Source organism: Leptopilina heterotoma, unplaced genomic scaffold (genome assembly GCF_015476425.1).
Source record: "Leptopilina heterotoma isolate Lh14 unplaced genomic scaffold, ASM1547642v1 Lhet_114, whole genome shotgun sequence".
NCBI classification, from domain to species: domain Eukaryota; kingdom Metazoa; phylum Arthropoda; class Insecta; order Hymenoptera; family Figitidae; genus Leptopilina; species Leptopilina heterotoma.
Window position 1 is genome coordinate 7460731 of NW_025110833.1, and position 121562 is coordinate 7582292.

The 121562-nt window shown below is 26.7% G+C and overlaps 7 protein-coding genes and 1 long non-coding RNA gene across 17 annotated transcripts; 3 read left to right on the forward strand and 5 right to left on the reverse strand.

Moving 5' to 3' along the window:
• Positions 1-3227: 3227 nt before the first annotated feature.
• On the reverse strand, positions 3228-9401 carry LOC122506329 (nardilysin-like). The gene is made up of 14 exons (XM_043618446.1): positions 9010-9401; positions 8795-8883; positions 8530-8720; positions 8055-8168; positions 7751-7946; positions 7120-7325; positions 6871-7041; positions 6431-6774; positions 5676-6176; positions 5281-5431; positions 5008-5141; positions 4448-4826; positions 3773-4319; positions 3228-3543 (listed from the first exon to the last, which is right to left on the reverse strand). The coding sequence occupies exons 1-14, from the start codon at positions 9282-9284 to the stop codon at positions 3407-3409; spliced, it is 3435 nt and encodes a 1144-aa protein (XP_043474381.1). The 5' UTR covers positions 9285-9401; the 3' UTR covers positions 3228-3406.
• Positions 9402-12726: 3325 nt separating this feature from the next.
• Positions 12727-37822, reverse strand: LOC122506338 (forkhead box protein P1). The gene is made up of 4 exons (XM_043618455.1): positions 36975-37822; positions 20632-20935; positions 18142-18870; positions 12727-13591 (listed from the first exon to the last, which is right to left on the reverse strand). The coding sequence occupies exons 2-4, from the start codon at positions 20925-20927 to the stop codon at positions 12925-12927; spliced, it is 1692 nt and encodes a 563-aa protein (XP_043474390.1). The 5' UTR covers positions 20928-20935; positions 36975-37822; the 3' UTR covers positions 12727-12924.
• Positions 37823-37954: 132 nt separating this feature from the next.
• On the reverse strand, positions 37955-45725 carry LOC122506344 (aminoacylase-1-like). The gene is made up of 5 exons (XM_043618459.1): positions 45568-45725; positions 42521-42690; positions 41817-42320; positions 40169-40459; positions 37955-38807 (listed from the first exon to the last, which is right to left on the reverse strand). The coding sequence occupies exons 1-5, from the start codon at positions 45671-45673 to the stop codon at positions 38664-38666; spliced, it is 1215 nt and encodes a 404-aa protein (XP_043474394.1). The 5' UTR covers positions 45674-45725; the 3' UTR covers positions 37955-38663.
• Positions 45726-50989: 5264 nt separating this feature from the next.
• LOC122508395 lies at positions 50990-87153 on the reverse strand. 5 transcript variants are annotated; one of them, XM_043621708.1, is made up of 13 exons: positions 86905-87153; positions 79654-79918; positions 68421-71089; positions 67025-67115; positions 66046-66199; positions 65556-65700; positions 64054-65259; positions 60456-62127; positions 56601-57509; positions 54975-55802; positions 54316-54550; positions 52795-52932; positions 50990-52604 (listed from the first exon to the last, which is right to left on the reverse strand). In XM_043621708.1, the coding sequence occupies exons 3-13, from the start codon at positions 70754-70756 to the stop codon at positions 51997-51999; spliced, it is 8322 nt and encodes a 2773-aa protein (XP_043477643.1). In that variant the 5' UTR covers positions 70757-71089; positions 79654-79918; positions 86905-87153; the 3' UTR covers positions 50990-51996. The 5 variants fall into 5 exon arrangements, with proteins under 5 accessions (XP_043477643.1, XP_043477652.1, XP_043477633.1 ...); XM_043621717.1 differs by lacking the exon at positions 79654-79918 and having other exon boundaries at positions 67028-67115; XM_043621698.1 differs by lacking the exon at positions 79654-79918.
• A 400-nt stretch (positions 87154-87553) lies between these two features.
• On the forward strand, positions 87554-89122 carry LOC122508424 (protein anon-73B1). 6 transcript variants are annotated; one of them, XM_043621771.1, is made up of 4 exons: positions 87554-87678; positions 88141-88313; positions 88495-88632; positions 88990-89122. In XM_043621771.1, exons 1-3 carry the CDS (start codon positions 87645-87647, stop codon positions 88591-88593), a joined length of 306 nt encoding a protein of 101 aa, XP_043477706.1. In that variant the 5' UTR covers positions 87554-87644; the 3' UTR covers positions 88594-88632; positions 88990-89122. The 6 variants fall into 6 exon arrangements, with proteins under 6 accessions (XP_043477706.1, XP_043477697.1, XP_043477741.1 ...); XM_043621762.1 differs by lacking the exon at positions 88990-89122 and having other exon boundaries at positions 87556-87678; positions 88495-88755; XM_043621806.1 differs by lacking the exon at positions 88990-89122 and having other exon boundaries at positions 87620-87741; positions 88495-88755.
• A 2-nt stretch (positions 89123-89124) lies between these two features.
• Positions 89125-96586, forward strand: LOC122508417 (integrator complex subunit 5). Its single transcript, XM_043621748.1, has 11 exons — positions 89125-89353; positions 89725-89854; positions 90397-90794; positions 92316-92451; positions 92658-93327; positions 93532-93779; positions 93865-94070; positions 94277-94423; positions 94572-94718; positions 95727-95987; positions 96220-96586. The coding sequence occupies exons 1-11, from the start codon at positions 89129-89131 to the stop codon at positions 96439-96441; spliced, it is 2790 nt and encodes a 929-aa protein (XP_043477683.1). The 5' UTR covers positions 89125-89128; the 3' UTR covers positions 96442-96586.
• A 223-nt stretch (positions 96587-96809) lies between these two features.
• LOC122508458 lies at positions 96810-97193 on the forward strand. Its single transcript, XR_006302234.1, has 2 exons — positions 96810-97035; positions 97128-97193. It is a non-coding gene; the product is annotated as an uncharacterized LOC122508458 (long non-coding RNA).
• Positions 97194-97915: 722 nt separating this feature from the next.
• Positions 97916-104093, reverse strand: LOC122508451 (protein transport protein Sec61 subunit alpha). The gene is made up of 8 exons (XM_043621815.1): positions 103896-104093; positions 103585-103652; positions 103275-103340; positions 102874-103084; positions 102505-102762; positions 101930-102096; positions 99280-99669; positions 97916-99000 (listed from the first exon to the last, which is right to left on the reverse strand). The coding sequence occupies exons 1-8, from the start codon at positions 103900-103902 to the stop codon at positions 98737-98739; spliced, it is 1431 nt and encodes a 476-aa protein (XP_043477750.1). The 5' UTR covers positions 103903-104093; the 3' UTR covers positions 97916-98736.
• Between the last annotated feature and the right edge of the window lie 17469 nt (positions 104094-121562).

Here is a 121562-nt window from a genome sequence, read left to right on the forward strand (position 1 = left end):
AAATAAATAAAGGACAAAGAAATTAATTATCGACGTAGAAAAATACGTGGGTCCCTTGATTATATATTCTTAAAATATTAACATATACTCTGATATTATTTTTCATAGATACAAGAAAAAAAAAGAAATGTATACGCAATTTTGTAATTTTTTTTTCTTCCATTTAACAAATTAATTTTTATTTATTCTTCGTATTCGAAAGAAAGAGAAAAAAAACAATTTAATAATTTACCTAAAGCGCGAATTTGAAAAAATCTCCCATGTATTTTGTTTTTTCGTCTGGCAAAATTTGTAATTTGTAATTTGTAAATAATAATTTTCAATCTTTTTTGTTTTTATTTTGACAAAAAAAAAAAATGTTATAATTTGACGATGAAATGCATGTTAACTTGAAGAAATGCGAAAAATATTATTTTATATCTAGATCAAATTTTTTTTTCAAAAAAAAGAAAAAAATTTAAAAAAAAATATACTGCACTTATAATAAATAAATAATTGTCTGATGACAAACATTTAATGCATTTATATTTAATGAATCAAATCAATGTATTGGATTATTCTCCATCGTTGTTGTAATATTGTATATCAAATTGTCTTCTGTGATTCAAACATACTGATTCTTGTGTGATTTCAAATTTTTTGCAAAAAAAAAAACAAGAAAAAATGTCAATTTATGAAGAAAAGTTCGAATTTAAAAATACGATCTTGATTAATTAGAGAGAAAAATTGTTAAAGAATCAGTGCGAGCGAAGACACGAGACAGGCAAAATTATCATTAATCTTAAAAAAAAATAATAAAATTAAAGGCGCATTTAAACTACCCAAAAAAAATATATATTTAACAAAAAAAAAAAAAAAACAGGTACATATTTGGAAAGTAGAACTATCAAACTGTATAATCTGCAAAAAAAAATAATTATTCAGACTAAGCGAAAACTGCACTTCAATGAATGTTGTAAACGATTTAGAATATTTCGAATTCAATGTAAATCTGTCCATTGAAATTAACTACTCGGTTATTAAATTACAATTCAAATAAATTAAATTTAAAATATTTTAATACGTGATTAATTTATTTTTTTTCTTCAGGCAATAAAGTCGAATTTATTTGTAAACATGAAAAAATTTAACAATAAGTGATAATAATTATTAAAATCAATAAATTATTAATAATATTCGTAATAGTAATATAAATTATTTATTATTATTAATATTATCAGTAAATTATTAATATTTGTAAAAGTGACCGTAATAAGAATAATTATTTATTATTATTAATTATAATTATCAATGATAATTATTGATAATAATTATTAATTATAATTCTTAGTAAAAGTTATTTATTATAATTATTATTAATGCTAATTATTAATTACAATTCTTATTAATAGTTATTGATTTTAATTATTAATGTTAATTATTAATTGTAATTCTTAATAATAGTTATTTATTATAATTATTAATGATAATTATTAATTACAATTCTTAACAATAGTTATTAATTAAATTTAATTACGAAAATGATTAATTATGTAAAAATTTGACGAAAAATTTCGAGTAATAATTAATCAATGGCAGATGTATCTGGAGTTCTCTTCTTTTCTCTTTTATTAAAAAATATTAATTTTTAATTTTCTTTCTTATTATAATTATATCGCGTCTTATGTAGAATTATTATGTAACACATACGCGCAAAGAGATCATTTTCGGAAGTTAATAGTTTATTGAAACGTGTTGTCATGTCTTGAATAAAATTAAAAAAACTTTTAAAAATTAATATTCTTTGTTTATTTATTTTTTAGAAGAGAAGTTTGAACTATTAACCTCAAAAACCGGATGTGAATAATTTATTTACTTCTATTCGGTAAGTAAATAATAAGAAATTTAATTTATTTTAAATCTGAAAGATTACTTTTTGAATAATAAATAAAGCCAATAAAAAAAATTAATTAATTAATTTGTAAATTCTTAATGATTAATTATTTTACCATTATTTCTAATTATATTGTATTTATATTATATTTATATTAATTAAGTTATTGGTTAAAAAAAATCTATATAAATTATTAATATTTTATTATTATTTATTTATTATTATTATTATCTGAATTTTATTTTAATCGAATTTAAATTTCGCGCCTTCTATTTTTCGGCTAGGACCTGCCCAGCCCTGAGAAAGTGAGTGCAAGTATTTCCGAACTCTGCGCAGAGACAGCGCTATTACGGATAGAGTGTAAACTACGCGAAGTATTTTAACAATGTGACGGAGGTGGCGGCTCATATGCCGGTGTGTGTGTTTATTTAGTGTTAATTTATGTTTAAAAAAAGTGTTTGTGTCGAAAGTGCCTGCAGTGTACCGAAATAAGGATCTACAATTCAGGGAGTTGTCTGCAGTTGGTGTCAGGAATTCTTTCAAGTTCACTTTCACTGCAAGCAAACATAACCTCAACATCAAGTGCTACTCCGATATGTAAGTTTTGCACAAAATATTTGCACGTAAGTTACAAAAAAACAAGGTATATTTGTGTGAAAATACACAAAATACATATTTCGTGCCATTGGATAGAAATAATAGAAATATAATAATAGCGGATTCTAATATTTATAAAGAAGATAATTGACTCACGAATCAAAATACCGAGATTGTTAAGTCACGTGACAGACGCCAAGTTATTTTCGTATTTCTGATAAAGTAGTGCTGGAAATTGCAATTTTGCAGAAGAAAGGTGTAAAATATGACGAGAAATAGTCAATTTTATATAAAATGTGTTTAAATTATTTTTAGGTGTAGAAAAAAATTGTTTTTGAAAAGTCCCGTGGTACCGAAAGACCGAAATTCGTAACTACGAACTTTTACGAACAAGAACGATTTTATCCGAATGAGTCTTTACTTCTTACAAATCAGGTTCTTTTTTTTAGAAATTTTTATTAATTTTTCAATATAGTTTACAGGGTTTAAAATTGAATTCTTGTAAAGTATTTATAAAAAAAAATTTGAAATAAATTAAATTTTATGAAGAATTCAATTATTTTCAATAATTGTAATAAAATTATATAGTCAATTTATAAATAATAAAAATCTTCGTAAAAAATTCAATTATTTTTATATAAATAATAAAATTCTTATCAGGATTTCACTCTTATTTTGAATACAATTTTAATTAATAAATAAGTTATTATTGAATAACAAATAAATAGTAAATATTAAATAATAAGTAAATAGTAAATAATAAATGAATAATAAATATATTTAATCGATTTTTTACATTTTTTTTCACAATAAAAAACTGCCATTTATCTTTTTTTTGTCAATATAAATGAATTTATTTTTACAACATTCTATCGAGACAAATGCACAAATGGTCTTCTTTTCATAAATTTACCCGATTAATTCCAAAAAATATCATTATAAAGCTGTTTTCTTAATTGGAAAAACTTGTAGTTCCTTTTGAAATTCTTCAATATCTAAAATACAACATTCATCCGCATTCTCGTTCGAACTTGTCACATACTGCAGAGGAAATTTCATTTTTCCTCGTTCGCCTGCAACAAAAAAGAAAAACAATTTTCTATAAAATAAACAAATAATAATTCCTAAAAGAAAAAAAAAGTACTTACATAGATAATAAAAAGAATTCAAAAAAAGTTGATTCATTAAAATCGTATTCGACAAAAAAATAAATAAACTTTGCACGAGAGACAAAAAGAAATATTTGTCAAATTAAATAATTTAAGATATAATTTTTTTCGGGAAATTCTGATGATGACTCACAAGGTATTTCCTGATTGTGAGTAGTAGTTGTTGTTGTCACATTTGTTGGTGATTCGTGTTCGCCATTAATTGTATTAGTAATTTTTTTCTCCGACGATCCTTGTATTTGAATACTTAATTTACGGAAATTACTGCCATTTTTTGTATGTGCTTCAATCCATTTTTTCAATTCGTCCATTGTTATTGTTTCAAGTGTTTCAACTTCACGATCGACACGATCGAATAAATATTCACCTGTTGTTATTTCAGCCCAATTTTTAACAATTTCTTCCGTTAAATCGATATCGACGGTTTGTTTTAATTTTATTAGGGCCTCCTTTACATTGTTGAATTCATCGTCGCTCATTTTTGATAATAAATCATTGAATAATTTCATAAATTCCTCTATTCGTTCGTCAATATATTCGGTGGTGAATTTTGTCGCTTGTGTATAGACTGTTATGCTGTAGCCTAAAATTCCAAATGTGTCTCTTATTAGGCAATTAATATTGTAGCCAAGTTGTTCCAATGTTCGTAGTTGATTGAATAGAGGTTCTTCCATTATCATCTGCGAAGGGAATTTTTTTTTTAGCAAAAATTATTTATTGTTCGAACTAATTTTTTCTCGTTCAGAATAATTTTTTTGATTGCAAAAAATAAATGATTCAAAAGGAAAGAAACTGAAAATTCACTTACCATTAGTAATTCGATGATGACAGTGACTTTTATACTCGACGTGTCCGATTGATAGTAATTTGTAACAACTGAATTCGCGTCGGAATTGTTGAAATTTTTTACACGACAACATTGAATTCCGATTGGTATTTGCGTTACTCTAAATTGTGGCATTGTATTCGGCAATAGTGATCCACATTTTAGTATTTTCCTGCAATTTGTCACATTTTCTATAACGTCCTCCATTGTCACGTTTCCTTGCACCAGACATTGAATAAACAAATGATCCGTAAAGTGTTTGATGAAATTTAAAAATTGATCATAATCGATACTACTAATTGCGGCGTATTTATCAGTCGATGAACAGTGTCGCAAAATAAGAATGCACATTCGAATGTCTCTGTAAAAGAAAAAGAAAATTTTTATTTTCAATCAGTAATTAATAAAAAAAATCGAAATTAAATTAAATTTTGATTAAATTCAATTATTTAATTTTGATCGAATTTAATTACTTAATTTAGATATAAATTCTGTTTAAAGTGAATTAATTATTGAATTTCTAAATATTCAAAATTTCATACTTGACGAGTTTACTTGGCTTGAGGAATTTATTGTAATACGACTTTAATTGCTCCTGTTTCATAATATCAAATAAATCCTTTGATATTAAATTCGGACTTTCGGCCATACACTCAATTATTGTGTTCAATAAAAGCTGAAAATTGCAAAAATAAAATTATTCTCTAAATTTAATTCGTTTTATTTTGAGATATATTTTTCATTTTCTTACTACTCAATAATTCTACAAAAAAAAAAATTATTTGAACTTAGAGATGAAATAAATTAATTTCTACCGGTAATTTTTGATTGTATCCATCAACTTTAAGAACAACTCCCTTATCACAGGTGTAAATAGAATGATGAAGTTCTGCGGCCGTTGCCGCGTAGGTTTTTTCCACCAATAGTTGCTTTAGTGTCGCAATAAATAAATCCATCATTACGCATCTGAAAAGAAAATAGGAAAATAATTTTAAAAGAATCAAAAAGCAAATAGGAAATTAGGAAAATAAATAAAGGATCTTTTTCTCAAAAAGTCCGTTTTTTGAAAAAAAGTTGTTTTAAGTTTTAAGTAAATTGTTCTCTTATTTGATTCGGACTGATTCGATTTTTGTCAGTTGGTCCGTAAATGGTCCGTAATTTTTAATTTTTGGTCCGTAAAGTCCGTATTTTTAAATACTTTCATACATACCCCTCAGGTGTGGCAATTGAGCTCGGCGATATTAAATAAAAGTACATTAACGCTTCCGGTAATCGAAATTTAGGATCAGGCCTGTACCAAACTTCCATTATTTCATCGCTGTGAATTTTAGTTGGATATTTAGGCACATTCTCTGGCAATGTCATTAATTTGAAATCAGTTGTAATGTAAATATTTGGCTCGGGTAAATGAAATTCAGGCAGTGGTTCAATTATTTTCCAAGTCTCTGTCCATTCATTTGGAATTGAATTTCTCGAGTATTTTGTATTAAACCAAGGTTCAGTGTTTATTAATTCCTCCTCGTTGAATTTCTTATCGAAAATTATAATATTTACATTATCGGCTCTCAATGTATTCAAGCAATCTTGAATTCCACTGGGATTATATTCGAAATATAAATCATTGCCATTTATATAATCCTCAGGCGCGTAGAAATGCATATTTTCGCAGAGACTCTCGACATACTCCACTGGATCCTCCTCGTCCATGAATCTAAATGTTGTAAAATTCAGAGTTAGGTTTTTTCAAAATTGAAAATTAAAATTTTTAATTTAAACGAAATTGAAGCGAAAAAAAACGAATTCAATTTATTTAAATAAATAAATTTAATGTGTTGAAATAAATAAATTTAATTTGTTGAAATGGATGAAATTAATTTATTAAAATAGACAAATTTAATTTAATTGATGAATTTAGTTTTTGGAAATGATTGAAATAGAGAAATTGAAAATTTGAAGCAGACGTACTTGAAATTGGTTTTTTCAATGAGGGAAATCTCATTGTAAATCCGTTGATCGGGACCATTTTTTCGTACCATGTTGATGTAGGAAAACACGGCTTCGAGAACTTCTTTTAAATGCTTGTGACCCTCGTCGGTGAGGGTTAGACATAAACTAAATAGAGCGTACATGGAACTGTGCTCGAAACCTCCTTCAGCATTTCCGGTGAAAATATCTAAACACCACATTTTCTTTCGCAGATAATTGATTAAAGATCCTTTCCCCTCATGTCCGATTATCCACGAGACATATTGATGAGGTTTGCTTTTGTATAAATGATGTAAAGGCGGCATTGACCATGTCAGTTCGATCTGATTTAAGAAGGAAAATAGATTTTTGTTCATTAATAAGGAAAAAATTAAATTTGTCAAACAAATCAGAAAATGAAATTAAAAAGAAAAAATTACCTGACAAATGTCTTTGACTGGTTTCATTTTATACATATTTCGAAAATCTGACGTATCGAATGAATCGGCTCCTTTAAATTTACTAAAATCGTCGGAGGGCAAGCCATTGCTTGGCACATCTGAAAAGCAATCTTTCACCAATTGTTCCAGTGCATCTAATGAAAGTCGAGCCTGTAGAAATTAAAAAATTCCAAATTTTATTTTCAATCAAGTCTAGAGAAATTGCAAAAAAAAAAAATTTGCACCCACTTGAACCGCTAATGTCATTCTATGCGCGCTATAATGTCTTTCGCGGAATTTATGAAGTTCCTCATACAATTTATCATCTTCTATTGAATCTCGTAGTGTCGTTAAATTTCCCCATGCGAATTTCGTCGCCGGATGATTGGGTTTTGCGAAACTGCAAAATAATTGCTCCTTTCGATATAAATCCGATGGTAACGCCATTTGAAATTCTGTGGGAATTTAGTTTTTACAATTAAAAATTTAAGTTTGGAAAGAATATAGAAATTAAAATTCAGAAAGAAAATAGAAATTAGGATATTCCTAAACTTCCCACGTTCAAATGAACGAAATTAAATTAAGAAAGAAAATATAAATTAAAGAAGAAAATGGAAATTAAAGTTAAAAAGAAAGTGGAAATTAAATTTAAAAATAAAATGGAAATTAAATTATAGAAAATAATAGAGATTAAATTGTAAAAGAAAAGGGAAATTAAATTTAAAAAGAAAATAGAAATTAAATTAAAAAAGAAATAAGAAATTAAATTTAAAAAAGAAAATGGAAATTAAATTTTAAAACAGAAAATGAAATTAAATTTGAAAAGAAAATAGTAAAAAAAGTATTGTTTAAATTGTAAATCTGAAAAAAAACTACTAACCACTTTCAACGACTTCACGTTCGCGAGTAATAGCATCTCGTCTCATGAGTGGACTAATAAAAAATTGTGCGAAACGATCGAGTGCCTGCGGTAAATGCTTTTCTTGTATTTCAAAATGAAACGTTGTTTGTTCACATTCCGTCGACGCATTATCGGAGCCTCCACGTTTTTTTATAAACGAATCAAAATCATTTTCCTGAAAAAAAGAACTTTGAGAAAACAGAAAATGAAAATAACAAACAAAAATAGTTAGTTATTGAAAGTAGATAGAAAAATTTTAATACATATTTGGAATTAAACATACCTCGGGATATTTTTTTGAACCCATAAAAACCATGTGCTCTAAAAAATGTGCCAAACCGGGAATTTCGGCAGGATCACTGAAACTTCCAACTCCAACGCATAAAGCACACGCAGCCTATAAAAAATTAATTTTTAACAAAATGTCCATTTAAATATTTGCAATATTTAATTTATTTATACATAAATTTATTAAATTACCAGAGAAATTATTAAAGAAACTCCATTAATTTAAAAAAAAATTCAAAGAAATTCTTCAAAAGAATTTAATTAGGATTTTTAAAAATTTTAATAAAATTCTTCGCAAGAATTCAGTTATTTTCACAAATTACTGATTGCAACAAAAATTGAAAACTTAAATTATTAAAAACTTTGTAGTAATAAATTTTTTTGACAGTAACAGCAAAAATATGGAATTTTTGGATTATAAATATAAAATTAATTTGAAATTTAATTAATACGATAAAAATGACAAAAACCTTTTTCTCTTCTTTAGTGGAACGTTTAGCAGAGTTTGAAAATTCGATATCATCGTCGCATTCATTGTCGTCAGACACATCATCATCACTTTCATCCTCGTCACTTTCGTCATTTTCATCACTTACTTCATTATCATCTTCATTCTCACTTTCCTCTGAATCATCACTTTCCGATGATAATTTTTCAGCACCTGAGTTAAAATTAGTGTTCAATTATAATTTTATTATCATAAAAAAATAACACGTGATTCCTAAAAATTCTTACCAATCTCACTGATACCATTTTTCAATTCTTCTGATGAATGTGTATCAGCAATGAGTAAAGCCGTTAATCCATTTTCCAATCGAATTACTCTGAATAAGGTAGAAAAAATATAAATTCAATGGAAAAAAATAGTTAAATGCGACCTCGAAATTGACACTGATTCGAAAAGCTCGAAATAATATTGAAAAAGGATGAGGGAAAGGAGAAATACTAACCTGTACAATTTCTTATCATTCTCCGATTTAACGGGAGTATTGAGATATTCGACTTTAACATCTCTTGTGCAATTACCATTAGATGAATTGATTTCTAAAGTATTAACCATTTTATTATTACGTTCATTTACTTGAAAATTGTGATTTGATTTTAACTTTTTAACAACAGGAGTATTTTGTAAATGCCTTTTTGGCATTATCAGTAAATTTGACACTTTCTTATCATATCTAGATAAGGATAATACTTTCGAAATGCAGACGAGCGATAAACGCATAAAATTTTTAAGACTAATAAAAAATGAATTGGAAAATTTAGCGAAAAATGCGAAAATGGAATAAACGAAATATAAATTGAATTATTTAGAGGTTAGAAAGAAGAAGACATTTTTTTTAAGTTAGTTAGTAGTATATTAATTATAGATAGCGCAATGAGCAACTTCCGGTGAGAAAATTTTCATGTTTCCCATTGGTTTCTCCAGCCCGGGTTTATTTAAATCAGCCAAAGAGCGTAATTCTTTTGACGCATGCGCAGTAGGTAGATTAGGTAGATTTTGGAAGTACTCGAACTCTGTAGTATTTAATCAAATTTGCGGAAGTTAACAACTGTGCCATCTACAATTTGATTCGACCAAGAAGGTTAGATGTATTATTATTATTATACAAATTTTGCAAAGTTTTGCTCAAAAATTTGCAAAATATTTAATAATTCAAATATTTGTAAAACGTCCGGAAAATATAAGCCAAAAATTTTAGGTTTTTTTATTTTTGAAAATTGAAGATTTACAAAGGGGGTCGAGTCGATTCTCAATATTATTGTTTAAATCTTCGTTAAATATTGATTTTACGATTTTATTGTTAAAGAAATTAAGAAAAAAAACGTGTATCAATTTAAAACTGATGAAACTGAAACAAACATAACCTTAAAATTAAAATGATTTGCTTCGAGTCCCACATTTAAAATACTTTGTATGTAGTTTAAATTTCAATTAATTTATTATAAATCGTGAATATACATAAAATTTAAATACAAAAGAGTTTTAAGTTTACGAACTTTCATGAAAAATATAAAAATATCTTTATAGAAATATAAAAAAAAGGAAAAATTTTATACAAAATTTTTTTAATAATGATGAAGACAAAAACAACTAAATTTTACACTTACTGACATTTTTATTGTTGAATTTCATTGCACATGTAGTGTAATAATTGAAATTTGTTACTTGTTCTAAAGTAATATGTATAAGTATAGAAATGTGTACAAAAACTATTCTACTTTTTATATTTTATTTCGGTATTATTACTGGTATCATTTCTAATACATTGCGCATATTTACTTTTTTTTTATTATAACTCGTAAACCTCGTAATTTTTGTCGCTGTTATTCCAGTTTATTTATGTAAAAAAAAATTAAGAAAACTTATTGAAAAATTGCATTTTGTATCTCGATTGTCATCGATAGAACATTTTTTTTAAATACATATTTTTATATCGAACATTTGTAACACAAAACTGTGGAAAATTTCTTTCTTTTACGCATTTATTGAAAGAGGCATAAATTAAAAGCTATCGGTATTTTTTATTCTAAAAACGAAAAGAAACATATTTACAAGACTGCCTATACAAAAAACTTATTGACTAAAGCTCAGATCTAGCTTAAAATGAAAAACGGAAATAAACTTATCGAACTTAAGATCTTATTAATATGACATTGGTCCCATTTTTTCTGATCCTACAAACGTGACTTCTTTTTTTTTTTGTTAGGTTTTTGGGAATTTTTTTTCTACCTGAGAGAAAAATCTGAGTTTTGAATGAAAAAAACACAAAAATGCGACGAAATGCAAAAATATAAACGACGAAAGAAAATACTTGTGTTTCTTGTTGTTTTTTTTTGGGACAAATGTTTAGACTTATTTAGTCGGAAAAAATTAATTGGCCTGTAATACGAATTCTAAAATTGTGAAGAATGGGCCTTTTTTATATACAATTATACAGTTCCCTAATTTACTAATACGTAGCAGCACTCTTTTTTTTAATAATCATATTCTGACAAGAACTTCCAATACTGCGTTTGGACTGAAAAAAATGAAAAAAAAAAAAATAGTCTGTCAATTTTTAATTTGACAGATACGCACATTCCTATATCCTGACAGTCATAACTCGTAATGCGGTTAAATAGTCGAGGTAATTCACACTAGTATACGATTAATAAAAAAGTTAAGTAGTTTCGTAGGCGGAAGGACTTATTTTTTGTCTTTAAAAAAAGAATTCTTCTTTTCTAGATAGAAATCTTCTTTTTTTCTTTACAAAAAGATTATGTTCTTTTCTTTACAAAAAGATTTCTTTCTTTCTTTCTTCTTTTCTTTTTATCAAAAAATTTCACTGGCCTAAAAATGTTTTTTTCGAACTACTAATTATTATATAAACTAGAAGCACAAATTTTTTGTTTTCTTGATTATACTACAAAATTTTACAATTCAGATTCCTCTATATTTGTATCCTTTTGTACTTAATTTTTTTTTTTTTTTTTTTTTTTTTTAATGTGGATCTAAGTTTTTCCTATTTATTATTCGGTCAGGCATACAAATTGTTAGAGACATTTACATTTAATTACTTAGTCCAGCAGCGTGTAAAAAAGTATAATTATCAGTCTGGCCATCAAAAATGACCAAATACTTATTTAAATTAGGTTTTTTTTAATATTATATATATAAAGATCATCTCGGTTCGCTCGAGAATTTATCAGTACAAATACAGAAATACCATTTACAAAGGTAATAATATTATAATATAAATTCTGTAAAAAAATTAGGAGAATCATCTAATTCTTTACATTATTAAATTGCGACTATACATTTCGCGAAATTATATAGTTTTTTTTTTTAAAGAAAGTCGTTGCTCAACGAAAATTCACACATACAGTTTTTTTTTTTTGCTTTTTTTTTGTTTTTGTATTTATATACTTATATATATATTTTTTCCAAAAGATACAAAACTCTCAGGAATCTCACTAAAAAAAAAAAGATTTTCTTTTTTTTTATCTCTAGCATTATTTTTTCTTTCACTTTTATTTTCTCAGTTTTATATAACTTCCGGTAAATTCCGGGGCAATAATAATTTGAGAGCGATTGTTTTAAAATTTCAAAAAAATCACTTTTGAACTAAAAAATAATGTAGTTTTCATGGTAAAAAATAGTCTATCTATTTTAGGTGTATCGGTTTTTTTTTGTTTTTTGTTTTATCACATATCGAACTACCATCTCTCTCTTTTCTTATTTTTTCTAATCGTTTTCTCACTTTGCGATGTGAAAAATGAATTAAATTCTAAGTCGTAAAAAATGGTATTAAAAATCATGCGCCTTTTTTTGAATTATTGATTAAAGAAATAATTAATAATTATTGATAATAGAAAATAATGTTTGAATCACATATTTCGTTTCTTTTTTTTTTACAAAAATTATTTAATTAAAATAATATTTACTTTTTTACAAAATATTTTTCGTTTATTCACAATCACCCGAATTTTACTTCTTTTTAAATATAATAATTCTAAACGAAAAATTGACTTAATGAAAAAATGTCGCTTTTCAATTTATGTTCTCGAAAAATTTATCTTTTTCGAGTAAAAATTTTTGACAAGATTTTTCGATTTTTGAAATTTCATAATTGTATTTTTAACTGTACATTTCGAAAATGTAGAAAATACTTTTTAAATATTCGAAAAATGTTTTTGAATTCGAAAATTTCATAATTTAGGCCAAAGAAACAAAAAAAAAAAAAAAAAGAAAAAAAAATTCTGAAACTGCCTTTTAATGTTCGAAAAAGGCAAAGGAGTTTTTTATGGTTTCAGAGATTACTTTTGTAATTATTTTATATTTATGTAAAAAAAAATAAAATAAAAACGCGATACCTAGGGACTTATTCGAGTTTAAGAAAAGAACCTGTGGTGGCACCAGGTCGCAACAATAAAGGCGTTTTTCTTCGCGATGATGACACTGGTTGATAAACGTAATTTCCCTGCAATGTTCCCGTGATTGTTTTTTGTCGCTTTGCACTTGGACTTAATTCATAATCAAATGATTCTTGTTTTGTGATATTCAATTGCATGTGAAGTGCTTCTTTATTATCCTCAATATCAATTTCATCGTAGAGATGTTCAGTGATATCGATATCCTGACTGCTCTCGTCATAGCTGTCAGTGACGGAATTTGCAGCGATATGATTATGCACCGGTTCATCGTACGATGGACTCTCCTCGGCAGTTTCATCGCCCGAACTTTCCGATTCTTCTGCCGATAAATCGCCATTACTCGCGTACTTCATTTCACCACGTTCAAGTAATTCCAAATGATCGGGATAAATCATTGCCTTTTTAATTGCCAATGGATCCTTTCGACTCCATTTTTGCACTTCCTCATCCATTTTCGCCACTTTATCGGGATTTATTGCCCATAAACAGCCCTTCCTTTGGTTTCCATTACCCGCTGGTTTTTCAATTTTCTCAAAACATTTGTTTAATGATAAATTATGCCTCACCGAATTCTTCCATCCGTTTGGCGCTGTCTTGAAATACGGGAAGTGCTCGCTGAAAAATAAAAGAAATTTCTATAAGTAAATAAATAAATAAGCAATTAAATAAGTAAAAAAATAAGTAAATAAGTAAATAAAAATAAGTAAATTTGAAAATTGGGTAGAATTTTATATTTTAAGTAATATTTGATAATATTTTTAGCTTTTTTCGAATTCTTGAAAACTGAAAGAGGCGAAAATAAATTTCAATTTAACATTTCTTTAATTTTGTAATTTTTTCCGAATTCTTAGAATTTATTTGGAAATTAATTTTGAATTTTTTTTAAATCTTATATATTGAAAGAAGAATAAAACGATTGAATTTTTAAAATTTTGTAATTTGTTACGAATTCTTAGAATTTATTTGGAAAATTTCCAATTTTTAAGTAAAAATTTAAGAAATTTGGCTTTTTTTAACCAAATCTTAGAAGATATTTGGAAATTAATTTTTAATTCTATTTGATTCATACAAATTTAAAGAAGAATAATCGTAATTAAATTTTTTAGTTTTCAATTTTTAGGTAGAAATGTTTGGCAATTTTGCATTTTATTAAAGAATAATTTCAATCGAACTTTTTAATTTTAATTATTTTAATTTCATTAAATTTAATTAAAAACTTTGAAAATTTTGAATTTTTGTCAAATTTATTTGCATAATTAATTTTGAATTATTTTTATTACTTACAAATTTAAAGAAATTCCAATTGAACTTTGTAATTTTTAATTAAATTTTATTAAAAAATTTTGAAAATTTGCATTTTTCTCGAATTATTAGAATTTAATGGCAAATTAATTTTGAATTTTTTTTTATTCCTTACAAATGAAAAGAAAATTTTTATTAAATTCTTTAGATTTCAATTAAATCTAAGTAGACATTTTTGAAATTTTATAATTTTTACGAATAATATTAATAGACTTTAGTATTTTTTTTTTTAATTTTCAATTAAATTTAAATAAAAATTTGTGAAATTTTGCATTTTTCTCGAATTTTTATAACTTATTTGAAAAATAATTTGGAGTTTTTCTTTATTTCTTACAAATTTAAAGAAGAATAATTTCAATTGAATTTTTTTATTTTCAATTAAATTTCAATTTAAAATTTTGGAAAGTTTGAATTTTTCTCGAATTCTTAGAATTTATTTGAAAATTAATTTCGAATTTTGTTTTATTTCTGCCAAAAATTGAAAAAAGAATAATTTTAAATATATTTTATAGTTTTCAATTAAATTTAAGTAGAAATTTTAAAAATTTTGTGTTTTTTCGAATTTTTAGAATTTATTTGGAAATTAATATTTTTATTTCTTTCAAATTGCAAGAAGAATAATTTAAAATTAATTTTTTAAATTTCAATTAATTTATACTTAAAATTTTTTGGAAATTTGCATTCTTCTCGAATTTTTAGAATTTATTCGCAGATTAATTTTGAATTTTTTTTATTTCTTACGAACAGAAAGAAGAATATTTTTTATTAAATTTTGTAGTTTTCAATTAAATTTAAGTAAAACTTTTTGTAAATTTTGCATTTTTTACGAATAATTCCAATTAAATTTTTTAATTTTCAATTAAGTTTAAGTAAAAATTTTGGAAATTTTGCATTTTTTCAAAATTCTTAAAATTTATTTGAAAATTAATTTCGATTTTTTTGTATTTCTTACAAATTGAAAGAAGTAGAATTACATTTTTTAGTTTTCAATTAAATTTTTAAGTAGAAATTTTGCATTTTTTCCGAATTCTTAGAATTTATTTGGATATTCATTTCGAATTTTTTTTATTTCTTACAATTTGAAAAAAGTATAATTTCAATTGAATTTTTTAATTTTGATTTAAATTGTAAGTAAAATTTACTTTAAGTAAAAATTTTGTCAATTCTGCATTTTTCGATTTCTTAGAATTCATTTCAAAAATAATTTCGAATTTTTTCTTCTTTTGAATTCTTGCAAATTTTTAAAGTACAAATAAATAATTAAATAAATTTCAATTAAAAAATTTCGAAATTTTGAATATTTTCCCTAAAAAGTCTTAGAATTTATTTCTAAATCTTACAGATGGAAATTTCCTTTTTCAAACAATTTGGATAATTTTCGAAAGTGAATAAAATCGACTAAAAAGATAGTAAAGTCGTTAAATAATGAATAAATAATCGGAATTGGTTTAACATTTTTGGTAACACTGTACAAAGTCTGGTCCGTGGAATAAACAAAGAGAGGGGTCTCGAATTTCTAGGGGGACTGTACCCCTGCATGCACCTGGTGCTCCAAGGGCCCTATACAAAATGGCAGCTCCCCCCTTCACAACTTGGAAATAAAGATGGAAGGACAATACTTTCCCTCCATGCTCCTTTTAAGCGTATATACGAGGGCTTCATCGCACTTTTACCCTATACCCATTTGAATAGTCAAAAAAAAGCGCCAAATCCTTTAATTTACTTGATGAAATTTTTTTCGCAATAATTCCCCTCTACTTTATTCGAATTCGATTTTTTTTTTTTTTTGATAAATTATATTATCTGTATAAATATAAACAAGTTTGTTTAAATTTGAAAAAAAAGTTGGAAAAGTCGTAAAATTCTTTAAAAATTAAAATTAATTCCAATAAAACTAGACGAAATTTCCAATAGACAAAATTTTCAATTAACTATTTTTGGGAATTAAATTATCTTTAAAATAAACAATTTTAATTAACATTTTTGAAAATTTTTTGAATTTTCGATTTCTGAAAGAATAATTACGCATAATTTAATTATTTACATATTTAAAAATTGCTATTGAAACTTTTCCAAAATTCAATTGTTTTCCAGGATTTTTCACTAAAGTTTCTTTTCTAAATATCAATTATTTTTTATAAACATGAATTAAGTTCTTTTCCATTTGAATTTTACTAAATTTTGATTACTCGAAAACTTTTCAATTAAATTATTATAATTTTTCAATTAATTATTCGAAACTAAAAACTATTTTCAAAAATTTCAATTAAAACGCTTTTGAAATTTAATTATTTCTTTAATTTCTATTAACACTTGTAATATTTAATTATTTTTTAGAAAATTTTCTACAATTTTTAGTTAAAATTCTTCACTGTATCAATTATTTGACATAAAAAATTCAATTATTGGGAAAAATGTCTCTGGAACTTTTTTCGTATTTTTAAATATAAATTCAAAAATAGAAACTATTTTCAAAATTTCCAATTTGAAAGCATTTGAAATTTAATTGTTTCTTAAAATTTCTACTAATAACTTTTCCAATATTGAATTATTTTCTAGAATTTTCAATTAAAATTCTTCGCTAGATGAATTATTTAAATAAAGTAATTCAATTATTTTTGAAAAGTGCTAAACTTTTTGTAATTTAATTATTTTTGAAAATTTCTACTGTAACTCTTCCAATATTCAATATTATTTTCTCGAATTGTGATCTAAAATTCCTCTCTAACTCAATTATTTAAAGTAAAAATATACAATTATTTCTGAAGATTGCTCAACTTTTTGAAATTTGATTATTTCTGAAAATTTGTTTTATAACAAATTCAAATATAACAAATTCTTTTCCAATTTTCAATTATTTTCTAGAATTTAAACAAAAAATTATTGTTTTATTTTACTTTAAAATTGTAAAAAGAAATTTTGTAATTAAAATTCTGCGCTAAATCAATTATTTGAATAAAAAAATTTAATTATTTCCGAAAATTTCTGAATTTTTTGAACTTTAATTATTTTTGAAAGTCTCTACTACAACTCTTTCAATTTTCAATTATTTTTCAGAATTTTCAATTAATATTCAGCGCTTAATAAATTATTTGAATACAAAAATTCAATTATTTCCGAACATTCCTGAACTTTTTGAAATTTAATTATTTCTGAAAATTTGTTTTATAAATTTTCCAATTTTTCAAGTATTTTCTAGAATTTAAAAAAAAATTTCTAATTTTATTCTACTTCAAAATTTAAACAGAAATTTCCAATTAAAATTCTGCGCTAAATCAAATATTTGAATAAAAAGTGCAATTATTTCCGAAAGTTCATGAACTTTTTGAACTTTAACTATTGTTAATAATTTCTACTACAACTCTTTCAATTTTCAATTATTTTCCAGAATTTTCAATTATATAATTCTGCTCTGAATCAATTACTTGAATACAATAATTCAATCTTTTTTGAAAATTTGCAAAACTTTTTGTAATTTAATTATTTTCTAGAATTTTGAACTGAATTTATTATTGAAATAAAAAAATTGAATTTGTTCTAAAAAATGCAAGTTTAACTTTTTTTTGTGTATTTAAAGTTTTTAAGGTAAAAAAGAAGAAAAATAAGGAAAATTTAATTTTTTTTCAATATTTTATAATAAAAAAATGGTAAATTGTTGCAACATATGGAAGAAAATTCGAAAAAGTTGTATATTAATAAAAAAAAAGTCGGAAACAGTCGCATTTTAATAAAAATGAAAAGAAGGACGAAAACTATCGCATTTTTGTAAAAGTAATCGAAAAAGTCGTACTATCCGGGGGCTGTCTTAATAATTCTATATATTGATTTCGAATAAAAATGGTAGTTATTAAAAGAATACTCACCACATGAAATTGTAAATTTCCGAAACAGGAAGTGATCCCGTTTGACTATTTTTTAAGGCCATTGCTATTAAACACGAATATGAATACGCTGGTTTTGGATATGGTTTATCGTCATAATCAGAAAGATCAAAGTCCTTATCCCTTTTGGTTTGGACGGCAGTTGAATTTGAATTGACATGAACGTTGTTATTGTAAATTTGCTTTCTCACGTGCGATTGTGTTTGACTTTGATTTTGTATGACCTTATAATTTTGAACTCTTATACTGCCAACATTCATTTTTGGCATTGTGTGTGATTTTGAAATTTGTGGCGACATTGTTTTTATTGTCGTTGTTGGCAACATTAGGGATTTTGATTTTATCGTTGGCGTTGTTGTTGGTGCTGTTGTTATTGTTGGCTTAACATCATCCTCATCATCGTCATCATAATCATCCTCCGTCTCTGTAATATCATCGACATATTGTTCCGTTTCAGTGTCATTATCATCATTATCATTCTCCTGATCATTATCATTGTCATTCTCATAATCGGGATCATTTTCAAATTCTAATAATTCATTATCATCATCGTCGACATCGACTTTTTCTTCTTTTATTTCCTGTGACGATGGCGAAAAGGCAAAATGCCTTCGCGGTGATGGACTTCGCACTGCCATGTGTGGCATTACGGAATTTGGATTTACCATTATTGTTGTCGCATCACCACCGCTGAGATCGAGATTAAAATTACTGCAAAATGAAAAAGATATTTATTTTATTATTTATTGAAATTATTTTGTGAGAAAATTTCCTCGCCGGGGAAAATTTATTTGACAGGGTTGCCACAAAAATTTGAATTTGTTTTTTTCTGAATTTTATAAAAAGAATTCAAAGGGACTTCAATTATAAAAAAAAATATTTTAAAAAATATATTTGGAAGCAAATATTTAAAATTAAAATTTCAAGGGTTTAAATTTTAATATTTAAAACTTTAAGTGTGTCAACTTTAAGTTTCAAATTACTGTCAAACTTCTTTCAAGTTTAAGAAATTTCAATAAGTCTCAGAAAATTCAATTTTTAATAAAATTTCAAGAAATTTCAATTATTTTACATAATTTCAATTACTTGTTTACTATTCAATTATTTAAAAGTTATTAAACTAAAATTCTTTGAAAATTCGACTATTTTAAACCCCAATGAAATTCTTTAAATAAATTTAATTATTCTCAATTCAATTTTACAAAATTTAAAATATATTTTGATAATTTTTTAATAAAATTTGAATATATAAATTCAGATATTAAAAAATTGAATTAAAATTTTTCAAAAGTAACTCTTCCTAAATTCAATTGATTTCAAGAATTTTTAATTCAAATTCTTCTCTACATCAATTATTTCTAATAATTCTGATAAAGTTCCTGCGAAGAATTCTATTATTTATAAAAATAATTGAATTGTTTCCAGGAAATTAAATTAATATTGTATAGATAATAATTGAATTTTCCTAAAGAATGTTATTAAAAATTTTTGTAGAAAATTGAATTGTTCACCAGAATTTTATTAAAATTGTATTCTCGTCCAGAATTTGTTCCCCAGAATTTTATTAAAATTGAATTCTTGACAAGTTTTTTTATTAAAATTGAATTTTTGTCCAGAATTTAATTAAAATTGTTAAAAAAAAAATTTTTAATCTTTGGAATAAAATTTTATTATTTATGAAAATAAAAATTTTTGATGAATCTAGTAGTAAATTTGAAAATTCAATTCTATCAAGAAATCTGATTTAAATTGAATTAAAAATAATAGAATTTCTGCAACGAAAATGATTGTTTTTGAAAATTATTGAAATTTTTCTGGAAATTTCTAGAATTATATTATTCGAAGAGTTTTATGGAAATATTTGAAATTAATTAAATTCTTTCAAGAAATTTTATTAAAATTGTTGAATTTGTGCGAAGAATTTTATTAAAATTTTTGAAAACAATTGAATTGCTTCGAAAAAATGGTATTAAAATTATTGAAAATAATAAATAATTAGTAAAAATAATAATAATTAGTTAATTAGTTAGAAAGTGTGGTTTTAAAATTTTTTTAAAAATTAATTATAAATAATAACTTTAAGAAAATTATTCTAGAATTTAATTACTTAAAATAAATTTAATAATTTACTGAAATAATAAATCGAAGTGAAAAAAAAATTCAAAAAGAATTCAAGTTCTTTAAGCTTGCAAAAAAATTTTTCAACATCAAGAAGAAGAATTTTTGTAGTAATTCTATAGAAATTTTGTAATTTTTCCAGTAATTTTTGAACAAAAATTCCTTGAAATTTCCATGAATTCCCTGACCTGTGGCAACCCTGTTCGAATAAATGAAATTAAATTCAATATTAAATATGCACAGAAATAAAATAAAATCAAGGAAGTTAAATAAATGATAAAGAAATGAAATATAAATGAAATTGAATCGAATAAATGAAATGAATTTAATAATATTGAAAGTAAATTTTCTTACCTATTGGAACTATTGCTGTTTCCGTTTAATAAACATGTGTGACCGCCGAACCATCCATTGAGCTCGCCGTGACATCCAACGGGATCGTCATCCATTTCTAAGGGTGACAAATCCGTGAAACTAAAACCAAGTTCCGTGTGACCGCCAATAACTCCCTCGATTTCTGATTTAATGTCAACGTCGAGCATCTCCTGTAGTGATAAACTATCGCTTCCTAAATAATAATCCATCGTGAGCCAGGGGTCCCTCGTCGGTCCCTGATCTAGCCCAGTGCCTCTACTCTCTGTATCCAACATTCACGCAACTAGAAATAGAAAACAAAAAGAAGAAATCAGTGTCAAAATTAAAATTATATTCTCGCAAAAAAAAAAAAAAATTACAATTCTTTTCTTTCTCTCTCTCTCTCTTTCTCAATTTCTATAACCTTCAACTTAATCTTTAAAAAGCAGAATGGAAACCTTGAGAGAGCACGAGACCATCAAGGTGAAGCGCGAAAGTAGTCAAAAAATAACTCGCCAACTTTTTTCTCTGACCTTCCCAATAATGTCGAAAATAATAATAATAAAATCGAATTCTTCATTCATGATAGTAGAACCTTTTTTTTATGGCTTCGAGTCAGGCAAATAGTAAAAAGCTTAAAGTAATAGTGTCAATAGTGTCGCAAATTTCCCACTCGCAACATAAACTCATTCGCAATCATAAATAATAGGAAGGACAATCTTTTGGAAATAGTAAAGAAAGAAAATTTGTTTTTTTTTCGACAAAAAGAGTAAGGAATAAAATTTCGCCTCCCGAAATTTTTTTTTGGCTCATCTCGAAAAGAGCGATTAGAGATGAGAATGAGAGAAGCGTCTGCGGATGAAGTGCTATCGCTTTTCTTATTTAGATATAGTCGGACAATCTTTGCCGGCTATGTGTCTTGAAGCAAGGGCAATAGTTTCTCAAGCAGGCAATTTCTGCTTGTGTGACCTCGCGTGAGGAGCTCAGTGAATGTGAGCGTACAACGAGGGTCTTGAACCCACAACCAGCTTGTGGGTGTGACTGACTCACAGCCGATTTACTATAGAACGTGAGGAGTAGTAGTACTCTCTGGCATACTCTCTTGTCGAGTGACTTGCGGCTCGAACAGAGACCAATACCAATCACCAATCTATGTTAAATAGTTCGCTATATATGTATTGCTTAAATTGTGTGTGCATTTGTCTGCTAAAAGTGTCTCTTTTAGTAGACTAAAACACTAATAAAAACTCTACTAAAAATAGACTAAAAGACTAATAAAAATACTATTAAAAATAGACTAAAACAATAATAAAAATACTACTAAAAATAGACTGAAGAAACTAATTAAAAGCTTCCTGATCGAGGAAGCAAAACATTAATTAAAAAAACTTTCTGATCGAGGAAGCAAAACATTAATAGAAAGCTTCCTGATCGAGGGACCAAAACACTAACAAAAACGCTACAAAAAATTTAAAATAGACTAAAACACTAATAAAAATACTACTAAAAAACTAATTAAAAGCTTTCTGCCCGAGGAAGCAAAAAAATAAATAAAAAACTTACTGATCGAGGAAGCAAAACATTAATAAAAAGCTTCCTGATCGAGGAAGTAAAACACTAATAAAAACGCTACTAAAAATAGGCTAAAACACTAATAAAAACGCTACTAAAATAGACTAAAACACTAAATAAAAATACTACTAAAAATAAATTAAAAGCTTCCTGATCGAGGAAGCAAAACACTATAAACTAAAAATAGAATAAGACACTACTAAAAATAGACTAAGACACTACTAAAAATAGACTAAAAACACTACTAAAAATAGACTAAAACGAAAACAGTAAACATATTTTTAAATAATACTATAATAAAGACTATTTAACATATTTTTGAACGAACCTTGTTGCAAGAACCAGACGCGTTCCATTTAATTTCAATGGGCCCATGTCGGGTTCTTGCATCAAGGGGTTCATTTGCCTTGGTGTGCACATTGATAGAAAAAAAAGAACCGGTGTGTGGAAACGATGGCCTACTACGCATACTAAATTATCAGCTGCAGAACTGACCCTGCTTGAGTTTCTTTTGTTAATGTGTTGCATGTTGTGAACTATATTAACTATTGCTCTGCACGTATTGCGTTTCTCGATCACATTCTTCTATGGGTTTTCTACTTTTTTTTCCCCCTTCTGCTCCTTTGCCTATATAGGAAGCTTCGAACTAATGAAATTTATCAAATTTATAGTCCTAATGGAAACGAAAATTTTGTCAGTTTTGAGAAACAAAAAATGTCCCTGAATTTAGCGTCGATGCTTAGCGTCAAAAAATTATCATTTGAAGATTTTAGAGATGAAAATGTCTCTGATTTGACTTCTTTTATTTTCCTAGGAAATTAAAAAAATGTTCATAAAAATTTAATTTTGTTTTTCCCTCACTTTTCACTTATTTTTAAAGACAAAATTTTGACTTTTTCCCTGATCCTAAAAAATATTCTGCGATTCACGTACTAAAAATTATTAGATACTCAAAAAAAAAAATGTTCTATTACATTAATTTACGAATATCTTTTATTGGAAAATTTAACTTGGAAATTGTTCAATTAAATCCTTGTTAGAAAATAAAAACTACAAATAATTTCAAAAAAAAAAAAATTAAATTAAACATTTTCGAAAAAATTAATTTGACAGAATTGTTTGTTAAAAGTATGAAAAATTTATATTTTTAAAGATTTTAATTTAAAACATTCAAAATTCAATTATTTCTATAAAAAAAATTCACGCTTATGCTTTTAATATTCAATTATTATTTAAAATTTTAACTTTTTAACTGAAATTCACTTTTTGTAAATCAAATTTTATTAGAAAATTCTATAAAAGAATTCAGTTAACAAATTTTTAAATAATTGAATTCTTTCGACGAATTTTAATAAAATCTTTTAAAGTAATTCCATTTTTCGACAAATTTGATTGAAATTTTATTAAAAATAATTGAAATTCTGCGATGAGTTTTATTATAAATTTATGAAAATAATTGAATTAGAAAAAAGAATTTTATTTTTTATGAAAATAATTGAAATCTTAAAAAGAATTTTATTTTTTATGCAAATAATTGAATATCTGTGAAAATTTAATTACTTATGAAAATAATTGATTTATTGCGAAGAAAATTTATAAAAAAATTTGTAAATAATTGAATTCCTGAGAAATTTTTTATTATTTATGAAAATTATAATGAAATGATTGCGTACAGAATTTAATTAAATTTTTTTTTTAAATAATTGAATTCTTTTGGAAAATTTTATTAAAATCTTGGTAGATATTGAAAATCATTGAATTGAGGAAATTGTTTGGAAAATAATCGAAATTTTACCAAGAACTTTTTTAAAATTTTCGAAAATAATAATTGAATTTCGGAGAAGAATTTTATTATTTATACAAAGATAATTGAAATTTTGACGAGAATTATTTTTAATTTTTGAACATAATTGAAATTTTGCAAAGAATTTTATTACTTTTGAAAACAATTGAATTTTCGCGAAGAATTTTATCACTTTTGAAAATACTTGAATTTTTCCAAATAGTAACTTCTCCAAAATTGAATTTTTTTAGTGTTTTTTACTAAAATTCTTCTATAAATCCATTATTTTTAATAATTAATTAAATATTTTCGACGAAATTGACATAATAATTATGAATTTTTTTTTATGTTAATATTTAAATATTACATTCGCATAATAATGCGTCGTGTTCTGGTCGTAAAGTTTTCATTTCCCCATCTCTAAAAGTTCTGACAGTCGGCTTAGCTAAAAGTCATTTTTTAAGAAGGAAAAAAGAAGGAAGATATTTTGAAAACAATTTTTTTTTCTTCTTTCAGAAGAAAATTATGAAACAAATTTATGAACCGAATTTTTCCGGGTTGTAAAGAAAGGTGTGGAGTAGTCCTTGCGAAGTAAATTACAACGAAGATAAAAGGGGCGAGAAAAAAAAGAGGAGGAAAAAGAAAATGAGACCAAACTCCGGTAAATTACAATGGCAGTTTATAATTTATGATTTGAATAGCAAATCGCCGCCTACTTTGTAATTCAACATATACACATTGTCTGCTTTGTAATTTACGCTCAACAAATTATCATCACAATCTCTTATCCGAGTGAAAAATATAAACCAAATCTCATAAATATCATTTTTCAACATTCAAACTAAATTGTTCTCGTTAAAAAAATTAATAATTATTTCGGTCATTGGAAATTTATTATTTTCGTCTTTTCTCCTTTTTTCTCAACTATTTCCCTCTATTTCTTAAATTTGATAAGAAAATAATTTCCCCTCGCGCGCAGTATAAATATATTTTCGCTGTGGCAATTTTAAATAAAAAAAATTTTTTTTCCTCTTATCTGAATAAGAAAAAGATTTATTTAAAATTACGACGATTTCCGATATTTCGCCACAAATATAGAAGAAGAAAAAAGAAAGAAAAAAAAATAGTGGGGAGATCGAACAACGACCTAGAGAATCGCAAAAGATTAAATTAAGGCGACTTTAACACGCCACATGCGAGTATGATAAGCTAATCTCAGTCAATGAGAATTTCTCGACACCAAAACAAGGAAAAAAAATTATATAGATATATATGAATGAGTGATATACTTTTAGATATAGAGAAAGAGTGAGAGAGAGGGGGGAAAGAGTGTGTTTTCTGAACGAGACCAAACATCCCGTAAATGCATATGTATATATATACACACATATATGCAATTTTTCGAGAGAGAGAGAAAAAAAGAGTGAGAGACAAACAAACAAGCAGACTGACAGACTCCACGTTCTTCACTAATCGAAACAGATGCGCGCGCGAGAAGAAAAATAAAAACTGAAATTTAAGACGAGTTAAAAAATTTTTCTTTCACTGTATTATGAAGTATTTTTTTCTATATATATATATACATATACGTATCTGAATGAAGCCGCAGATTTAAATTGAAGGCAATGTGGCCGCGATTATGTACTTGATGAACGTCATCCCTTGTTATAATATCATTTATATTTAGTTTTATTAAACTTTTCGAGACGCAAGAAATTGCAATAAGTAAATTTTTTTGTTTCTCTTTATTTCGATTTTATTTTTTCTTTCGATTTTTTGTCAGTTTTGTTTCATTAAATTTTTTGTTTTCTTTGAATTTTTTTTTATTTTCTTTCATTTTGTTTTCTTTGAATTTTTCTTTTTCTTATTTTCTTTCATTGAATTTTTATTTTCTTTGAATATTTCTTTTTTTTATTTTTTTAATTACGAAAATTTTTTATTTAATTTATTTTTCTTTTACTGAATTTTTTAATTTTTCTTTCTCATTGCTTCATACTTTTTTTGGCTCAATTACTGTGCAAATATTTATACATGTGATTCATTTTGTAATTTTCGACGAAAAGTTCAAATCGTTTAAAGAGTTTAATTGTTAATAAATTCAATTCTGTTGGAGAGTCAATTTCCTTGAATCATCTCGACAGGAAATGAATTTTTTTTCTATTATTAAAATTTGGAATTCTAATTTATCAAATTACTGCTCGATGATGTGTATTAAATGACTGACGACTTCAATTCGGTGAATTAGAAATTTACTGAACTAATAATAAATTTTTAGCAAAATATTTCTCGATTTTAATTTTTTTTTATTTTTACTCTAAATTCTTTATTGTAATTTTTTTATTTCAGTATGTTTTAAATTCGTTATTAATTTGTTTTTATTATTATTATTATTATTATTATTATTATTATTATTATTATTATTATTATTATTACTTTTATTATTATTATTGTTATCATTTTATTATTATTATTCTTATTAGAATTTTTTTCCTTTTCCTCCATGAAGAATATTTTTTTAAAAACTGTCGAAAAAAAATTAAAAGTTACCTTCCCTACTTTATTAAATATTATGAATATACATTAAGGCAACAAACCGGAAAACCAGTTTCCCTAAATACACCCTCTTTTTTTTGAGCCCATCAGATTCACATCTGCCCGAAATTCCATCTACTATTCCTAAGTCAACAAAACAAAAAGGGAGTTTAAAAAAAAGACAATTTTCTACAAAACTTTTTCCCTTTTTTTTATTTTCTTTCCGAATCTATAATTATGGCCGAGAGATAAAATCAAAAATAGAGAAAAAAAACCCCTAATTACACAGATAAAAAAAAGAGAAAGTAAAAATTGAAAAAAAAATTCTTAAGGAAACATTTTTCTTTGATTTCTTTCTTCGATATAATAAATAATAATAATAATAATAACGAAAATAAAAAATACGAAGAGTAAATGAAAATAAAAATAAAAAATACGAAAAGTGAATAGAAATTCACGTTGTAGAAACAAAAATGGACAAGGGACCAATATATTTTTTTTTTTTTTTGCTATTAATTTCCGCGCGGAAATATTCATTGGGGAATTATTGGGCGAAAGAGAGAATAGAAATGAATAGAAGAGATTGAATGGGGGAATAGATGAAGCTGAGCACGTTCCTGAGAAGCTCTTCAGTCTTCAATGTCTTTAGCGAAAACTTGACCGAGAGGCACGACGAAGAAACAGCCTTGAAAAAGTATATAGTATAACCGCGCTCTCGCCCCTACTAATATCGCACGGTATCAAACGGTCGTTCCACTTGGCGCGCTGGAACAAAAGGCAACGAATTTACAGCAAAAAAAAAAAACTCACTGATATTCTTCGGTTTGAGAAATTTTTTTTTCCAACAATTGTTTTTTTTACTACTTTTCAGTTGGTACACTCTTTTACTGTTTACTTCCTCCTATCCTTATATTTATTCTTCTCCTTTTCTTTCTCAAATTCCGTAAATTTTTTACAAATATTTTTCTATCAAAACATCTCAATTTTTTTAAAATTCAGAAAAAAATTCTATTATTTTAAATTTTACATTTTTTCATAGTTTTTTTATTTTAATTCTATTTTTCTTGGTTTGGAACTAATTTTCCTTCTGTACTTTTTTCGGAGAAAAAATAATGCAAGGAAAAATATTACAAACAATAGGAATATTACAAGCGTAAGATAAAAATTGTTTTTGCAAAAAGACCTTTTATTGACACAGAGGGAGTCGGAAACTATTGTGCGATAACAAAAGAATAGAAGAGGCAATAAAAATAGAAAACAAAAATTTGTTAGTAAAAATTCCTTTATAAATAGATTTCTATAGAAGAAATTGATGATTTGCAAATTTTTGGTCCATTAAAATAAGAAACCGCGACCATAATTCTAGGAAGAACCCGAAAATCAAAAGACTAGACCCTCAAGCTATATTTAAGGCCTAAAATCCTTCGCAGGTCATAAAGAGGTAGTCCAATGAGCTAAATAGTTACCGAGAGGGAGAGAGAGAGAGAGAAAGAGAAACTATATATATAGAGAATTTTTAAACATCTTTGGTCTCTTCGACCCTGAACCAACAAAATTTTTTCGAATATTTTAACAAGACTCTGGAATTTCACACACTTTTACAATTCAAAACTAGAACAAATCAAATTCCACAAAACTGTTAACACTTAAAATTTTTTTTTTTTAATATTTATTTTTTAAATTTTTACTATATAATAAAAATATTATTATCCGAAAAAAGACAATTTCGCGAAATGAAAAAATTATTTTATACAGGAAAAGGAATTAAACTATCAAAATAAAATTTAGGAAAATAATTCGAAATTAAAAGAAATAAATTGAAAAAAAATTTTGTTCTACAATATATAAAAGGAAAAAATAAATTTTTCAAAAATTCGAAATTTTAAAGGCAAAAGAAAATTCAAAATTTAATACAAAAAATTAAATTTGACAAATAGATAAAAAATAGAAAATTAAAAAATTAAAATAGAAAAAGACAATAAATATTTATTTTAAAAATTAATATTAATACAAAAAATAAATTAAATTTAAAACGTTATTTTCCTTAAAATAAAAAAACCAAAAATGAAATTTTTTTTAATAATATTATTGAAATTCTCTTGTAATATTATTTAAAAAAAATGTTAAACATAACAAAATTCTTTCTCTGAATTAAAAATACAAAATAAATTCACTTTCGTAAATTTTTCCTTCAAAACAATTTTCAACAATACCTACATTGTATCGAAAATTATTTTCGAGAAAAACGCCAAAGTAGTAATATTGCAATAAATAATAATTCGAATAGAAGAAATAAAATAAAAAAGAACGGATATAGCAAAAACAAAATTCCGAGATGCTGTTTCGTTTCCCCGCAAATGACCCTGGGCAGAAAAATAGTCTCTTTGAAATTATCAACACTGTTATTAAATAACCCAGAGGTAATCACAATATCAGAACAATAATCGGCAGGATTTCCCTTTCACTCGGTACTTTCGAAAGTCGATCTTGTGCAGGCCTGTCGAAACAATCGGTACTTTACTCAGTGCTGTATCGAAAAAAAAATAAAAATAAAATAACTCAAAAATCCGAAAAAAATTTTTCACTTTTATGCAACAAAAAATTTGGCAAAATTTGTATGAAACGTGTGGTAAAAATAGAAAAAATTGGTAAAAGTAAAAAATGGGAGAAAGAGAAAAAAGGAGATAGAAAAAAGAGAGAGAGAGAAGGGGGTGAGGGAAAAACAAGGGTGGGGGGGAGGAAAAATAGTAACATTTCAAATATAACAGATGCCAGTGACGAATAAACATTTTTCTTTTTTTTTTTCTTTTTTTTTTTTGTAAAATACTCGAGAGTCAGCGAACGTCAGGATTGGACGGCCATGCCGAGTATAAAGCGGGTTTCTTTGTGATCTCGAAAACCGGTTTCCATTCGGGATCTGGCTTATGAAGTGAATTGAATCTGAACTGGGGTTTCTGGCTGTATTCTCAACCCAGAGCCAGAGATACACATCAATCTCCAAAATTTCAATGTACCTGATTAAAGTAAATCTAATTAATCATTTTTTTTTCTCTCTCTCTCTTTTCCTCGCCCACGAATTTATTATAATTCACAAAGCTCAGGAATTTCAGGTGTATTCGATGTTTTTCTGCTTTTATGAAATTAGTTTCGAAAAAAGTACTTTCTTAAAAAAAACATTAAGGACAAAACTATTAATTAAAAATAAAATTTATATTTTTAACATTTTTTAATAAAACTTACGATTATTATATAATGTATTATTTTCGTGATATTATTCGTTATTTTTCAAACGCGAATTGAAATATTGAAATAATTTTTTTTATTTTAAATGAAAAATAAAATAATTTTTTTTCTATTATTATTTTGTGATTTCTTCTCATTGATGGTAGTTTTAGCAAATTAGTTTTTGAAACCGGAAAAAATTCCTGTACAAGAACGTTTAGAATTTGAAAGTATTATACACATTTGGGAAGTTATTATAATTATAAAGTGAGGGAACTCCGGCAGAAGAAATTAAAATATTTAACGATCGTCACTTCCTCGGCAAAATGTTCAAGCGTTCGGCTGAAAAACTAATATAGCCCTTCTTAGAAAATGGAAAGACGATTCTCACGATTCTTGTTCAACAATATAATTATAAATTATATATATATATACAAAATTCAGCATACCTCCAGTTTAAATAACTTTTCTCAACTTCCAAAGACATCTTATTTCACAAAAGTAAAACAATATTTTTTCCCATCAATTTTAATATGAAAAAAAAAATAATAATTATAACGATAATAATAATAATAATAATAATAATAATAATAATAATAATAATAATAATAATAATAATAATTGCAATATAAATTTATAAACAATAAATGAACAATATTTACTAAATTTGTCTGTCATTTAAATAGAGAAATAAATTTTTGGCAAAAATACGATTTTTAAAATTCACAGGTCATGAATTAAAATACCAGACGGCTTTAAAATTCGGCAAAACCCGAGGAAAATAGAGACAAGAAGTCTATACCTGTAGAAAAATAAATTTCCTACCTGACTAATTGTTATTGTACCTACGTTTGCAACCAGAGGGGAAAATAAAAATTTTTCACCAAAACTCATTTAACGAAAATGGTATTGAAGATCTTTAAGAAAGATGATGGTCATTGTGCGAAGAAAAAAATAGCAGGGGTTCCAAAATATCCATTCTCAAATGTACAGGTATGGTCCGAGAAGAGATATCGTGCACAGGAATATTACCCTCCCCTAAAAAGAAACCCAAATCCTAAGAATTTTTCTCTAATATCTAATACGGGTACCTGTCTTTAGAAAAATTTACAGAAAAACCCAAGATTCTTTCACTCCCTCTCTCTCTCTTTTTTTTTCTTGATAATAAATCAAGATTTCCTGACAAATTTGTTTTTCAAATTTTAAAAGAATATAAATTGCATCATCATTTTTCCCTTTTAAAAGGATTATTACGGGAAATTTTTCTTTTCTTTTCTTGCAAATTGTCTATTTTTGAAAAATTGAAAAATATTTTAGAGAAAATGAAGTAAATTTTTTTTTTTGTGTTTGATGAAGAATTATATTCTGTCTCGCCTTAAGGGCTATTGACCTCATTAACGAAGTCTCTGACTATGTCGCAAATAATTGCATTTCTTTCATTAAGCATCACTGCGGCAATGTCGTTCTTGTGTTTTTATTGCAATTGAAACAGTCTAATAAAACTGCCTAAGCGATCGTGGAACACAAAACAACGTCCAATGATCGATGATGACACAAAACGTTAAATTATCGATGATAATAATAAAAATATACAAAGAAAAGTTTTGCACAAAAATATTGTAAAAACCCAGTGAGAGAAGAAAATAAATGTCGGAATAAATTTACCCGATTCTAAAAATAATTCCGATCAATATTAATTATTTTAATAATTAATATTTACTGTGGCGAGTATTTATTGTAATTAATATTTACTATTATTTATTTATTATAGTTAATATTTATTATTATAAATATAAATTTTGGTTCATAATGACAATAGTAAATATTTTTGGTAAATATTATTGTAAATATTTATTACAAATATTATAGTTATAATTATTCACTACTGTAAATATTTTTTAAAAATATTAATTATTGTAAATAGTAAATTTAGAAATTTATTTTCCAACGAAAAATTTATTTCTCTTCATCAAAAATTATAAAAGAGAAAAAAAAATGCGAGACACGCGGTTTATTATCATAATCATTATTGTCATCAAATACGCGCATCAATTTATCTTATTTTCTACATAATCAAATAATGTCGGCAAATAATCAATTATTCCTCTGGATTTCTTTAATCGATTAGCAAGAAGCTGTCTTGCGTTAGGTCTTTTTGTCCTTCAATTATCCCATATAAGTCTGACATCACTGCCAATGCTAATGGAGAAAGTGATGAGACTCCGCTTGACAGGTTCTCTATTTAGCAATGTGTTCTCTCAAAAAGAATAGATACTTTTTAATCGGTGAAAAAAAGGAAAAAATTTTGCCGAATAAAGAAACAAATCCCGTGCGACAATCTTTTTTTTTTTTTTTTTTGAAGAAACAAAGAGAAAAAAAATCTTTATTCTACTCACGCTCATCAGTCTTTCGTCATTCTACGAATCGACACTTTTTTGTTTTTTTTGTCAAGGAGAAAGAAAGAAAGAGAGAGAGAGAAAAAGATGAAAATCTAATGACAAATCGAGGTAATTTTTTGTTTTTTTATTTGCGGAAAATAATTTTTATTCGGATGCTATTTTTATTTGGAAAAAAAATTTTCAATGGAAACATAACCTCAAAAACGGAAACGAAAGGGGGAGAGAAAAAACTAACCTATAAAGTGTCATTTTTTTTGGCTGAGAAGCAAAATAGGGTTGTAAAGTTTCATGAAACTTTGGAAAATGAAATGTTTCATGAAAGTTTCAATGCTTCATGAAACATTTCAAAGTTTCAAGTTTTAAGCGGGAAATTTCAAATTCAATGCAAGAAAGTATAATAATTAACGCATATTATTATCGACAAAAACATGAAGTATTATTATTTACTTTAATATCTTTCTTTAATTTTTATAAATAAAATAAATAATTAAAAAATATATTAATAATTTAATTTTAAGTCACTCGTTAGAGGTAATATTTTAGGTAATTTTTAGTTAATATTAACATAACTACTCTCGTGTTTTCGGATGTAAACAAAAAATTTTCATTAAATTGTTTCGAGCTAACCTAAAATTTCTAGAGATTATCTAACCTGAACTGACAACTGCGCATGTGCAAATAAAGCTTAATTATTGGTTCTTCAATGTTTTATGAAATTAATGAAACTTTCGCTTATGAAACATTGAAACTTTCAAATGAAAGTTTCATTGTTTCAATGAAACGTTTCATCACTCACAACCCTAAAGCAAAATAGGAAAATCGGAAAAATTCATAATATTGAATATTTCGTCTAAAATATCGCAATAATAATAATAATAATAATAATAAAGCGAAATAATAATAATAGCAATATGAAAATAAATAATAATGATGATAATAGTATGAAAAATAATATAATTATTTATTCGCCCGACCAACCAGAGTCAATAGTACAAAAATAAATAACAAAATAATACAAATATTTTCCTAGCGCAAAAATTGATAATAATTTTCATTTAGACAATATTTAAATAACGGGGAATTTTTCAATTTTCCCTGCAAATCAAAGAGAGCAAAAAAAAAATCATCAAGAAAACAATTATTTGAAAAAAATATAATATTTTTTTTCGCTCGCTTCGTCTGGGCGTTTCCATTGGCGTCAGAATCATCCTGTATTGGACCAACTGTACCTCTCAACATCTCTCTGAGTTTGCGAGGGTATCGATCTGATATCCCCACCAGTGCGGGGCCAACTTGCGCGAGACAGTCTGTTGCACCCTCTTGCAATGAAAAAAGGGGGAAGAGATTCAGAGAGGGTGAGACAGAAAGAAACACACGCATATACATATATCTATGTACATATATATATAGAGGGGTGGGTTAAAACTCGTTTGAAAAATTTAGAGGGGTTACTTTTTGATGTGGCACATAGCGTATATAAAACCATCTATATATGACATTAATTATTATCGATCGACTAATTACATTTCCTCAATTCCAATCTTTGAAAAAGGAATAAAAAAAAAAATACCCTCTCCGTACCATTTCTCTCCCCTCTTTTAATATATAGAGAATTTGGATTTATTCTTAGTTCATTGATCGTCTTTTTCTCCACCCTCTCTCAACCCCCGAAGGTTCTCTCTCTCTCTCTCACTCTCTCTCGATCGGTAAAGTTACTTTTTCCTCAACCGCGGCTCAAGGTCATTTAGGGTCATTTACTTCTCGACCATTTTTGCTTTTCCTATCGCCACGTTGACAATTTTTTTTTCCCCCACTTTTCGAATCTCAAGGTCAAAAATTTAAAAAATTTCTCTACTATTTAAAAATGACATTTTTGATAAATTATTTTGTAAATTTAATTGAAAAATATTAAAATTTTCTAAACTTAACAATTTTTTTGAACTCGAAAAGCAGTTTCGACTTTTTTTCTTGCTTTTTCTCATATTCCAAATACCAGAGCAAAAAAGGGAGGGGGAGAAAAAAAAATGCGCGTATTGCTTTGGTGTTTGGAGTGAAAAAAAAAGTCTTAAATTGCTGACCATAGCACGAGACTTTGTCTGCGACATACTATCAAAGTCTCGTGAAAGTGGCTAGAATGTGTGCGGGAGCAGCTTCCTAAAAAAAAGAGAGATAGAATGCATTACATGGACATCGACTCATACAAGACAAATCCCGCGACTGTTTTAAAGAAAACGATGAACAAAAAAAAGAGAAGAAAAAAAGTGTGTAAAAGGTAAACGTTTGTGTACATGTGGTTTTAACGTGCACGAGACCGGGTTTAACAACACTAAGAGCACATGGTTCAACAGACTCTCTTTCATTGTTGCTTTTCATTTTACACATTTTTTTTTTCACTATTATTATCATTATTATTTCTTATATATATTTCCACATTCACGGGAGTGAGAATCTTTTCAAATATTTTCTCATTATTAGTTAATTTCTAAAAATAATTCAAGTGGCGAAAAAAAAATAAACAGTGACATTTTTTCCTGTGGAAAATAAAGGAGTAAATAAAAACTGTCGAATTTTTTTCTGGTGAGAAATTAATATTTGACAATTTTTTCTGTGGAACTCAATTTACTTTTTGTGGAAAAAAATGAATAACGAAAAACTGACAATTATTTCTCTGTGGAAAAATTTACAATTTTCTCTATGAAAAATAAATTAATGAAAAGAAAACTCAATTTCCCTTATGGAAAATAATAAATAAGGAAAAAGTAATAATTTTCTCTGTGGACAAAATAAATAAACAATACTGTCAATTTTCTTTATAGAAAAAAAAGTTAATAATGAAAAATTGACAATTTCCTGAATGTCAAGAAAATAAATAAATATAGAAATTGATTTCCATTATGGAAGAAAATAAAAAGAAAAAACTGAATTTGCTGAAAATTGCAAAATATTGATAATTTTCTCAGTAGAAAAAAAATAAAAATTGATAATTTTCCCCTGTGGGGAGAAAATAAATAGGAAATAAAATTTTGAAACTCGCGAATATTCTCCATTTCCCGCGACTGTTTATGTAAAAGGTGTACGTGTATATAAATCGTAGGCGTATATTATAAAACTTCTCGCTTTCGCTCAATTGTGCGAATGAAATTAAAAATTTAAATTAAAAAAATAATAATCAAACACCCACGCGCCCCTATCAAAACAAATCAAAATACATTTGTATTATATATACAAGACAGGAGAAAAATTGTTCGCAAAAAAAATTACACTGAGAATTTAATTTCTTTTTTTTCCACCCGAATTAAAATATTTTTTGGTCTGGTCATTATCAACCGCCCTTGAAAATTAATGAAGGCCAGCCCTCTTTTCACATCTTGAAACTCGCTGAACCAAATTATTTTACAAGCCGGAAGCGGTTTCTTGGGTAATTTTAAAAAGAGCGTCAACCTGAACGAAAAGACGGAATAACAATAAAAGAAGAGAGGGGAAAAAAGATTAATAACGTGAAAAATTGCGCGAAATTTAGGTCGCTTTACAGAATAAAAAAAAAATAATGCAAGGACACGAACGAATAAGCAAAGGCGAAAAAAATGCATCGGGGTATATTTCGGTTAGGGCCTGTGTGTTGGATATTTCCTGCGGTGGGCATATGGCGAGGGGTAGAGTTCCCAGAAGGTTCCCACGGTCAAAACTTTTCCTGCCTACGGCCTCTCTCATTGCTTTTGCCAAGAAAGAAAAGAGAGAACATTCTCATGATCTTATTTTTCCAATATGAAAAGTCAAATTTGCAAATCAGTTCAAATCACTTGTAATCATCAAAAATTCAGAAAACTATTTTTACCCCTAGAGAAATTCTTAAAAATTTCTTATCGAAAAAGTAATTCAATAATTCCAAAACTATTTCGAAATTAAATTGATAAAATTTCTTGTTGAAAATGATAAAAAAAGAGGAAAATATATTTGAGACAGCAAATATCGATGAGGTATTAAATATCACATAACAGTGAGTATTGTTGAAAAAATAATATCGACTTGTAAACGTTATCACACCTCTAACCGATTGCATGAATAAACAAAGAAAGGGGGCAATAGTACTACGGATTATCTAACCGATTAAAGACACTTCACTTTTTTTCATCTGAAAAAAATTTCCCCACCAAAAAAAAAAAATCTCACCTGTCACACGAAGACGAAAAAAAAATTTTCCCTAAAAAAATCAATTTTTGTAAATCTTTTTTTCCAATTGAACCAAATAAATAATAAAGAATATATGTGAAATTCAACATGACCGGAAGTCGCGCCATAAAAAACGGCCGGTCCTTACTTTTTCACATAGCCATAAGTGCCTTCCCGCCGAAAATTTCACGGAACGAGACAATGGAATTTTTTACGCCCCACCGAATTCACTGTACGAATGAGAAAATACAAACGTGGAAAATACCCGAAAAAAAGAACGCGAAAACAAAAAAATTGTTCTAAAAATACCGGCACGCCGGTAAAAATGGATAATATGTAAATTCACTCAACACACATTAAAAGGGTGTACGATCAATGTCAACACGACATTCTCTCTCTCTCTTCGAACTTATATGACAATAACATCAACAATAACACTCTTCACATATATATATATATATATATAGAAGAAATGAAATTTTTTTTTCTTAAAATCAACATTTTATAATACACACGATGAAAAATACGTATTCCCCCCTATTCGCAATATACAGAAAGAACACTTCGGAAAGCCAACAGGCCGGCGATGGATGATTATTTTTGCCGCCGGTTTTATGATAAAATTAATCACACGAATGAAATAATTCAACAAAAACAGAACCTACCTTGATAATGACGAGCCTAATTGTTTGTCGTCTATGAGATCAGATATCACTTTCACACATATATTTACAGGAAAATTATGCGACTTTCGGCAGCGACCATGTATAAACGGACATGTATAAACGGCCCTCTTTACGGAACTGACGGGCAGACTCGTAGACAAAGACCACGCACGATTTCAAATCCCGTCATGTTGATTGGCTCAGCGAGGTCACGTGACTCTCTCCGATTGGACGACAGTCACAGGGTGTGCGACTGCACATGGCCGACAAAATATTTTTATTGTTGTATACTCGTCACTTTTATCAAAACACCAATGAATTTAACATTAAAAAAATGGGGAATTAATTTTTAAAAAATGGAAAAAATTCCCACTTTCATTAATTTTTGTTTAGATGAGAATTTTCAACATTGAGGATATAAAGCACCTGTCATTACCCCGGCACTCCCCGAAACAAAAATGGCCGATTCCAACACGAACTTTTCATAAACACTGAAATTCTCAACTTTGGAATTATTATTTTATTTTTTCACTTAGTGGAAAATTTGTGAATTATTATTAGTAATGATTGGTGAGTGATTTTCAGGTTAAGTTCAATTTTGTTTGTAAATTTTAATTATGACAGGATTTATCGCGGTGAAAGAAGATGGACGAGTCCATTTTCACATTGGAGGGGTGGGGGGAGGATTAAATAAGAATGGACCACACTGTCTCGAACGGATAATGGCGGGAAGGCACTAACACAATTTCATGGACACGCGCGCGCGGGAAACGCACACATTTTCATCGTTGTAAAGGCCGGAAAAAATACACGCGGTCACTGTCACGTTTATTCTCGCCGCTTTTATATATATTCCCCGACACACTGGTTATCATCGAATCAAACAAATTTCGCGGAATTCAAACTATGAATCCAGAGATTTTTCTCTCTCTCACTCTCTTTCGCTCTTTGGGTGTCTTGTGGTAGAGATTTTTCTTGTGTTCAATTATATATATATGTATATTTTAACTCTGGTAAAAATTATATTTTTCAACAATTGATAACAAATTTAACGTACTTATTTATATGCATTCTTTTGATATGTAATTCATTAAAATCAAGCGACGATTTTTCCAAATAAATTCCAAACTGTTTTTGTTTTCATCTTTGGTAAACTGTTAAGATTATTTTCTTCTTCTTCTTCGTAAAAATTGTCCATTCATCGTAGTGTCAATAAATTTCTTCTAAATTCATTGATTTAAACGATATTCAATAATTTAATAACGTGCGTAAAATTCTTTAAATAATTAACAGAAAACTTCCAATTAATATAAAACTTTTTCGGCTTTTTCCTCTCTTTTCAAAATCTTTTAATGCTTGTTTGTAAATTAATTCTCTTGTAAAGTATTTTGATTTTTTTAGTCTTCTGGGTGCAGTCTTTGTTAATATTCGATTAAAATATTTATCAGTAATGATTTTTTTTTCCTTTCGAGTTTTTTTTTGTGTATTTTTTCTTTTTGTTATAAGAGTAATTAGGACGTAATCTTTGGACTTTAAAGTCTATTTAAAGCTTACTATCATAGCACTTTGTTGAATTAATATTAATTTCTGGTTATATTTTGTATTTCTTTTTGGTAATGAGATTAATATTTGTTTTGTATTCTTCTTGTTGATTATATAAAAAATACTCGTTGGGCTTCATAATTTTCTTTATACATTGGCAATGGCTGGGATAAGTTTCTCGTAAATTTGTATTCCACGTAAAAAGACATCCTTGTTTAGAAATTCATTATTGTCGTGTAAAAGCACTGGTGTATTGTTTATTGGCGAAAATCCGATTGCAGGAACTCCACACTGTAAATTGAAAAATGGAAAAAAATTAGTTTATTAATTTACTACATTAATTGTATTATTTGTACTTGTATTTATTTATTTACTGTTATAATATTACAAGTACAAGTATTGTATTTTTACTTTTCAATTATTTTTACATAAATTCAATTCAACGATTTCCAGATTGGAATTCAATAATTTTAAAGCAAAAAAAATTCAATTCGAAATATTTACAATCACTACTTTATAATTATCAATAATTTAAAAATTTGAATACTTCAATATTTCAATATTTTAGTATTTCAGTATTTGAATATTTATTTTGGCCAGTAAGTAATTATAGTATTTTGACTATTTATCCTTTTATTTTTAGGGAGATGAAGTACGAAAAATATTTGAATTTTGATTAAACTAAGAAAAGAATTTCTTTTTTTATTCTCGAGAAAAGAATTTGTTTACAGTAGTAAATGAAGCCTTTAAATTATTGTTCCAAATAATTTTGTTACAAGAAATAGTCGAATATGTATTCGAAAAAAATTATTCTTAAGTTTCGAACGTTCAAAGGAACGAAATATTTTTTATTTACAATATTTTCATTAATTACTGATTGCGAAAAATTCATAAATTTAAATTTTACATTTAAAAACTTTATAATTAATTTTTCTGAAAGTGTAACCCAAAATTATTGTAATAAAAATTGAAAACTTAATTTTTAGATTTAAAAACTTTATAATTAGTTTTTTTGATAGTGTGACGCAAAATTATTGCAATAAAGATTGAAAAATCAAACTTTACACTTAAAAACTTTATAATTAGCTTTTTTGATAATGTGACGCAAAATTATTGCAATAAAGATTGAAAAATCAAACTTTACACTTAAAAACTTTATAATTACTTTTTTTAATAATGTGACGCAAAATTATTGCAATAAAAATTTAATTTGAAGAAGAAATAAATAAATTTCGTTTATTTGAACGTTCGGAACTTTAGAATTGCGGAAAAAATTAATTTTATTTAACTAAAATAATAATAATAATAAATGAAATAATAACAAAATAATGATAATAATAATAAAAACAACAGTAACAAAAATAAATAAGAACAAAATTAATAATAATAGATTAAGATAATAATCATAAAGGCAGATTTTTAATTAATGATTGAAATTTTCGATACTGATTGAAATTGTTATTGAATGTAAATTATTTCAATATTTTAATGTTTTAATATTTCAAGACTTTAATGTTTTAATATTTTAATAGTTTAATATTTTAATATCTAACATTAAAAATTGTTAGATGCTGAATTTATTTATATCTTATCTAAATTAAAATTGGTTAATCGAATTGAAATTAGAAAAATGATGTTAAAAATAAACTTACAGATCGAATGTAACGACTATCAGTTCCACCGGTGAAAATTCCAGATTCCAATGTTAATTTATTAGTATCGCAAACATTTTTAAAAGCCAGCCAAAATGGATTTGTTTCATCTAATTTTGTATTTTCCACAAATGGATTTCTTTCCTCAAAACTATAGCTAATCCCCTCGCCAGCTTCATGAATCCAATTTTGAATCATTTTTTCAAATTCCTCATGATTAACGTCAGTTGCAATGCGAATATCAAAACCAACTCTCAATTCACTTGGTATCACATTCATTTGGACTCCACCCTGAAAAAAGATTATCAATTAATTTTTTCTGTCGATGAAAAGAGAAAAGAAAACGTTAAAAAATTGTTTTATTTAGTTTTTTTTTTGGTTTTTACTTTAGAGAAAATTGCAAAATATTGTGCTTTTTATTTTGTTAGAGGAAAAATAGCAAAAAGATTATATTTTCTGATTTTTATTTTTTAGGGAAAATTGCAGAATATTGTGCTTTTTATTTATTAGAGAAAAGTGTAAAAAGACTATTTTCTGATTTTTATTTTTTAGAGTAAAAATTGCAAAATATTGATTTTTATTTTTTAGAGAAAAAATTGCAAAAATATTGTATTTTCTGATTTTTATTTTTTAGAGGAAAAATTTGCAAAAATATTGTATTTTCTGTTTTTTATTTTTAGATAAAATTTCAGAAAGATTGTTATTTTTTTAATGAGTTTCGCAAGAAGAGGGAAAATTATTGCTTACCAATTTATATTAATTAATCCTAATGAGAAACAGACATGGAAATAGAAAGAGCAATACTATTTAGTTGGATGATAAAAGTTGTAAACTTAAAAAAAATTCAAAGTGTGGATAAGAAGAATGTTTATAGAAACAAATTTTTCAAAAAAAGAAAGAAAATATTTATCTTACTTTAAAAAAATTATAGTTCACCCGGGTATTAAAGAAAAGAAAGAAAAGGGACAATTTACAGGAAATTCGAACATAATTTTACTCAGGTTTTTAAATTGAAAAAGAATATTATCTGAATAAAATAAAATAAATAATAATAATTATAATAACAATATAATAAACGTAACAAAAATAAAAGCTTAAGATTCAAATTAAGTTCTTATTAAATTATAAAACTTTTTACGGAAGAATCGGATGGACAATAAAAATTTAACATTTATTTTTGGTTAGAATCAAAAAAGTGTAACTTTTACACTTGACATTGTTTAGTAATTAAAATTTGCATTCGAATGAAGATTTAATAATTTCTAATTTGCAATAATTGTGAAAATTCGTTTTCTTTGATACGAAAATTAAAACATTTTATTCAACAGACTTTTTTATTAAAGAAAATAAAAAGTTATTTAAATAACTGAAATTTGCATTCGGATGAAGATTTATCAATTTTTATTTTACGATATTTGGAAAAATGTGTTTCTTCTGTTACAAAAATTAATAATTTTTATTCAAAAACCCTATTTACTTGAATAAAGAAAATGTTATTTATTTTTAATGTATAAAATAAAAGAAAACATAAATATAAATAAAATAAAAATATAAAATATAAGAAAGAAATTATTTATAACGTCTCGATTCTTCCTTAAAAAATTCTGCGGTTTTTAAAAATTAAAGAACTTATTTTCTTTCAACTCACTTGGACTTGCGTCAAATTGATAGAAGTAACATCTCCAATTTTCAATTTTGAATCACGCAATTTAGCCTTTTCACTTGCTCTGAATTCCATGAATTTATCAATAACTTTCATGAATTTTTCACCAACAGTATTGTCGGGCATTAACGAGCCATGTCCAGGTTTTCCCGTGCATTCAATCCAAACGTGCCAAATACTTCTCTCGCCGTAGAATATAAGAAAATTATCATTTGGACTCGCCATTCCCTCGTCGAGGGCAAAGCCGACATTTAAATTTTTGAAATCCTGAGTTTTAATGAAATCCTTCATTCCAAGTCTACCGCCCCTCTCCTCATCGGGCACAAAAGAAATATGAACAGTTCTCTTGAGACGAATGCCGTTCAACTTTAAACGTCGTATGGCTTCCAAGTATTGAATATTAATGCATTTCATGTCTTGAGATCCGCGAGCATAAATATTCCCCTTCTCGTCCACGTGGGCGGAAAATGGAGGGTACGTCCACAATTCCTAATTTAAATGGGGAGAGAGAGAGAAAGAAAAGGAATTAATAACATGAAAATAAATTTATCGACTATTTTTAGACTATTTTATTTACTAATAAAATAAAAATACTTTTAGTATTTTTTTTTACATTGAAAAAAAAATTTAAAAAAATAAATTTGAATTTTTCTTTATTCTCGTTAATAACAAAAGATTTGTAAACTTACAGGAAAAACAGGAACAACATCCATGTGACCATTCAAGAGTATGGAGGGTTTCTCCGGTTCCGTTCCTTCCCACGTGAGCACCAAAATTGGATTCTTTGGAAAGACTTCATATTTTCGGACTGGTAAGTCAAGAGACTTTGCTTGTCTTTCAACAAAGGCGACACATTCATCTGTGGAAAATATTTTAACGTTAAATTCGAAACAAGAAAATTCTATTCAAAAGAAATAAATTTTTTTTTTGATAAAAACGTAATCTAAACAAGAAAATAAATTAAGAAATCAAAATAAGACAATAAAATAAATAAAGAGAAGCTGAACAAATTGAACAATAAAAAATAAAGCATAAAAACAATAAAATATAAAAATGGTAAATAAAAATAATAAAATAAAAATAGTAAATTTAATAAAAATAACAAAGAATAAAAATAGTAAAAAGTAAACAATAAAAATAATAAACAGTGAAAATAATAAACAAAAAAATGAAGAATAATAAAATAAAAATAGTAAATAAATAAATAATAAACAGTAAAAATATGCAATAAAGAAAATTAACAGTAAAAATTTAGTAAACAATAAAAATAGTAAAAAAATAATAAACAATAAAAATTTGGAGTAAAAAAAATATTTAACAGTAAAAATAATAAAGAATAAAAATAATATATCAGTAAAAATAGTTAATAATAAAAATAATAAAGAAAATGAGCAGTAAAAATTTAGTAAACAATAAAAATAGTAAAAAATAATAAAAAATAAAAATTTTGAGTAGAAAAATATTTAACAATAAAAATAAACAGTAGAATAGTAAACAATAAAAATAATAAAACAGTAAAAATAGTAAATAATAAAAATAGTACAAAATAATAAATAGTAAAAAAGTAAATAATAAATATCGTAAAAAATAATAAAAGAGTAAAAATAGTAAATAATAAAAATAATACAGAAAATGAAGAGTAAAAATTTAGTAAACAATAGAAACAGTAAAAAATTATAAACAGTAAAAATAATTAAATAGAATAAAAATATTTAAAAAGTAATAAACAGTAAAAATAGTAAATAATATAAATGGTAAAAATCAATATACAGTAAAAATAATAAAAATCGTAAACAGTAAAAATTATAAAAAATAAAAAACAATAAAAATGTTGAACGGGAAAAAATTAAACATTACAAAAACTTAAAACAATAAAAAAAAATACAGTGGAAATAAACAAAAATATAAACAAATGAAAATAGAAAAAAAAAAAAAATTATAATAAACATGAGAAAAAATAATAAAAGGCAGTGAAAAATAAAATAACTTTGGATAAAAATACAGTAAAAACAATGATAAATTAATATTGAAAATTTATTACAGAATAGACAAAAGAATTAGTAGAAAAAAATATAGAAAAACGACGAAAATTCGAACAAAGAGGAATAATTCTAAAATAGCAAAGAGGAAAAAAAGTAAACATTTACTTTGAAAATTTAGATATTTTAAGACTAAAAATTATTGCTAAAATTAAAATGTATAAATTTGCAATCGCAATTAATTTCATATCAATTTCTAACAATTTCTTAACGAAAATTTGAACCATTTTTTTTTAAATTCTCTGATAAAAGGTAATTCCCAATTTTCCATTAAATTGTAGAGAGTGATAAATTCAGTGCGTTTAAAATCTTACATAATTCCCAGCACGATAATGACTGTTCAATTTCCATTAAAGTACACTGAATGACAATGTAATTTCAACACAAATCACATATGTGTCATTTAATCCTTTAAAGCAATCAAATTGTAAAGCAGTCATAAAATTTTCCATTCCGGAGCAAAAAAAAAGAATTTACAGAGAAGAAAAAAAGAGCCATGTAATCTAGGAGTTTTTACGCAGGTACACGACAAATGAGTCATAATTATTTGTCAATAACTCTATTATTATATTTTAAATGAGGTAATTATTATTGAGGTGTGATAATCTCCCTTCTAATATAATATACACTGTAAAACATTGCAGTAAATGTTGAAAAATTTTGAAATATTTCTTCAATGATAAAAAAAAAGAAATCTTATCATTATAAATATTCCGAAAACAAATGCAATCTATTTACTTAAAAAAAAAAAATAAAAAGCCAAAGACATTTCGAAATCCTCACCAAGAAATCATGTCTGACATATTGATCAGATTCTAAGTGTATGACGAAATTTGTTTGATGATGATTTTATTCCAAAGACAAAATGAAAAACGATAAGATGAAATTGAAAATTTATAATTATATTAATTCTTTATTCAAAAAAAGGGGGGAAAAAATTACCTCACGATTCACGTTGGTAACAAGCGTCATTTGATTTCTCTGGTATTTCCAGAGAAACGCCCATCACAAAACGCAGCGAAAGTACTTTCCGTAAAAATATCGTCTCTCGTGCAAGATGTTGCAGGCAATGATAGGGCTCACTTTATCGTAAGAAAGAAAAAAAAAGTCCCGATAAGAGAGAGGTAGACACGTAAGAAAATGCGACGACAAGCGATCGACAGGTTTCATGTGCAAGCACACGAACAAAACTTGTTGTTTAAAGGGCTCTAAAATCGAGGTCAAACAATGAAATTAAAAGACAATTCTTTAACAACTTCCATTAAAAGTCATTCACCACTAATCTATGAATTTGACACGATACGAAATTTTGTAAAAATAAATTTTTCACTCTGGGTGGGGCAAGACAATGGCTATGGATAGCGTCTCTGACGCTTTGATTTTTCACTAAATTTTTTACAATTAATAATATACACTTAAATGTCAATTTTAAAATATTATTTACAAGAGCAGCCCCCTTTTCTTTAAATTAAACTCGATTTAAAATCCCCAATGTATAATGTCAATAAAAAATAATTTCAACTAACAAGGAAGCGCGTCGTTGAGAAACGACCCCATTCACGTACGCGAACACTGCAAGTATGTTTTTCCATCGCACGATTTATCAATTTAAATTTTCACATTACACTGCCTTTAAATAATTTGAAATTCTCAAGAATAATGGAAATTTTATAAATCTTTTGATAATAATGACTTACCATAATTGATGTTGGGATGCACTGAGGGAATTCGCAAATATTCGCGAAAATTCTCTACAGCTGTAGAATCCAGCTGAAACAGCTGCGTCTGGTTAGGTGAAGTCATGATCCTCGCGTCAGACGCCGTGCTCGAACTGACAGCAGACGATTTTCTACTGTCCAATAAAAATCGTTCATACCGCGTGACGTATTATAATTTCCGCCAATCAAATACAAATTTCTTACCGCGGGGTCACGTGTGCCACGTTAAATAAACTGCAATCATGGTTTTTAAAATTAAAAAAGAAGTGAACAAATAAACTGTCAGATGTGTTAATCTTCTTTTTTTTGTGGTATATTTTAGAATTTTTTGTTAGATAAATCATTACATGAGGATTTAAAACCACAATAAATAACAAATAATATTCTTTATTCATTTTTATTGATTTTTTTTTCAACTTGAAAAACAACATGATTTTTTTGAGGTTATAATTATCATATGGTGATTAAAATGTCACAATAACACTTTATAAAATACAGTGAAATAGAAATAGTTTTTATTTTTATACTTATATGGTAGAAATTTACAGATTCTTAAATTGTTACAAAATATTTTTTGAGGTTATAATCATCATATAATCGGAGACAAAATCTAGTGATTATTGTGAAAATGGAAAAATTATCGAAAACGTTTATAATAACAGGTAATATTGAAAAGAAATTAGAAATCTAGTAGAAATTTACTCCACGTTGGCTAGATATAATTTTCACGTATATTTTAATTCCTTGGTGGAAAATGTCCTTATTTAGAAATTCATTGTTGCGGTGAAAAATCAAGAATATAAATTCCAATCTGCAAAATTGAATGAAAGATTAATTTTACTGAATTGGAAAATTAATTACTGAATTGAAAAATTATTTACTGAATTGAAAAAGTAGTTACTAAATTAAAAAATTAGTTACAAAATTAATTGCATAAAAAATGAAAATTTGACAATGGGATTATTTTGAAAATCAGTGATAAAATTTTTATACAGAACAGAGATAACGAGCATCTGTTGCGCCAGAAAAAGTAATCAATTCTAAATTTAGATCACAATCATTACAAGCATTTTTAAACGTATGCCAATAAATTATTGTCGTCGAAATTAATTTTTTCGATTGGTGAATCTTTCTGAATAATTTTTTAATAAACACCATCGCCTGCTTCCTGGCACAATTTATTGACAATTGACAGTATTTTCTTCAGGTATCACGTTCACTTGCACTCCTCCCTAAAAAGAAATTTTTACTTAATTAATTTCAACAAAATAAAAAAATTACTTTAACACATAAATAAATTTAATATAAATAAAGAAATGTAATAAATTTTAACTATTAAACTTAATTGAATAATAATTTTAATTCTTTGGCATTTTAATTTTTTTTGTATTTTTTTTATTAATTGTTCTTATCTTTTTTACAATAAGGAAAAATTCAAAAATAAATTTTCTCACTTTTATTATTGTTCTTAAAGAAATAAATCATTTTCATTATAAAATTAATTAATTTTTTGTTATCCTTTTTATAAAATAAGAAAAATTTGAAAAATAGATTTTTTTATTTTTATTACTGTTTAATAATTAATTAACTAATTTAACAATAATTTTAATTAATTCCTTTTGTTAATAAGGAAAAATTCAAAAATAGATTTTTTTTATTGTTATTAAATAAATATTTAATTTAACTGGATGAAAATAATTAATTCTTTTAACTATAAATTTCAGTAATATTCTAAAAATGAATTAATTAGAAACTGAATAGTAAATAAATAAAAACTGAATTTTATTTATAAATAAATAAATAAAAGTTTATCAATAAGAAAAAATTCGAAAATCGACTTTTCTTATAATTTTATTATTGTTAAATAATTATTTAATTGAATTTGATGAAAATAATTCATTGTTTTAATAATAAATTTCATTAATTACTATAAATTAATTATTAAGCAAATAAACAAAGAGTGGATTTTTTTTATTAATAAATTTACTAATAAATAAAAATTCATCAAATAACAAAAAAAACGAAAATCAATTTTTCTTATTTTTATTAATGTTAAATAATTATTTAATTTAATGTGATGAAAACAATTAATTATTTTAATAGTAAGTTTTATTAATTTTATATAAGGAAATTAAAGAAATAAAATAATAAATTTGTTAATAAATAAAAATTTTATCAATAAAAAAAAATTCGAAAATAGATTTTTTTTACTTTTATCATAGTTTAATAATTTTTCAACTTTATTCTATTGAATGAATTAATTAATTGAATTATTATTGAATTAATTAAAAATCGTAATTATTAAAATTATTAGAAATAATGAAAAAACCGTAATAAGTAAAATTAGAAATAATTGAAAACCGTAATAATTAAAATTAGAAATAATTGAAAATCGTAATAATTAAAACTAGAAATAATTAAACACTGTAATTAATAAAATTAGAAATAATAAAAAATCGTAATAATTAAAATTAGAAATAATAAAAAATCGTAATAATTAAAATGAGAAATAAATTAAAAATAGAAATAATTGAAATTGTAATAATGAAAAAATTAATTTTTGTTACAGAAAAAAACATTTGGCTGTTACGAAGGAATTTTCAGGTACGTGCGAAAATTTTCCACTGCAATTTCGTATAAATTTTGATCGGTCGACATTTTTTTTTTTTTTTTGCTTATTATAATTCACGAACAGTGAATAAAGCAAATAAATTAGAAATTGACACTATTTAACTACAATTTCACCGCAACGAATTTCAATTCGTTGAACTAAATTTAACGGAAAAATTATTACTATTAAATTAATACGGAAAAATTCCGTATATTCAACAAAAAAGGAAAATTTACTGAAATCATTGGCGATCTTTTATTTAAAGGCAAATTCAAAAAAATAATTTTTTAATACGAAAAATATTTTTTAATTCAAAAAATATTTTCTATTTTATGTTGGAAAATATTTTCGGTAATTCAAAAACTTGCCGCAGCAGAAAAATACATTTCTTTGAAAATTCAAAAAGGAATTCGAAAATTACAGAAAAAAAAAAAAAAAATTTGTGAATATAAAAGAATTAAAATTGAAAAATTAAATTTGAATGAAGAAAATAACGAATCTGATTGAAAACTCTAATAATTCAAAATAATTTTTCTATTTTATGTTGGAAAATATTTTTCAGGGAAAAAATCTGACAGTTATAATTGAAAAAATTTTCGCAGAAAAATATTCTTAAAATTCAAAAAAGAATTCGAAAGAGAATTTAAATTAAAAAATTAGATTTTAGAAAAAAAAAACGAATCTCGATAAATAAATAATTAATTAATTATAAATAAATAGAAATAGCGAAAAAAATAAAAGAACCTAATAGATAAAAATAAACGTGGCTCAGGTTCGGAAGTGAAAAGAATAGTTTTCTTTTAAATTCGTAAAATGTATTCCGTTTATTAAATTTGTATGCCTAAATATATTCATAATTATATATCAGTGTTTGATATCAGAGAACTCACTTATTATTTAGTACGAATTAAATTATAGTACAATGTGTAATATTAAGTAATAAGTATATATCTAGGCACGTACATATAACAGAAAAATTACAAATAAAAAAATTATGGTGCTATTTTTTTAAAATTGAATATTTATATATATATTTTTATTTATATATATACGTTTATTTATAGCAATCTATATATATATATAATAATTATTATTATAATAATCATCATAGCTAGTATTTTGTTTCTTGTATTTACAACACAGAAAAAACGATTAATTTGAACCAGTTCAGTTTTATGAAACCTTATAACAAATATTTGCTCATTTTTCTTAATTAGCATTTTCGTTCTTTTTTTTTTTTGCTAAAGGGATGACAATCGTACAAATGGCAACCTGGTTGATACGAGCATATATTTTTTCATAGTCTGATTATTATATTTCGAGAAGATATAAATTGCAAGCGAGACATTTTTTTTTTATTTTAAATTTATTCACTAAATATATATTTACATAGAAACTTTGAGGACAGAGGGATAATGATTTAAAAAAAGCTGTACAAAATTTATATTTTATAGCAATTATAGCAACAATGAAACTGTCCTCAAAGTGCGCACTGCGCGACTCGCAAGTTAATTATAAAGTATCGAAATAACACTTAAGAGGCTCGTGAGTTTCTTTTTCCATCTTTTCTCAACGAGAAAATATTTTTTTTCTTTAAAAGAAAAATAACAGGCTAGATAATAATAGTAGTAGTAATAAAAAAATAGAAAAATACTGTCAAGAATAAAATAAACAATGCTTGCAAAATAAAATATTCATTCATTTTTTTTCTCAATTTTATTCGCTTTTTAAATATAACAAAATTTAATTTTTTCTCCGATTTTCGTTTTCTTTTCTTTTTTTGTATAATAAATTAATTTTTCCGATTTTTTTTAAATAGAAGTTTTTCTTCTATCAGAATTTTCTCCTTTAATAGCAAATTTGAAAGTATAAAAAATACCTACGCAATTTTGATAAAATTAATTTTCTTTTAGTGAAATAGATTCACGTGTTTACTCCGTATTTTTTTTTGGTTTTCTTTTCTTATTTAATTTTTCGTATTTTACGAAATAAATCAGTATAAAAAATATTTCTTTCCACTCGCATTTTTCCCATATAAAACAATAATCCCTTTTTGCAATTTTTGTTTATGAAAACATTTTTAAAAAAAATTATAGAGTGACGTGATTTCTATTTTACCAATCAGATTAATAGGGACTGAAGTATATTTTCGATTCTTTGACAAAATTGTCAATTAAAATGTGTTTAATGAGATTGGCCAATACTGCAATAGTTTCATTTTCGTGTTTTTCTCGAGCCGAATAATTAATTAAATAACTAACTTAATTATATACACATGTACAAACGTTTATTTATATTATAATTATGTATAAATATTTATAGACTTTTTTATGTATATACACAATTTTCGTATGTAAATTCATATTTTTTTTGTGTGTATACATTTTTTTTCCATGTTTATATTTATTCATAATTATTTTTTTGAAACATTTTCTTAATTTACTAAGTTTTGCTTAGGCGATATAATTCATGATGCACTGGGTTAAAAAGACGCTTAAATTTAATTTTCTTTTTGTACAGATTTAATAAAAAATATAATATTTCTCCCTAAATTTCTCACAAAAAAAAAGAAAATAAGGAGAAGATAAATCCAGTGTATGTTTGTGGAAAAGTAAAAAAATATGAAAAAATTGCAGCAGTCCATGACCCCGCAAATCTTGTTTTTCACCCTAAAACCAAATATTCTTGTACTTTGTCACGAGAAAATATTTAAAATACTTTTTTTTATTTCTAAAATCGGTGTTTAAAAGAAAAGAGAAAGAGAGAGAGAAACTTTTAATTGAAACTCAATTTGAAATATGAACATATTACGTTTATTACAATAGCGGGGCGCATCTTACAATTGAAAAATATAAAATTTTTTAAAGAATCGGGGGGAGAGAGAGGGACGGCACAGTGCTGCGAACATTTAAAAAAAAACAGTGAAAAGCAGCAGAGCGCCTATTATTTACCTACTTGTTTATAGATCTATATTCTGTTATCTTGTCGAAACTATGATTACATATATAACTTTATATTTATCAATTATCAATTAATATTATCAATTAATATTATTAATATTATTATTATTATTATTATTATTATATCATATTATGCATTATGCAAAGAAATATTTACAGATAAAGATGGACAGTGCAGTTCTCAGGTGTGCACATTATTTTTATATAGTTATTTAATTAACACTTCTGTGTTTTATTTCTTCTATAATAGAAGATAATCATGATTCTACAAATTCATGCTATTAATTTCTTTATCAAAAAATGGAATTAACACTATATTTTATAATAGGGCACCATATATTTATTATATATGTGTATAAACAATAGTGCAATAGTAAAATTCAATTTTTATACACGATACCCGAGGAACGCACGATTTTTTTTTGTCCGTGATAATTACGGACCTCGATCACAACACACTCTTCACTGGAATGAGAAATATATCTTTTTTTTTGTTTTTTCTTGCCTTCTATTTCTTTAGGCCGCAGATTTAAAATCAACCTTTTTTTTATGAAAAATTATATTAGAACGATTCTCTCGATGGAAGCTTGAGATCTTTGTTTTTTTTCGATAAAATATACAATATTGTACTTTCTTTGATCGTACATTTTGGAATCTAGTACAGAATTTCAGAAAGAGAGATTTGACTGTACTAGAAAATATATATATAGTTTTTTTTTGAAAAGTCTAGGACTTTTGTAAATGGTATGGATTTCGTATAACACAATAATAATATATTATAATAATAAAAGAAGGGAATTAAAATAATTTAGATAAAGCTATAAATTGAATTAAAAGTTACGATCTCGGTGCTGGTTGATTGAAAAATGTTTTTTGGGTCGTTGATTGTTGTGATGAAGAAGGTGGTAAAGGTGGTGGAGGTGGCGGCGGTGGTGGCGTATTGAAAACCGGTGGTACGGGTAATGGAACAACGGGTATCGCGACTGGCATTGGAACGGGCATTGGAACTGGCGCTGGTACTGGCGTTGGTGTTCCCAATGGATAATTTTGTTGTGTCGCGACTGCTGTTATTATTTGCGGCACATATTGCGGTGGATATGGATTTGATCCCGGTGGTGCTTGTGGAATTAGAAATTGTTGTTGAGGTTGTTGTTGTTGTTGAGTTGTTGGTAATTGATTTGCATCAACTGGGAGACTCGTTGTTGGGACAACAATTGTTTGAGGTGGTGCGGTGAAATTTTGATATTGTATTGTCGACGGTTTCGTCGGAAATTGAGAATAGTGAATTGATGCCGAACCTGGTGGTGGAATATAGGGTTGAGGTGGTAATTGTTGAATTGGATATGAAGTCACATTTGTTGATACTGTCGTTGGATAGGGTTGCGTTGGCGGTGGCGGCGGTGGTTGTTCCTTTCTTGCCTTCAATATCGCTTCTGCATTCAAACCTGTTGGGAAAATTATCCGTTATTTTCTTATTTTTCTCTTTCTTTAATTGTTTTCTTTAATTATTGTTGAAATTAGTTATTATTTATTCATAGTCTATACCTTTCGGTTTTGGACGAATATTATTGAAATTAGTTTTTTAAATTAGTTTTAAAGGTTTTACTTGTATTGACAAAATTTAATTTTCCGTACCTTGCTTTCGTGCTCTTTCCTCCTCGTCGTCACTGAGAAAGAGACCAAATTCTCTTTTTAGCCTTTCGGTGAGATTTTCACGTTGTCGCTCGACCAAAGTGGGCGCAGCCGACCAACCAATCTTCCCCTCTTCAGTACCTGTCAATTCACTTTATATTCAATAGTCTAATTCGAATTTCGTTGAAATTTGTTAATGACGTTAAGATTCAATTACTAGACCCCTTTAAATATAAATAAACATACTACCAGGGCTCGAACTAGGTCCGTAAATCCTGTAAAGCTCAGTAAATTTACTTGATGTTCGTAAAAGTCAGTTTTTTTTTTAAAAAAAGGTCTGGTAAAGTCCGTAATTTGATTGAGAAAAGACGAAAAGTTGATAAATTTTACGATATAATTTGGAGAATTTTAGAGAAATTACAAACGATTGCAGAAATTCAATTATTTTCAAAAGTTAATAAAATTCTTCGCTGAAATTCAATTATGTTCCAAAATTTTTTTAAATTCTCGTCGAAATTTCAATTATCTTTAGAAATAAATAAATTCTTCTCCGAAATTCAATTATTTTCAAAAAATTTGATAAAATTTATTACTAAAATTTTTTAGGACAATTCAATTTTAAGAATTTTGCATTTATTTTATTAATTTGTTTTTCTATATTTAAATAATTAAATTCAAGTAGAATTTTCTAATAAAAATTGATATAGAAATGGATCTAAGTTAAAATTTTAGATTATAATCATTGAAAATCTGAATTTTTCATATTTTTAATTAACAATTCTGTGGAATTAATTTTTGTGAAAAAGTTTAATTGCGGACTTTTTTTGAAATTATTTCCAATTTTAAGTTTCTAATATATATTTAATTGAAAAATTTACGAATAATTGAAATTTTGTAAAACTGAATTGTAAACAAATGTATTAGAAAATTCTCGAAGAACTTTTTCAAGAATTATTAAAATTAATTGCATTTGTAGAATAATTTTAATAAAAACACGACAAAAAATTTAATTATGGAAAAGTTACAAATTATTGCACGATTTCAATTATTTTCATGAATTTTACATATTCTTCGCAAAAATTAAATATTGTTTAAAAATAATAAAATTCTTCTTAGGGATTCAATTATTTTTACAAATAATAAAAAACTCATTATTTTTACAAATAATAAAAAACTCATCGCAGAATTTCAATTATTTTTAATACAATTTTAATCGAATTTTTCGAAAAATGTAATTATTCTTAAAAATTCGTCGAAAGAAATTCAAATATTTAAAAATTTGTTGATAAAATCTTTATGGGAATTGAATTTTAAAAAACATTCAATTATTCAATAAACTATTTATTTTTGTATTTCAATAATTGAATTTCAGTAGAATTCTTCTAATAAATAAAAATGGATTTAAGTTAAAATTGTAGATAATAATTGAATATTAAAAGCAATTTAAATGAAAATAAAATCTGAATTAGTGAAAAGAAGAAAATGGTGTTAAATTATAATCGGAGAATTAAGTGATGAACGCACCTTTCTTCTCATCGCCGTCGGGATTCGTGAAGAGTGGCAGTGTAGATAAGCCGGGTAAATCAAGAGGTACCTTCGAACTTTCTTCATCGGAACTTAGAGATGAAGTTCCACTGCTCGCACTGTCGGATCTCCCCCGAGCAGTAACTTTATCCGAGGATGGATCATTCGATGATTCCGGTTCCGGTGGCGTGCCAGTTGATTGTTGCTTTCTTTTTCTGTACTCCGATATCGATAGCTAGAGAAAAAAAAATATTAAATCAATCACTAAATCGACAATCTAGAATTTAAAAGGTATCAACTTCAGATCTCCCATCAAGAAAATTTAATTATTTAATTTCATATTTCCTCTACGTTAAAAATTTCATTTTTTTCCATATCCAATGACGAAATAAAAAATTAAAAAAATGTTTTTTTTACATGAAAGCGATACCTTGTAAATAAGTAAAAAATCACAATCATGCTGATAAAAAAAACTACAATTTTTTAATGTTTAAAACTACATTTTTCTACCATAAGTCGAAAACATGCGTTTTTTTTTGTTGTACTTTGGAAAATTGAAACGTGCAAATGGAGAAATTAAAAAAAAAGAGAAACCTGGAGAAGTTGTGCTTTTTTTAACGAGACTCAGCCTCAAAACAAAATCACTACAATAATCCTACCATTCTAACCTTGCGCTTGACGGGAGTTTCCATTTTCGCAGAATCCTTGGGTCCACAGGTCCTTGGATCTTTCAGTCGTGGATCTTTTAGTCCAACTTCTCTGGGCGGTGAGGCAACTTTAATGGGTGTTGAAACTTGAGTTAAATTCTCTTGATTATCAATTGGAATCTCTTGATTAATTACTGTAGTTGTTACAACTAATGGTTCCGTCACTTGTATAATTTCCACCAACTTCTTCTCTTCCTTCTCCACCACCATCTCGATCTTCTCTTCTTCCACCATCTTCTCTTCTTCCACCATCTTCTCCTCTTCCTCCTCCTTCTCCTCTTCCTCGGGTTTCTCTTGATTAATTTCCAATATTGACGAAAATTCTTGTTGCACTTCAAATTTATCAACTTTCTCGATGATTTCCGTTTTTTCAGTATTAGCTACTACCTCTTCCATTGGTAGTACCTCCTCGTCAATTTGCGCTTCCAATAATTCCCGAAGTGCCGTTGATAACATTGATTTATCCTCGCCATTATTTACCAATTTCGCCTCCATTTCAATGGAAGATTCAATAATTGATGCTTCAATTTCTAAATGTGATTTTGGCATTGGCGTTGGTTCGGGTTTCTTGCGAATTCTCTCGCTCAATGGTAGCATTGACGGAAATACTTTTTGCGGCACCGCTTCCTCGACTTTTGGCAAATTCACCTCAATTTTTATTTCCTCCACTGGGGGTTCAGGTTTTTCAATTTCTCGCATTGGACTCGTCGTCGACGCTGCTTCTTTTATTTCCTTAGTCTCCTCGACGAATTCCTCCGTATTGCATTTTAATTCCAGTTCCTGAAAAACATGGAATTATTTTTCAATTTTTGTTTTTGATATAAAGTAAACAGGGCTCGAACCAGTGAAAGAATTTTTTAAAAATATGAGTATGAAAGGTAATTAAAATTTTAACGAGAATTTTTGTCAGTTTTTAACATAATTGGATTTCTGCGAAGAAATATAATACTTTTGAAAATAATTGAATTCTTGAGACGAATTTTATTAAAATTTCTTTTTAAATAATTGAATTCTTTTGGAAAATGGTATTAAAATAGTGGATATTAAAAATCATTGAATTAAGTAAAATTTTTTAATATAATAGAAATTTTGCCAAGAATTTAAAAATTTTTTAAAATAATTGACTTCGGAGAAGAATTTAATTATTTCTAAAAATAATTGAAATTTTTACGAGAATTTTTAAAATTAATGTTTGAATATAATTGAATTTCTGCGAAGAATTTTATTACTTTTGAAAATAATTGAATTTCTGTCATTATTTGTAATTTCTCTAAAATTCTCCAAATTATATCGTACAATTTACGAACCTAGTTCGAGCCCTGAGTAAAGGAAAACTTCAATTCCTTTTTATTTTCTTGAAATTCAATTTATTTAAATTAATTAGTTTAATTTAATTTAATTGAAATTTGATTTCGTTTAATTAAATTTAAATTTTATTTAATTTAATTAAATTTGAATTTGATTCAATTAAATAATTAATTTGCATTTATTCAAATTAAATCAAATTTAAATTAATTTTAATTAAATTAAATTTATTTCGTCTAATTAATTTGACTGAAATTATTATTGAATATTCACCTTGAAGGCTCGTTCCTCGACCGTTTCCTGAGGAGTTTGAAGAGTTTGAAGAGTTTCGACACTCTTAATGTCCTCAACATCTTTCTCCACCTCGGAATCAGAATCCTCCTTGGAACTATCCATGAGTCCCTCGAGTCCATCCATACTTTTGTCCTTCTCCGAAGAAGTGTCGACTTTCTCCTTATAATCATCGCCATCGTCGCCGGTAATTTTCTTCATTTGCGCCTCAACATCGAATTCATCAAAATCAAACTCAACGTCTGATTTATCGTCCATTTTCTCCACTTCGCACTTGCTCTCGACTTTTTGAATATTAGCATTAAATTCAAGACGCATATTGGCGACGCGTTGCTTCAAAATACCCTCGGAGGATTCTCTCATTGGCGAACTAAATGCATCCGTCTCATCATCATTTTGACACTCCATATCAACATCCAATTTATTGACAACACTCTCCTGTTGATTATTTTCACAATCATTTTTTTCAATTTCATTTAGAACATTATTCTCTTCATTTCTCTCATTATCCGATGTTTCACATTTCAATTCAAATGATTCGTCCTTACAATCAGAGATGTCCATTGGCGTTGACTCTGATTTACAACCATCTTCAACGTCCAATTTTTCCGGTTTCACAATAGTCTCCATAACGGACGTTGGAATTAATTCAAATTTCAATTTTTCCTCGAGATTCACTTCATTTTTTATTACTGTTGCTGGTAATATCGGTGACATTGAATTGTCAATTTTTAATTTACATTCCGGTTCGTAGGAAATTGTTTGTTGAGTTGTTGTTACTGCTACTGCTGCTGTTGTTGTTACAAAATCCTTTAGTGGTTCCGAATCATAATCTTGCGATATTCTCGATTCGTCCAATGTTGGCGAATTCAAACGATCAACAAACTCGTCCTGCAATATATTACAAGAGCTTAGTTTACTTATTTTTTTTTTTTTAATCTAATTAGTAGATTTGAAAAAAAATTCACGCATTAAAAAAAGGATAAAGACATAAGAATTTTTGGAATTAAAAGAGAAGAAAAGAAAGTGAAAAAAAGTGATAAAATTGCAAACGATTTTTGATTTTTTTTGTTAATCGGGTTCAACATTTATTAATCATGAGATCAAATCTTACAATACAACTCCCAGACCATTAATGTTTAGGTTGGCACAGGAAGTGACGCTCTGTTTCCATAGTAACAATTTTCAAAGAGGCGATGAGAGTTTAATGGCTAAGGTCTTTATGGATCCATGCATGCTTTATAAATTTACTCAATGCTTTCGAGTCTTAATATCTTTCTAAAATTGACATTTTTTTATTTAACTTTTTTTTTAAATTCATATCGAAGAATGATTAATAAATATTTTTTTCTTACTTTCGATCTAAAATTAATAGTCGCTTTTCTCTATCTTCAATATTGCTTTTAATTTCCTTAAAAAAATCTTTAATAAAAAATCTTAAAAAAAAAAGATTTAAAGATCTTAAAAACAATAAAGAAAAATGTGACGCACTCACAAAAAATTAGAAGCAGGCGAATTAGAGGTTATGTTTGCGTTCGATTTATCTTCATTAAGAGTTTATTTTTAATTATCTAAATTCAAAACTAGTTTTTATTGAATATTCGGATGTAAACAAGACATTAAACATCAATAATTTGCAATAGTAATTGATTATCTATTTGTAATTTTACTTCGAAAATGATGAACGTAACCTCAAATCTTTTGCTGTCTAGATAACTTTCTTGAAAGCGCGTGAATAATTTTTTAATTTCCCTCGAGTGACTAAAATTATCATGGAAAAAAATATAGAGTAACTATATTTTTTAGAAAATAAATAACTATTTACAAAGAAACACTTAAACTGTCAGGAACTTGTACGCATTTCTTTTCAATTATTTTTTAGAAATTTTTAAATAGAATTTAAATAAAATTTCAAATTTTAATAATTTTCTAGGAATAACTTCAATTTTAATTTTTTTTCTTCAAAATTTCAATTCTTTTATTTGAACTTGTAAAAATTCATACTATAACGTTTCAAATATTAAATTATTATCTAAAATTTTAACTGAAATTCATTTTTATATCAAAATTCTTATTAGATAGTCCTGCGAAAATTCAATTATTTAAATATAAAACTAAATAATTGATTATATTTTAAAATTAAAATTGTTTGGAAGAATTTTATTATATTTGAAAAAATTGAATTCTTTCGAAGAATTTTATTATTTGTTAAAATAATGGAATTGTTAGAAAAACATTTTATTACAATTTTTGAAAATAAATAAATTCTTATGAAGAATTTTATTAAAAGAAAAAAAATAATTAAATTATTTCAAATAAATTAATTGAAATTGTATTAAAAATAATTGAATCGTCTTCAAAAATATTTTATGAAAATTGTTTTTTTTATTATTTTTAAGAATCTTATTTAATCAATTTAGAAAACAATTTTCTATTTCAATTCAATTTATAGAAAATAATTGAATTCCTTTGAAGAATTTTACCATTTTGGAAAATAATTGAATCAAAATTTTGAAAAATATTTAAATTCCTGGAAAAATACAATTATTTATGAAAATAATTGAATCGAAATTTTTATAAATAATCAAATTCCTAGTAAAGAATTCAATTATTTATGAAAATAATTGAATCATTTTCAAAAATATTTTATTATCATTTTTTAAATTGTTTTTAAGAAGTTTATTAAAAATTTGGCAATAATTTTTTTATTTCAATTAGTAGCGAATTTAAGTCAATTTATTGAAAATAATAATTGAATTCCTCCGAAGAAATTTATTATTTATGAAAATAATTGATTTCTTGTTGAAAATTTTATTAAAATTTTTGAAAATAATTTAATTGTATAGTAAAAAATTAAAATTCTTTTACGAGTTTAGTTAACATTGTACTGAAAATAATTCAGTTCTTACAAAGAATTGAATCAAAATTATTAAAAATAATTACATTCCTGTGAAGAATTCGATTATTTTTGAAAATAATTGAATTCCTCCAAAGAATTTTATTAATTTTGAAAATAATTCAATTCTTACAAAGAAGTAAATTAACATTATTGAAAATATTAATAATAATTGAATTTTTGCAAAGATTTCTGTTATTTATGAAAATAATTGAATTCTTGTAAAGAATTTTTATATATTTAAAAATAATTGAATTCATTGTAAAGAATTTTATTGTTTTAGAAAATAATTTAATTGTTACGTAAATTTTTGTGAAAATTTAAAAAAATAATTTCATTCTTCCGAAGAATTTAATAATTTTTGAAAATAATTTCATTCCTCCAAAGAATTTTATTAATTTTGAAAATAATTCAATTCTTACAAAGAAGTAAATAAAAATTATTGAAAATATTAATAATAATTGAATTTTTGCAAAGATTTCTGTTATTTTTGAAAATAATTTAATTCATCCAAAGAATTTTTTTATCTATGAAAATAATTGAATTTTTGTGAAGAATTTTGTTATTTATAAAAATAATTTAATTTATTGTTAAAGATTTTTATATTATTTATAAAAATAATTTAATTCTCGCGAGGAATTTTATTAAAATTTTTGAAAATAATTATAATGATTCTATTACTCAGTCGCCAAATATTCGGAGTGATCGTTAACTTCAATTTTTAATTTTCTCAATTTCTTTGGAAAATAATAATTAATTAATTAGTTAATAAACCCTTTTTTGCGGGTAAAAATTTCTAATAGTACAAAAATCGTGAATTGCGAAATGCTCAAAAATTCGTGACAATTTAGTAAATTTCTAATTACTTTATTAATTTTTTCCGTGACTCAAACTAAGGTAGATTTGATGAAAGATAAATAAAATTGTCAAAAATTACTTACCTCGTGAGACATCGTCCTGACATGAACAGGTTCTGGCATCAATAGAGTCGGCGTCGTTGGTGGTGTATAATTATCAGACGACAAACTTTCCCTGGCGATTCGTCGTTTCTTCGGCGGTGCAACGACCATTTCACTAGGTGGACTCTCGGGTCGACTGTTCGGTGAGTCACACTCCTCGGAGATGGCTTGTCTCAACCATCGTTTCTTGGCCGAACCACTCGACACCGGACAAGTTTGTTGTTGCTGCTGTTGTTGTTGCTGTTGATTAATCGAAGTCAAGGACTGCCGTCTCTGCGGTGGTGATTCACAAATACCCGACACCGAATTCACAGCTTGAACCAATGTCGCCAAACCCTTGGCGGCGTAAGTCTGGGACAAGAATTCCGTCGATGGGTCAATTGGTGAGAGGAAATCGTTTGATTTCTCAATCACGAGGGGTTGTTGCGTCATCATATTTGTCCTCAAATCGGGAGACGCCACTTGCGGATGATGCACTGGTAGCGGATCTGGCGATTCCTTGAGCCACTCATTCATGAGAACTTTTTTCGTTTTTGGAAATTTGAAACCGGGCGCTAGTGGACCGACTGCAGCGGCCACTAGGAGACACGCCGAGGACAATGGCGTTGAAGGTGTGGAACTTTGAGAACTACTGCTCGCGCCACTGTCACACGTTGGACTCTTGATTGGTGTCGGTTGATTCAGAGGCGGTGAACTTGGACCTTGAACGTTGGAATTTGCCAGGGCGAGTAGTAAACCAGCGGCTGTTGAAATTCCCTGATTTCCTTGTTCGTTGTTGTCTTTTGTTGGTGTGTGAATGCGACTTGAATAGGGTGTGTCACGATTGAGACAATTTTGTTGCGATGAGAGGGGTGGCGATTGAATTGATGCACTCTCTTCGCCTGATGAGAGATCGGAATCGGCGGAATTTAAACGCGATCGACGATTACCACTTTGGGAGTGTGATGAACTTGTTGTTCGCGCTCGTCCCTTTCGTCGTTTTCGTCGCAGGGGTTTTTCAATTATTGATGAGGAGGATTTTATTTGCTTCGGTTGTGAAGCACTGGGATTCTCGTCATTGTCACTGTGCGTGCCACCTGATTCTTTACGTTGAGCATTTCGCGCTAGAACCTCTTGCTTTCGGGCCTGTGCCTTCTCCATTCTCTCGAAGGCTTTCATTATTGCCTCCATTTTTCGTTCTTCGCGGGTCAATTTTTTCTTATCCTTCTTCTCTTTTTCGGGAGTTGGCAATGTGGAGGAGGTGTTGATTGACGTGAGCGATGTTTGCGATAGCATTGACTCATCTTTGGCTGCTTGGCGAGTCGTTGTGCCGACGTTGCTGCTCGTTGAGGCGCTTCGTTTTGGCGCCGCTGGCGATACAATTGGTACCGGCGGCGTGGAAACTGGAGACGGAACTGTAGAAACTGTCGGTGGTGGTAAAACTGCAGGTTGTTGTTGTTGTTGTTGAAGCTGCTGCTGTTGCTGTTGTTGAATCTGTAGCTGCTGATGTTGTTGTTGCTGCTGTTGTTGTTGTATTACTGGTGGTGGTAGCGGTGGTTGTTGTTGTTGCTGCTGTTGTGGTTGTGGTACAATGCCAGACGTTACTGTTGGCACCGCTTCACTATCCTCACAAACAGTAGTTCGTCTTCCGCGTCTTCTCTTTTCCCTTCCACTTCTGTAATTTCAAAAGTTAATTAATAAATTAAATTAAACTTAATTTGAAAAATACCAAAAAAAAGGTTAATTTATTTAACAGTAAAAAAATCTGCTACTTTCATTGTAAAACCATTTTGCAAATATCTTCTAATTTTACAATATTTATCGACAAAAATTTAATTTTTCCCTGATTTCCAGGCATAATTTTGTTTTTTTTTTTTAGAGTTTTCGCTGATTTCCAAACATAATTTTGTTTTTCTTTGAGTTTTCCCTGATTTCAAAACATAATTTTGTTTTTCTTTTATTTTTCCTTCAATTCTTAAGGTTTTTTTTAACTTCTAGATCTAATTTTGTTTTTCTCTGACTTTTCTTTAATTTTCTGACATAATCTTGACTTTTTCCTGATTCTAGTAACTCTATAAAATATTAACAAATAATTTTATAAAAATATTGATTTTATAATCCTAAAAAAATTCTGATTTGCTCCAAAAATATTGAGATACACAAAAAAACACTTGTAATATATTTATTTGTGAATAACTTTTAAATATCGACAAATTTAATTATTTACCAAATTTTCAATTAAAATTCTTTAAAAAAAACTAAATTACTTTCAACATAATTTTATGAATTTCAACTATTTACAAATTTCTTAGTTATTTTCGAAATTTTAATTATCTTGAAAGAATAGAATTAAAATTCTCCAAAAAGCCTAAGTTTTCCAAAATTTTAAATACAATTCTCCGAAATTCCATTATTTTTCTTAGATTTTGACTTTTTTTAGAATGTTTTTTACCCTAAAAATAAATATTATGAATATATTCAATTTTGTTTCTTGATAAAATTCAATAATTTTAAAAAAATGAATTAAAATTCTCTCAAAATACGTAATTATTATATTTTTTTAAAGAATATTTTCCTCAAAAATTATAAACTACAAACTTTATTTATTAAATTATTTTTTTAAACAAAACATTTATTCCTTTCATTTTTTTCCACAATTTTTCAATATCTAAATAGCTTGAAACGTTCAAATGAAGGAAAATATTTTCAGTTAATTTGAATTTTTCTATAAAAATATACATAATTGAAATTGAGTAAGATTTTTTTTAATTGGATTTTTTAAAAGAATTTTTTGGAAAATATTAAAAAATAATGAAATTTTTCATAAATTTTAATGACAACAGTAAAAAAAGAGTTTTTTTTAAATTTTAATTTACTTTCTTTTTCAGATAATTAAATTTTTTGAAAAATTATAGTAGAGAATTCGAGGAATTAGTTTTTTGAAAAATATTGTAAAGTACTTATTCAACGTTAATTGAAATTCTCCTAAGAATTTTTTAGACATTTTAACAAAACAATGAATTGTTTTTGAAGAAATTTAATTAGAAATTTTTAAAAATAATAGTTTTCTCCAAAATTTTAATATCCAATAATTCTAAAAAATTAGATTTTTTAAAACATTTAAATGTAATTTTTTTTAAGGTTTTCAATTTTTTGAAACATGTTATAGAAAATAATTGAATTTAAAAAAAATTCTAAGAATTACTTTTTCAAAAAAATATTTAATATTTTTTTTTTAATCTAATTTTCATTATAATTTTCAATATAAAATTTTACAAAATTTGGACTATTTTTTAATAATATAGAAAGGGAAGTGGAAAAAGTCGCGTTTTTTGAAAATAAGTCGAAAAACTCATTCTATCCGGAGTCTGAGATGGTAAAAACATAATTATTTGGTTTTAATAAAATTTTTTCTGAAAATAGAAACAGATTTCTTAAATTTTAAAATTAATTTGTAAATTAAAACACCAATTTGGAAATTAAATTAAAAAACTAATTTGGAAATTAAATTTAAAAACTTATTTGGAAAGTAAATTGAAAATTTAAATTTCCATCATGTAAAAAAAAATTGAAAAGTAGAAAAGAAAATGTGAAAACTCACTCAGCATTCTCGGCGATAGCGCCATTGGTACTCTTCTTGGCAACCACCTGTGGTACAGCATTATTAATTTGACACTCTTTGGGATTATTGCACGCACAAATAATGGACATTAATTGTGAATTTGAATTTGGCGACAGCAGTAAATCATGTTGCTCGTGTCGAATTGTAATCTCAGCATTTTTCTCAATCGGCAATGTTGTAACGATATATAAATGCAATGTTCCTTTTTCTATACAATGTTTAACTTCAGCATTTGGTTTACAACTGCGTCGAACAAAACGTGCATCATTACCATATGTTCTTGTGTCAACGCAAACCTCCGTTCCATCGCGTGGTAAACGATAGAAAAATACAAATGGACCCGGTCGTTGTGCGTGCTGTCGACCTTGTGGATGCGATGATGGCCTATGCTGTGTACTCAACATATATTTCCCACGTAATTCAAGTACAGGTGTATTTGGCGGAAGATACATTGTCGCAACGAGGAACCTCAAACTATTACTGTGTACATTCAATCGACATTTTCCAGTTGCTGCAATATTAATATTACTCTGTCTGAGATCATTGTGAGTGCCATTAATTTTAATGCTGGATATTCGAGCTCGAAGTTCCGGACTATAATGATTTGTCACGGCCTCTTCGTATCTTTCGATCCATTGTCGTAATGGTGCCATATTTGAACCCCATGAGTCTTGAGCTTCTTCCTCCTTATCCTCGATGCTCATTCGACGTTTTGTTTTTCGTTTGCCTGGTACACGTTTTACTGTTTCCTTCTTTTGACGCACTGCACTCGGTTGTCTTGGATTTGTCTCTCGCCTTTGTCTCTTTACTGTATTGTTATTATTATTATTATTCAGCCTTCTAACTTGAGGGGGATCGGATTTTCGTCGCGGCGGCGGTGCATGCTGCTGCTGCTGTTGCTGTGGAAGAGAACGTTTTTTTGGATTTGGATTTGCATTTGCACCAACGTCAGTATCAACTGAAGTGGTTGATGATGAATCTGATGTCGTGTCAGAATTCAAGAGTTCCTCACGCTTTCGCATTTGAAGTGCACGCGCTCTTTGTCGATCGACACGACGCGGTCGACAAATTTCACAGAGATATTCATCGGGAATATTCGATCGATCAATACCCATGCAATCGACATGCTGCCAAACTAAGCACCGGTCGCAACATATCATATATCCATCGTCGTGCTCAAAATCACTGGAAGGAGAAAAAAAAACGTTTATAAGATTACTTTATGATTCAAATTATTCTATGAATAAAAATATTTTACGAATAAAATTATTCTATGAATAAAAATAATTCACGAATAAAATAATTCCATGGATAAAATTATTCTATGACTAAAATTATTTCTATGAATAAAATTATTCTATGAATAAAATTATTTCTATGGATAAAATTATTCTATGAATTAAATTATTTTGTGAATAAAATTATTCTGTGGATAAAAAAGAATTTTTTTTAGTAGTTAAAAATTTTGTTTGTGAATTTACCAAATGCAACGTGTAATGCTGTCTTCGTCGTCTCCTTCACCTTCGGGCGCAGTTTCTGTTTCTTCGCCTTCGGGTTCAGCTTCACGTCCTTGCTCACTGCTGATAGCACTCTGAGCATCGTCCTCAACAGTCGTTGTCTGTGTGGCTATATTAAAAGTAAAAATATTCTTTGTATTCCATTTTTTATTATGTAAAATATTATTAATTGAAAAGTAGTAAAAAAATATCTCAAAAAAGAAAAATAATCCTTGTATTCCACTTTTTTAATATCTGAAATATTATTAATAGAAAAAAAAATAATTCAAAAGAGAGAAATATTCTTTGAATACCATTTTTTAATATTTGAACTATTATTAATTGAAAGACAATAAAGAATAACAAAAAAGAATTCTAGACCTGTAGACTATAAAAATATATAGAAAATTGAAATTTTAAAGAGAGAAAAATTTTGAAACGAGAGGAAAAATTTAAACAAGTATTTTTTAATTACCTGGACCGTAAATGAAAGAATTTTGAGTAACAACTGCAGAGCTACTGGCTCCATTAACAGGTTGCTGCTTAGAATGTGGGGGCGGTGATGGGGGTGGTGGTGTTCTTGGTGGTGGAGCACCATAATTATGATCTTGCAGAACAAACTGCAAACACTGAAATTTAAATAGAAATTTCGGTGAGTATAAAAGTATATTTTCCAGAAATGTAAAATATATATACACAAAAAAAACCTCTCAATAATTTTACCTTAGAAACTATGGAATAAATTTAGTTCCTTCTAGATCAATTTACTATTAATTAAATTTAATTTAAATATATTTTTTTTAATAATTTAATTTTTAGAAGAATTGAAAATTGAATATTTTTTTCCTTCCACAAATATTTGTTAGAATTGAAAATAATTAAATTTCTAACTGAATTAAAAAAGAATCTGATCGTCAGTCAAAACAAAAGTTGGTCAAACGTCATAATTTCAAATTTCAAAAGAAATTAAGATTTTCGATAATTAAATTTAAAAATTTAATTTTAAACTCCTTTTGACAGAAGGGTAAAGAATTCAATTTTCAAACATTTTCAACAATTAAAAGTTGCATTTGAATAAAATACACATTTTTTGTCAATAAGAAAAATTTGTTAAATTTAAATTTTAAATTCAACAAATGATAAGTTTTGTTACCTAAATTTTTTATTATTGACAGAAAATTGTAATTTTTATTCAAATGTAATTTTAAATTGTTTCAAATGTTCAAAATTAAATTCTTTACGCTTTTACTAAAAGGAATTTAGAATTTAATTTTTTTTCTTTTATAAATCACGAAATTATGATATTGGACTAACTTTTGTTTGATTTTTTGTCGGATTTTTCTTTGAAGATGATTTAAGTAATTAATTAATTGAAAATAATGTAATTTTAATAATTGAAAATAATGTAATTTAAATAATTGAAAATAATTTAAAGTCTGGAGTAAATAAAGCACCACCTCGTAAGGTAACGGCATTCTTCTAGATGGAGACGAAGCTCGATTTTGAGAATCTTCTTCCTTCGGTGCAATAATCACAGCTTCATGTCTGCAAATAAAAATTTTTTTTAATATTTAGAAACTCAAGATTACATTTATTTTCATTTTATTTATTAATATTTATTACAATTATTCATTACGATTTGTGTGAATAATAATTTATAATTTAAATTTAAATTAAAGTTTCAATAAAATTAAATAAAATTAATTAAAGTTTTGATTGATTTTAATTTGAAATTTGAATCCAATAAATTTTGGTTAAATTGTAATTTTATAAAATTGAAATCGTAATAAAATTGAAATTAGAATAGAATTGAAATATAAATAGAATTTAAATTCGAATAGAATTGAAATTAAAAAAAGAATTTAAATTCATGTCAATTTTTTTTTGGTAATTTTTTTTCAAATGGAGTTGAAATTTAAACAGAATTTAAATTTAAATTCATTTAAATTTTTTTTGATAATTTTTCTATTTTTTCAAAATGGAAAAAATTAAAATTGGAATTTCAATTAAGTTGAAATTTTATTTAGATTTCAATTTTATTCGAAATTAAATTTTATTTAGCTTTCAATTCTATTCGAATTTCAATTGTATTCCGATTTCGATTATACAATTTAACCAAATTTTATACGAATAGAATTGAAATTTAAATAGAATTTAAATAAGAATAGAATTGAAATTAAAAAAGAATTTAAATTCATGTCAATTTTTTTTTGATAATTTTTCTATTTTTTTCAAATGGAGTTAAAATTTAAACAGAATTTAAATTTAAATTCATTTTTAATTTTTTTTTGATAATTTTTCTATTTTTTCAAATGGAGTTGAAATTTAAACAGAAATTTAAACATTTCAATTCAGTTTTCAATTCAATTGAAATTTTATTTAGATTTCAATTTTATTCGAAAATAAATTCTATTTAGCTTTCAATTCTATTCGAATTTCAATTCTATTTCGATTATACAATTTAACCAAATTTTATTCGAATAGAATTGAAATCTAAATAGAATATAAATACGAATAGAATTGTATTCTGAATAAAATTGTATTCTGAATAAAATTTTTTTTCAACATACCTGGAATTTCTAAATTTTTTCACCATTGTATTGTCAACTATTTTCGAAATATACTGCATACAAAAATTAATCGCGTCATGAAAAACTTGCGAAAGATAATCAATTGTCAAAATGGACGAAAGATAATAAAAAATAATCATAGAGAAATAATAAAAAAATATATCAGTAGAAAATTCGTACTTTTGTTTTCGTACAAAATAAAAAAAAAACAAATAATGCTTCTGTTAATTATTAATTAAATTAAAATAATTGATTTTGGGGATTCATAAAAAATTCTTACTTTATTTCCATATCCCTTCGTGCTTCTCCGGAACTAACAGGAAGCAAAGTTTTAACCTGACCAATTTGTTGTTTCGCTTGTTGGGGAAAATGCGTCGCGGCAACAATTGGCTTCTGTTGTATTGGCATTTGTTGCTGTTGCTGCATTAGTAGTTGTTGTTGTTGTTGTTGTACCTTCGGCGTTTGTCCCTTTTGCATCAACATACTCGGTCCACCCGGTTGTTGTGGCATTATCGTCTTAATCGTCGATTTCTGCACTAAATTCGGAACCAAATTCTGCTGCTGCTGTCCCTTCAATGCCGTCATATTTGTATTCATCGAAGTCTTCACCATTCCCTTCGTTGAATTATTCTTCGGTCCCGGTTTTTGCGCCGGTATTGTCTTAATGCATCCCGGTTGTTTCTGCGCATTTTGTGGGAAAATCACATTTTGCGCCTGTTGCACAACTTTCACCGGTTGACAATTCACATTTCGGGGGAATTGTGGCATGGAATTCTGTTGATTCGGCGCTTTTACAATGTTCGTCACTTTTGATGATGGTATTTTCATATTTCCATGGAGGTTTTGTTGGTTCTTTTGATTTGTCACTCGGAGAACCATTTGCTGTTGTTGTTGTTGCTGCTGCTGCTGGACTTTTAGATTTCCTTTGATCAGAGGTTGGTTATTGGGAACCGGCGTTATTGTCGCTCCTCCTTTCGGTAAGACTTGGTTCTTTTGGGTCGTTATTTGCTTCTGGAGCATTAATTGCTGTTGGGGGAATTGGTTTTGGGGGTTTTGTATTTGTTGAACTTGGTACAATTGGTTCGGTTGGTTCTGTAGTTGTTGATTTTGTCCGTGCTGACTTTGTAGTTGATTTTGTCCATGCTGATTCTGTATCTGATTCTGCATTTGTATCTGCTGATGAAGATTCGGATGGAGTAGCTGTTGCTGCAAATGCGAAGTCGGCTGTCCAGTGGATTGAACCCCACTTTTAGGGTTTGATGTCGTCGTTGTTGAATTTTGGACTTTCATTATATTCGGCACGCTGTTGCTTTTAGTGACCTGGCTTTGATTTCGGTTCGAGTTGACATTGACGACAGTTTGCGATTTGTGCAGATTGCCAAAAACCGTCGGCCTTTGTTGTTGTGTTTGCAACTTCTGATTTTGTTGGATAACCTGCTGCTGGCCTTGCGATTGTCCGACTTGTTTCTGCATTGTCAGGGATTTTTGAGCATTATTTGGAGCAGTCGGCGGTTGTTTGACTGCCGCTTTTGTCGGCGCTTGCACCTTGTGAACAACTTGCTGATTCTGCTGCTGTTGTAGCTGATTCTGCTGTTGTTGCAGCTGTTGTTGTTGTTGTAACTGCTGCTGTTGTAGCTGTAGTTGTTGCTGCTGCTGTAGTTGCTGCTGAGTTTTACCAGAAGGATTTAAATTATTAACAATCGGTGCCTTTTGATTGTTAAAATTCGCCGGCACTTTTTGAGCATTAGGTGCCTGGACTTTCGGCACTTGCACTCGCTGCATATTTGCGTTGTTCATTACTTGATTCATGGTAATTTGGGGATTTTGCGATTTTACCATTGTCGTCTGCATTCTAGTGATCGTATTTCGTTGAATTGGAGGATTTTGACAGACGTTGCTGATAATTTTGGGTTTATTCGCAATCTGTTGATTAATATTCGTTTGATTAATTTGTTGCTGCTGCTGTTGTAAATTCGATTGATTCTGATTGACAATTTGCCCCTTGCCTTGTATCCTCTGAATAGTCGATGTCGAATTATTCGTGACACTTTGAATTGGCGATTGAACGGTGATTTGTTGAATTTTTAATTGTCCGCCGGATTGAATTGGAGACGATTGTTTATTAATTGGTAATTCAGAGGTAACTTGAACTTTAATTGGCTGACCTGAATTTGACATTTGAATTGTTGGAGTGTTTGACGACGATGATGATTGTTGTTGTTTTTGTTGTTGGGAAGTGGCATTAAATGGAAGTGAGTGCAATTGATAATTGGACGTGACTTTTTGTGAGATGACACGCGTTGTTAGGACTTGCGTCGTATTTGTTTGTGAATTGATTTTTTGTATTTCTTTTGAATTTTTATTCATTGGATAGGTAACAGTAATAGGTTTCACAGCCGAAGAATTTGTTGTTGAAGAAGAAATTGAGACTACAGATGAATTGACGGACTTTAAATTCTGTACATTTTGTGTTTTGGCCCCAGCGATCACAGATTTTGGAAGAGATGTTTCGATTGTTAATGGGGTATTGTTAATATCTGTAGCTGACAATAGTGGATTATTATTCTCGACTTCTTCAGCATTATTTACAGAACCTAACTGTAATACAAAACTCATGGTGGCTTCTGCATTCGATTCCGTGTGATCAATTCTTTCGGATCCATTATTATCGCCACTGGAACGATTTGTTTCGGTTTGAATTGTTGGGGGAGGTGGACCTGGACCTGGGGATGATTTCTCCCCACCTCCTCCTGATCCTCCCCCAGATAACTTGATCACTGATGGAGTCGACGTTTTGAAGGCCTTACAGTTCCGTTGAATAAAAATTTCTTGTAAAACGTCTTTGCGATCCTTTTTCCTTTTATTCAAGTAATAACGCTAGACTCACGTTTTTTTCTCCTTCTTCTTCTTCGTTTTTGAATAAACTATTTGAGGATCCTGTACCATAAGCTGAAACAAAGAGAAAAATAATTCGTTAATTTTTCTTTTCTGGATTTTTTCGTTTCTTTCTTGCCTCGAAAATGTTAATTTTTTTTTAATTTCCTTTCTTTTAGTAAATGTTAAGGAGAGAGAGAAAGAGAGAGAAAAAGAGAGGGTAGGGAGAGAAAAGACGGAAGTACTCAAAAGGAATGGACCAACCACGAGCAACTTTCTCAAAGTCCATAATATCATACAATCGACTCTTACGCTCGTATATTACATTCGAGATTCTAATTACCACAATGGTCACGTAAGACTTTCTTTAAAACTATTCATGATTTAATTTTAATTCATAATTTAATTTCCTCTGTTTAAAAATCCAAACTTCTAAAATCGTATAGAAAAATTAAATTTCTTCAAAAAAAGAAATTGAACTCGAAAAAAAATTTAAAAAAAAACCTCTCACTAAACTAGAAAATCTCACTAGTTTTACAATCTCTCCTGAATTGCCTCAAATAACTCTCTCTTTCTCGTTTGTGAAAAAAGTTTCTTTACAAACGACTTAAAATTAAAAAAAAATACAATTTTTCGACAAAAAAAATAAATTTATAGTGTATAAAATTAGAATGAAAACAAAAATAAAAATTTCACAATTTTTTTCGGCAATAAAGAAATAATTTTCGCATAGCGTAAGATAAAATATATAATAATTTGAACGTCCCCATTATTTTTTTGTGTGTGCAATGATTTCATTGTGTTGTCAACCGAGTATCTTTTTAAAGTCTTTTAAAACTCCTCTCTCTTTATTTTCAACTTATATATATTAAAACAAACAAGAAGGTCGTTTCGCATTGTCACAAGAATTGCATAAAATAAAAACTTTCGAATCTCAACTCTTATTTATTGGCTCTATTAAAAGAATAATTGCAAATCGTTTTTAAACAAATTTCTCTATACTATTTCTGAATATTTCCAATTTCCCAATTATTATCAATTTTATAGTAAGAAATTAATTTTAAAAAATTAATTTTGAAAAATCAATTTTGAAAAATTAATTCAAAGAAATTAGTTCAAAATTAATTATTCAGAATTAATTATTCACTGACGCTCGTATATTTTTGTCTGAATAATCTCTCCTCTGAATTATTTCAATTTAGAAATTAATTCAAAAATCTCGTCTATTCGATTAAAATAGAAAATAAGACATCTGTATATTTCTATTTAAAGCAAAATCATTAAGTTTGTATATAAAACAAATCAATTAACGTGTAAGAAGAGTTAAAATCGTAGGATGTTAATGGAATACGAGCTTACGTGACGTTCCTAATTGGAACGACCTTCCGCTGATCACTAATTGACGCATGTTCAACAATGATTTTCATCATGTGTGTTTTATACAATCAACTTATTCGAAAGAAATTTTTTTCTCTCTTTCTTTTCTTAGCAATATTGTCTTAGTGTGATTATTTTTTTCGCAAATTATTTTCATTATTTTTCTTTTCAATTAAAAAAATCGTTGATAAGAAAATAAATATTTTTATAAAAATCTTTTAGTTATTAATAGTTTTTTTTCTAAGTGGTTGGAGAAAAAAAATCTTCAGCTCTAACGAGATTTAACGACAGATGATAAATCTTGGGTTATTTTTTCATTAATGTGTCTACACAGTTTGTATACGTAACAAAGTATTGTAATATACCTTGGCAGTGATTCTACCAACGGACTGTGCATCCAATTATTTTTCAATTGACCGTGGTTATGATTTCGTTTCGAGTAAATATTGTACTAAACGAATATTTTTTTAATTTGAAAATCGTCGTTATTTTGATAATTGAATAGAAATGAAGTAAATTAAATAGAAATTGAATCAAATTGACAAAATTAATTAATTAAATTTTTTAATTATTAGATTTACTTTTCTCGAAATTACATTTTAATAAAAAAAAACTTTTTTTTCTTTTTGCATTTTACGAATAATTTTCTATTCCTTAGCACGAATTTATTTTCTAATTACATTCTTGTTCTCTACTTAGTACATTTTAATCAATACAAGTAACCCACTTTGATAAATATTCATTTTGTTTCTTTTGCGAAAAAAAAGAAAATAGAATTTTTCGAAAACTGTTTCTAAAATCAAAATATATCATAGTTTATCGTCTTTTATCTCGGAGCTGGTTTACAAGTACCCCGAATGCAAGCGGGTGTTAAAAGGTCGTGAGTACCGGAAGTGAATATAAATGATGTTAAATTGTAACTGCAAAACAGCGTTGCCACACGTAATAAAAGAATAAAAAAAATTATAACAATGCACAATTTTTAAATATTTTTACGTATTAAATTTTCTTTCAAGTGTACGATAATAAGTTGATTGTGAATAAAACTTTTCTATTTTTTTCTTTTTTTATAATACTCAAGTTAGAGGACAATAAAATTTTATAAAACGCTTCGACCAGTTGTTTGTCAATAATTTTTATCAGTTAGTTATCGGAGTGTGAGAAAAAAAAAACTACGTAATATCTGAATTGTACCCTTATCTAAAATGATAATGAATATTGTTACACACCAATAATTAGTTTTTATCGAAACCGAAAAATCTCTCCGAGACAATTATTACAATTTTCAAATTTTCTTTAAAGAAAAAGATTTATTTTATTTGAGATAAATTTGAGCAATTTTATCTCAAAAATAAATTTTTCTTTTTCTTTTATGAATTTTACTTTTCATTGAAAATTAATCAAACTGTGAAATTAATTTTAATCAGTAAATAATAATTAATTGAATAAAATTAAATTTATATTAATTGAATAAATTTAAATTTATATTAAATTCAATTTAACTTCAATCAAATAATAATAATTAATTGAATAAAATTTAAATTCCCACTGTTTGATTTTTTAGGTGAAAATTTAAAATGAATTTTATTGAATAATATTAAAATATTAAATAATCGACGTTTAAATAATTGAATTACGATGATTACATTCGGGATTAAAATATATTCTCAGGTATAGTTGTTTCAATAGTTTTTGTAGTCTTTTCTTTTCGGCGAATCATATATGGATGTTTGCGATGGTCGAAGGGGATATTTAACTATGTGTCTCTCCTTTGGTGAACCAAACTAGTGAGTTGATGGAATTAACGAGCTTCCGAGAGTAAAGTGAGCAGAGCTCGTCACGGAAAGTCGTTGCCTTCGCTCCTCGCGGTCGATTCTGTTGGCAGCAATGGGATTTGCAGCGACCTACTTGGCGTACCTCGACCCTTACATTGATTCGTTGCAAACCAAAATTATTCTCGCAACGATTATCCTTCAATGTGTTTCTCTAAAGCAATTTTATTAAAATATTATTTTCACTTCAAAACTTGAGTAATATAATTTCATTAAATGCAATTTCAGAGAGAAAACCACTCGGTGACTTTCGTCATTTCTTGAGAAAAGAAAAATTTTTTTTAGAGCAAAATTTACTCAAAAACAGAATTTTCAAGTGATTTTTGGAAATTTTGTTTCTTTTTTTGAAATTATATTCTAATTTTTGTTCTATTTTATATTCTGTTTTTTGTTCTATTTTGTATTTTATTTTTTGTTCTATTTTTTCTATTTTGTTTTTTTTTATAAATTCTACTTTTGTTAATTTAAACAATTTTCCAAATTTTCTTCTCAAAAATTATTGTCTACTATTTTTAAAGACTTTCATCTCAGTTCAATATTATTCTCAAAGAATTTGCCAATCATTTAAAGAAAAATTAAATGATCGACAAATTGCAAAAATCGTTCTTTCGTCAGTTAAATGATGACAATTTCCATTTTTTTCAAAACAAAAGCAAAAATATCTGATTTCTTTTTCATTTTCTCATTGACTTATCCAAGCCAGATCAATATTTCATTGCAATTAAAAATAATTTTCCTTCAATTTTTCCACTCTAATTAAAAACGGTTTTTTTCTTTCAAAATAAAAAATACGAACAAAATATTTTTATTTTCAAATATTAAAAATGCGAATTAAACTTTTTCTTTACTTTTAAATATTATAAATACGAAATTTTTTGTCTACTTTTAAATATTAAAAATGCGAATTAAACTTTTTCTTTACTTTTAAATATTAAAAATACGAAATTTTTTGTCTACTTTTAAATATTAAAAATGCGAATTAAATTTTTTGTTTACTTTCAAATAAGTATCGAAAATGAGAACTAAATTTTTTTCTACATTTAAATTGAAAATTCTACATTTAGAAACTGGAATTAATTTTTAGTGACAGTAATAAAATTTAATTTGAGAACAAAATCAATAAATTTCGTTTATTTGAAACTTTCCGAACTTTGGAATGATAAATTCGACTATTGAAACGAAAATTACAATTAATTTCAACGAAATAATGAGTTTTTGTTTTGGAAAAAACAAAATTGTCCCAAATAAATAATTTAGCAAGCAACTGGAACGACCTGAGGTCGGAGAAATCAGTCGACAAAGTAGAATAGGGTGTGAAAGATCAGAAAGTGATCGACGTGAATTGCCAGTGTGTATTACTAAGGATTAATCGGTGTACAGTGTATAATGCCTAACATCACTCTATTCTATTCCAAGTTGAATTTTAAATGCACTCTCTCTCCCCTTTCTCTCTCTCTCTCTTTCCGTCTTTTAATAAAAATCTCTTTCTCTCTTTTAATACAAAACACATCTACATAAAAATTACATCTCACACTACTTTCGAGTTCTCTTGCAAAGGAAATTCATGCACTATTGCGAACCATATATACAAAGGCCTGATTGCTGGACACCCGGTGAAATATGCCAGTCGCCGCCAATAACCGGTATCACTACCCTCTCTTCACTTTTCAACTGTCTCTTCAGGAAAGAGAAACGAAAGATGCGAGCGAGAATGTGGATTTAGACTTATGGATATAGACTTAAAAGAAATAAAAGAAAAAAAATGAAAGAAAGAAAGAAAGAAAGAAAAAGGAAACAAAGAAGAAAAGAGAGACAGCTAATAGTCGAAGGGATCGAGAAAAGAAAGCAGAACAAAGTCGAAACACGTCCCTTTTTGAAAACAAAGCAAAAAAAGAAACAATTTAAACGAAACGGTAGCCAAACGAGTTCTAATCACCTAGTTTCAATATTTTCAAACCAAAAATATTTTCTTCACCAATATTATTACAAAAATAACGAGCCAAGTTTTATATTCAACTGCCAAAATTTTGCCAACAAGTATTTTTAATTCCTCACTTAATATTAGAAATGAATTACGTAATTTTGAGTGAACTGAATTCGTGAATAATTTCTAATCGAAATTTTAGAAATATGTTGACAAATTCACGAAACGAAATTGACAATTTTTATTCGGAAACAATATTTAAAAATTGTATTATTTTCAAAAAGAAAATTGCAGACAACATTCGAAATTCGGAAACAGTTCGTAAATATTTTTAATATTTCCGGATTGTTTGCGAATAAAAATTGTCGAATTAAAATAACGAAATTTATTAATAATGTTAATATTCTAACTAGACAATTTACTGTGAATAAATATTCTCGCTCTACGATTTACTGTAAATATTTTTATCTGCAATTTATTGTAAATGAATTGTAAATGAATTTACTGCAAATAAATATTCTCCTTATTGTAAATGAATATTTCTATCAACAATTTACTGTAAATAAATATTTTCCATTATACAGTAATTAAATATTTTAATCTGCAATTTACTGTAAATAAATATTTTTTTCAACAATATTTATTTTACGGTAAATGAACACTTTTATCTACAATAAATATTTTCACTAACAATTTAGTGTAAAATTTTATTTACAGCAGATAAATATTTTTTTTCTACAATTTATTTACAGTAAATGAAAATATTTTTAATCAACAATTTACTGTAAATAAACATTTTCATTTACAATTTACAGATAATAAACATCTTCATTTACAAATTAATAGTAAATAAATATTTTCATCTACAATTTATTCACAGTGAATAAATATTTTCGTCCACAAATTTTCTCACAGTGAATAAATATTTTCATCTACAATTTAATCTCGCAGTAAATAAATACTTTCGTCTAAATTTCAGTTTTCAAGAAATAAATATTTTCCCTGTTCTAAAATTTATTTACACAGTAAATAAACATTTTGCCCTGATCTACAATATTTATTTACACAGTAAATAAATATTTTTTTTTCAACGAAATAATTCAAGGATTTTAAAAAACGAAGAAGAGTTAAAAAAAAAATCTGTGAGAAAGTTAAATCGAGACAATTAAAAGAAAGAAAACAAAGCTGCCCTTCGCACTCTTGGCCTTCCCTATATAACTGCTCTGACCAACAGTTTTGCAATTCCCTTTTTGTACTTTCGCGACGGTCGATACACGTAAACGCTATACATTCGTTGTATACCTACGCGTTCCGTAAACTCCATCAAGATGGCCATCTTGTTCCGAGTTTCAACGAGAAATTATCCCTTGTTTTCTATTTATATAAAGACTTGAAAATTATTTTCATTTTTTCAGAAAATTATATCATTTTTATAAGAGAGAGAGAAAGAGAGAACAGTGAAGAAAAACAATTTCTTACTCCAATTGAAATATAGAATTATTATTTTCAATTAGAATTGTGGAAAAAGAAAAACCTTCCTTTTGTACTAATTTGGTAGAAGAATAAGAAGCTGGGGAAAAAAAATTGTCAACGATAAATATTCTATTTTTGTTCACGTTATTATTGGACGAGACACACATGTTAAACTATTACAAGAAATCAATATCTTCGATTTACAACTATAAACACACTCGTGTTGTTCTATTTTCAAATTGATTGCATATATCACAAGAGAAAATTAAGTTTCGAGAAAAGAAAATAATTTTCTTTTTATTCCATATTATTATTCAAATTCCTTATTATCGCTCTCATAAGATTGATTGCATCGGGTTTTTATTTGATTGAATCGAAGTTCTTGAGGAGAATTTTTTTTCTACAGAATTTTGAAAATTTTCGAAATATTTCTAAACGAATTTTACGTAAATTTTTACTTCTCGAGGAATGAAAAAATGGAGCCTTATTTTAATTACAGAAGAAAGGGAAAAATTCTTTCGAAAACTGGAAATTCTATTCGATTAGAAATTTGATTAGTTGTACAAGTGAAGAGATTTTTCTCCCTAAAAATATTTCTTTGAGAAAAAAATTCGCATTTAAATAGAGGAACTTAATTAACTCATTTTCTCTTTTTAGAGGAGAATTTATTTCGATTAATTTTCCCTATTTCAAGGGGAATTTAATTTAATTAACTAATTTTCCCTAGTAAAAGGAGAAATTAATTTAATTTATTAATTTTCCCTCGTAAAAAGATAATTTAATTAACTAATTTCTCCTAGTAGAAGAAATTAATTTAATTAATTTTCCCTAGTAAAAGGACAAATTAATTTAAATAATTAATTTCCCCTCGTAAAAGGAAAATTTAATTAATTAATTTCTTCTAGTAAAAGAAGAAATTAATTTAATTAATAATTAATTTTCCCATTGTGAAAGGAAAATTTAATTTAATTAATTAATTTTTCCTAGTAAAAGGAAAAATTTTTTTTAATTGATGAATTTTTCCCTATTTAAAGGAAAATTTGATTTAATTAACTAATTTTTCCCAGTAAAAGGAGAGAGTAATTTCATTCATAAATTTCTCCGACTACGAGGAGAATTTAATTAATTAAGCAATTAATTCATTTTCCCTGTTTAATGAGGAATTTTTTTCCAGAGGAAATATTTTCCACTCTTCTAACTTCTAAAAAGCAGAATTTAATTGAAATTTTCAGAGTTGTAGAATCGTTTTCATTTTATTGGCCCGCTGCCAAAATTATACGTTTCAAATGGAATTTGAAATCGCAACTTGATTAGAAAATAGAATTTTCCGAAAGACTGTTTCAATAGAAGTTTCTTTCGAAAAAAAAAATTTTTTACAGCAAAGTTTCTTTTTGCAGAAAAATTTGAAAAGAATTTGAAATCGCAACTTAATTAGAAAATAGAATTTTCCGAAAAACTGTTTCAATAGAAGTTTCTTTCTAGCAAAAAAAAATTTTTTACAGCAAAGTTTCTTTTTGCAGAAAAATTTCCTTTTGAAGAAAGATTTCTTTTTGCAGAAAACTATCTTTTTTGCAGTGAAATTTCTTTTTGCAAAAAACAATTTTAGTTTCTCGATCGAGAAAAGAATTGAAAAAAAAAACAATTTCCAACGACAGTGAGAGAAAAAAAAAACATTCCTAGACATCAAGACGACAAGATCCATAGAGAAAACTAATTGCATTTTGTGAGCTGAAATAAAACGTATCTATTTTCACGTAGGGCGTTCCACTCTTGAAAAAAATATAATCGTCTTTTCGATTCATGGAGTGTCGAGAATGGCGGTATCATATAACCCTGTTTGGATGGTTTTCGCGGGGGAGAAGAAGGAATGTGCCTTTGAGATGAGAAGAAGAAGAAGAAGAAGAAGTAGTAGTAGTAGTAGTAGTAGTAGAAGAAGAAGAAAAAGGATCAGAAGAAGAAGAAGTAGTAGAAGAAAAAAAAATCTGAAAAGGATGGGGAGTTCCAAGGAGTACCTATTGTCGACTGCCATTTACCTCCAAGGTTACCACAGGTATCGTTGTTTGCTTGATCTTCTGCGCAGCGCGTGCGCGAGCACTACTAACTGACTATCATGGGACCTCTCCACTGGTCACTGGACCAGATTTTCTTGCACATTGAGAATTGAGAGATGCTGAGATTGCTGAGAATCATTGCACGACTGATCCGGGTTCCTGCGTTCGCATTATCCGCGTTACCCATAACCAGCCATCGACAATCGGAGCGATGACACTTTAGTCTCCTTTATGGAATTGTTCTCACCTAAAACAGAATTTTAATTTTGGTATTTTTTCATCGAAACACACACACACAATTTTTTTTCTATTTCTACATTCGTACTTTTTCACATCAACAAAAAAAATCTATTTTCTTTTTGCTTGTTTTCCATTTAATCAAATCGTGACGGTTTTTTTTTTGCAAATTGTCACAATGAACGCAATAATCAAATTGTAACAAAAAAAGAATTCGTTGAACGAATTTTCAAGATCAAAAATTCGTTAATCAAATTGTAGGGAAAATAATTCGTTAATCGAATTGTAGGGAAAAAAATATTTACAATTTGTAAATTTTCTTCTTCTAGGAGAAAATTCTTCCATCAAATTGTAACCGAAATGATCGACAAATCAAATTGTAAAAAAAACTCGTTAATCAATTTGTAAGGAAAAAATCGTTTAATTGAATTTTAAGGGAAAAAAATCAATCAAATTTTAAGGGAAAAATCCATTAAAACTTGTTTTTTCAATTGTAAGAAAAGAAAAATTTTTCTGAAGCATTATTCTGTCCATGAAAATTCAATTCAAATTTTATGATAAAAACATTCAGGAATATTTTTCAAAATTAGAAATGATAATTTTCTTTCTAAACGTTTTTAAAGTACAATGGTGGTACCTGGACCAGTGCGTCATAAAAATAGGCGAGGTCGGACGATCAGTTGATGAATATGTAAATTTTGATCCCTCTACTTTAGTATTAAAAATTACGAGCGATCTATCAGTGGATCTAGAGGAATTTTCCTTTTATACCAAGGAACAATTTTCTTCTTTTCAAAAGCAATTTTCCATTATTTTTTGGGAATTCTCTTTTTAGGGACAATTTTCATTTATTTTCTAGAACAATTTTCCACTATTTTTAGGAATTTTCTTTTTAGGAACAATTTTCTTTTATTTTTTGGAGCAATTTTCCATTATGTTTAGGAATTTTCTTTTTCGTTTTTAAGAACAATTTTTTTTTCTTTCTCTTTGTTTCTTGCTCAAGAAACATTTAATGATTCTTAATCCAAAAAAAAAGAAAATCAAAAAAGGTTCAAAATATGTTTGCGAAAAAATAAAAAAAATATTTCGATTCGTTCTCTTGAAAGTTTTTATTTTTGCTTTTCTTTTCAAACTCGTGTTACCAGTATTTACGTGGCTATTTAATAATCATAAATTTTATCGATACATTTTTTGTATTGTGTAGATTATACAAGTCTCGTGACACAACTAAATAGCGTTTACACTCATTGGACATTTAATTTCTCTTATCCTTCTCTTTTTGCAATTCGATCATTAAACTTCGAACGTAAACGAATAAACATTTTAACGAATTGTAAAGAATTATAAATTTTTTTCTTTCTCTCTTCTTCGTTTTCTTCTTTTCTTTTCTTTTCTCTTCTCTTTCCTTCTTCTTTTCTTTCCATTCAACGCCAATTTTTCATATTTAGTTCAAGTACTCTTTTTCTCATTCAAAGGAAAAAATTCGAAAACCTTCAAGACAATTTCCGTTTAATTGTCTTGAAAAAAAGGTCTTAATAGCAATTTCAAAGACGAGTATTGCACTTAAATTCATTTCAAAATTAAAGCATCAACATATAGTGCCTGCGTGGTTCTATTTAAAACCATTACGCAATTATTTTACGACGCTTATCCTCAATCGAGCAAGTAACTCAACAATCCTGTAAATATGTGCACAAGACTGATTATTAAAAAAATTTCCATTCATCAAATCTTCCTCCCCAAACTTTTGGCTATTTTCTCTGACATTTTTCCTAGCAAAACAGCCTTTCGATACTTTTTTCTGATTTGAATTCTAAAAATTAATTTTTTCGCACAAAGAAAACTGAAAAGAAAGCGTAAAAAGCTTTTTTTCCCCTAAAAAACGGTAAATTCGAAAAAATTGAATGAAAATTGAAAAGAAAAGAAAAATACAGAGTGGAAAAATTAAGAAAATAGAAAATTAGGTAAATTAATTAGATAGTAAAATTGAGAAAAAGGAACCAGTTATCGAAACAGAAACAAAATGAAGAATTTTAATAAACTTGAAGAGAAATTTTTCCGCTGAAGAAAAGGGAGGAAGATGAAAGAAGAAAAAAAGAGATGTGACTTTATCAATTGCTGCTACCATCTATCGAGGTTGTTTTACAAACACAAAACATAGTTGGATTCAACCCCTAACAATGTCCCTCTTGCAACTTCATCTTGATTCCACCCTCCTTCGCCGTTTACCATCTCTATCAACAATTGTATGCGCACACTCAACCGTGAACCGGGTGGGGATTTCGTTGGGTCACGCATCGTCTATGTATTGTGTGTGACGTTGGAGGTGAGCGACCAATATTGCAATTGATCGATAGTGAAAGCACAATCATGGATGTGGTTTTTGCGGTGATTAACGCCTTTCACAAACTGCAAAATATCGCCATCAATTATTCCCAAAATTATCCAATTCACTGGAAGCAAATATATGATGATAAAAAACAAACAAAAAACAAACCAAAGAAAAATATAAAGAAGAAATTTGCCAAAGAAAAATATAAATAAGAAAACCAAAAGAAAAAATGCAAAATAAGAACTAAAAAAAAAATAAAAACAAATTTTCCCCCAAAAAGGGCAGTAAATTTTCGTCAGGGTAAAAATAGAGTTTAAATCATGAATTTCGAGATGAATTGTAGAAAAATTTCTTTGGCGAATTCTTTTTTTTTGAGAGTATTGAATATTTGACGAAAATTTTCTTCAATCGAGTAGATTATATATTAAGTGTCCACAATCTTTTGTATACATATCTGAAAAGCATATCCGTTTCATCGTCGTCTCTCTTTCTCTCTCTCGCCTGTGTATTATATATACAGCTCAGGGTCGTGTGAGAACTTCCCTTGCGGTCGATACGATTCACCTCACAACTGGCATCACCCACGTTCTCGCAGTCACGACCCACCCACGCGAATCGTAGACCTTCGTCCTTTTTCGAGTGCTCGACCCTTTTCTCTCTCATCTTTCATCTCAATTTTAAACAAGCGAACGATAGAGATTTCTCTAAAAAATTCCATTCATTTCCATTGAATTATTATATCGACAAAACACATCTCAATTTTTTTCTGAATTCGTGGACGAAAAATTCTGAAACATCTCAAGAGAATATCAGAGAACATAAAAATATTCCAACTGTAAAAAAAATTTCTATTCTCAATCAAAAAATTTTCTTTTTTCAATTCTTCGAATTTGAATACTTTCCCAAACTATTTGGATTTAATTCGATTTTGAAAATATAATTTTGGAAAAATTTTGAGGCTTTTTAGAATTAGGGAAAATATTTTCGCTTGCGAAAAATCACACATTTGTGACACAGGGTTTTTTTTGAAGAGAGGAAGAAAAAAAGAAGAAAGAAAGACAGAAGGGACAGATCAATACGAACTTTAGAGTTGGGGTAGGTTGGGAAACACCCACAGGGCTCTGCGCAATGTTACATCCTTGCCTACGTATTTGTGACGCAAAAGGGCTGATCGAGGAGGTGGGAGATAGAAAATACAGGTGGGAAACTATTTCGTATTGAACGGATAAGAGAAAACCATTGTTCAATAATTATCAGAACATTTCAAATCGTGCGAATACTTTTTCAATTCCTTTTTTTCCCTTTTTTCCATTTTCTGATGGTAAAAAAATTATTCGAAAAATTCCTCTCTCTCTCTCAATAATGAAGAAAAGAAGATAACAATTTACTTTCTAGTAGTTTTTCTAGTAGTTTCTTTTTTCCTTTTCTTTTTTTTTTAGAGAGAAAAATCTCTCGATTGCATTGGATTATAGAGTGAAACCTGCTTGCACGTTCTTCGGGAGTTGACCTGGAGGCAACAAGATGCGAAAGACTTGCTAGTAGAAGGTCGATGTACCATGTACCAACGATGCACCTAATGCGCAGAAAATACTGCCAACTCAAACGAAGAGAGAAGGGACGCTGATATATACAACACATGATGTACACTTCCGGCACTTCCGTCTATTGATGAACGAACAAGATAATCTCTCTCTCTCTCTCTTTCTTTTTCTTTCTATCATATTTCCCCTCTCCTAAAAGAAAATAATTTTTGAAAAATTGAAACATTTCGAAAATGCAAAAATGAGATAAAATAGATAAAATAGACAAAATAATGACAAAGTAATAATAATAAAAAAAAAATGATAGAAATAGAAAATAAAATAATATTACTATTAATGATGATAAAAATATTCACAAAAATGAATAGATTTCTTACCAGGTGAATTGCCGCCTCGAGAAAATATTACCAAAGTGAATGGAACAAGTAATTTCTATTATTAAACAAAATGGTGAAAATCCCCTTTCCATTTCTCGACATTTTTGTATCAAATTTTCAAAAAACAAAAATAATTATAGTCCTATAATTAAATTATATATTTTTATTAGAATTAGCTGACACGATGTGAAATTGGCAATGTGCCAAAATAGAAAGATCATAGAAATTTGGAGCAGGTCGAATATAGAATTTTTAGAATAAAAAAACAAGAATTTTATCCAATTGGTAAAAAATTCATCTCGCAAGGAAAAAAAAAATCAAAAAAAAAAAAAAAACTAGACAAAAGTAAATCAAAATTAGTCAAAAATTAAAGAAAAATTCTATAAAAAAAAAAAAATAAAAATTGGACAAAAACCAAAAATTAGAGAAAAAAGAAATAAATATTAATCGAAAATTAGACGAAAAATTAACTGAAATTAATTGAAAATTAGACAAAAAATGAATAAAAATTAATCGAAAATAGAAAAAGCATACCAAAAAATTAACAAAAATTAATTGAAAATTAGACAAAAAATAAACAAAAATTAGTCGAAAATGGGAAAAAATAAACAAAAATGAATATTGAAAATTACACAGAAAATAAACAAAAATAAGTTGAAAATTAGATTAAAAAATAAATAAAAATTGAACAAAATGTAAAAAAAGAATTGGACATAAAAAAAAACAAAAAAATAAACCGAAAATTAGAGAAAAAATAAGTAAATATTAACGTCGAAAATTAGACAAAAAATGAACAAAAATAATTCGAAAATTAGACAAAAATTAAACGAAAAAGATTCAAAGGCAATAAATAATAATTGAATACTCGGCAAAAACCTCCTTCCTGCATTTCCACGAATAATTAAATATTGCAACTAAAGCCTTTTCTTTACAATACATCAATTAATCCAAAGACCTGAATTCTTTTTCTAATAATCACCATCCTCAGCATAAATATATATCTATACAAAAAAAAAAAAAAAAAAGATAAGAATGAGAAAAAAAAATCGATAAATTTGAGAGAATGTTTTAAGCGCAGGTTGTTTGAAAACTTTTGCAAAAGAAGAAAAGAGAGAAAAAAAAGAAAAGAAACAGGACGGAGAGCAAAAGAGTTGGAGAGACGTATATGCAAGAATTTAGCATGGAAGTTGTACACAAAGAGTGAAGGAGAAAAAAAGAAAAGGACAGAGGAGAAATAACGACAGAGAAGACATAAAAGACGGGAGGATAGAGAGAAGAAGAAGAAGAAAAGAGATGGATTAAAACCGCGAACACAAGAAGGGGTTTGACGGGAGAAAAGGGGAAATGATTGCCGCTGAAAAGTGAATGGAGGTGGGGAGGGAAAAGGAACGACGACGACGACGACGGCGGCGGGTCACGGGAAAAGGGGAGAATTTCAAAATGGCCGCCACATGAAATGGCGAATTGAGCGCCTCCTGGTAGAATTTTTATATTCCCGCCGAACTATTATATATATATTATATATATTTTCTTGTCGTGTGTTCTCCAACTTTATTTAAAACTTTTTCTGTGAGGTTAGACAATAAATTCTTCACCGGCCGGTTGTCTTGACTAATCAATCGTAAATTTTTCAAATTTAAGAAGAAATCAACATCACTATTAAAGAAACTGTCACCATAACACGGAATCTTCCATTCTTTCAATCAAAAAAAATAAATAAATCTTGTTTTCAATTGAAACCCCTAAATAAAATCATAATTTAGAAATTAACGAAGAAATTTCAAATTGTAATTTGGGAATTACAATCACCGAATCCAATGCTCTCGACTGGAGGTCATAAAGTCACATAAACAGATACCTAAGTCTAAGAATATCTTCTGTTATTAAATCTACATCAGACAGACACTATGATTCGTTTGCCATTTAAAGTTTTTCACTAGCATAATCAATATTTATGAGGACAAAATAATTATAATAAATTTGCATTTTGGATGTTAAGTTTGACATTTGCAACCTTCTTGGCAAAGAAAATATCTATTTTCTTTATTAAAACACAATAATTCAATTTTAAAGGAAAACAAAATTAACTGTCAATTGTGACAGTTTTTCAATTTAAATTCAAAATTCATACAGGAGAGATAATTTTATTGAAAAAGTTTCGTAAAAATAAAGAAATAGTAGCAGAATTTTAGTAACAAAGCTCCAGTTAGAACAGGATTTGAATGTTAGTATAGTATAGTCTGGTGGGTATATGAAGTGGTTGACTTGCCCTCGCTCATTTTGCCATTGCTACCACCATGGTGGAAATGAAATTTGCAACAAACCGATTTTATTCCAATTTTCAACAACAAACACAAAATTTCACACTTCACTATTCGTACAACATTAAATTGCGCCTTATTTTCTCTATTTATTGTCACTTTAACCTTTTTTCCCCCCTTTTTTTTTTGGTTAGGTTATTGAGACAATTTTTCACCAAATAACCTAACTTCGTAGTTTATCAAAAATGCATTGTAAATTAACGAATTTTGCTGAATTTAACAAGAAAATTGATTGATTGTTATTAATATTTATCAATAAAGAGACCGCTATAAGTACGTAACAATTTGCATCATTACCGAAATCACATTTGATTATTCGGAAAGCAATATTGAACATGGAAAACAATCTTCTTTGAATAATAATCACAAGAGATGAAAATCCCTTTTTTGCATTCGTTAAATTTGCACTTTAAAGCGTCTCTTACCTTAATATGACAGGAATATAGAAGCTCGTTTCAAACTGAGATGTAAACACAAGCATTTTTTAACGAAACTGGTACCAGGGCAGCTTGAATAAACAACGCCAAAACACTTATTGCATCGCGGATGACGTTATTGCACTGTTTTTTATCAAATCACGTTATTTAATATCGCAATAATAATAAGAATTCGCGAGAACTTTGGAAAACATCCATCGAAAACTAAAGATGGCAGCCATTCTTCTCTACAAAACAAAGGTTCACATCCACGGACTCCAAGCAATGAAGCCTCGAACCCAGACGTTTTCCGGCGCTGTTAGTCCGGTGGGAAATTTAAAATGCATTTTTTCTTTTTACACTATTATGAAGATTTCATTAAATTCAAGTTGATTTTTTCAGAAAATTTTCTATATGCTTTCGAAAATAAGCATTCTTTTGTATTCCTATTGATATTTTTATTTCTTTCGTGTTGTTTTTTGAGGATATATTCAAATTAGGGGTTTATTAAAAATGTAGGATTTGAATATTTTGTCTACAGTTGCGCCACCTTACGCAATGGAGAGAAAATACAACTCGTTGCTAATTTCACGGTAAACTTAATAATCTTTATAAAAAAATTAAACGCAAAAAACTCCAGTAAGATGATTTATGATTTACAACTATTTTAAATTATGAAACTATGCTTATTGATTAACGGCTTATTTGAAATACGAAAATAGCCGAAAGAGATTATTATTTATCATTTTATGTTCACCCGATTGGTACATTGTGTTAATGTTGGTAGGGATGGAGAGTATTTGGAGAAACTTCAAGTGAAATAGAAACTTGAAGGGTTGTGTTTAGGTTATTGATTAAATGTTGTCATATATGTCTTTATAAATTCACATTCGAATTGTAATATTCACTGATTTTTTTAACAATCAAGTGAAAGGTAGAGTGGCCTATTTACAATGTCGGAAGTGATGTCTTGATTTTATTAATTTCGATTGTGATATTATAGAATTTATTTTGGAATTTATATACGAAAAATTAATAATAAATGAATAACATTTTGTCGAAAGTATGATTCTTGATAAAAATATTTAATAATCTAACAGGAAGAAAAAGAATTGTAATTTAAAAGATTAATTGACCAGAAATTACGTCATTTTGCGATTATAACCTATTATGCAAAATTTAATACATATTTAATACTTGAATATAAATTATAGTTAATAATTTTTAAATATTTTTTTTCCCCAGGAATGGAAGATTTAGATCCTCAATTAAAACGACTTTTACTTCCCGACGATGAAACAGTATTTGAACAATTTATAAGATATGGATTGTACGTAGCTGCTGTTTTTCAAATGATATGTTTAGCATCCTTAGTATTTTATACCTCGGGATCTTCTGATGGAGTGACTGCCTTAAAGGTAATTTCTTTTTTTTGACTCTTTTACCTGATAATTTTCTTGTTATTATATAGAGGATGATAAAATTATGACAAAATTATAAAGAAATTGCTGGAAAATAAGAAAAAAAATGTAATTAAAAAAATGAAGAAATAGAATTTAAGAAAAAGAGATTTATAAGAAAAATATTAATTTTCGATAGGATGATCCAAGTGATGTTGAATGTTCGGAAAATAGTCCGCAAGTTACACCCAGAAGGCCTCATCGACCAAGAAAACAGGAGAAAAAGAAAAGACGTTGAGATATTACTGTAGAATTTTGACAATAATTTCATTTAAATGTTAGTATCGTAAATTTTTCATTTTCATCATTGTACTATTTATTCCATTAATTATAAGACTGTTTCGACTACTGTTTTTAAATGCATTTACAAATAAATATTAATGCAAATTTTTTATAAAAATCAGTCGTATTTTTTTCGATTTTTCTTAAGTAAAAATATTAGTCACTTTCGTGTAAAAATACTTATAAATATAACAAAAAATCAGATTCGTAATTGTTAATAACAAAAAATATTTTACGCTATTTCATTATAAATAATTAAATAGGTATTAAAAATAGAAAAATCGATTCTTGTCCTAGTTACGAAATAATCCTTCAGATAGCGCTGTTTTTCACTATATATATATGTTTACAGGAGACGTCAACAATGGACCTAACCTCAAAGTGACAACATTGTGTGAGAATTTATCATCTTTTTTAAACTCGTTAATTATGAATTAAGTACGTCGTTAAATGTAAATTTGTGTTGCAAAAAAATTGAAAAAATATCAAATATGCCGCAATCTTCGGAGGAATTATTGTCACCACAAGATATTCTTGCTGATGTTCGAAGATTTATTTCCGGAGCAGCTAGACCGTCACATTCAACAAATACTTTAGAATTAACAAGAACTGGTTTATCTTTATTAAAAAATGTCCCGGCAGCAAGGGAAGCTGTTTTGGAATATTTATGTAATGTATTTTCCGTGGCGGTTAATAAACATGTCAGACAAATTGAGGTTAGTATGGAGTAAGATTTATTTTTTATTTTCTTTTCTGTCTTATTGTAAATGTATTTTATTTATTACTAAAAGAGTGATAGTAAAATTATTTCTATTAGGTTTCTATTATTATTTGTTCTTTTATTATTTATTGGGCTTCTACTATTATTTGTCTTTTTTTATTATTATGTTTTTATTATTATTATGTTTCTATTATATTATCTTTGTATTATTATTAGGTTTCTATTTTTATTAGTTTTTTTTTAATATTATTGGGTTTCTATTTTTATTAGTTGTTTGTATTATTATTAGGCTTATATTATTATTATTATTATTAGATTTTCAGTAATTTTCCAAATTATTCATTATTGTTAATTATTATTTTACAGAATAATCAATGCTTACCGATACCGGAGGAAAATACAATCGTGGAAATTCATACAGTTTTAAGCAGTTTTATTAGTACTAATCCCGAAGCCTGGGCTCCAATAATTTCAGCCTGGACCTTAGATTTATTAGGTAATTTTGCAAAATAATAGTTGAGAAGAATTTAAAAATTTTAATTGATTTTTGATTTGTATTTTTGTATTTTATTTATTTTAGTTTTCACCTGTATTGTATTTAACTTAATTTATTTAAATTTATTTTACTTTGTGTTTATATTGCATTTTTGGATTTTATTTAATTAATTTATTGTATTTATTTTTTATTCTTATTGTATTTTTGTATTCTATTTAAATTATTTGTATTTGTTTTATTTTTTGTTTCTACTGTATTTTTGTATTTTATTCTATTTCTGTATTTAATTTATTTTTCGTTTGTATTGTATTTCTGTATTTATTTTATTTTTCGTTTTTATTGCATTTTTGTATTTTATTTAATTCTTTTGTCTGTATTTAATTTTTTGTCTGTATTTTATTTTATGTTTATATTTTATGTTTTGTTTGTATTTTATTTTATGTTTGTATTTGATGTTTTGTTTGTATTTGATGTTTTGTTTGTATTTTACTTTTTATTGTATTTACAAAAAAGGAAAAATGAATAATAATTTGAAATTCCAGGTAAATTATCCTCGGACTATGCGAATCGTGGCAATTTAAAGGAGAAAACATCGGGTATCAATGACTTTTTGCATCAATGGATGTCTTGTAGAACGACGAGAACACTCATTGATATAACAGCACAATGCCTTCAGTGTCTTATGTTTTCGGACACGGAATCTTGCATTAATGCCTTACTTAATACGAGTGTTTTACACAGTCCGCATTTTGATTGGGTTGTTGCACATGTGGGAAGTTGTTTTCCCAATACAGTAATAACACGAGTTTTAACATGTGGTCTCAAAGATTTTTGCGCCAATGTCAACAATCCAAAATTAAATTCAGTCGTTGGAATTCTCGGTCATTTGGCTGGCAGTCATTTTTTGGATATACGAACGGCTCTTCTTGATTTATTCAAAGTAATTCTACGATTTCTATTAATTAATTTTATTTGTAATTTCTATTTTTTATTTCTGTTTCAATTTCTATTTTTGCTATAATTTTCTGTTTTCTTTTTTTTTTATTTAATTTCTATTCTCTATTTTTATTTCGAATTTTAATTTATAATTTTGTTTCGATTTCTATTTTCTAACTCTTCGTTTCATTTCTAATTTCTGTTTTTGTTGAAATTTCTATATTTTCTTTCTATTTCCTATTTCCTTTCTATATTCTATTTTGTTTCAATTTTTGCTTCAATTTCCATTTTATACTTTTTTTTAAATTCTAATTTCTGTTTTTGTTTTAATTTCTATTTTCTACTCTTCTATTCATTTCCAATTTCTTTTTTTGTTTTAATTTCTATATTCTACTCTTCTTTTCATTTATAATTTCTTTTTCTGTTGTAATTTCTGTATTTTCTTTTTGTTTAAATTTTTATTTTCTAGTTTTGTTTTAATTTTTACTTTCTATTCTTCTTTTAATTTCTATTTTAAATTTCTGATATATTTTCAGTTTTCCTTTTTTCTTTTAATTCCTATTTTCTATTTTTGTATCAATTTCTAATTTCTATTTTTGTTTTAATTTCTATTCTCTATTCTTGTTTGAAATATTACTCATCATTTTTGTTTCAATTCCTACTTTTATTTTTTGGATTTTTTATTTTTCTTTTTATTCTATTTTCCATTTTTGTTTTACTTTATATTTTCTATTCGTGTTTTATTTTCTATTAAAATTTTTCGTTTTAATTTTTATTTTCTTTTTTTGTTTTAATTTCTATATTTTTTTTTGTTTCAATTTTTATTTTCTAGTTTTGCTTCAATTTCTATTTTCTACTCTTCTTTTTATTTTTAATTTCTGTTTTTGTTTTAATTTTCATTTTCTAGTTTTGTTTTAATTTTTACTTTATATTCTTCTTTTAATTTCTAATTTTTGATACAATTTCAGTTTTCTTTTTTTGTTTTAATTCCTATTTTCTATTATTGTTTCAATTTTTATTTTCTAGTTTTGTTTCAATTTCCATTTTCTACTGTTTTTTTAATTTACAATTTATATTTTTGTTTTAATTTCTATTTTCTATTCTTGTTTGAAATATTACTCACCATTTTTGTTTTAATTCCTACTTTTCTTTTTTGGATTTTTTATTTTTCTTTTTATTCTATTTTCTATTCTTGCTTTAATTATTATTTTCTATTCGTGTTTTATTTTCTATTAAAAATTTTCGTTTTAATTTTTATTTTCTTTTTTTGTTTTAATTTCTATTTTCCATTTTTGTTTTACTTTATATTTTCTAGTTTTGCTTCAATTTCTATTTTCTACTCATCTTTTTATTTTTAATTTCTGTTTTCGTTTCAATTTCTATTTTTTCTTCTTGTTTCAATTGTTATATTCTGGTCTCGTTTTAATTACTACTTTCTACTCTTCTGTTAATTTCTAATTTCTATTCTTGTTTTAATGTATATGTGAATTTTGTAATTTTAATTCAATAAAACCTCTTTTTACAGTGGAGTCTGGACGAAAATGCAAATATGGACAGTGAATCGAGAATCCATAAGTTGGCGACAGTTCCTTTTCTCCTGAATTTAGCGAAACTCTCTCCAATGTTATTGAAGGCATTAACAACCGACGTGTTACAAATTTGTTCGTATAATTTATAATTCAATATCATTATTTTGAAATTATTCATTATTAAATTATCATTATTTTGAATAACTAGTGAATAATTTCTATTAGAAAATAGTTATTGTTAATTATTTCTCTCAGTAAATAATTTTAATTTTAACAAATTAGTGAATAATTTTCGTTAACGATTTCAATAAGTAAATAATTTATAAATTAATTTTCAGTGAGACCAGACGTGATTCCTCGTCTAGCATTATTTGCAAACGAATGGTGTCGATATTTCAGCAACAGTCCCGAAGTTTTAATAGACATAACAGTTGAATTAGCATTGGGCTGTGAACAAGGAGCTGTACAAATAATAAATATGTTACTTGACACAAGTTTAAATAATAGTAATGTCGGCTATCACAGTGTGAATGCAGCGCAAAGTGTCAAGAGTGTGTGTCGTGAAATTTTGGAATTAATCCTGGAGAAAATTGATTTTCGAATAAGATCCTTGAATCCAAATCAAGTTTACAATATTCCATTGTTAAATTCAATTAAACAAGATTTAACATCAGTGACACCACTTCTTTTACATTCGAATCCATTGAAAGTTCAAACAGCCGTTCGTTTATTGTCATTACTTGGGACACAGTGTCCTAATGTTTTAATATTGTCAGCTACATTTATGCTAAAACAGGCTGATACTAATTTCCATTTGGCAGCGCTTATTCGATTGATTTCAAATAATGCCGTTGGATTTGCTGCAAAAAAATCTGACGTTGAAAATACTCTTCTAAGTCATGGATATTTTACTCAAGTTCTCGAACATTCTATTCGGGAGATTCAATATACGAGCGGTGGCACGAGGGAAATTCAACAATTGTTCAAAAATTTGACTATTCTTTTGAGGTTTGTTGGGGATTTTTCAATTTTTAACTGTTAATATTTTGGTGGTTCAATTTTATAAAATATTAATTAAAATTAAATAAATAAAAGAAAAGAAAAGAAAGGAAAAGAACAGAAAAGAAAAAAAAGAAAGAAAAGAAAAGAAAAATTAAAATAGAAAATAAAAATGTAATGAATGAATAAAATATTTAATTCCCTTTTTTTCAGGTGGGAGAATTCGAATAAAGTTTCATGCCTACGATTTCGAATGATAACGAACGCATTAAGAGCGAATTTACAGCAAATTTCATCTCTTTTATTAAAAACGGACGATTTTTCACTGGCGAATGATATTGCTTGCATGTTAGATTGTTTAACTCCTTTTGAAAATGATCATTATCTTCCAAGCGTGGAATTGACGTTAAAGTTGACAAGAGCAATTATTCGCTATTTTTTCCTCTGTATTGCGGAAGACGGTAAGAAAAATTTTTTAAAAAAATGACCATTTTTCCTAAGCGAATTTTACAATTTTCGATTTTAACGAATTTATTTTTCTTTTAGATGTTATCATAAAGCAACGTGGTGTCAAAGTAGTTTGTCGTTTATTGAGACTCTTGACAAATTATTCAGCGTGTTCAAGAACTCTCGCACTTCGAGAATTATTGGCCTTCTCGCTATTTAATGGACCCGCAAAATATTTTGGAGCACGAGAAAAATTCGAATTTCGAGTCGAGGAGACTTTTCTTTTGCAGCAAAATCATAAACAGGTGTTGATTTTTTCATGAAAAAATTGAAAATTGCTAATGAATAATTTCAAGAAAAATAATTAAAAATACAAGAATTATTTAGAGAAAAGTCTAATTAAAAATAAAAGAATAATTTACAGAAAAATAAATTAAAATGCAAGAATAATTTAAAGAAAGATCGATTATTAATATAATTATAATTTAAATATTTTTGTTTTATTCCCAAGGGGACGAGCGCAATGTTAGCACAAAGACACTCCTCGGTATTTCACGCGGGCGTTATTGGACAAGGTCCAAGAAAACCTCCACCTGAAAATAATATCGATAAGGAAATTATTACATTAAACAGTACATTGCTTATGGATGTGATAAAGGTAATTTATTTCGTTAATAAATATTAAATAATTTTAATTGAATTAATAGTTTAATTAGATATTTAATTTTATGTGTTTATATAATAGTGATTTAATTTTCAGTTAAATTTTCCCCAAATTAATTTTGTTTCGATTTATTTCCTTCTAGGCATGTTGCAGTAATCACGATCCAAACAATAGAAGATATCCAGTTAATTCCGATACTTTAACAATGGTCAGTCTCTTATTAGTTGAATTAGTCTCTCCCGATGTGATGTACAATGGACTCCCTTGGCCTGACGAAGAATTTACCAAGGTGAGAATTAAAAAATGAATTAAAAAAAACAAAAACAAATTCACTTTTCAAATCACTCGATTTTTAAAAACTACAAGAATTAATTAATACAATTTGTGAATAATGAATAAGAATTTAATTATTAAACTAAATAAGGAACTGAATAATAAATAATGATTTTATCACACGGTCATGTTTTATAATAATAAATAATAATTTTGCTACTAAAAAATAAAAATAAATAACAGTATTTTTGCAAGAAAAATTTAGAAATTATATTATTTTCCATTATTTTACGTTAATAAGTAAATTTTTAAACATTTTAGAAGATAAATTTCTATTCCAATTGTTATAATTATTAAAACTTTTATAATTTTGAATCTGAAATAATTTAATTCTTTCGAAGAATTTAAAAAAAAAATTTTTAATTAATTGAACTCCTGTAAAAAAAATATTATCTATATGAAAATAAAATTGAATTCCTGACAAGAATTATATTAAAATTTCTGAAAATAATTTAATTGTTTTTAAAAATTTTATTTAAATCTTTGAAAAATAATTGAATTTTTTCGAAGAATTTTATTAAAAGTTGTAGAAAATAATTAAATTCTTCTAAGGAATTTAATTTCAATTATATTGAAAATAGTTGAATTCTTTTAAAAAAATTTGAAAATAATTGAATTCTTTTGAGAAATTTTATTAGAATTGTATTGAAAATAATTGAATGTTTGACAAGGATTTTATTAAATTTTTCGAAAGAAAATTTAATTCTTTCAATGAATTTAATTTTAATTGTTTTGAGAATAATTGAATTTTTATTCAGAACTTTATCCAAATTTTTGAAAATAATTGAATTCTTTCGAAAAATTTTATTAAAATTTTTTAAAATAATTGAATTTTTTCGAGAAATTTTATTTAAATTGTATTGAAAATAAAATAATTATAAATTAAATTTAATACTTATAAAATAAATTTAGTAAAGAAAAAATTATTTAATTAAATTAAAATCTAAACAATAAATTATTGCAGGTGACAGTGGAAAGAGATTTGCAAATTAGACGAACCTTCAAGGAAGTTCCCATTCTTTGGACTTTACTGGCACTAACCGCCTGGTATCGTCCTGCCTTGGCCTATTGTTCCGTATTACTTAGGGCAATTTCTGCAACGATAATTGCCAATTGGAATGCAGCAGAAGGTGCGTCATTATCAAACGTAATGGCACTTGGACAATTACTTCCTCCTCCGCTTGCCAGCATAAGAGACATTCTTCCAGTTCTCGAATCACAACAGGTGTGCAAAATTTACCAATAATCGAAAAATTAATAAAAAAAAATGGAATACAATTCTTGATAACAATTTTTATAAAATTAAATAGTTATTAATTATTAATTGTATTAACTAAATTAATTATTAATAGTTAATAGAGTTATTAATTGTATTAATTAAACAATTATAAATTATTATTATATTATTAGGTATTCTATAAAAAATGTATTTAATTGAAATTTTTGAATAATTTCAGATAAACACAATAATGCGAGAGTGCATCTGGGCGTACATGCACGAGAATGTTCCTTCACCGGCACTATTTACAAGATGCGAAGGTGCAACTGTTGCTTGGCGAGACCCAGACAGTTCGATACCCAGTATTCGTTACACCGAAACATTGCGATTAATTTTAATAGCAAATATCCATAAACTTGGCCCTCTTTACTCGACACTTTTCTACAATGAACACAAATAATTACCGACAATGAATAATTCTTTGATTTAAAATCAACTTATATCATTGTAATTTATAATTACACTGTAAAAAGACAATTAGCAATTAATATTTTTATATATATTAACATTAAATTTTTCCAAGCTCTTTATTCGAGTGAAAATTACTCTTTCTTCGTCAGTATACTTAAAATCCGTTCGAAGCATTAAATTCAATTTGTTTTGAAAGTTGAAGTATTTTTGAAATTACTTGAAAATTAATTAATTTACTTTAAAAATTAATTAATTATTTTAAAAATTAATTAATTATTTTAATTAATTTGCTTTAAAAATTCACTAATTACTTTAATTAATTAATTTACTAATTATTCAAAATCAACAATTTAAATTTCAGATTATAATTATTTACTAATTGTTTTTTTAAATTTTAATTTACATTTAATTTGATTAATTTAAAAAGTTAATTATTCAAAAAATTATCTTTAAAATCACTATCGAAAAATTCCGATATTTGCTAATATTTTTTCACTCCCGAGGTTTTATTTATAAAAAATAATACGAACTTTATCATAAAATAAACAATTTGTTCAACGCATTGCAAGTGCTGCATTTTCAAGTGAGTCAATATTTTTCCAATCACAATGGTTTTTTTTTGTAAATAAAATCAATCACGATTTATTTAAAAATTTATTTTCATATTTGTTTCAGAATGCTCTTGAACATCAATCCGCAAAAAGGACAAATTAAGACGGACAATGTAAAACAAGCACCACAGAAAAAAAAATCAAATGACGAAGACATCGTAAAATTAATAAATAAGTTTCTATCTAGAAATATTCATGTTTCTTTTTTTGTTGTCATAAAAAATGTTTTTTTTTTTTTTATTCAACAAAAATTGAATTTTCAATCATAATAATTAATAATATAATAGAAAATAATTCTTACGAAAACAAAATATATTGAAAAAAGAATTTTAACATTAAAAATAATTTCTAATTTTTAGATTGTCAGTTTTTTTTTAATAGAGAGGAAAGAAAAACTGACAAACTATTTGAAGAAATAATGTGAAAAATGTTCTTTTTTACAGTGAAGGTATTTTGTCTCTACAACTATATCTTAAAAATTCTCCATACATCAGCAACACTTACGTCGACACGCACACGGTATTGTTTTGCAAATATATATAATATTTATAAATTAATTAAATGCATTCGTCATTCATAAGTACTTTCGAAGAATTCAATCAAAAAAAAAAACAAACAAACAAAGATTTTTTTTATGCAAATTCCACGAAAAAATTATTTTATACACACTTTTTTTATTTTACAAGAGTCAAGTGATTATAAATATACGAAGATAAAGAAATCAAAAAATTTGAATTCATAATTATGAATTTTGAAATTAATTCATTAATTCACGTGATTTTGCTTTTCTCTATTTTTGTTCTGTACACACTGAAAAAATAGGAGGGTGACTTGTAAGGAAGACAACGAGAGTAGTTTGAAATTTTTATAAAAGCTGTTTTTTTTTCTTCTTCTCTCTCTCTTGATTACAAGAGATCTTAATTTAAATCTTAGAGTAAAATATTCTCACAATTTGCACAATATAATTTTTTTTCTCGTGTCGTGTGGTCGATGGGAATTTATCTTGAAAAAATTAATATAAAAAAGTTCAACGTCCACACGACTCGAGAGAATTGTATAATTAATTTACGCATTCAGTATTGTTAACAATAATAATACAGGAATGATGGTATGCGAGCGAACTGGATTAGTCAGTCGCTGAATAATTATTAACACCCCTTTTTAGGTGGGTTGCTCCTCGTCCTGTAAAAATTACATTGCGAGTATTGCCTAGTGTGATATTTTTCAAATCACGCGTACTCACTGAGTCTTTTTCTTCTTTTTCAAACACCCGATAAAATCGAGTTTTAAAAACGAAAAAACCAAGCATTCGAGGGCCACCACCTTAAAAATGAAATCTAGATAGAACTTTGTACTTTTTTCTCCGATGTTTTTTTTTTTAAGAGAAAAAGAAATCTATCGAAAAAGAAATTTCCTTTTAGATTTCATATTTGGAAAAAATAAATTAAATTCTATGTCTAGAGTTATTTTATAAAGACCCTCGTTTTTCCTGGCTCACAATTTGAAATCAAGAATCAGAACCACGCTGATACTTAATTCTTTTTTTTTATATATATATAATATGTATAATAAATATTATTCAGTTCTTGAGGGGGGAGGAGGGAGGGCATTGAAAAATTCACTTTTCAAGTCTACGAGCATTTTTGAATTTTTTTTTGCATGTTTTTTCTTTTTTAGAAGAGTAATGTACTCATTCCACCCATTTCACTTTGTTCCTTGACGAAAATCTCAAAGTACTGATAGATAATTGTGACGGCGAGTAAAATTCCCGTTCCGGAACCAATAGCACCGAGGAAATCGGCTAAAACTGAGAGAGCACCTATACAAAGACCGCCGAATGCCGCTGCCGTTGGGATATATCTGTTCAATTCGTGGATCAAGGACTTTTCTCGATGTCCCTGCATCACCATCTGTGAGTCCTTCAGTTGCTTGGCAACCTGTGGAAAAGAAAATGTAAGTTTCTGTAGATTCAATTTTCTTTCTTTTGCAATTTTTGGTAGAAATATTTATTTTAATATTGAAAGAAAAATAAGTGAAAAAAATTGAAAGAGAAATAAGTGAAAATATTGAAAGAGAAATAGAAAATATTGAAAGAGAATTAAGTGAAAATTCTGAAAGGGAAATAAGTGAAAATTCTAAAAAGGAAATAAGTGAAAATATTGAAATCGAATAAAAATTAGAAATCAAAATGAAAATTTGAAAAATAAAATACGTACGTCTTTAGCGGAACTTCCGGAAATTTCGATCCAACTCTTTGAGAAGAAGGCACAGGATCCAAGCATAAAGAGAATGTAGAGCATTGCGTGAACGGGATCCTGGAGAATATGACCAACTGATTCGGGTGGCGATAAATAGTAACATAAACCACCGACAGGATATGATCTCGCAGGACCGCCGCCGCTCACGTCCGACCAAACTCCCAATAAATTAACTATAAGATTCCCTTGGAATTTAACTGCCAGCATTTGTGAGATAACGTACAAATTTGAGACCAACGCCGATTGAAGGATAATTGGAATGTTGCTCGTGTAGAAAAGTTTTATCGGATAACTGCTTTGCTGTCCACGATAGCGAGCCGATTTGATTGGAAGATCCACCCTGAAGCCCTGATTGGAGAAAAAAAAATTGTTTGTTTAGTAAGTGTTTATTTAGTATTTTTTTGGAATTTAGAATTACTATTTACTAATTTTAATAGTACAGTTTTTAAAATATTTTTTTTCCATGAGTATTTCTGGAATTTTTGGCTAATTTTCAAATTCGAATACGAATTTAAATTGAAATTTCTAAATTTGAATTCAAATATCTAAATTTAAATTTGAATTGAAATATCTAAATTTGAAATCTAATTTCTAAATAAAAATATTCAAAAATGGCTTTTTAATAAATTTAGAGACTAGAAATTCGAATTCCTAGTTTCTAAATTAATTACAAAAAGCAATTTTTGAATTTGTTTATTTAGAAAAAAATTATAAATTAGAATTCTAAATTCGAAAATGAATTGAAATTTCCACTTTTTTAAATTTGAATTTGAATTCAAATTTCCAAATTAGAATTTAAATTTAAATTCAAATTTCTAAATTAGAATAAGAATTTGAATTCTACTTTCTAAATAATAAAATTCAAAAATTGCTTTTTTCTTAATTAATTTAGAGACTAGAAATTTGAATTCGAATTTCTAGTATCTAAATTAATTAGAAAAAGCAATTTTAGAATTTTTTTATTTAGAAAAAAATTAGAAATAAAAATTCGAAAATTAATTGAAATTTCTAAATTCGAATAAGAATTTGAATTCTAATTTTTAAATGAAACAATTTTTAAATTACTTTTTTAATTCATGTAGAAACTGGAAATTTGAATTCGAATTTGAATTGAAATATCTAATTTCTAAATTTGAATTAGAATTTGAATTGAAATTTCTAAATTTGAAATTAAAATTGAATTTGAATTGAAATGTCTAATTTCTAAATTTGAATGTGAAATGCAATTTTTAATTTCTAAATTTAAATTTGAATTCTAATTTTTAAATAAAAAAAGTTCAAAAATTGCTTTTTTAAATTAATTTAGAGACTAGAAATTTAAATTCGAATTTAGAAATTTGAATTCAAATTCGAATTTTGAGTTCCTAAATTAATTACAGAAAGCAGTTTTAGAATTTTTTTATTTAGAAAAAAATTAGAAATTAAAATTCGAATAAGAATTTGAATTCTAATTTTTAAATAAGAAAAATCCAAAAATTTTAAATAAAAAAAATTCAAAAATTGCCTTTGTAATTAATTTAGAGACTTAGAAATTTAAATTCGAGTTTAGAAATTTGATTGCAAATTTGAATTCAAATTCGAATTTTTAATTTCTAAATTAATTACAAAAAGCAATTTTAGAATTTTTTTATTTAGAAAAAAATTAGAAATTAAAATTCGAATAAAAATTTGAAATCTAAATAAAAAAATTGAAAAATTGCTTTTTTAATTAATTTAGAAACAGGAAATTTGAATTCAAATTCGAATTTCTAGTTTCTAAATTAATTACAAAAAGCAATTTTGGAATATTTTTAATTAGCAATTTTAATTCTAAGTCGAATTTGAATATAAATTTCTAAATTAGAATTTGAATTGAAATTTTTAATTTCTATATTTGAATTTGAATTGAAATTTCTAATTTTAAAATTCGAATTCAAATTTCCAGTTTCTAAATTAATTACAAAAGGCAAATAAAATTTCAATATTTAAAATTAAAATTTCAAATCGAAACAATAATTATAATTGAATTAAGTAGAATAATAATTTAAATAAGTAAAATAATAATGGATTAAAAATCATAATTGAAAAAAGTAAAATAATTAAAATAAGTAGAATAATAATTGAAAAAAGTTAAGTAATACTTCCTTCATGAGGAAGCAATAATTGAGGCCTTGGATCCAATAACTCGCCCGACGCTCGAAGGCACGCGCTAATACCAGTCGGGTAGCAGTGAGTGGCCCAGAGGCGCTCACTGCTCACTGACTGGCAGTTGCGCGTTCCTCCGAGCGTCGGGCGAGTTATTGGATCCAAGGCCTCAATTGAAGAAACTAAAATAATAATTGAAATTAGTAAAATAATTGAAATCAGCAAAATAAATAAAATAAAATTGAAAAATAAGTTAAAAGTAAGTTACACAGAGTAACAAAAAAATTTTCTTCATTAAAATTCATTAAAAATAATATAAAAAAGAAAATTGTCGGCAGAATCGTGAATTAAAGACATTAAATTATCGTGCTCTAACTATTATTTTCTGCCCGTCAATCTTCTTCCATTCGCAGCCAATCTCATTGCTTCTGTCAATGAAACGGTAAGAGTTTGGAAGATAGAAAAAGAATGTCACATCATTTACCTGGAAGTAAATTACTATAGCAAAGACGAGAATCGTAGCTAGAAGATTCATCAAATTTGGAAGATTCTGTCTGTAGAAGGCTTCACGAAGAGCTCGTACTTTATCCTGTCTTGTGGCCAAAAGATGGAACAATGCAATTACAGCTCCCTCGAATTCCGTTCCTCGGCCTAAATTAAAAATTCACGTATTAATTAAAAAAAACTTACAATTTTAAACTAACAATTATTTTGTCATAAAAAGTATTTAGGCGAAAAAAAATTTATTTAAATACGTACTTGAGTCTTTTACAAAAGTTTTTTTTGTAATTATTTTCACAAAATTTATTTTTCTAATTTTATTTATTAACTTATAATAATTTAAAATAAATTATTTTACTAATTTCAAAATAATTACCAAAAAAATCGACTTTAACAAACAGTAAATAATAATTAACTAAATTTTTGGCATTTTTCACTAAAATCGTCAAACAGGACATTTTTGTCCTGTTTAACGATATTTTTTTTAGAAAAAACTTTGTAAAAAATTAAATACAATTGAAATTAATTGATAGTTGTTAAAATAATTAAAAAAAATACCTGTATTGACAGTAGCGGGCGAGAATGCTTTCCAAACGATAGTTTCGCAAATATTGGTGGCAATAAATAGTGAAATTCCACTTCCAAGTCCATAACCCTTTTGCAATAATTCATCTAATAAGAGAACAATTAATCCAGCGACGAATAATTGAATAATAATTAGTAGACAAACACCAGCTCCAATTTCGGCAGGATCACCGTACATTCCAGTCATTACATAAACAATTGCTTGACCAACAGTAATGACCATACCAAATACTGCAAAAAATAACAAATTTCATTAATTTTCGAATTATTAAATAATTTTCAAAAAAAAAATATTTTTTTCCCTGCTATTTTCCACAAGAAAAAAATATTGAAAATACTCACATTTTTGAGCTCCATTAAAAAGGGCACGATCCTTAGCCGTATCACCCACTTCTATTATTTTTGCACCTGCCAACAGCTGCATAATCAATCCGGAAGTCACAATCGGAGAAATACCAAGTTCCATTAAGGTTCCTCTGTTTGAGGCGAGAATAACACGAATCCAGTAAAATGGATCCGCACTGTCTGATGACATTATTCCAAAAAGAGGAATCTGTAAATTATTATTTCCAATTATTATTTTTTTCCATTTTTTCTTTCTATTTTTAGTTGAAATTAACTAAATTTTGAAAACTATCGAAATCTAAGAATTATAAAATATAAACTAAAAGAATTAAATATGGAAGCATTTTTGAATTATGTAAAAAAGAAAATTTCGAAAAATAACGGGAAAAAATTCCTACCTGGCAGCAGACCAAGAAAATGAAAAGAGTAATTGCCGTCCATAATACTTTTTCCCTAAATTGGATCTGTAAGAAAAAGAAATAATCATCAATATGCATTTGACATATTTCATATGTCATTTGACCTCATTAGTCAAAAAAAACTACCACGTTGTCATTTTTTTCTCCCACACCGACGAAATCGTTGTAACACAAAATTTCGCCAATAAAAATATTTATCCAAATTTTAAATATTCTAACAAACGAGAATACGAAAGAAACGGTAAATTTATAAAATGAGGCCAGAAATAGACACGTTGAACAAACTTACCTTGCGTTGTGGCTTTCCAATTTCCGGCAATATGCTACAAAACGGTTTTATCACCTCCAGAAACTTGACTGAAATTGACGGAAAAAGAAAGAAAAGAATTAATTCTCAGTAAGATAGCATAATTATTTTGGAGTTACATTAATGTCAAGCTACGTGTAAAGTCAATATGTTAGTTTTTTTCCTTAAGTGTTGGAGTAAAAAGAGAGGTTACGGATAAATAGAAAAAAAAATGCAGTAAAAAAAAACCTGTTGAAAATTAAAATAATGAATTAGATTAATTAATGAGAGGAGAATAATTATTTAGCACTTACTCCCCATGATGAATTAATTTGTATGGTCTTTCTTGTAAGAGGAGTTAAATAACACAAACGAGTAGAGAAAACACAAGACACTAAATGAATAAACGGACTGTATGTATGATGCGTCGACCAAAGATAGCAAGCGTTTGGATGGCAAATAAGTGGAAATCGTGGCCCCTTACGCCGACACGTATCAATACAGTCACGTCACGTGACTTGATGATGTGGGCCCAGACAGTTTTTAGTTCGGCTTTCGAATCCAAGGGGACGTAGTATTGAATGCAATGCGCGCGCAACAAGAACACGTGTTTCATTTTTTTTCAAATTTTTACCGCGAAAATTCATTGGACAAGTTAGACACGTTTGAAAATTACCGCGCTTTGTGATTTGGTGTTTTCTGGTGATTTTTCACTATTCGATTCGATAATTTTATTATCACTTTTTTGAATTTTGACGCAATATTCTATGGGGTTTTCGGTATTCAAGGGTTCACCCGGGGTTAATGATGGTTAAATTTATCAATAAAGAATCTAGTCAATTACGACTAACTTGGTGTTCTCGGAGTTAATCCAGAGCGAACGCCGAAAAAATAGCCTTTAATTTATAAGTATGTTTGAAAATTACCGCCGTAACATTTAGTGCATTCTGGGGATTTTTATTCTCTTTTATCTGGACGAGTTTTTCGACTTCAGTGATTGGTCACTTTTGTTACTATATTAAACGTTACAGTGTGAAGTTGGTTGTTATAGTTGAAGGGTGAAAACGTGAAAAGGAAGAAAATTAGGGAAAATGTTGTTAAATTATTATGGGAAATTGAATATTAACAGTCATTGCAGTATTAAAAGTGTTCTTTTTGCTGCTTTTGATCAGTGGAACGTAAGTTATATACAAAACATTCGGTTTCTAATATACTTTCGAATATTTGATCTATTTGGCAAGAAACATAACCTCACTTTGTTCCTTGTCACATGTCACGCGCTCTTGTCATTCAAACTGTATTTTCTAAAATCCTTAAAGTACATTTTAATTCCATTCTTAAATTTAAAGAAAACGTTTTTTGTCCTTTTAACAATGATATTAGAAATAGTAAAGAAAAATTGAGTTTTGAAATACTTAATTGAAGCAATAAGAAATTCGATTTATTCTACAATTAGAACTGTCAATATTTTACTCATTTTTATTTTTTGCAAATTGTACAAAAAATATGAAGTAGGTATTTTCTGTTTTCGAAAATAAATCTATAAGAAATAAATGAAAGATTAAAATATTTATAAATACAGCTCAACAAGGTTTTGTGACAATGATTTAATTTTCTACAAGTTTACGATCTATTTTAGTACGTCGTAGCGTTAAACATTAAATGCTTTGCTTTCGAAACTAATTTTATTTTTCCTCCTAAACTATTGATTAGTGATTAAAAATTTAATTATTTCAGCAGACGACTAGGATTCATCCCAGATTCCTTACATGGACCATTTCTAATTCAAAACACACTAACATCGGATGACTAGCGGTGCATTTTTAATGGAATTTTAAAGAAAGTGTGACATTTACAAAAAATGTGAGTAACTATATAAAATTTAAATTTTTGGGTCATTTTTAAATAATCTTTCACTTGAGTTCCTAATTAAAATGAATTATAAAAGTTCGCTGACTTTATAATTTAATTAATTTATCTTCATTCTTAAATTTCATGTTATTTCATTGAATCTTGCGATGTTCGTCTAAATTCAATTATACAAGTGACAATTTTCAGTGATTTAAATTTCATAAGGTCTATATTCCTTTAATTTCATTCTCGTTTTGAGTGTGTAAAATTAAAGTAATTAACATAATTATTAAATTCTTATTTTATTCAAAATTTTCTCTTAGTTTATTATTTAATAATTCTTATATTTTACTTATAATCCTTATAATTTATAGAATTACGAACTATAGAAAGAGAATGAAAAAATTAATTTTTCTCAATTAGATTATTATTATTATTATTATTCGGAGAATCTTTATTTCCATGAGCATTTTAACAAAAAAGAAAATGCTTTTTTATATACCAGAAAAACTTATAGCAGTTTTTCTTGAAAACTTGGCACAATTTTCTTTCATGGTTTTATCTATTCAATTTTCGCAAAGTTGGCGTTGCGTCTTGCCAAGAAGCTTCGTAGGTGAAAACGTTTTGTCTTTTCTCACTTTTCATGGTTGAAAAGCGCGAGGAAAAAGAAATCGTTTTATCCAGGATGAGCACATGAAACTTTTTTCTTCCCTCTCTTTGCGCTCTCTCTCTCTCTCATTCTCTTTCTCCTTCTCTCTCTCTCTAAAAAATTATTTGTTTTATTTACCTAGTATTTAATTAATTTTTATTTATTTTCATTAAATCAAATTGAATGATAAACAAAACTAAATAAATAAATAAAAACTTGTAATTATTAAGTTTTACAGAAATATTCGAGAGGCAAAAATGAGGAATTTTGAAATTTTAGAGAAATATTGGAAAGGCAAAAAAAAAAGGAATTTTGAAATTGAATGTGTGTCATTAGAATATATACGAGTAAAACTTGAGAGAAGATATAATATATATATATAGAGCTGATAGAGGGAGAGAGAAGAGATAGATCACTCGGTTAAGGGAAGAGATCCTAATGATTTTGCACGTAAAGGAAGACTAGGTTTAGCAAACTATCTTAGTAATAGTTTAGGAGACAGTTTCGAAATCCACGAGATTTCGGAGTTAAACCAAAAAGGTTTGCGTCCCATTCCCTCCCCCCCATTTGGAATGAGGCAAACCACTGTTCCTTGCAGATCGAGTTTGCCTTAAGCTTCAATGAGATCAGCTGTCGACCTATGCTTCTCCTTGATATTGTTCTTATTACACATTTTCAGCAGCGAGACAATTTCTCCGCTATCTTGACTTTCATCATTTTTTCCCCTAATTTTTTTTCTTCTTTCTTCTTAATCGGAAAATAAAAGATCGAAAAGAAATTTCCATTCTCTTTTTTGAAATTTTACTAAATTATCATAAATTTGCAGAATTTTTTCTGGTACTTTTTTAATAAAATTTTACGGAATTTTCGAAATAGAAGGGAGCTGATTTATTGTAGAGAGATTCTTAATTATAAATTAAAGGGGAAAAAATAATTAAAATTGATTGGTGGGAAAAAGTTGAAAAGAATCATAACTGAATAAAATTGGAATAGAAAAAATTGATTACAATAAAGTGGTAGGGAATTAATTCGAAAAGAAAGGAAATTAATTAAGGAAACTGGTCAAAAATTAATTGTGAATAAATAAAATGGAATGAAAATGAATTAGAAAATAAATAAAAAATAAAGTATAATAATAAATAAAAAAAATGATTAAAGTAGCGAATTCATTTGTTTAATAATTTATTTTCGTTCCACTTTATTTATTGAATACGAAAGTAAATTAATAATAAATAAAATTAATGGAAAAAATTGTTCAAATAAACTAGTGGAAAAGAAAAAATTAATTTTAAATGTATAAAATAGAAAAAAATACGTCTGTGAAGTTCAGAAGGTTTATGATCAACGATTGAAAGAAAAAAAAAATATTTTTCTTGACGTTACCTAACAATAAAACGTTTTATTTACAAATTTCTTCTTTTTGAAATTATTGAGCAAAAAATTATCCAAAACATTTTTTATACAAAAATATATAGAAATGTAAATAGAAAAATATTTTTTTTTCTAAATCGTTGATTATAAACGATGTAAATTTTACCAAGTAAAAAAAAATGTAAATAAATAAATGAATAAAATAAGAAAATTAAATTAAAAAAGAATAAAATAAAATAAATAAATAAAGATAAATAATAATGTAATTAAATTAAAAATTATTAAAAAATCAATAAGGAAAAAAAGTAGTAAATAAATAAAATTGAAATGAAAAAGTTAATAGTAAATAAATAAAATAGAAACGAAAAAAATCCATTAAAATAAATTAGTAGTAAAAAAAATTAATTGTTAATAAATAAAATAGAAATAGAAAAAGTTAATTGAAATAAGTCAGCAGGAGAATAAACATTAATAGTAAATAAATAAAATAGAAACGGTAAAAGTTCATTAAAATAATTTAGTAGTAGAAAGAATTATTTGTTGATAAATAAAATAGAAATGGAAAAAATTTATTGAAATACATCAGCTGGAGAATAAAAATTAATCTAAATAAATAAGATAGAAAAAACATAAATTGAATAAGAAATTAATATAGAAATAGAAAAAAATGAAATCGGAATAAAATAGAAATAGGAAAAGGTTCGAAATGTAAAAAATAGAAAAAGATAAAAAATCAAATCGAAAAGATTAGAAATAGAAAAAATCCAATAGTACAAAAGAGAAACAAAAAATAAAGAAATTTAATCAAATAAAAATGAAAAAGAAAGAGTCTAAATAAATAAATAAATAAAGAAGCAAATAAAAAAATTAATAAAAAGAGTAGTATATAAATAAATTAATTAAGAAAAATAGTATTTAGTTAATAAATTAATAAAGAGAGTAGTAAATAAATTAATTTATCAAGAGCGTAATTAATAAATTAGTTGAAAAGAATAGTAAATAAATTAATTAATGAATAAAGAGCGTAGTTACTAAACAAATTAGTTAATAAAAAGAGTAGTAAATAAATAAAATAATTAGTAAAAATATTAGTAAATAAATAAATAAATAAATAAATAAATAATTAAATAAATAAAGAGAGTAGTTAATAAATAAATAAATTAATAAAGAGAGTAATTAATAAATAAATAAATTAATGAAAAGACTAGTAAATAAATTAATTAGTGAATAAAGAGCGTAGTTAATAAATAAATTAGTTAATGAAAAGACTACTAAATAAAAAAATTAGCCAATAAAAAGAGTAGTAAATAAATAAATAAATTAATAAAAAGACTAGTAAATAAATTAATTAATTAATAAAATAAAAAAAACCAAATATGAAGAAAACAAAATAAAAAACAACAGAAGAAAAAAAATTTGCCGCGACTAGAAAAAAAAATAATGGGAAAGCAATAAAAACAAAACGAAATTGAACTGACGTTGGGGAATATAATAGTGGAAAGTTTAGATATGGGCACAGAAAGTATGTTAAAAAAAAATTTTTTTTTTTATTTTATTTTTTTTTTTCACTTGATAGAGTTGTTGGAATATTGATGAGTTCGTCTGGAATGTAAATCCTTTTAGCTCGCACCTAAAGGTTTCACTGTAGAAACTATAACTTTGGTGACTCATACATAGGATAGAGTACACGATCGGAAACTAGCGCGATCAACCCCTTTTCCTGCATATTTCAAGGGACGTTTGAACTCAAAATTACATTCCGAGGTTCCACCCGTTAGTTTATACACACATCGTTTTATAAGATAAATGGGAAAAGTTCTCTAGATTGCTTCTTTCGTTAATTGTTCATTAACAAATTGTTATTTATCAACAAAAAAAATTATTTCTCGAGAAAAATATTTACTTTTTTTTCTTTTTCTCTTTTTTTGATGATAAAAATGGTAATGATTAGCATTTTTTAATTTTCTAAATTATTTTTTATTTAGTTTAATTTTAAGTATTTTTTTATTATTTAATTTATTGTTATTTTATTCACTATTCTTTATTAATTTAATATAATTATTTTGTAATAAATTTTTTTTAATTAGGTAATTTTTAATTTAATTTACTACTTTATCATTGACAATTGACAATTTAATTTATTTATTTTCATAATGAACGCATGTTGGTCGTGGTCGTTGAGGCATTAAAACGCGTAAATTTGTTATACGTTCGAATCCCGCTGAGGGTAAAGACTTTATTTTTCAATTATTTTTATTTTTCAATTTATTTTTATATTATATTATATTGCAGGTATTATATTATTTATTATATTTAATTAATTTAAATATTTAAAATATAATTCACTATTTTTTAATTATTTAATTCACTATTTTTTAATTATTTAATTTTCTATATTTTTTATTATTAAATTTGCTGTATTTTTTTTAACTACATTTAATTAATTCATTCATTTCATTTCACAAACTTTCAAATTAAATTAAATTTTTCTCCACTCGTTTAATGTCATGTGATAAAAGAAATTTAGTGATTTTAAAAATTTCATATATAAATTTACTAAAAATATATTAATGAACTTTTATAATATATGCTCTTTAAAAATTTAAATGTAGAAATAAAATTGAATTAAAATTTTTAATGCATTTTTAATTAATGATATTAAATAGAGAAATTATTAATAATTCACACCGTATACTATTTTTGCCTTTATAGTTGTTACATAATTCAACGACTTTAATGCTTATTACGTGAAAATTTGAAATTAAACTCTCGGTAATGTTATTTGAATAAAAGAGATAATGACGAATCTGGGAGTTAATGAGTTTTTCTAAAAATGAAAAAAAAAAATTGTATTTCTATAATATTCTATAATATTAACCATTGTACCCTTATAAATATTTATTTTTTAATTATTTTCCCCTAATAAGTGAATTTTATTTTAATTGATATTTTATGCTAAAAATAAGGAATGTTACAATTTTTTTTTAACTTTTATAATTTTGAATGTATAAATAATTTAATTGTGCCGAAGAATTTTATTAAAATTTTTTGGAAATAATTAAATTGTTTCGAGGAATTTTATTGAAATTTTTGAAAATAATTAAATTTTTGAAATAGGTAATTAAATTCTTATAGAGAATTTTATCAAAATTTTTATTGATATTTTGGGAAGTAATTAAATTCTTTCAAAGAATTTTATGAACATTTATTGAAAATAATAAATAAATAATAAAAAATATTAGTGAAATAATCTTTAATCATTGTCCGAATATTTTCGTTTTATTTGCCTTTTTTAATAAAAAATATAATTTTAATTGAATCATTTCAAGGAATTTAATTTAAATTGTATTGAAGGTATTGAAAGTACCTAGTGTAAGTAGGTATTGAAGGTATTAATTGTATTGAATCTTTCGAAGAATTTTATTAAAATTTAAAAAATTAATGAAGAATAATAATTAATTAGTATAAATATTTTTTTTTTTAATTTAAAATCTATAATTATTCAAAAATTGATTTCGATATTTAAAAATAAAAAATTTTGTACATAATTTACATAATAACAATAAATTAAATACCGCGTTTCGCGCTCATAAAATTTGCTGATAAAATTACAAAAAAAAATGAATAAAATAAAAAAAGTACAACTAAAAAATTTCTTTTTTAATTTAAAAAGAAAAGAAGATTTTTTTCGCGAATAAAAATGACTTTTAGGGGAAGGAGTTAAAAATTAGGGGGGGGGGTGTTCGGAATAATACAGTAGGAAAACCGGAAATTTCCGCGCGGACTTGTATAGAGAAGCAACGATGGTAAACTGTAACTACTTCTGAACGCTCTCGTTAAACTTGTCTGTGAAACGGTTCTCTTGAAATATAACGAGGCTTGTTTTTCGCCTATACATCTGTATATGCAATTTCAAACAATGCTACATCGCCAGAAACATAAAATTCACCAAGTTCATTATTCATTAAAAAAATCTCGTTAGCTTTATATTCGTACTTTACAACAACAACAAAATAACATTTTTAAAATGTCAAACTTCGCATTAATCGAGAATATGTTTGTAATGCAGTTAAAAACAAAGGGAGAACAATACATTTCAAAATTTCATTTTATATCTAAAATCAATATTTAATAGAAACAAAATCAAATACATCTGCTTTAAATCAATTGGAAATTTATTTAAATAAATAATAAACGAATAAAAGAAAAAATAAAGAATTTTTTCAATTTATAATTTTAATTCTCATTATTTAATTTTAATTGTAAAAAAATTATATATAATTTTTACTTGTAAAGAAATTATATATAATTTTTACTGTAAAGAAATTTTATATAATTTTTTACTCTAAAAACTGTAAAAAATATATAATAACAATAATAATAAAAATAATAGTAAATTGTAAAAATAATAATAAACAGTAAAATAATAATAGAATAATAAATAAAATATGGAAAAAAGGAATTATTAATATTTATTAAAAGCTGTAATTGAAATAAATAATAATAAATTATAGAAAATATAAAAAAAATAAAAATTGAAAAGTGTACTCATTGAAAAAATAGAAGTGTAAATAAATATAAATAGGGAAAGCAAAGAAATAAAAAACGAAAATTAAGAAAACAATAGAAATGCAATTTAAAAAAATAAAAATTTTGATAAAAATTCTTTTTTTCTTTACAAAATAAATGATTACGGACAAGAATAAAAAGAGGATAATCCCTTTTTTTATTTAATAAATTACGCAGGTCATTGCGAGTTGAAAATTGAAAAGAAAGAGGAAAAAAGTTCGCTTCAATTTCCAACCCTTATAAAAATTTATAATAGAAGAATCTGAATACAACTTTTTATAAAATAGTGAAATAATAATTTCTCTCTTTTTTCAACTTTTATAAAATAGTGAAATATTAATTTCTCTCTTTTTTTCAACTTTCATAAAATAGTGAATTATTTTTATTTCAATAAATAAATTGTGATAATGTTGATAGACATGTTTTCTTTATTGCAAAAAAAAAAATGAGGAAAAAAAAAATTTCTTTTTTTTCTTCGCATCTTTGACAAAAGTTTGTCATCCTTTCAATATAACAGGGCAGTTTTCTTGTGACTTTAAAGAGCACTTTGGAGACATAACGTAGACTTTAAATGAAAGGAACCGTTCCCACGATAGCGCTCTAACTTCCGAAATGGCTCTTGAGATTTTTAAGTTTCTACACGCGAGAGAGTGAGAGAGAGAGAGAGAAAAAAAAGGGAAATGGGGAAAAATTTAATTTAGTTCTTTATATTACATCGCTTTTAAATATAATTAAACAAGTAGGAACAATAACGAATTTTTATTTTCAAATAAAACGAAATTAATTTCTTTTCATCGTTCTATTTGGATATAATTAAATTTATTTATACTTTCGTTCTTTATTTTCTTGCTGCAATACTTTTTATTGTTTTTTAATTAATAATTTATATTAACTATAATTTTTACAATTAGAATTATTAATCAATTATGTATAAATTAAAATGCTAAATTCCATAAAAGAGAAGAAAAAATGTTGAATTTTAAGAAATTCGGTTTTTTGAATTTTTGAAAATTTTTAATATTTTTAGATTTTTTGCTAAAGAGTGGAGACTATTAAAAAAGTAAAGTGTTTTTGAAGAGCACAAAAATATGAAAGCTAAATGCCATAAAAAAGATAAAAAAATGTTGAATTTTAAGAAATTCGGTTTTTTGAATTTTTGAAAATTTTTAATATTTTTAGATATTTTGCTAAAGAGTGGAGACTATTAACAAAAAAAAAGAGTTTTTGAAGAGCCCAAAAATATGGAAGTTAAATGCCATAAAAAAGATGAAAAAATGTTGAATTTTATGAAATTCGGTTTTTTGAATTTTTGATAATTTTAAATTATTTACCGAAGAGTGCAAAATTTTTTTAAAAGTACGAAAAAGACAATTCTTTTGAAATTACAAGGATAATAATTTTGAGGAATTTTAATAAAATTCTTTGTAAAATTCAATTATTTTCATAAATAACAATATTCATCATGAGAATTCAATTATTTTTAAAAGTACTAAATTTTTTCTTAGAAATTCAATTATTTTAAAAAAAGATTTAATAAAATGCCACACAGACATTTGATTATTCTCAAAAATTTTAATAGAACTCTTTGTAAAATTGAATTATTTCTAAAAACATTTTTGCAATTCAATGATTTTCAATATCAACTATTTTCATATTAAATTTCCAAATAGAATTCAATTATCTAACAAATTTTTTTTAAAAATCTTCGTAAGAATTCAATTCTTTCCATGAATAATAAAAATTTTTCAGGAATTTAATTATTTAAAATAAAAAATGCATAAAATTAGTCGAAAAAAATCAATATAGATATAGAGAGTTTTTGTCAGTTTTGTGAAGTGTCTAAAACGAATTTTTTTTGGTCGTCAAGTTTAATTTTTCGATGGCTGCATTTTACTATTTTTTTTTTTAGTTTGAAAACTACTTTTTGCTACTTTTTTAAAATTAATTATCGAGTGCGAAGTCTGCATATAATTTAACTGAACCATAGCTAGGTAAAAATTCTCCCTAAGCAGGATTCGAACGCATGTTTCACGCTGTCGACGAAGTGCTCTTACGCACTAAGCTATCCAGCAAATAAATTAAGTGTTCTATTTTTTTTCATTCTTTCACTATTTCTTCTATTAAATTATTCTAAATAAATTGAAATTCACATGTTACTGTGATTTTTTCCGCCTCTTATCGTTGCGCACTGAATTTGATGGAAAAGTTTAGCAATCGTGAAAAGAAGAAGAAAAAGAAAATGATTTAAAGCATAGGCTCAGAAGCGATTTGCAAAGTAAAAGAAAGAAAAAAAAATCCCCTTTCGAGACTATGGTGAACGTATATCGTAGCAATATATATATATACATATACAGTTGGTTGTGATATCAGAAAAGTTGAAGACGACACTGGTGTCTTTTATCTCAAAACCACGTTTACCCAGCGTGTGCGTGTGTGTCCGTGTAAAAGAGCGCGCGCGCTCTGAAAAAAAGGACAATTGTTGAGAACGGCTGAAGACCCACAAAGAGAGATATCCTCTCGTGCTTTTAAAAAAGTTCACAACTTGGAATTAGCTCAAGCTTTATGATTCTACCCACCTTTATATATGGCTCACGTTCAACTCTACCCTCGTAAAATATCCGGATTTATTGTGCGCTTTTTTATATTCCTAGAAACAGAGCTTTTCAAATTTTCCAGTTCCAAATTAAACGCACCTCGTAATGTGTTAAAAAAAAACAAACGAACAAACGAATGTCGCCATTCTTTGAATGCTTTGAAAACTTTCAGTTATATTCTCATACCATGGAGGAGAGAATTTTTTTTTTATGAAATATATTTTGATGGTAATAAATTTAAGGTAGTAGTCGCGCTGCTAGCTCTGGCCAAAAGTTTACCGGGCCGCTTACTAGAGTAGGGCAGTGAGAGTGAGAGAGATAGTTTAACTCCCCACTCTATTCGTTCGTATGAAAATTCGTATAATTTAGTTATTTTTTATCTTTCTGTCAATATATTTATAGTTTAGTGCGGTCAAAAAATGTCATGTTTTGTCTATTCATTTGTTTCATCTAATTGAATACTTTGGTAGTTTTATTTCAAAATCTGACGATTAGTTATCATATAAATAATTATTAAACAAAATTAATGCATGCATTGGGTGTTCCCTCCATGCAAAATGTATGAACTTTAAATTCATTTTTTGAAGCTTTGAAACGGTCAAAATTAATGAAATTGGTCTCATTCTGTAGATAAATACTTCAGGAATAAGTATGCAAAATTTGAAAAAAATCTGACGAAAACCATTTTACGCGACTAATACCTTAAATGAGGGGAAAATATTATTATGGGAACGACAGGGAATTATTAAGAAACATTTGTTTTGGAATATGACAGGATCAGCACTTATAGCAAGTCGTGCTCGTGACGGCACCCTCACTCGTACGCCATCAGACAATCAAAATTTGGTAAAAACGAAAATAAAAATTTATTTCTTCCAAATTTAACAATTCTAATCATCTGAAAATTACCAGAGTTCTAGTAGGGACTGTGCCCTACCCAATCTTGAAGATTAGAGAATTTTATTTCAATTTTTAAGTAGTAGCACCTTCACCCGAATGCCATCAGACAATCAAAATTTGGTAAAAACGGAAAAAAAAATTTATTTCTTCCAAATTTAACAATTCTAATCATCTGAAAATTACCAGAGTTCTAGTAGGGAATGAGCTCTACCGAATCTTGAAGATTAGAGAATTTTATTTCAATTTTTAAGTAGTAGCACCTTCACCCGTACGCCATCAGACAATCAAAATTTGGTAAAAACGGAAAAAAAATTTATTTCTTCCAAATTTAACAATTCTAATCATCTGAAAATTACCAGAGTTCTAGTAGGGAATGAGCTCTACCGAATCTTGAAGAATAGAGAATTTTATTTCAATTTTTTAGTAGTAGCAGGTTCACCCGAATGCCATCAGACAATCAAAATTTGGTAAAAACGGAAAAAAAAATTTATTTCTTCCAAATTTAACAATTCTAATCATCTGAAAATTACCAGAGTTCTAGTAGGGAATGAGCTCTACCGAATCTTGAAGAATAGAGAATTTTATTTCAATTTTTAAGTAGTAGCAGGTCCACCCGTACGCCATCAGACAATCAAAATTTGGTAAAAACGGAAAAAAAAATTTATTTCTTCCAAATTTAACAATTCTAATCATCTGAAAATTACCAGAGTTCTAGTAGGGACTGAACCCTACGCAATCTTGAAGAATAGAGAATTTTATTTCAATTTTTTAGTAGTAGCAGGTCCACCCGTACGCCATCAGACAATCAAAATTTGGTAAAAACGGAAATAAAAATTTATTTCTTCCAAATTTAACAATTCTAATCATCTGAAAATTACCAGAGTTCTAGTAGGGAATGAGCTCTACCGAATCTTGAAGAATAGAGAATTTTATTTCAATTTTTAAGTAGTAGCACCTGCACCCGAATGCCATCAGACAATCAAAATTTAGTAAAAACGAAAATAAAAATTTATTTCTTCCAAATTTAACAATTCTAATCATCTGAAAATTACCAGAGTTCTAGTAGGGAATGAGCTCTACCGAATCTTAAAGATTAGAGAATTTTATTTCAATTTTTAAGTAGTAGCACCTGCACCCGAATGCCATCAGACAATCAAAATTTAGTAAAAACGAAAATAAAAATTTATTTCTTCCAAATTTAACAATTCTAATCATCTGAAAATTACCAGAGTTCTAGTAGGGACTGTGCCCTACCCAATCTTGAAGATTAGAGAATTTTATTTTAATTTTTAAGTAGTAGCACCTTCACCCGAATGCCATCAGACAATCAAAATTTGGTAAAAACGAAAATAAAAATTTATTTCTTCTAAATTTAACAATTCTAATCATCTGAAAATTACCAGAGTTCTAGTAGGGAATGAGCTCTACCGAATCTTGAAGAATAGAGAATTTTATTTCAATTTTTAAGTAGTAGCAGCTCCACCCGTACGCCATCAGACAATCAAAATTTGGTAAAAACGGAAATAAAAATTTATTTCTTCCAAATTTAACAATTCTAATCATCTGAAAATTACCAGAGTTCTAGTAGGGACTGTGCCCTACCCAATCTTGAAGATTAGAGAATTTTATTTCAATTTTTAAGTAGTAGCACCTTCACCCGAATGCCATCAGACAATCAAAATTTGGTAAAAACGAAAATAAAAATTTATTTCTTCCAAATTTAACAATTCTAATCATCTGAAAATTACCAGATTTCTAGTAGGGACTGTGCCCTACCCAATCTTGAAGATTAGAGAATTTTATTTCAATTTTTAAGTAGTAGCACCTTCACCCGAATGCCATCAGACAATCAAAATTTGGTAAAAACGGAAAAAAAAATTTATTTCTTCCAAATTTAACAATTCTAATCATCTGAAAATTACCAGGGTTCTAGTAGGGAATGAGCTCTACCGAATCTTGAAGATTAGAGAAGTTTATTTTAATTTTTAAGTAGTAGCACCTTCACCCGAATGCCATCAGACAATCAAAATTTGGTAAAAACGAAAATAAAAATTTATTTCTTCTAAATTTAACAATTCTAATCATCTGAAAATTACCAGAGTTCTAGTAGGGACTGTGCTCTATCCAATCTTGAAGATTAGAGAATTTTATTTCAATTTTTAAGTAGTAGCACCTTCACCCGAATGCCATCAGACAATCAAAATTTGGTAAAAACGGAAAAAAAAATTTATTTCTTCCAAATTTAACAATTCTAATCATCTGAAAATTACCAGAGTTCTAGTAGGGAATGAGCTCTACCGAATCTTGAAGAATAGAGAATTTTATTTCAATTTTTAAGTAGTAGCAGGTCCACCCGTACGCCATCAGACAATCAAAATTTGGTAAAAACGGAAATAAAAATTTATTTCTTCCAAATTTAACAATTCTAATCATCTGAAAATTACCAGAGTTCTAGTAGGGACTGTGCCCTACCCAATCTTGAAGATTAGAGAATTTTATTTCAATTTTTAAGTAGTAGTACTTTCACCCGAATGCCATCAGACAATCAAAATTTGGTAAAAACGGAAATAAAAATTTATTTCTTCCAAATTTAACAATTCTAATCATCTGAAAATTACCAGAGTTCTAGTAGGGACTGTGCCCTACCCAATCTTGAAGATTAGAGAATTTTATTTCAATTTTTAAGTAGTAGCACCTTCACCCGAATGCCATCAGACATTCAAAATTTGGTAAAAACGAAAATAAAAATTTATTTCTTCCAAATTTAACAATTCCAATCATCTGAAAATTACCAGATTTCTAGTAGGGACTGTGCCCTACCTAATCTTGAAGATTAGAGAATTTTATTTCAATTTTTTAGTAGTAGCAGGTCCACCCGTACGCCATCAGACAATCAAAATTTGGTAAAAACGGAAAAAAAAATTTATTTCTTCCAAATTTAACAATTCTAATCATCTGAAAATTACCAGAGTTCTAGTAGGGACTGTGCCCTACCCAATCTTGAAGATAAGAGAATTTTATTTTAATTTTTAAGTAGTAGCACCTTCACCCGAATGCCATCAGACAATCAAAATTTGGTAAAAACGAAAATAAAAATTTATTTCTTCCAAATTTAACAATTCCAATCATCTGAAAATTACCAGATTTCTAGTAGGGACTGTGCCCTACCCAATCTTGAAGAATAGAGAATTTTATTTCAATTTTTAAGTAGTAGCACCTTCACCCGAATGCCATCAGACAATCAAAATTTGGTAAAAACGGAAATAAAAATTTATTTCTTCCAAATTTAAACAATTCTAATCATCTGAAAATTACCAGAGTTCTAGTAGGGACTGTGCCCTACCCAATCTTGAAGAATAGAGAATTTTATTTCAATTTTTAAGTAGTAGCACCTTCACCCGAATGCCATCAGACAATCAAAATTTGGTAAAAACGGAAATAAAAATTTATTTCTTCCAAATTTAACAATTCTAATCATCTGAAAATTACCAGAGTTCTAGTAGGGACTGTGCCCTACCCAATCTTGAAGATTAGAGAATTTTATTTCAATTTTTAAGTAGTAGCACCTTCACCCGAATGCCATCAGACATTCAAAATTTGGTAAAAACGAAAATAAAAATTTATTTCTTCCAAATTTAACAATTCTAATCATCTGAAAATTACCAGAGTTCTATTAGGGAATGAGCTCTACCGAATCTTGAAGAATAGAGAATTTCATTTCAATTTTTAAGTAGTAGCAGGTCCACCCGTACGCCATCAGACAATCAAAATTTGGTAAAAACGGAAATAAAAATTTATTTCTTCCAAATTTAACAATTCTAATCATCTGAAAATTACCAGAGTTCTAGTAGGGACTAAACCCTACGCAATCTTAAAGAATAGAGAATTTTATTTCAATTTTTTAGTAGTAGCAGGTCCACCCGTACGCCATCAGACAATCAAAATTTGGTAAAAACGGAAAAAAAAATTTATTTCTTCCAAATTTAACAATTCTAATCATCTGAAAATTACCAGAGTTCTAGTAGGGACTGAACCCTACGCAATCTTGAAGAATAGAGAATTTTATTTCAATTTTTTAGTAGTAGCAGGTCCACCCGTACGCCATCAGACAATCAAAATTTGGTAAAAACGGAAATAAAAATTTATTTCTTCCAAATTTAACAATTCTAATCATCTGAAAATTACCAGATTTCTAGTAGGGACTGTGCCCTACCCAATCTTGAAGAATAGAGAATTTTATTTCAATTTTTAAGTAGTAGCACCTTCACCCGAATGCCATCAGACAATCAAAATTTGGTAAAAACGGAAAAAAAAATTTATTTCTTCCAAATTTAACAATTCTAATCATCTGAAAATTACCAGAGTTCTAGTAGGGAATGAGCTCTACCGAATCTTGAAGAATAGAGAATTTTATTTCAATTTTTAAGTAGTAGCAGGTCCACCCGTACGCCATCAGACAATCAAAATTTGGTAAAAACGGAAATAAAAATTTATTTCTTCCAAATTTAACAATTCTAATCATCTGAAAATTACCAGAGTTCTAGTAGGGACTGAACCCTACGCAATCTTGAAGAACAGAGAATTTTTTTTTAATTTTTAAGTAGTAGCAGGTCCACCCGAATGCCATCAGACAATCAAAATTTGGTAAAAAACAAAAAAAAAATTTATTTCTTCCAAATTTAACAATTCTAATCATCTGAAAATTACCAGAGTTCTAGTAGGGAATGAGCTCTACCGAATCTTGAAGATTAGAGAATTTTATTTCAATTTTTAAGTAGTAGCACCTTCACCCGTACGCCATCAGACAATCAAAATTTGGTAAAAACGGAAATAAAAATTTATTTCTTCCAAATTTAACAATTCTAATCATCTGAAAATTACCAGAGTTCTAGTAGGGACTGTGCCCTACCCAATCTTGAAGATTAGAGAATTTTATTTCAATTTTTAAGTAGTAGCACCTTCACCCGAATGCCATCAGACAATCAAAATTTGGTAAAAACGAAAATAAAAATTTATTTCTTCCAAATTTAACAATTCTAATCATCTGAAAATTACCAGATTTCTAGTAGGGACTGTGCCCTACCCAATCTTGAAGATTAGAGAATTTTATTTCAATTTTTAAGTAGTAAAACCTTCACCCGAATGCCATCAGACAATCAAAATTTGGTAAAAACGGAAAAAAAAATTTATTTCTTCCAAATTTAACAATTCTAATCATCTGAAAATTACCAGATTTCTAGTAGGGACTGTGCCCTACCCAAGCTTGAAGATTAGAGAATTTTATTTCAATTTTTAAGTAGTAGCAGGTCCACCCGTACGCCATCAGACAATCAAAATTTGGTAAAAACGGAAATAAAAATTTATTTCTTCCAAATTTAACAATTCTAATCATCTGAAAATTACCAGAGTTCTAGTAGGGAATGAGCTCTACCGAATCTTGAAGAATAGAGAATTTTATTTCAATTTTTAAGTAGTAGCAGGTCCACCCGTACGCCATCAGACAATCAAAATTTGGTAAAAACGGAAATAAAAATTTATTTCTTCCAAATTTAACAATTCTAATCATCTGAAAATTACCAGAGTTCTAGTAGGGACATGAGCTCCTACCCAATCTTGAAGAGTAGAGAATTTTATTTCAATTTTTAAGTAGTAGCACCTTCACCCGAATGCCATCAGACAATCAAAATTTGGTAAAAACGAAAATAAAAATTTATTTCTTCCAAATTTAACAATTCTAATCATCTGAAAATTACCAGAGTTCTAGTAGGGAATGAGCTCTACCGAATCTTGAAGAATAGAGAATTTTATTTCAATTTTTAAGTAGTAGCAGGCTCCACCCGTACGCCATCAGACAATCAAAATTTGGTAAAAACGGAAATAAAAATTTATTTCTTCCAAATTTAACAATTCTAATCATCTGAAAATTACCAGAGTTCTAGTAGGGACTGTGCCCTACCCAATCTTGAAGATTAGAGAATTTTATTTCAATTTTTAAGTAGTAGACCGTTTCACACCGAATGCCATCATACCAATCAATTGGCTCACTT

What these genes read in the sequence shown, in the direction of transcription:
- LOC122506329 (XM_043618446.1), bottom strand. Translation starts at nt 9,284, where the DNA reads ATGCGTTTATCGCTCGTCTGCATTTCGAAAGTATTATCCTTATCTAGA. An exon ending in GAATGACATTAGCGGTTCAA is followed by an intron (nt 7,042 to 7,119) that starts GTGGGTGCAAAT and finishes TAATTTCTACAG; the next exon opens with GCTCGACTTTCATTAGATGC. An exon ending in TCATCATCGAATTACTAATG is followed by an intron (nt 4,320 to 4,447) that starts GTAAGTGAATTT and finishes TTCCCTTCGCAG; the next exon opens with ATGATAATGGAAGAACCTCT.
- LOC122506338 (XM_043618455.1), bottom strand. Translation starts at nt 20,927, where the DNA reads ATGTTGGATACAGAGAGTAGAGGCACTGGGCTAGATCAGGGACCGACG. An exon ending in AACAGCAATAGTTCCAATAG is followed by an intron (nt 18,871 to 20,631) that starts GTAAGAAAATTT and finishes TTCATTTTGCAG; the next exon opens with TAATTTTAATCTCGATCTCA. An exon ending in GAAATTTACAATTTCATGTG is followed by an intron (nt 13,592 to 18,141) that starts GTGAGTATTCTT and finishes TTTATTTTTCAG; the next exon opens with CGAGCACTTCCCGTATTTCA.
- LOC122506344 (XM_043618459.1), bottom strand. Translation starts at nt 45,673, where the DNA reads ATGACTTCACCTAACCAGACGCAGCTGTTTCAGCTGGATTCTACAGCT. An exon ending in TCAATTTGACGCAAGTCCAA is followed by an intron (nt 40,460 to 41,816) that starts GTGAGTTGAAAG and finishes ATCTTTTTTCAG; the next exon opens with GGTGGAGTCCAAATGAATGT. An exon ending in ATAGTCGTTACATTCGATCT is followed by an intron (nt 38,808 to 40,168) that starts GTAAGTTTATTT and finishes TTCAATTTACAG; the next exon opens with TGTGGAGTTCCTGCAATCGG.
- LOC122508395 (XM_043621698.1), bottom strand. Translation starts at nt 70,756, where the DNA reads ATGAGTTTTGTATTACAGTTAGGTTCTGTAAATAATGCTGAAGAAGTC. An exon ending in TGCCGTTACCTTACGAGGTG is followed by an intron (nt 66,200 to 67,024) that starts GTGCTTTATTTA and finishes TTTAAATTTCAG; the next exon opens with TGTTTGCAGTTTGTTCTGCA. An exon ending in GCTATCGCCGAGAATGCTGA is followed by an intron (nt 62,128 to 64,053) that starts GTGAGTTTTCAC and finishes TTGAAATTACAG; the next exon opens with AAGTGGAAGGGAAAAGAGAA.
- LOC122508424 (XM_043621771.1), top strand. Translation starts at nt 87,645, where the DNA reads ATGTTCACCCGATTGGTACATTGTGTTAATGTTG. An exon ending in GGTACATTGTGTTAATGTTG is followed by an intron (nt 87,679 to 88,140) that starts GTAGGGATGGAG and finishes TTTTTTCCCCAG; the next exon opens with GAATGGAAGATTTAGATCCT. An exon ending in ATGGAGTGACTGCCTTAAAG is followed by an intron (nt 88,314 to 88,494) that starts GTAATTTCTTTT and finishes AATTTTCGATAG; the next exon opens with GATGATCCAAGTGATGTTGA.
- LOC122508417 (XM_043621748.1), top strand. Translation starts at nt 89,129, where the DNA reads ATGCCGCAATCTTCGGAGGAATTATTGTCACCACAAGATATTCTTGCT. An exon ending in CTCTTCTTGATTTATTCAAA is followed by an intron (nt 90,795 to 92,315) that starts GTAATTCTACGA and finishes CTCTTTTTACAG; the next exon opens with TGGAGTCTGGACGAAAATGC. An exon ending in TGCAGCAAAATCATAAACAG is followed by an intron (nt 94,071 to 94,276) that starts GTGTTGATTTTT and finishes TTTATTCCCAAG; the next exon opens with GGGACGAGCGCAATGTTAGC.
- LOC122508451 (XM_043621815.1), bottom strand. An exon ending in TTTTCTTGGTCTGCTGCCAG is followed by an intron (nt 103,085 to 103,274) that starts GTAGGAATTTTT and finishes AATAATTTACAG; the next exon opens with ATTCCTCTTTTTGGAATAAT. An exon ending in TTTTAATGGAGCTCAAAAAT is followed by an intron (nt 102,763 to 102,873) that starts GTGAGTATTTTC and finishes TATTTTTTGCAG; the next exon opens with TATTTGGTATGGTCATTACT.